This window comes from Furipterus horrens, unplaced genomic scaffold (assembly GCF_987537825.1).
Source record: "Furipterus horrens unplaced genomic scaffold, mFurHor1.1.pri manual_scaffold_5, whole genome shotgun sequence".
NCBI classification, from domain to species: Eukaryota; Metazoa; Chordata; class Mammalia; order Chiroptera; family Furipteridae; genus Furipterus; species Furipterus horrens.
Genome location: NW_028327175.1, coordinates 72,923,556 through 73,067,734, shown reverse-complemented (window position 1 = coordinate 73,067,734; position 144,179 = coordinate 72,923,556).

The following is a 144,179-nucleotide window of genomic DNA, read 5'->3' as shown; positions in this document are numbered from 1 at the left end:
TTATTAACACAATTCATTATTTCTTAAGTTCAAACATGTAGTAGTATACTGAAGCCTTATTTGTTAAGAGTTAACCCATTTTTTCTGGTCTGTCATCTGGAGTTTGCTGGGTTGGGGCAAGATGTGAAGGTGCTCTAGGTGGCATGAGGATAAGTAGGTATTTGTTGTGACCTAAATTCTTGGAGGAAGCTAAAGAGATCAGTGATTAGACTCCTCATATCTTAGGCCATGAGATGTAGGATTAAACTCCCGATCTCAGGTCTCTTCTCCAGTTGAGCATTTGGTGTGTCTCTCCTGCCATGTTGCCACAGAGCACCATGGCTCAATTTCAGGTCCCCAGAAAGGAGTAGGTGGTAAAGTAGGCTGTGACCCTGTCTACATCCAGGTTGGTAGGGTGTCTGCAAAATTGTGGGCCATAGTCGTGAGGGACACAGGAAATCGTGCAAGGCATTTGGGAAGAGGAGGGGATGGTCACCCAGCCCATAGTGGAGAACTGCAATGTGAAGCCGGTAGAGGTGGAGCAGGAGGAGAGGAGGAGGGGGAAGAAGAGGAAGAGGAAGTTGAAGGGAAGGAAAGGGATGTAGAGGAGGAGGGAGAAGAAGCCAGAGGACAAGGAATATGAGTATATGGAGTACAAAGAAACGAAGGAAGACTATAGCTATGAGGAAGAAAATGAGAATTATATGGACAGAGGAAGAGGAAGATGGTTCTCATGATACCAGTTTACCAGATCTTAAGTTGAGATAGTTTTTCCACTATCTCTTTATCACAAAGTGCGTGTCATTCGTCAATAAAGAAGAGATGAGTAAATCTAAAAACTGATGATAAGTCCCAAGAAGCTGGAGGTGAGGTAGAGAAAGGAGATTAAAGTGAAAAACCAGAAGGAGGACTTGAAATGAAAGGGGACTTAGCAGAGGTAATCCCTGGAGAATCCAATGGGAAAGCATAGAAAGAAATGCACTGCAAAAGAAAAAAATGGATTCGTTTTTCACACATATTCTAGTTCTAACAGCCCAAAACACTAGTTTTATTTCAAAGTTCATCAGCCCAAACTCATATTAACTATCTGAATTCACTCTTACCGTTTACATTTGTACTTGAAAGCATTTATTCACATTAACAATGAAAGTGTAGGCGCTCTTCCTCTTGGGAGCACGCCTCCAGCTTCCATCCATCATAGGCGTGCATCTCTTAAACTCTAAGGGAGAAATGGGCAGCATCTGCCCATCCTAGGCTAACCCCAGAGCCTAAATCCAAGAATCCTTTTCTCTGACTTCCCAGTGAGCCAAAGCAGCCTTGCCTAGACTCACTCTTTCCTATAACATTTCTGTAGAGCCAAAGCAGCCCCACCTAGATGTTCTTCTGTCACTTCTATCCTCGTCCTTCCTTGTTTCACTGTCTTAGCTTTAACAAAGGTACTCACACGCAGGAAAAAAAAAAAAAAATCAGGTGCCTATACTTGTATATAAGGATTTCTGGTACCAAGAGTTAACCAATCAGATAGATGCAACCTTATTATGCAACCTGAGCAATAAGATGCAACTCTATAACATGACCTATATATTTATGATTCAAGACAGGACATTCAAATAGTATGGTATTCCAAGCTTTAAAAATTCTTGGGGCACACCTATTGAAAATTGCTGGATTAACCCAAATGTCCATCAATGGATGAATGGATAAACACATTTTATTGTATCAATACAATGAAATATTATTTGGCCATAAAAGGGAATGAAAGCACTGGTATATGATACAATGTGGTGAACCTGGAAAATTATGCTAAGTGAAAGAAGCTAGGCCAAAAAAAAATATTATAGGATTCCTTTTACATGATATACACTGAACAAAGAAAAAGAATCAGAAAGCAAATTAGTGATTGTTAGGAGATGATGGTAGGGGTAAATAGGGAATAACAACTTTATGGGTGTGCAGTGTTTTGCTAAGGTAATGAAAAAGTTTTGAAACTAGAAAGAGGTGATGGTTGCAGAGCATTGTGAAGGCACTAAATGCCACTAAACTGTACGTTTTGCAATGGTTAGTTGTATGCTGTATGAATTTCATTTTGATAAAAATGAAGAAAAGAGAACTGAAGCACAGAGCAGTTCAATAATTTGCCCAAGGTTATAAGGCTAGTGAATTGTAGGGACAGGATTTAAACTCAGGCAATCTATGTTCATACACTGTGCGTTTAAATACAACATGTTACTGAAAAAAGAATAGTATTTCTTACTTTTAACTTCATGTTTTTGTAAGCAATTTTTCTTAACATTAAGTAAATATTCCTAAAGTTTTCATATTTAAAGTATAAATAAAAGTAAGCAGTACCCTTTTGGATTTTTTAATCTAAATTCTAATATCTAAGTGCTTTATGTATCTTTTCCTGATGATTTGACATGATCACCTGAGGACAGAGACAGTTCGGCCTGGTATTTTAGTAACTCCTTATTTTGAGGCAGGAAGATAGAGACAGAAGGAAGAAAACCTGCCTTCATCCATGGTTTCTTTTTCTAGCAAAAGAGCATTGCATGTTAAGAGAGTCCAATGAAGTCAGAAAGTTTCTTCCATGTCAGGGAGAAGAGGGTGACATACATTCTAGAGATATAGATAATTCCCCAAAACTGTGTTGTTCAGGTCAACCAAGGCATTTCCTTCTAAAAAAATAATGAGTGTATCAAAAATTAGGAAAATCCCTTTCTATCCTCCATGGTCAGACCCTGTGGTCTTGGCAGTAGCAGCAGGTCTGGCAGTGGAGGGAGTGAAGGAGGCATTAGGGGGAAGGGTTCATGAATTTCTCCAAATTATTTGGAGCTAAAGTGAGTGATCTGAAAATATTATTTAGGTAATAAAAGTGATTTTTAATAAAGGTGAGCCATATTGAAAATATATATGTTATGTTGTTGCAAGAAATGGGAAGAACACATAATTGCATATTGCATGATTTTTAAAAATAGGGGAAAGGGGGCAGAGAAAAAACTTTGACCAGTGCAGTTTCCAAAGAATATATACCAACTGTTAGTCATATTTGTTCTTTGGGAGGTGAGAGTAATATTGATTTTTCATCACCTTATACTTCTTCTTTTGAATCTTTTGAGATTTTTACAAATGATATCATATTGGTTATTCAATAAACAGAGCATTTAAAATTATAATTACAAAAGAATAAGCCAGCCCTGGCAAGTGTGACCCAGTTGGTTGGAGTGTCATTATCCCATAAACCAAAAGGTGATGGGTTTGATCCCCAGTCAGGGCACACACCTGAGTTGCAGGTTCTCTCACATTGCTGTCTCTTTCTCTTCCTCTCTCTCCATGCCCACCCACCCCTACTTCCTCTCTGCCTCTCTCTGGAAGCAACAAATATATCCTCAGGTGAAGGTTAAAAAGGAAAAAAAAGTAGAACTAAAGATCATAAGTGATCATTTGCTGCTCTTGTTGTGTTTAGGCAAATGAACAGGATAAATTAAAAATGAACTTAATGCAGTCCCTTTAATGACAAGGAGGGTAATCTTAGGGAGAAAAATCAAGATTCAAGGAAGATCACAATGCCCAGTGGTAGACTATGAAGTAGTGCAGCTAACCATCTTTAAAGATTCTTTTCACTTAAAATTTGTTTTCATTTGAAAGTTAAACTATGTCTGTGGCATTATCAAAGATGTTTAATTTACAGGCAAGAAGAATGTCAAATGCCTTGCAACTGGATGTCTTTCCGATAAGACAGTCCTACAGATTTAGAGACTTGTATGTGGGTTATGTTACAGAAATTAACATGTGTTTTCTGTTTTCAAAGGGCATAAGCCTACGATCTCATTACCTGAGTGATTGTCTGTACGTATAGGCCTCACTTAATCCTGTCTGCATTGCTGCCTCCTGAGACTCAATGGTTTGGCTGAACTAAGTAGCTGGGCTGGTGAAGAATGGGGTGGTCTGTGGGCTTCACTTTAAAATTGGTTTCTCTTTTCTATCCTAATGGCTTGGACAGAAAAAGCCCAGAGGCCTGAGAGGGGGGAAACCTAAAATATTTCCCTCAGTCCAAACTAAGTATAATGGGCAAAAGGGTTTTGGACAGGTGAGATGTACCTGGCATACCTTCCTCCAAAGAAGCCCTTCTTTTCCCTAATGTGGGACATTGAAAAATTAATACCTGTCTTTTGTCATCTAGTGGCTACGGATTGAATGATGTCCTTTAACCCTGTTGCCCCCAGAATACAACAAGGATGCCAGCCTGTTAAACCAAGCATGCTGTTGTCCAGAGACAGCCAACCAACCTGGAGTCTGCACGATCCTTCCCCTTGTGGGAAGGCCACCCTCCCCTCCACACCCCCACTCTTATTTGGGATTTCTTGACCCAAGGGTAGGTAGGACGATGACCATGTCCAGCTTGAAGCAGCTAGAGGAGCTCGAGACCTTCGTCCATTGTCCTTTATAAGATTGTAAAGGGTCTTAAGTCTGAGAGGGAGGGATTGTTATTTTTTGTTAAAATATTTAACTTATTAATTATTTTTAAAAAAAGAAGAATAATATATGAAAGGGTGAGGCAGGAGAGCTTGTATGTACAACCCATGGGCATGGACTTGGGGAGGGGATTGTTGGAGAAGTGGGGTGCTGGGTGGAGGGGAGCAAAGGGGAAAAAATTGGAACTATTGTAACAATATAATCAATAAAATATACTTAAAAAAAAAAAAAAAGAATGAGCCAGATTCTCCATTTTACTAGCTTGTGAAAATTTAGAACAAATTCACTGGTTCATTCATGAATACATATTTCTTTTGTGTCAGGCACTGTGTTAGGCTCTAAGTGTTCAATGACAGAGAAAATAGACATGGCCTAGTACTTAGCAAACCTATCATCTGGGAAACAAATGGGACACAGGACTTTGTTCAAATGCTTCTCCCCAACACTCCCCCATGTGCTCTCCTACTTAATAATTCTCCTTTTCCTTTTTGAAGACCCCCACCCCTCCAACAACAAAAGGTACATGAAGAAAGAACCAGAGATGAATGAGATGTAATGAAGTTGAGAGGTAGGCTGGGTCAGACTATGCATATTATGTCCTTCCTAAGGCCAAAGAAAGGATGAAGAACAATGGGAAAGTACTGAAAGATTTACACAGGTTCAATTTATATATTCATAGGTAATTGTGATGCAGTAGAATAGTGGATTAGAGAGAGAAACATTTGGAAGCAGGGAGACTATTGCAGTGGTCCAGGAAATGGATGTCAGGACTCAGGGGTAACACAAAGGAGAGAGCAGTACAGTTAACAAAAAGTTTTCATAGTCTGGGGTAAGATGCGACAAGTGTTCCACAACTCTTCCTTCGACCGCAGCAACAAACTGACCCTGGGATACAAGAACTGGGGCAAATATTATTATTATATTTTTCTGATTCCCATTCCCTCTGACTGGAGATACATGTCATTTCTTTTTAAATTTATTTTTATGTTATTTTTATTGTTTTTCTGTTACAATTGTCCCAGTTTTTCCATCATTGCTACCCCCCACCCAGCCCACCCCTTCTCCCACAGTCGATCCCGACCCTGTTGTCCATGTTCATGGGTTACTTATATTAGTTCCTTTGCTAAACCCTTCCCCTACTTACCCCCTTCCTTCCCTCCCCCGTCTCCCCTAAGAACTGTTACTCTGTTCCTTGTTCAACTTTGTTCATTTGTTTGTGTTGTTCTTTAGTTTCCTGTATTAGGTGATATCATATGGTATTTTCTTTCATTGCCTGGCTTATTTTGCTAAGCATAATTCTCTCTAGTTCCATCCATGTTGTCACAAATGGCAGGAGTTCCTTCTTTCCTTCTGCTGCATAGTATTCCATTGTGTAAATGTACCACAGTTTTTTGATCCACTCATCTACAGATGGGCACTTAGGCTGTTTCCAGCACTTGGCTATTGTAAAAGGCGCTGCTATGAACATAGGGGTGCATAGGTTCTTTTGCATTGGTGTTTCAGGATTCTTCAGGTATAATCCTAGCAGTGGAATCACTGGTTCAAAAGGCAATTCCATTTTTAGTTTTTTGAGGTAATTCCATACTGTTTTTCATAGTGGCTGCACCAGTCTGCATTCCCACCAAGAGTGCACTAGGGTTCCCATTTCTCCACATCCTCGCCAGCACTTGTTGTTTGTTGATTTGTTGATAATGGCCATTCTGATTGGTGTAAAGTGGTAACTCATCGTGGTTTATATTTGCATCTCTAAGATGGCCAGTGATGTTGAGCATTCTTTCATATGCCTATGGACCCTCTGTATATCCTCCTTCGAGAAGTGTCTGTTCAGGTCCTTTGCCCATTTTTTAATTGGGCTGTCTGTTTTCTTTGTGTTGAGATTTGTAAGTTCTTTATATAGTTTGGAGATAAATCCCTTATCTTATGTATCATTGGCAAATATGCTTTTCCATATTGTTGGTTCCCTTTTTCATATTGCTGATGTTTTCTTTTGTTGAGCAGAACCTCTTTAGTTTGATATAGTCCCATTTGTTTATTTTTTCCTTTATTTCCCTTGCCTTAGGAGATGTATCAGTGAAAATATTGTTACATGGGATATCTGAAATTTTCCTGCCTATGTTTTCCTCTAGGATATTCATGGTGTCACATCTTACATTTAAGTCTTTGATCCATCTTGAGTTTATTCTGGTGTGTGGCATAAGAAGGTGGTCTAGTTTCATTTTTTTGCACGTCCCTGTCCAGTTCTCCCAGCACCATTTGTTAAAGAGACTCTTCTCACTCCATTTGATGTTCTTTCCCTCTTTGTGGAATATTAGTTGGCCATAGAGGCCTGGGTTTATTTCTAGGCTCTCTATTCTGTTCCATTGATCTATATGTCTGTTCTTATGCCAGTACCAGACTGTTTTGATTATAGTGGCTTTGTAGTAGAGTGTGATGTCGGGTATTTTGATTCCTCCTTTTGCATTCTTCTGTCTCAAGATTGCTGTGGCTATTTGGGATCTTTTTGGTTCCATATGAATTTTTGGAGTATTTGTTCTAGGTCTGTGAAATACGTCATTGGTATTTTAATAGGGATTGCATTGAATCTATAAATTGCTTTTGGTAGTATGGACATTTTAATGATGTTGATTCTTCCCATCCATGAACATGGTATGTGCTTTCGTTTATTTATATCTTCCTTAATTTCTGCATATAATAATAGTTTTACTTCTTTCCCAATTTGGATGCCTTTTATTTCTTTTTCTTGTCTGATTGCTGTGGCTAGGACTTCCAACACTATGTTGAATAGGAGTGGAGAGAGTGGACAGCTTTGTCTTGTTCCTGATTTCAGGGGGAATGCTTTCAGTTTTTGTCCATTGAGTATGATGTTGGCTTCCAGTTTCTCATATATAGCCTTAATTATGTTAAGGAATGCTCCCTTTATTCCCATTTTGCTGAGTGTTTTCATCATAAATGAGTGTTGTACTTTAACAAATGCCTTTTCAGCATCTGTTGGTATGATCATGTGGTTTTTGTCTTTCGTTTTGCTTATATGGTGTATTACATTTATCAATTTGCAAATATTAAACCATCCTTGCGTCCCTGGGATGAATCCCACTTAATCATGATGTATGATCCTTTTAATGTGTTGCTGGATTCAGTTTGCCAATATTTTGTTGAGGATTTTAGCATCTATATTCATCAGTGATATTGGCCTGTAGTTTTCTTTTTTTGTTGTGTCTTGACCTGGTTTTGGAATTAGGGCAATACTGGCTTCATAGAAAGAGTTTGGGAGTCTTCCCTCTTCTTGGATTTTTTGGAATAGTTTGAGAAGGGTAGGAGTTAGTTCTTCCCTAAATGTTTTGTAAAATTCACCTGTGAAGCCATTTGGTCCAGGGCTTTTGTGTGCCAGGAGTTTTTTGATTACTGTTTCAATTTCACTCTTTGTTATTGGTCTGTTAAGGCCTTCTGAATCTTCTTGTTTTAGTTTTGGAAGATTATATGTTTCTAGAAATCTGTCCATTTCATTCATCTAGGTTGTCAAGTTTCTTGCCATATAGTTGTTTCTAGTAATTTTTTACAGTCCTTTGTATTTCTGTGATATTGGTCATTATTTCTCTTCTTTCATTTCTGATTTTGTTTATTTGGGTCCTCTCTCTTTTTTTTCTTGATGAGCCTGGCTAAAGGCTTGTTGATTTTGTTTATCTTTTCAAAGAACCAGCTCTTATTTTGTTGATCTTTTGAATTGTTAGTTTAGTCTCTATGTCATTTAATTCTGCTCTGATCTTGATGATTTTTTTTCTTCTACTCACTCTGGGCTTTGTTGTTGTACTAGTTCTTGTAGCTATAGTGTTATACTTTTTAATTGAGAATCTTCTATCATTTTTAGGTAGGCTTGTATTGTTATGAACTTCCCTCTCCGTACTACTTCTGCTGTGTCCCATAGGTTTTGGGCTGTTGTGTGTTCATTATCATTTGTTTCCAGAAACTTCTTGATTTCTTCCTTGATGTCATTGTTAACCCATTCATTATTTAATAGCATGTTATTCATTCTCCATGATTTTGAATGTTTCTGAGTTTTTTCCTTGAGGTTGATTTCTAGTTTCAAGGCATTGTGATCTGAGAAGATGCTTGATATAATTTCAATTTTCTTGAATTTGTTGAGGCTTGTTTTGTATCCTACCATATGGTCTATCTTTGAAAATGTCCTATGTTCATTTGAAAAGAATGTATGTTTTGCTTCTTTGGGGTGAAAAGTTCTATATATATGAATTAAATCCATTTTGTCTAGAGTGTTTTTCAATGCCTGTATATCCTTGGTGTTTCTTTGCTTTGAAGATCAGTCCATTGTTCACAATGGGGTATTAAAGTCCTCTATTATGAGTGTGCTGCTGTTGACATATTTTTTGTAGTCTTCCAATATTTTTCTTATATATTTTGGTGCACCTATGTTAGGTGCATATATGTTAACCAGGGTTATATCTTCTTGATATATTATTCCCTTAAGTATTATGAAATGTCCTTCTTCATCTCTTTTTATGGCCTTTGCTGTGAAATCTCTTTGGTCTGATATAAGTATTGCTACCCCAGCTTTTTTTTAATGTTCATTTGCTTGGAATACATTTTTCCATCCCTTCACTTTCAGTCTGTGTAGATCTTTTGTTTTGAGGCGTGTCTCTTGTAGACAGCATATATGTGGGTCATGTTTTCATATCTGTTCCACTACCCTATGTTTTTTGATTGGAGCATTTAATCCATTTACATTTAAGGTTATTATTGACAGGTATTTATTCATTTCCCTTTGTTCCTGTGTTCCTCTCCCTTTCTCTTTTTCTTCTTTTTCTTACAGCATTGCTTTTAGCATCTCTTGCAATGCTGGTTTGGTGAAGATGTCATCTTTTATTCTTTCTTTGTCCGAGTAACTCCTTATTTCACCTTCTATTTTGAAAGAGAGCCTTGCTGGGTAGATTAGTCTTGGTTGTAGGCCTTTGTTTTCCTTTTTTTGAAAAATTTTTTGCCATTCTCTTCTGGCTTGTAGTGTTTCTGTTGAGAAATCAGTTGATAGTCTTATTGGAGCTCCCTTGTATGTTATTTGCTGTTTTTCTTTTGCTGCTTTTAGGATTCTCTCTGTCTTTGAATGTTGCCATTTTAATTATGATGTGACTGGGAGAAGGCCTGTTGGGGTTCATCTTCATTGGAACCCTCTGTGCTTCCTGGACTTGCATCACTTTTTCTCTCATCAAGTTAGGAAAATTTTCTGTCATTAGTTTTTCAATATCATTTTCTATCCCTTGCTCTTCTTCTTCTCCTTCTTGTATCCCTATGATTCTAATGTTGTTTCATTTCATATTGGCCTGCAGTTCTCTTAAACCCTCTTCACTCTTTTAAAGTCTTTTTTTCATTTTGTTGCACTGTTTGGGAATTTTTTTCTTTGTTGTCTTCTAACTCACTGATCTGATCCTCTGCTTCATTTAGCCTGCTTTTGATTGATTCTACTGTGTTCTTCAGTTCAGAAATTGTATTCTTCATTTCTTGCTGTTTTTTTCTGATAGTTTCTATGTCCTTTTTTATGCTGGTGTAGTTCGCATTAAGTTCCTTATAGCTTCCCTGGAGTTCTTTATAGTTCCCCTGGAGTTTTTTATAGTTTTCTTTGAATCTATTGAGTTCATTGAGTTTCCTCATTACTATTGTTTTGAATTCCACGTTTGATAGCTTGCTTGCTTCTCTATCATCTATCCCTCCTTCTGGGAATTCCTCCCATCTTTTTGGTGGAGTGTTGTTGCTGTTTGGTGGGGTATTATTCCACCTCCCCAATTTGGGCACTGGTCTTGTTTCTGCTTCTTAGATTGATCTGCTTTTATTTTCTGCCTTTATGGTGTGACCTTCTTGTATACAGTGGGTGAGCTGCTGTATCCAGTTGACGTCACTTGGAGGGAAGCAGTCTGCTTAAGTGATTTCTCCCGTAGCAATTGGGATGCTGCTGCACTGGGACCTAGTCTGCTGCTCTCCTAGCTCTTTCTCAAGAGACAGCACCCAAAACTTATTACAGAGTACCTCTAGTTCATTTCTCTGTCCTTTGTCCTCAGTCAGAGGCCAGTGCATTCCCTTGTGAAGGCCAGGGGTGAGCAGGTCCAAGGCAGACTGGTTGCTCTCCTATTCCCATGGAGGGGGAGGCCTCTACTTGCCAGTGGGTGGGTTTGTTGTAGGTCTATTGGGGTGGCTGGCATCTTTGTTTCATGCCTGTTGGGGTGGGCCTGGGTGGCGCCTGTGCACCCTGGCCGGTGTGCTGGTTCTGTGCCCACGTGCAGTGGCTGGTGAGTTGGTTTTGTGTCCGTTGGGGCAGGGCCACGGGCACCCATGTGTGGTGGCGGCAGGTGCCTATGTGCGGCAGCTAGCCTGCTGGTCTTCTGCTCATTGGGGCATGCCCGGGTGGCACCTGGGTGCAGCGGCCAGCACATTGCTTTGGTGCCTATTGGGGCGGGCCAGGGGTGCCTGGGCACAGGGCGGCAGTGTACGCCTGAGCACAGCATTAGGCGCATTAGCCTCATGCTTGCTGTGGGGTGACCGGGTGGCACCCATGCTCGGTGGCCAGCGAGTTGGTTTTGCGCCCGTTGCCCGTTGGGGTGGGGCCACGGGCACCTGTGCATGTTGGCCAGCCTGCTGGTCTTGCGCCTGCTGGGGCGAGCCAGGGTGGTGCCTGGGTGCGGCAGCCAGTGCTTTCCTTTGGCGCCTATCAGGGCGGGGAGGGGGTGCTCATGCACAGGAGCCTGTGTGCTAGCCTCACGCCCGCTAGGACGCACCTGGCGAGTTGATTTTGTGCCTGTTAGTTTGGGTCCGGAGGCACCTGAGTGCGTCGGAGGTGGGTGTCTGTGCCTGGCGGCCGGCACGTTGATTTTTGTGCCTGTTGGGGCGGGCCTGAGGGGCACCTGGGCGCAGCAGCCAGTGAGTTGGTTGCGCACGTGGGCAGGTGGACGGGGCACCTCCCTGTGCATGCTTGCATAACCCAGGCGGAGGGTTGGGGAGTGGCCGAGTGCGCTTCTGCGCCTGCACGCCTCAAAATCTTGTCCCATCCCTAGCCTCTCCTCCCCTCTCCACAAAAAACAAAAGAGAAAAAGGAAAAGGAAAAACACATTCATACATACACAGCAGTACGCTGTTTCTTGTCTTTCAGTGCCAGGTGCCACTTGGCCCACTACTGGTTCTGCCAGCGGGCAGAGCCCCACTCTCCTCCCAGTTCCTCTCTGGGGAAACCTGGGGTTACTAAAAAGTCTTTGTGTACTGCCATCCACAGCTCAGGAAGCCAACCTAGTCAGAAATCCCATCTTGTCCCTTTCTCCTCCGCTCTCCTCACTAAACAGGTCGCTCCCAGACAGTCTTCTCTGATCCAGCAGTGCCAACACTCAACTCCTGCCAGTATTCAGATGTTAACTGAGATGTTCTGTCTGCAATTAGTCCAAACTACAGACAGGTCTCAGGAGCAAGAAAGCACAGCCTCCCCTCATTCCTCTGCCATCTTATTCTCTTCCATGTCATTTCTTAAAGGGTTTTGTTGATAGAATATAAATGATGGTATTGTTATTAAAGCATTGTTCAAACATATTATTTACCCTTGTTTTTTCTAATACTGCTAAGTCTAGCAATCAACAACTTGAATGCTATGGACACACCCTATCCTTTTTCCCTGTGGAATTATTTTTTAAAATTAAAGAATTACAACATTTTCTTTTCTATTGAACTATAGATATGTTTAGAATTTCCTACATTTTCTTATAGTCCCTGAGAATTATAGCACCTAAAATAGAAAAAATGAGACGTTTAAATTATCTCCACCTATGTATAAATGTATTTGAGATTATTAATGCTTAAAGTAGTCTTGAAGTAGTGGATTTAACTGAGAAAAACCACTACTTTAGACCAATTAATAATACATATATCCAACCATAATATTTCATTGCAACTCCTTTGACAACAAATTCTTTTCACATGGATTTTACCCAAGGCTGAATTTTATTTTCTACCTTAGTTACATTGGTTCTGCAGAATACCCACCATATCAAAATCAGAGGTCCATGGTCCATACTGGATTCTACAAATCTACTATAAAATTTTTTAAACAATAAAGAAATAAGGGAATGTATTTAGCTTTTCATGTCCTTAAATGATGAAATATGTAGCTTTGTCTGCAGCTATTCATTTTTCTTATTAGTTTTCTCTTTATAACCCCCCACCATGCTACAACAACCTTTGCTTCCCACCCCCCCCCCAAAAAAAAAACTCTGAACTTGATACCCTTAACACTTCCCTCTTCAGGCCAGTAGGGCAACAAAGGCAAACTTAGGAGAGCACATGATTTGCTATCTGAAATGAGCTGATCTTTGGAAAAGCTAAAAGGAAATATGCTTTTTTGCTACTATATTTCAGAGTGCTGAAAGAATGAAATGGGCACATGTCAGTCCAAAGACCGAAAGCAGGGGAAAAGCTGCTTTAAGTGCATGTCCCAAAGACAGCTGCTAAGGAAAAGGGGGTATTAGCAAAAAGCAAGAAATAAAAACATTGAAAGCAAATGAAAAGAAATAGGCAGTTCTTCAATAAACAAGAGAGAAAATGAGAAAAAGAACATTTGGGGGGAGAGAAGCATGTAGAATTTTTCCGACATGAATGTTCAAATCCAACTCTTAGACATAAGCATAGAGCAAACCAGGAAATGAGGTAAGGTGTAGGTTGTTACAGGAATAAGGAACAGCAGGTACAAAGGGCTGAAGAAAGAAAAGTCATTCAGAAGATTCCTGTGTTACAGAAAGTGAGGAGGCCGGTGACTTGAGGAGGGTTGGAGAGGAGGCTGGTAATAGATATGCACAGCAGATGCTTTTCAAACTATCTGTAGTGAAGGAGTGTATAATTCACAGGGTTCTATTGTGTAAAACTCATATGCATACTGAGTCACATACAACTCACTATGTGATTTCTGCTACACAAACTGGTCTATCTATATCTTCACAACAAAACAAGGTCACTGATCATATAAATATATATGTCAAAGCACTTTCAAATGGGTATAAACATCTCTAAATCTTTAGTTTAATTTTTGTACTTTTCAGGTCACAGACTGGCAGCACACTTTATGTTGCATGAATATAAGGAGTTTTCATTTTATTCTGGTCCAATGAGAGGTTACAGAAGAGTTGATGGAAGCAAGTAAAATTAGAAGAATGGCATTTTGAATCACAATCAACAGTGTATAAACAACATATTGGAAGCAGGGCAGGGGAAGAAGTAGGGAATGTAGGAGACTATTATAGTAATGGGGTATAAATAATAGGTAATGACCATGAAGATGAATAGGTGGGTTCAAGATATATTTTAGTGATGGTACTAACAGTGTTACTAGGCTGAATGTGAGAACTCAGAATGAAGAATCAAGAATAATTCATGGATTTCATCTTGAACAGCTGATAGGATATTACATATCGAAATGGGGAAGATTGAAGGAGTCGTTTGATATGGATGTGGATAGAGTGGAATAAAGAGTCCTGCTTTTGCTATGTTACACATGAAATAGCTTTCAAAGAGCCAAATGGATGAAGAGTCTCATTTGTTTAAAAGATGCTATCTTTCCAGTTGAATTAAAACAAGATGTTTACATCCCTGACCCTAGAATTCTAAGCAATCATCTCAACAGTCCTTTTGATGAACTAATGGGGTAGTCTGATAGTAATACCATTAACCAATAGTTAGGCCTCTGTGAAGAGTTAGCAGTCACCTGTGGGAAGATAAATTACTGTCCTTAAGCAGAAAGAGTTCCCAAATTGTGTACACCATCTCAAAAATATTCTGTTAGTTTTTTCATGAATCAGATTTATTTCAGTTTTGGGTTAAAAAATAGATTGTATTTGTATTAGTATTACAAGTATAGTTTTACAACTAGATTTAAATGGTGGAAATGGAAAAAAATAGTCTTATAAAATATCCTAGCTTATAGGAAAGAGTGTCAGAAAGGAGAAATGGAGACAAGTCAGCAACTTCCTTAGAGTTCCAGAGAATAACCTTTGAATTCATACTAATTAGGTTCAAAGGTCATGGCAAATTTGACCCTGTAACTGCCCTGCTGAACTTTGCTAAGCACAAATAGCAATTTAATTCTCTAGTAAGAACATGACAAACTATCTGAAGAATTTCTCATTTACTAGGAATTTTCCTTATGGTACACATGACGGCATTAACTCAATATCTTCAACAAAGTCCTGGTTATACTTTTACTAATCTGTAAAAATATTATGCTTGATGTTATTAAAACAAGACATTGTGTCATGTCATTTGTTGCATTTTAGGGTTAATTCTTATTTCTAACAGGGCTTCTCTTTATGAGTTTATTTGCACTCTGGTAATATACAAAGTTCACCTTATAAATCTGTCTTTAAAATTACCTTTTCTCTCAGATCACAGGTTTAAGCATATTCTTCTAAACTTAAGCTTCAGTGGAAATGAGCACATAGTACAAATGACATATCTAATGGTAAAGACAATAGAAATAATGTCAAACTGTGGTCATGGATTATTATTAGTTTTTAATCCTTACCCAAGAATATTTTATTATTGATTTCAGAGAGAGAGAGAGAGAGAGAGAGAGAGAGAGAGAGAGAGAGAGAGAGAGAGAGATGTGAGAGAGAACATCGATTAGTTGCCTCCCATACATGTGCTGACCAGAGACTGAACCTACAACCTAGGTAAGTGCCCTGGTCAGGACCTGAACCTATACATTTTTGGTGTATGGGCCAATGCTCCAACCAACTGAGCCATCTGGCCATGGATGGTTATTGATTATTTTTATGTTTTAGTTCATATTTCTCCAAAAGAAGAATTTACCACATTATCTCTAGCTTTTATTTCCTATAGTGGTTTTAGTGCATAAAGCAAAAGCTATTTGTTTCATTGGAAAAAGACCATTGAAAAATATCACTTAGTCTGCTGGCCTATGGATTTTCTTAGAATGTTCAATAGTGGAAACATGTATCTTGCAGGATTACATTTATTTAGTCATGGTTGGAAAACTTAAATATGACAAATTCTTAATTTTGCATACTAAGAGTTGACATAAGGCCAACTACTTCAACTTCAAAGACAATAACAACATCCAGTATTAATTGATGCTAAACACATTAGACATATCCCTTAACCCTAGTAAGTTCTATCTGCCAGTAGAGGCTTTCTCAGGGATGTTTTCCTGAACAATGTATTAAATTCTTTATTCTGATTTATCTCGGGGAACACAGTTATAATGACAAAATTCTGATCAGGGCATTAGCAAGTAGCCTCACTAGCTTAGTTCCTAATGCCCATGGGTAATCCACTTAAAAATTGAGATAATGTTTTTTACTCTTATCCACAGAACAAATTCCCTCCAAATGTATATTGTGGACTCTTTATGCCTTTGAAAAAACTTACATACTGAATATAAATATTTCTCTCTGGGCAAGATTAGATTCTGCTGAGCTGGTATCTATAATCCAGGGTCTGAACAGCTATTATCCCTAATGCACCAAGTGGTAATAATTCAGTCAGCTATGTCCTTTTTAAACCAATCCTCAAACCCACTCCATTGATTTTTGTTGTGACTATTGTTAGTTTCTATTGCTTGGTAAAATTGCATGCTTTTCACTGCATCTAAATCTCAAAGCAGTTGGTACTGTTTGTTAAATCTGCAGAGAGATTTAAAGTATTGGTTATCAATACACCACAATTGTTATTGTTAAGGACTGAGATTTTGGTAGAGGTGGGGTGATCAGGATAGTTCTCCAGATCTCAACTGGAAACTTTTGAAGAAGTTTTTATAGATTTTAACGCTGTAAGGATATTTTCTCTCTCTCTAACCAACATAACACTACGTAACCTGTAACACCTCTAAAACTCTACTTATTGTTTATAATGTAAAAGTGGGCTTTTTATTTTAAAATAACATCTCTAGTTCTTTTGATTTTTGATTAACTTAGTCTGGAAACATCATAGTGACCAGAGTAAACTCTCATCCCTAAAACTTTACCCATACATACATCTTCATTTTAGTATTTAAGCACATATATGTGGCTAGGTAGGTAAACGATTGAATCTTCACTATGTTCTGAAAATTTTTAAAAGATTTTAAAAAGACAGATGTCTAGACTTTTGTTAGAGGCACCTGGCATGTAAACAAAATAATTTCAAATCTGTGTGTTAACTGCTGGGTGAGGTATGTAAGAGACATAGTAGTTTGTCGTTGTTGTTGCTTTTTGTTATTTTAATTTTAAGAGATGAAATAACCCACTTTACCTGGTTATAGTGGAAGGATACTGGAGAGAAAGTGTTTGGCTTGGACCTTGAAGAATTTTGCCAGGTGGAAGAGATGGAGAAAGACTTTAGCCAACCGAAAATTAATTTGAAAAGGCATAGAGTCAGGAGAAAGCATGCCCCTTTCTCATCCGTGTTAGTAAAACTTTTCTTTCAGTGTGGTTTTAATTTTTAGGATAACAAATGACATTTAGAACTTGCTATTATATCCAAGGGTTGGGTGAAAAAAGTAACAGATACTGTTTATGTATAAAATTTTCTTTGAAAAGTAATGGTGAGATTGAATTTTATGCCTGAACATAAGTTGCTCTAAAGAGGGTTTTTTTTTTTTTTTTTTTTTCTGCCAGAAGAAATATATAGAGTCAATATTTCTGAAGTAAGGGTAGATTATGGGGTGGGTAAGGGATCACAACTTTTCTTAATGCAAAAACTTGTAAAAAATTATAATAGTCTTACTAGTTCAGAATAAATTTTATTCACTCAAAAATTTTCCCAGATATTATTTTTATATCTATAACAAGGTAAACAAATAATAAATACCTATTCCCTGGAAAAAATAGTTAAATCATAGTCTGGACACCATATTGGTAAAATGTGAAGAATTCTTCTTCCATCAATATGACAAGGCAAGAAAAAGAAATGTAAAATGGTTTATTCTTTTTAATATAAACTATGTAGCTGAAGTGGTTGGTGTGTGGAGAACAATATGACTTATTAAAAATGAGACAATAGGCCCAAAATGGAACCACTTGTGCTAAGCCTCACATCAGCAAACTGAGACTTAACACCTAACCTAACTGCTGTTTCAGCCTCTCCCAGGAATGTAATCTTCCCCAATCTATCTGGAATTCCTTGGCCAGCATTCTTAGTAAAGTATTCCATTTGATAGGCTCTTTAATCCCTCGAAGGAAGGTGATATTGCCTGAACTAATCCTTCCTTTTGTTTATGATTTCCTTATTCTACCCACTTTCTGCTTTTAAAAAATCTTTCCTTTTCTGTAGCTCTTTGGAGTTTCCTTCCAGTTGCAAATGGGACACTGCCTGATCTATGAATTCTTGAATGAAGCCAATTAGATCTTCAAATTTACTCAACTAAAATTTTTTTAACAGAGTATATAAAAATAATTTTATTGTTCATCCCAATGTCTACTCCAATAGGAAATTGTAATTGCATTGTTGTTATAATTATAGCCATTTTGAAAAGGCAAGTTACTGAAAAATAAATGTTTTGTGAAGAAAAAATTCCTGCAAAGAAGTCAAAGACTGTGGCCATGTACCTTGGTGATTATTCTTAATATTCATGTTTATAAAGAGGTACTTTACAACTCAGAGAAGGAAAACTCTGACCCCAAAAAACCTCCGCTGCCTTGCGGCATACCTCTTCAGGGGAAAGGCTAAGGGAGTAAACCCCGACAGAAAATCCGGAGCCGGAGTCCCTAAGGCGGTTTGACGTTGTAGTCAACACCGGCAACTCCTGCGGCGCACCTGAACCCAAGCTGTATCGACTCCGTCTTTCCCTTGGACCCTTCAGCTGCGAGGAGAGGGGGGGTCTGCTGCATGGGCAACAGCAGACCCTCCATATTACCCTGCCCAGGCTCTGTAGCTTCAGCGTCATCACATGATGTCGATTCAACACGGGAGGAGACAGATACCATGTCACTCCCGAGTCGGACTGCACAGCCATTCTCAGCGGTGCAGATAGACTCTTAAGAAGCTACACCATTGTCTCTCGAGACGGACGGCTGCCGACGACGACTTTACAACTGTAACATTAATGCAGAAGTTTCCAGTAAGCTCAGATTCTTGATGAGGTTAATTACACAACAAAAATTGTCCTTCTCCTGTTCACAAGCTTGTATCTTCATTTCTTGTCCACAGCCTTTTCTTATTTCTCCCATGTTGTTAAAACTGTTTTTCTTTAACATTCTCTATGACACAGATCAACAAGGGAATCAGTTATATTAAAGGAGATCTTTAGAATGAAATCAACTGTGGAATGTTTTACAAATGTGGTTCAGTAAACTCCATATAATTTCAAAAGAAAATGATGCATACAAGAGCATCTTGGGAATTATCATAAAAAATACTTTTTCACTTAGACTCTTGCAAGAAGGACCTTTGGGAGAATAGGACTACTTTTAAATAGCCTGATTTGGGGAAAAAAATCTCTTACTGGGGTTCTAAAGAACAAAATTTGCATATTAATAGAAGATTAAAGTGCCCATCAAGTATTCTGAAGCAGTTACTTTCTCTTGTCTATTTTGTTCTTCACATAAACATCTTTCATAATAAAAAGAAACTTGTGCCTTTGCTGCTATTTCAATGAGTCTCCAAGGTTTCCTATTACAATAGGACAGATTTTTAATATGTCTAAAACCCTTGAATAAAGCTCTTTGAATTTTTATTTATTAACACAATGAAAGGGTTACTTTTAGGAAAAAATAGAACACTGTATAAGAAAGGACATATCAGAAAATGTTCTTTAAGGATGACTCTTTCCACCAAAAAAAAATGAATGAATGAATGAAATAAGAAAGAAAATACATAAACTAAAAAATCAATAAATAAAAAACTCAAAAACTATTGTAATGCATAAAATATATTTCAAAAATTAATTTTAGATATAGTGACAGCAAAAAAGAAAAAAATGTAAAAGGAGACATTTATAGGTGGATAAAAGTCTTGCATCAATTGTAATAGAGGTTCATTGTGCCAAAACACAATTGTTGCTACATATTATTTATGTTAGTTCCTAATAGTGTTGTGGGGATAGTCTTATAATAAAAGGTGGGTGTTGTTCCTCATAATGCCTCATAAAATTAAATTGTTAGAAATATACTTGAATAGAAAATACAGATTAAAATCAATGTAAAAAAGTATAATGTTAGAGAATTGCTATGAATGCCAAGTTTTCTGCAGAAAATAAACAAGATTTATTTATTCATAACCAAACATGTGGGGAGTCAGAATAATATTCCAACCCACCCTCATCCCCAAGCCATTTCTTTATTTTGGTTTTAGAGTTGTCTTCAGTTCAAATACCTGAGACTCTGTCTTTCTACTGCTTTATCTGGAGTTAGACAAAGAACACTCATAGTCAGCCATATAGATCTCGGAATTTTTTTATTGATTTTAATATAAACAACTGTCGTTTTTCAGATACAGTCTCTAAATGGGACAATTTTTTTTTTTTTTTTTTTTAAGAATAGGATCTTCGTTTCTTTAATTAGGAATGTGTGGGATAAAAGCAAATTGTGTATGGATTAACTTTTCACACCCTCTCAGGGGCTTAAATGTGAAATAACCATTTCCATTATGTTTAGGCTGGTATTCCCTTTCTATGAATGTATTATATTCACCCTTAGCTTGAAAATGATACTTTCGACAATGGACTTTTGTGTGCCTTTTTGGTCTGGCTTTCCTGCTATCAGTTTCTAGGCCTCTCTAACCCCAATGACAAAGAAGCACAGAAAAATGCAGGGACTACAGCTATGAGAGCTTTGGAAAACCCATCTCACATGAAGTGACCTTTCTCTCACTTTGAAGATACTCGCAAAGCAAAGCTTCCTCGCTCCCAGTCAACTACACGGCATTTCCTGGTTCACCCCTCAGTAGGCTCCTCGCTCAGGAACTTGCTGTTGCTGCGTAGGATCTGGGGCCTCTGAGCAGCAGCTCCAGGTTTTGAACCTCGATGTTCCCAAATATCCTTTTTTCTCTTTTCTCTTGCTTATCTAGGTTTAGTCCTTGGACTTTCCTATCCTACATTAACTATTTCAGTTTATTCTCTGGCTTTGTGATGTGTTTCACTCAATCCCTTTTTGATACAAAGTGCTTCCAACTATGTTACCTTAAAAGATAAAATAAAAATTAAAACACCCAGAGAAAGAAGTTTTCTGCAGAGACATTTCTTCCCATCTTTTACTTTCTCATGATGAGTTTTTCTGAGATACTGATATAGCAGAAGCAACATCAATATTTTTAAGAGAAGTCTTTGTACAACAAATTTGTTTCTGGCTGAAAATTCTGAAGATTTTCGGGAACCATTGTCAAGCCATATTGGGAAAGAGATCTAGCTGATGATGTTAAATGGAAAGGAAACAGAATGACACACCGAAGGCAACCCTAACTTTTTCATAGTTGCTCAGTGGCAAATTTTATTTTAATATATTCATAAATTGTATTTTGATAAAATTTCCTTTTATTTCTTTATGAATAAATAAATCACAATATGAAGTATTAGTAACTCTAATTGTTGAGAATGCTTTTCTTTAATAGAAAAATATGACTGCAAGTCTGATATCATTATTATGGCAAACATCACAAACTTCACAAATACTAAGGCCATTGGATTCAGTTTGCAACTTCTTTAGATTAAACTCTGTCGAACACTGTCATGGACTTGAAATTCCCTTATTTGCCATTCGAGACATTACGTTTTACCTTTTTTTTTTTTTCTGATAGATGTTTATTATTCTTTACTTTTACATTTACTACCACTAAAAGAACAATTATTACTACTAATATTGGCTATTATATATTGAGCAATTCCTGCCAATTAAAGGTACTCAAGAATCTTATGAGGCAGGTATTACTATTATTACTTAAAAAATGAGTAAACTTATCATAGAGTGCTTGAATAATTTAACAAAGGCCGAGATAGATGGTAAGTGACAGACTTGCATCGAGGTCTGTCTGATTCCAAAGTTCACCTTCCTAACTAATATGCAGTAATATCTACCACATCAGTGGAAGCCTACCTGGAAACTCTTGGTGTTCTCTGATGTTATCTTCTATGCTCTCTTATTTTCTTACTTTACCTTATCCCTAGGTAATTTCATGCATTCAGTGATTTTATCTCTCCCCAATATATTGCTGGTTTTCAAATAAAAAATTCAGACTTAACACCTGCACTCTGTACTAATTTTCCTGCCTATTGATCACATCCACCTAGATGTTTAAAACACTAAAAAAATACAAAACAAAACAAAAACCCAATTGTTTATCCTGTCTTTAAAATCTGCGATTTTGTCTGAATCTCCTCAGTAAAAATATAATGATAATGTTTATTCAAGCCAGTTTCTCCATTTTCCCCCTCCGTCACCTTGGTCCAAAGGATTACCAAACTTATAAATTCTCCTTAATATTCCCCACTATATATTACTTACTTGGCTTCCCCACATTTATTCTCTTGGTTCTAGACTTCTTAATAGTTTTGTTGGTATAATATGAAGCAATGTATGATCATTGCAGAAAATCTGTAAACTTAAAAATGAAAGAAAATAAATCTAAAATTACTTATAATCTGGTACGCACAGAAAACTACTATGCATATTCAATAAATTCAATTTTAGCATTTTCTGTTGTACATGAAAAATAGTTTATTACACTATTTTATAATTTTCTTTTACTTATGTCCTTAACAGTTTCTTACATAATGATATTTTTCTACTGTAGCTAATGTCTATTTAGGATTTGATTATTAAATTGTTATATAATTTAATCAGACTTCTATTGTCAGATAGATAAAATGTTCATGATTCTTTATACACTTAATAAGAGTGCACAACTCATTGACTTTTTAAGATATATTCCCAAAGGAATTCACATGTTTATACTTTGTTTTTAAAATATAAAATATTTTTTATAATAAAAACAATAGACACTGATTTTTGGATAAAGCAAGAAGTACATATAAGTAAAAAAAGAGAATAAAATTCTTAGCATATAAAAATAATTTATATTAAACTTGTTGCAATATAATTTTGCATGAAAATGAAATTAGTCTGTATATACTGGTTTTTAAAATTCTTTTTTATTTCTGTATGTTTGTTTTAAAAATATTAATTTATAGAATGATTCTTAATGGAGAGAGAGTAAACAGTTGTGTGGTTACCACCTATTCTTTAACAAATTTCCTATTGTTGAACATTAAGGATGCTTAAAAATTTGTATTTCTAAAATTAACCCTTTTAATAACTAGATCTTTGCAGAGAAATTTGTGCTCATTCTTTTTAAAAATATATATTTTGATGATATTATTACAGTTGTCCTCATTTTTCCCCTTTGTACCCCCTTTGCCTGGAAAAACCCCTCCCTCCAGCAACCCACCTCCCCATGCCTTAGTTCACGTCCATGGGTTGTGCAGATAAGTTCTTTGGCTACTCCATTTCCTATACTATTCTTGACATCCTCCTATTTTGTATCTACCAATTATGCTTCTTAATTCCTGCACCTTTCCCCCCATTCTCCTCCTTCCACTTCCCAGCTGATAATCCTCCAAATGATCTCCATATCTATATTTCTGTTCTTGTTCTGGTTGTTTGATTAGTTTGTTTTTTTAGATTCAGTTGTTGATAGTTGTGAATTTGTTGTCCTTTTAATGTTCATAGTTTTGATCTTCTTCTTTTTCTTAAATAAGTTCCTTTAACATTTCATATATTAAGGGCTTGGTGACGATGAACTCCTTTAGCTTTACCTTGTCTGGGAAGCACTTTATCTGTCCTTTCATTCTAAATGATAGCTTTGCTGGACAACATAATATAGGTTGTAGGTCCTTGCTTTTCATCACTTTGAATACTTCTTGCCAGTCCCTTCTTGCCTGCAAAATTTCTTTTGAGAAATCAGCTGATAGTCTTATGGAAACTCCTTTGTAGGTAGCTGTCTTCTTTTCTCTTGCTGCTTTTAAGATTCTCTCTTTATCTTTAACCTTTGGCATTTAATTATGATGTGTCTCAGTGTGGTTCTCTTTGGGCCCAAATTGTTTGGGACCCTGTGCTTTCTGGACTTGTATGTCTATTTCCTTCACCAAATTAGGGTAGTTTCCTTTTATTATTTTTTCAAATAAGGTTTCACTTTCTTGCTCTACCACTCCTCATTCTGGCAGCCCTATGATTTTGATGTTGGTACATTGAAAGTTGTCCCAGAGGCTCCTTATTCTATCCTTATTTTATTGAATTCTTTTTTCACCCTGCTGTTCTGATTGAATGCTTTTTACTTCCTTGGGTTTCAAATTGTTCATTTGATTCTCAGTGTAATTCTCTCCACTGTTGGTTCCCTGTAGATTTCTCTTTATTTCCCTTAGTGTAAACTTCATTTCTTCCCTTATGTTTTTCCCTACTCGAAGAGTTCTTTGGGTATCTTGATCATCTGTGTTTTGAACTCTGCATCTGATAATTTGCTTATCTCCATTTCATTTAGTTCTTATTCTGAGGCTTTGTTCTGTTCTTTCACTTGGGTCATATTTCTTTGTCTCCTCAATTCAGCAGCCTCCCTTTGTTTGTTTCTGTGTATTAGGTAGAACTGCTTTGATTCCCTGTAAAAAGCACCTATAAACTCTGTGGGATGGAGTCTTAGGTAAGCACCAGGGTAGGGCAACCTGCTTCACCACTTTGTGGCTTTGTGTGGGAGGAGGGATCAGAGAGGAGACAGTACCACTGCCTAGCTTCTGGAGGTTTTCCTAGCATTTGCCCCATTTCCAGTCACTTCACTCACATCTCATATGCAACTGTCACCGTTTCAGCTGTTGCCCTGGTGGTGATTCCCAGAGTAGGTGGGTTTGTGTACATTTAAGTCTGTGCAGGTTCTTTAAAGAAACTCTCTTGAAAATCCAGCAGTTTATTCTGTTGCCTCGACCTCCACTGGTTTTTACAGCCAGAAATTATGGGGATTTATCTTCTTGGTGCTGGACCTCTGGGCTGTGGCCTGGCCTGGGGCTAGGATCCCTCACTACCAAAGTACTCCTCCCAATTTTTATCCACCACATGTGAATGTGGGACTACCCATTCTTCCTCTGCTGCTGCCACCTCTGTGTGTCACACTGTGTCTCTGTGCCTCTCCACCCACCTCTGCAACTCTGCCCCTCCTCCCTGTCTGGATGAATGATCCTTGGTTGTCAGACTTCAATGCAGCTCCATTTTTTCTGATGGTTCTGGTTGTTATTTGCTTTGAGAAATAGTTGTAATTCTCTCTGTGGTTGTGCTAGGAGGTGAAGTGTGTCTACCTACCCCTCCATCTTGTTCAGAAGCCTGTGCTTATTCTTTAAAATGATTTCTGTAATTGAAATCATTGAGTCAAAGGTAAAAATATTTAAAATGTTTTTGATAAGTATTCTTAGTTTTACCTCCAATATGAGGGACTATTTTTCTGCTACCTTAGCAAAATTGATTCTTTTTCTTTCCTTTATGATTTTCTAACCAAAGATATAGAATACATACAACTAACTTAAGTTAATCCCTTACTAATTGGCATATTGAATATTTTAAACTGAAGAAGTTTGAGAAAACATCAGAAATAGGAAAGTCTCTCTGACTTTTCTCCAAATCTTCTCCCCTGAAGCAGGCTATAAATCCCTCAGGTGAGAGATGCCCTCTCAGTAGTCAAAGGAAAGGAGCATCTTCATCTCTGAAGACAAAAGGATGCCATGAAGAATCTTAATAAACAGGCCATTTCCTCCAGTTTATTTCATATATCTCAGACTCCTTAAGCTATCATATTTCTACATGACTGCCCATTCTTCATCAAACTTGGCACAAAATACTCAGGTGTAACTGTTTCTTTGAGTCTTCATTTTTTAATGAAAGCTCCTTTGTCATATGAAACCTAGAGAAAACATTTGTATGTTTTTCTCCTCTTAATATTTCTTTGTTAGTTTAATTTATTAACCTGAGCCAGGGACCCTAGAGAGTTGAGGAAAACCTTTTCTCTCCTATAGCCTCAAATTTCTCCATTTTGTAGGTTGAGCTTGATAATGTAGATTAATTAAGAATATCAATCAAATCAATCTATTTTTAATTTTGTTTTTTCTTTGTTTTTTATTCATAGGAATTCTCCCTTTCAAAACTGAAATAAATACATTTTACCTTTTGACTTTTTACCTTTTGGGCTTAAAATGTATAAATATTCATAAATATTTTAAGACTATAAACAAATATGATAAGCCTTATATTTTACCTATTTACAAGCTAATAAGTTAGCCCACCATAGTTTCATAGGTGTGGCAGAAGAACTCAGAGCAGATATGAAGAACAGTACAGTACTCATAGAAATAAGAGTAGCAGGGTACCTAGAATTTTTGTGCAAGAATGTGATCCTCAATCCCCACAAGGCAACACTCAGACAAGGAGATGATGCCTATATATGTAGTAGGTTACTTACAGAAAAAAAAAAAAAATCTGAGCTCAGGGAATGTGTGTTTTACATAGAATAGTAAGTGGGCCTGCCCCTTGCTGTGGAAGATGTTATATTTTCCCAGACATTAACCATCCTGCCCTTTATAGAGAGTTACTGTCTTTATGTTCCAAGGCTATTTGTTATACAAACATCTTTTAAAATAGTTTGGAACCAACTATTAGCCAGTGCCCTGCTCCCAGGAAGAGTTAAAAATATAAGTAACTCTGAAGATTTTCTCTCCCTACCCCCCAAAAAAGGTTTATAATCAACAGATACATAATGACATTTAATCTACAAATTCCAACTTCAAACCAAATCATTTTGACAATTTTGTTAGTTTTTCATAGTTGTTTCCATATTTCCAAACAGTATCTTTATATCATGTATTAGTTATAATATTCTAGGCTATGCTGACATGTCAGTAACAACCTGAAAAGTACCTATGTATTATTAAAAATGTGGGCATGTTGTCTGCAAAGAAAGACAGCCTTAATTTTTCCTTTCTAATATTTTTTATGCCTTTTATTTCTTATTGCCTTATTACAGTGAGTATGACCTCTTCTACAATGTTAAAAAGATGTGGGGAAAGTATCTTTGTTTTGTTTCCAAATGTAAGAGGGAAATATTTATGATATAGACATCTAATATGAAGCAAACTATAGCAAATAGGTGTTAAATTTGTCAAAGTTTTTTCTGCTTCTGTAGAGATGATAGTATCATTGTTTTTCTATATTATTTTTTAAATAATAGAGAATTATATTGATTTTAAAATGTTGAACCAACCTTACATTCCGTGGCTAAATCTCATTGGTCTTAATATATCATCTAAATATTTCTGGATTTTATTTTCTAAAAAATAGTTGAGCATTTGACTTTCTCTTCCTCTAATGTATTAGCTTTTGATATCAGGGCTGGAACATATTAAGAAGTATTTTTTTTTTTCAAAAATTTTTGAATGAGTCTGGCTGCTTTGATGATATCTGAGGTTGGCCATTTGGTGTGTTGGTTCTGGGGCCTCTTGGGAGGGACTTTGGTGAAGGCCACTGTCAGATGCTGCCTGTGGCTGGCTCTGGACAACCTGTTTGGAGCTACAAAGTTAACCACATTGTGGCTGCTTCTGATGGGCCTGGGTGTGAGTGAGAAGGACCAAGTTGTGTGCCAAGTCTGGCTTTTACTGGCACTAGCCTTGGGTATAGCTTAACAAAAGTCTCAAGGAACCCAGAGATCCACCTCTGCCTGCCTTCACCTGCCAGCTATCTTTATCAGTCACTGAAAAAGCCTCTGGTGGCACCTGAATTGCATGAGGTAAGTTCTCAGCGAATCATCAGGTAGGGATGAGTGATGTTTATCAGACTGATACAGATTCAAACCTGGTGCCAGTAAGGATCTGAGGCCACTCAGCGCATCTAGCTGTCACCTGCTGTGGGCTCACACACATTTATGGTGGGTTGGGGTGTCAGGGAGTCATCAGGGGAAGTCCAGCAGAATTTATAAGGCTCAAACAGACAATTTTCAGCCATGTGAAGGAAAGGCTCTGCACTGGTCAGGCCTGCAAGAAAAAAGTGGCCCCAATTGTAAGACCATTCAACTCACTCTATCCCAGATTCTTCCAGGAGCCTGATCTCAGCAGGGTAGGGCTGCTGGGAATCAGGAGGCTGGGCCTAGTGGATCTACTGTGAGGGGTTAGTGCCAGTCAGGGCTGGAGGAAGGTGGGAGAGTGGTCCGCACCTGAGAGTCACACACCTCAGTCAATCTCAGTTTCTGTCCAGATCTTATCAGGGCAGAAACACCAGGAGTCAGGATGGTGGGACAACTGGATGTTCTCTGAGGGAAAGGCACCAGTCAGTTTCACAGGACAGTGGTGGAAATGACCCCAACCCAAAAGCCACACAATTCAGTTACTGACACCACCTGAGTCTACCCTGACCTCTACACCCTGGCCCAAGCAGCTGACTTCTCAGCAGGGCACAAGCTCTACATGGTGAGGCAAGAGGGAGTCTAGAGGGTCAGGCTATTGCTTTTCTCCAGGTTGATGCCATATGCAGAGGACAGCATCTGCAGTGTGGGAGAGTGACTCAGCACAGGGATCCTGGCAGCTGTCCCTTCAGCTCTCTCCCCAGAGCCACAAACCCCGGTCTCTCCTCACATGACTCTAATCTTCTCTAACCTCTCTGGGAGCCCAGGGTATGTGGCCATGAATAAGATTTTGGAAATTGACTTTTTAAGAGGGCACCTGTGTCTCCAGCAGACTATCATCTCTCCCTGGCAGACAGCATTTCCACTGGTTTTCACAGCCAGAGGTTATGCGGGCACCTCTTTCTGTTTCTGGTGCTCTGGACTGGGGAGCCTGGCTTGGGTCTGAGACCTCATGCTTCTCAGGGGGATCCTCTACAGCTGAGATATCCCTCCACAACTTAGCTACCACCTGTGGAAGTGGGCTAGTCCTTTTCCCAATTCCACCCTTCCTACGATTCTGGCTATGCTTTCTTCTGTAAATCCTTGGTTATAAAGCTTCTCTTCAGCTAGTCTTTAGTTGGATATTTAGGTTGTTTGTTTTATACTTTAGTTGTAATTCCACTTTGGTCTTGGGAGGAGGTGAGTGTAACATCCACCTACTCTGCTGCCATCTTGGATTCCATAAACACTTTTAGAGTCCACACTTCAGGAGCTGCTGATTAGGAGATCCTCTTTCACAAGTATTTTATTAAGCAATTTAATATATTTAGTAGAAATATTTCTACATATTTAGCCTATCATATGATCTGGTGTTGTTTTTTCCAAAGTTTTGTGTTTTCTATTATTATTAAATATAATTATAGCACTTCTCTTGTAAAGTTGTTTGAAAAATTAACAACATAATTAATGCAGGGAAATCATATAATATACTATCTGGCATGTAGAATGTAACTGATAAGTTAATCTGGTTTCTCTTATATTCTTTAGTTTTTCTTTTAACTTAGTATTATGTTTCCTCTTTCAATATATTTTGCTATTTTTAATTCTGCTCTGGCATCATTAATTGTCTACAGTCTTGCCACATTTCATTCATTTTTTTTTTTTCCAAAAAATTTTCCTGGCCCTACAGCTAGTTTTCTTTTTATATTTTAAGATCATCTTTATTTCAAAGAGCAAATATTTTCTTGAATTTAAAAGACAGCATGAACAGATGCTATCTGAAATTTGCTGCCTTAGTAAATATTTCCCAAAAGCAGATTCTCTTTCTTTTTAGTGCTATAGTTTTCTCATTTATTGTTTGTTATATAAATGTTCACTCAGTTGTGTGTGGACTTCATTTCTGTTTATTCATTCTTGATTTTGAAACAGTGCATCCCTGCTTGGTAAATGCCTCAAAGGAGAATGTCCGGATTCTTCTTGGATCACTTTGGCATCCTCCAGCATCTTGTTAGAAGGACCTTCTAGATATTCATAGAACTCCATGCCAGTTCAGTCATCCAGCAAAATCTGGATGGAGTTTGGGTTTTCTCAGAAGAATAGGCTTGCGGTTCTCTGTTCAAGTTTCCTTCCTCATTGCTGAAACCCAATGACCAGATTTTCGTAGTCAGTTTTCTATTGGTTTGATCTTCTGTATTTGGATCCTTGTACATCAATACAAAGTTGCACAGTGTTGTGTTTTGCTTTTCCCTGCCATGAGTGTAGCTTCTTCTACCTGTCTATGTGTTTTGGTAAACTTGCCTGAATTGTTTTCCCCTACAAAAAAGGAGATATTGTGTGTTCAGAGTTAACTTTGAACATCTATCAAGTATGCAACACACAATTAGGTATTAGGAAAAAACACACACATATTTTTATAGGTGTTATTCCTTTTTGTTTTATTAAAGTGTTAATAAGCTTAATTCATGTAAAATATTAACATAAACTACATTTTTTATATTGTCTCTTAATCTGCCTCATCTTATTTGTTTTGGCTTTTTATCTATCTAGCTTATAAAGTGTCAGCAAAACATGGGAAAATGGATGACTATCAATCGAATACTGTGACTTTCTACTATCTTAAATCAATTCTCATGTGGGAATCTTCAGTCTTTAATTTCCCAAGTAAAAGTTTAGATGGAAGAATACTATGCTCTTCTTTTGGCTCCTCTCTCTCTATTTCTTGATTTCAATTTAATTTTCTTTCTCCTTTTTTTTTCTGTCTCTTTTTCTAGTTATATGTTAAATATAACTAAAGGGGATTATTGCCATTATTTAAGCACTAAAAAAATTACATTTAAATGAATTCAATATCTTAGTGCATCAATTTTATTTCACCATTTTGATTATGCCTAGTAGTATTGTTAACTATAGAGCTATGAAACTGGAAATATGGAAAGTTTTCACTTCTACAGTTCACATACAAAAGTAGTTTCTTCAATTAAATTTACTTTTGAGATATAATAGTGTCAACATAATAAATAACAATTTACAGAATCTGGAGTATATAAAATATCACAAAGAAGAAATTTTTCTTCTGTAATTCTTGAAACAAGTGGTTGTCATCTTCACATAGTCATTTTATCCATTTTTATATTTTTGCAAGAAATTAGAACATCATCTAATAGTTGTATATGACCTGTTTCTTAATAATAAGATACCATAAATATTTTTATATCATTAACTATTTCTTCTATTACATCATTTTAAATGGAGGCATGGCATTTCATTTAACCAATTCCATACTGAGGATATTTTAGACTGTTTCCATATTTTCCCCATTTTAACAAAATTGTTGTGAACACTGTTTTTAAACACAGCATTTACTCTTGCTTTAGGGCAAATTTCTCAAAATGGAGATGTGCATATATAAGACTTTTGCCATGTATTTCATTTCTGTACTGGAATGGTGTATCAACTTCTACTCCCACCAGTAGTCTAGTGCTAATTTTTAAAAGTACACTGCAATGTTTTCAATGTAGACAATGGTGCCAGCGAATTTAGAGGTCTCTTTAGTACATTCACATTTCCAGTCCTAGTAAGAATGGGAGGGTAAGAGTGTTTACTTCTCGTTTACTTTTCCTACTATGTACAGCTCACAGCACTCGCATTTGGGAGCTATATAGAGGCATATGGTACAGTTTTTCCCTTTCAAGTTCATTCAGTAGAATAAACATATACATGTAATATCTTACAAATTTATATCAATATTTGGTTAAAATCTAACAACATTGTATGAATTCTAGAATATCAAAGAACTTGTGGCTCAGAGTGAATGAACAAAGGCAGGGGGATGGTGCTACAGGATTGAATAAGTTCTTGAAGGCTTAGCTGATATGAAGAGTTGATGGAGGTGAGACAGGATATGGGCTTAGTATGAGCAAATCTTCAAACAGAGGAAATGGGAAGAACATATTCAGGAAATGGTAAGGAAAGCAGAAAAAAAAAAAACCCTAACAATTACAGATTTCCTATTATGTGCCAATGTCTACACCAGGCACTTTATTTAAATAAACAACCACATTAGCATTATTATTCCTATTTTACTGGCTCTCAGGGAGGTTTGATCACTTTCTTGCCCAAGCATACCTGCTTATGACTTATAAATGGTTATCTGTTCAAATAAATGGCTTGCCCTGTTGGTATGTGATTAGGCACTGATTTTATTTAGCACTGAATTTCTTCTTCAGAGTCATCTAGATTGAGTTTTACTGTTTATGGCAAAGGGCAGTAATTTCAATTTCATGACACTTAAATAAGGGGGCACATAATTTAAACTATGAAATAGTACAGGAGACATGTATTCATTATATGGCCTTGAGGATTGGGGGATTTCTTGCAGCAGTTAATGCTTCTAGTGTCACAACTCCATGGTCATCCTAACTCTGGCATCCAAGCATCTGAATGGCGCCAGGCGTAGGAAATTAGAAATTGGTGCTGTAGGTCTGAGGTAACATATATCTGTAGAATTAGGTGATACCATTGATGTCCTTTATATGAGTCACATTTATAATTTCAGCAAAACTAGAACTTTGTCATTTACTATGAACAGTGTCAAAATAAACATTGACCAATTAAAGTATGCAATATAATCATGCCTCCCAGCAAAAGGAGGAAACAAGGTGGAGGGGAGTCAGCAGTTAGCTTGATTTCAGGCAATAGGGCAAGTCTAGATTGGTTGTTCTCTGCCACAAGAGCCAAGACATTTTCCCCTAGTTAAAACATCGAGTGCATGTCCTAGCCATTAATATAGCCAAACCCTTGTGTGTAGGAATAGGCTAGGTTCCCAATAATGCCAAAATCACAAAGACTATTACTGGTATAAAGCAGGATTCAGGTTCAGGTATATTTATGGTAATATCATACTCTTTCCACCCACTGTGCTTTCTGTGAGTAGACCAGCCACACTGCTGCAAAATGATTTAGATTGAGAATTAAGAGAGATAATTTTGGAAACTTAGGCTAGGGCCAAATTTGGGTGACTTTAAAATGTTAAGTTGAAATCTTGTTGTGATTCTCTCAGTTTAATCACACACTACTATTGTTCAAGTTGCTTAATCATAAAAATCACATAGGGTGCTTGTTAAATAGAGTTCCTGGCTCCTCTGAAAATTCTAATTTGGAAAGTCTGGGGAGGACCTGGGATTCCAAATCGTATTCAGTTTTTCTTTGGAGAGTATGTTTGAATAATCTGCCAAGGGTCCTTCTTGGTGGTAGGAATTGCTCCCTCTCCTATTCAGATAACATATATTGAGCAGTTCCTGTGAGAAAAGGTGCTGTGGGAGATAGAGAGAGATAAGGCTGGATCCCTGCCTTTAGGAAGTTTCCTTTGGTAATTGAAAATTACCTCTAGCATCTCTCTGAACTACTTGTAATTACATAGCCATCTTATTAGGAAACTCATTATAATTTGATTTTCTGTTTTTAAAAAAGAAATATATTTAAAAGTACTGATTACTTTTTATTTGGTTAAAATAAGATTTAAGGTGTCCTTTCTTGGCTTTATGTATTTACTATATTTAATCTGGATTTACATTATCCTGACTATAAAACTATTTTTATTAAATATGTAATCATAATATTTATGTATCTATGTTAGTTTTGGATTTGAGGTACATAATTCTCTGAATTAAGGCTTAATTTCATCCAGAAATGGAAAGTTTCTTTTGTTTATTTAACCAAGCTACTTGATGTTCAAAACCTTGGTTTGAATGGAATTTTAGAAAGTGAGGAATATTTGAACTTTAAATTCAAGATCTTGGCACCAAAGCCCTTAACTCTTGATTACACAGAAAATATATAGGATTGCAAACCTCTATTTTTATGCTAGTACAACCCTGTAAATCTATTATGGCTTTAGGTTTCCACAGACAGTATTTATTGGGGATATTTCCACCAAACTAATAGAGTTCTCAAATGGAATACAAATTACCATTAAGATTATGTCCACACATGCAAAGTTAAATGAGAAATGATGAAAATTATATAATTATGCCAAGCCCCAAACAGCTTTCCTTGAAATATTGATAATTGAGGCAATAAACCTAGATTCTAGTAATTAAAAGGGACTCACAAATCCTCTAATCTGTCGTATTTCACAGAGGAAAAACTGACAGCTATTTTTTAAAAATCATAAACCGAAAATATTCCTTTGCCTGAATTTATGGCTAGTTCATACAAACTTTTTTTTTTTTTTTAAGACCTGATATACTCAGGTAAGTTTCTCACTTTTTACTTCATTTTGCTTAAGGTCTTGGCCCTAACACCCACTTTAACATCTGATATGAACATCTTCTCTTGGGTATCTGCAACCTGAACTGGGAACACTGTTTTTCTATCCTGAGGAACTGTAAAGCTTAGATTGGGCACTACTGCAGAGAGTATGTCATGTGATTCAGATCCTGGGCCTACCTTTGAAGCTTGTTATATTCTCAGCATTTACCTTCTCCCTCCTGATTTGAGCACCTTCCAGTTTATTCTTCACTATTGGTTTTTCTGTTCAATTTAGTGCAGTCTAATGTTCTTCTGATTTTTTTCCTTCTAAAGGACAAGAACTAATGCTCTAATTCAGATGGCTCAAGTACCATTTTTGCCCATTCTTTATCAGAGATTGCACTATTCAAGTACTTTGCTTTTTTTAGATGAATGTCCTAATTTATACCTGTTATACAGACAAAGAAATCTGAGTTCTATATTAAAAGGTCTCATCACCAGCCTCAGACACCTTGGAATATGGAATAGAAATAAAGTAGCATTGAATGAGTAAATGGTTTCTGACTTTAGGAATGAAAGCCTATAAAATAGGAGGTTGAAATTAGCTTTTTTGAATAGACAATCAGAGGGAACCATCATCAAAGGCTACCTAAATCATGTCTGTGTACCCAAAGATGGTTAAACTTAAAATCACAATTTACTAAATTTTTGCAAATAATGATACAAAGAAGTATTTGGAAAACAAAGGATGTTAAGTAAATATAGTCAATATTTAAAGTATCTTTAGTAAACAGATAACTAAAGAATTTCAGAAGTATACATCATATTTTAAATGATTAAAATCTATTTTCTTGGTATCAAATTTAAATAACTTTTGTTTACATTAGAACATAATGTGAAAAGTAGTCTATTTTTGGTGTGAAACAAATTCAAATATGTTTCACCTGATAAGCCAGGTTTGTTTTATTAAATATATATACTAAGAAAATTTGGAGATTTTCTCAATTTTCAGGTTGAGAGGCAGATCATTAAATGACAATGAAGGATAAAATATATTTTATAATGGAGAGGGACATAATAATTTACTGTTCTCTTTTGTTTGTTTAATATATTCTTAGAAGATGTGAGCTATTAAAATTAGATGTCTAATATTTGTCAGAGTTTACTTTTCCCTTTTATCTTATAGGGACACATTTGACGTGAAGAAAAATGTACAGATCTTAAGTGTACAATAAATTTGTACAATACAATAAGTTTTGGCAAATGAAGACATCCATGTAAGCCACATCTCTATCAAGGTACAGATTATTTCTATCACACAAAATTTTTTCTTTAAAAAACTCCTTCCTATTCAATCTCCCTCCCCAGCTCAAAATGGCAATGGATGTTTTGATTTTTATCATTATAGTTTGGTTAGCTGTTCTAAAAACTACATGAATGAAATCATATGGTGCTCACTTTTTTTTTGTACCTGGATTCATTCATGTGGTTGTGAGCATCAACTTGTACATTTTTATTGCTGATAGTAGTCCACTGTTGGAATACACCACAATTCTGGTGGACATTAAAAAAAATTGCTCCTAGGAATAAAACTGGAATGGCCATTTCTTTTTTTACTTGTCTTATTGGTTGGAGATGCTAGTTTTATTCCTCTGGGGTAGGTAAACTGATCAGAGTAAAATCACTGGATCATAAGATAGGTGCATGTTTAATTTTATAAGAAACTTTCAAATAGTTTTTTTTATAGTTATACTATATTTCATGTCTATCAGCAATGTATGAGCTTGATTTCCTCTTCAGCTTTGCAAAAATTTGACATTCTCAATATTTTAATAGTGAGTATATATCTCTTACTGTGGTTTGAATGTGCATTTCCATGATGTGTAAAAATGGTGAGAATTTTTTGTGTGATTATTGGATATCTCCCTCCATAAAGTGTCTGTTTAAATCTTTTGTCCAATTAAAAGTTTTTGTCTTTAATTATTACTAAGTTGTTTGAATTCTTTATATATTCTGGTAACTGTTCTTTTCCAAATACATATTTTAAAAATACTTTTCTTAAACCATGACTTGCCATTTACTTTGATGAGCACAGGTTTGAAATGCTGGTGCTGTCACTTTCATGAATTATTTGCCTTCATGGTGTGTATTTTCTGTATTTTGTACAAAAAAAAAAAGACAACTATGCATAGACAAGGTTATGAAGATATTTTCTTTTGTTTCCCTCCTAACATATTAGAGTTTTATTTCTATATTTATGTCAATACTTTTTCTTGAAGCAATAAATTGAGTGAGATGGGGTCATTTCACTTTTTTCCCGGCACTGTTTGTCAAAAACATTTTCTTCGCCATCAAATTGATTTGTCAAAAATCAAGTAGTTTTTAAGTGTAGGTTTATTTCTGAAATTTGTATTTGGTTTCTTTTATCTGTTTGTCTATCTATCCTTAGGCCAATACCACATTTATTTGATTACTATAGCTTTGTTTTAATAAGTGTTAAAATAAGGGTGTGTAAATCCTTCAATTTGTTTTTTCTTTTCCAAGATTGATTATTTTTACTCTAGGTCCTTTCCATTTCCATATACATTTTAGAAACCACTTGTCAATTATGTAAAAAGGGCAATATGCTCATGAATAAAAAAAAGAAGCAAAATACTGTTCCTTCTACTATCATGAAAGAGTCCTACACTGTTGCCATATTAAAATAAATTGGTCAGAAAAGTCAAACTTAGCATAGTTTTTTCCTGCTGTATTTAATGAATGTTTTTATTAATTTTTCTTGCCCCAAAGAAAATGCAATTCATATAATAACTTACTACAACTTCCACATATAATCTGGAAAAAAGACTGGCTAATGAAAAAGAGCTCACTTAAATACTGATAATTGATTGAAAGTTAAAAACCAGATACTGCAGGCAACTTCTGGTCAAGATGGCAGTGTAGGGAAACATAGCTTGCCTTCTCACACAACCACATCGAAATTACAACTAAACTATAGAATAAGCATCATTCTGAACCCTCAGACATAGAGCTGAATGAAAGTCCTGCAACTACGGAATTAAAGAGCAAACTACATTGAGACTTGTAGGAGGGGCAGAGACATGGAATGGGCTGGTCTATGTATGGCAGATAAAAATTGGGAGGGATATCTCAGGAATGAAGAATCCAGGCCCACAGTAGCTCTCCACCCCCACCCCAGGCTTCCAATGTCAAGCAGAGAAGTCACCATAGCTTCTAGCTGTAAAAACCAGGTGGATTGAGCTTTTAAAGACAGAAACTTTTGGAAACCCTGGAAATTCATCTTAAATGCCTCACAAACAGACTTACACAGCCTCACTCCCTCTGAGCTCCAGCACAGGGACAGCAGATTGAAAGGCACCAGAAACATACAGGAAACTGAATTGCCTGGCATCAAGGCAAGAGCTGGGAAGCAGCTTTCTCCCAGGCAGTAGTGTTAACAGAGGCCACTGATCCTTTTCTGAACCTTTCCCCTAGAAAACCACAGAGCCAGCAGGCAGACGCCACATCGGCGACTCTAACAACCTAGCTCTCAAGGTTTGCCCTGCCCTGGAGATCCCCCGAGGCCCTGCCTTACCCAGCTTTTGGGCCAACCCAAGCTGTTTCCAGTGTCTTTTCCATATGAGTGGCTTATCTTGGCCCATGCTTCAGATTTTCCTAAGTTCTCTCAAACAAGCAGCATGTGATTTCAGCAAGCCCCATAACTCTAGCTAAGTTGCCCCAGACCCCGCATTAGCAGCAGTCAGCTTTGGTTCACAGCTTGCTGGGCACCTTCAAGTCCAGCACAAGTAGCAGCCATCTGTTGATCACTTTTTAGCTTATGCTGTGTGACCCCAGACAGAATACATGTTATGGTTGACCTTGGATGTACCAACAGCAATTAAGTCTCAACTACAACAGGAGGGTGACACAGACCACACAGTGGGCTCACCACAAGTACCTAACTTGGGTAATAGGGGAGGTTGTGCCACTGGACCCTATAAGACCCTGTTTTTTTATTTCTGTGAGATGTTTTCTTCTAAAGTTTGGGAGATGTAGCAGCTCTACCCAATACACAGAAACAAAAAACAGGTAGCCCGCCAAAAGGAAGAGACAAAGAAACATGACCTAAATGAAATAAAGAAGAAAACTCCAGAAAAAGAATTAAACAAAATGGTGACGAGCAAGCTAATAGATGCAGAGTTCAGAACACCGGTTATAAGAATGCTCAATGAATTTAGAGGAGGAACAGATGAACTCAAAGAGAAATTTAACATCATAAAAAGGACATGGAACCATAAAAAAGAACTAGTTACAAATAAAGGAAGCACTAACTGAATGAAGAACAATTACAGGGAATCAACAGTAGAATGGATAAAACCAAGAGCCAAATCAGTGATTTGGAATATAAGGAAGAAAAAAACAACCAATCATAAGAACAACAACAAAAAAAGAATACAAAAAAAATAAGGATAGTATAAGGAGCCTGTCAGATAAATTCAAGCATACTAACACTCACAACGTGGGGGTGCCAGAGGAAGAAGAGAGAGAACAGAAATTGGAAACCTATTGGGAAAAAAAAATGATGGAAAACTTCCCTAAATTAGTGAAGGAAATAGAGAGTCCAGGAAGCAGAGATTCCCAAACAAGATGAACCCAAAGAGGTTCACCGCAAGACACATCATAATTAAAATGCTAAAGGTTAAAGACAAAGAGATAATCTTAAAAGCATCAAGAGAAAAGCAATTAGTTACCTATAAGGGAGCCCTCAGAAGACTGTCAGCTGATTTATCAAAAGAAAGTTTGCAGGCTAGAATGGAGTGGCAAGAAGTATTCAAAGTAATGAAAAGCAAGGACCTACAACCATGATTACTCTATCCAACAAAGCTATCATTTAAAATCAAAGGATAATTAAATAGCTTCCCAGACAAGGAAAAACTAAAGGAATATATCACCACCAAAACCAGCATTATATGGAATGTTAAAGTCTTCTTGAAGAAGAAGAAAATAAAAAATACGAACAATAAAATGGCAACAAATATATACCTATCCACAATTGAATCTAAAAAACAAAATAAACAAGCAGAATAAAAACAGAACCATAGATACAGAGAATATTTTGAGGTTTCCAGACGGGAGGAGCATGCAGGGTTGGGCAAAAAAGGTGAAGCATTAAGAAGTACAAATTGGAGGAAGCTTTTTTTTCCCTAATGTGGGACATTGAAAAATTAATCCCTGCCTTTTGTCATCCAGTGGTTATGGATTGAATGGTGCCTTTTAACCCTGTCGCCAAATCTGTTGCCTCCAGAATACCACAGGGATGCCAGCCTGTTAAATCAAGCATGCCATTGTCCGGGGACAGCCAACTGACCTGGAGTCTGCATGATCCTTCCCCATGTGGGAAGCCCACCCTCCCCTCCACACCCCTACTCTTATTAGGGATTCCCGGACCCAAGGGTAGGTAGGACGATGACCATGTCCAGCTTGCAGCAGCTAGAGGAGCATGAGACCTTCGCCCATTGTCCTTTATAAGATTATAAAGAGTCTAAGTCTGAGAGGAGGGAATTATTACAGAGTGGGAGTCCCCCCCAAAATAAACAAAAAATAATTAATTAATTTTTTAAAAAAAGAAGTACAAATTGGTAGTTTCAGAACAGTCATGGGGATACAAGGTACAACATTAAAAAAATAGAGCAACCAGAAAACATATATGTATGGATAACAGGATCGGGATTGCCAGAGGGTGTGGGCAGAGGCTGGTTGGAGTAGGGCAAAGGGGAAAATTGGGACAACTGTAATAGCATAATCAATAAAATATAATTTAAAAAATAGTACATATTATTTAGAACTACTGTTAGGTAAGTTTCATTTTAGATTTAATTTTGTCAAAAATTTTTTTTCTATTTGTACAGGGTTTTAAATTTAGAAATAATCTTAAAAATAACTTAATGTGTACTTTAAAAAATATTACTTATAAATGACCATAAATTCAAACATTATGGAACTTAGTGTAGCTCTATACAATCAATATAAAACAAATTTAGGATAACTGACACTTTAAGTTTTGACCAAATTGTCAAGATCATTTTATCAAATTTTCTCTATCATGTGACTGTACAGGTTTGCCTGGAAAAGCCAAAGTAGCAGGCAAATTGGAGCATTCCATCTGAAATTAAGTGAACATTGTCATTCCTGTCCTCATTTGTAAGAATGGGCTTGTATATGGTTACATAAATAAAAGTATTAAAACAGATTTTAAAGAATTTAACTTTCTTATTCACTACTATATCTTACAGCACCTGATATAATAGTTATGCAATAAGATCTTGTAGAATTAATATGAGAAATATTTCTTTTTCTGTTAATATTTATAGCTTAATCATTACTTGAAACCCATGATTTAGTAGTTGATGTTGTTATTGCTTTTTTGTTTTGTCTCGTTCAATATAGCTTCACACCTATTCAGTGCCCTATAGAAATTTAGAATTCAACTTGGGACATGAAGCTTTGGAGGGCAAAGGAAGAAAGAAAATGAGGTCTGTATGGTTTATGTGGTTCTGGGACCTGTGTGTGAATATGGGCAAATAATTTAATGTGTTTGGATTGCTGCTTCCCCATTGTATAATGAAACATCTGGATGTCATTAGGTAATTTCTGAACATAAAATTGTATAGATCTATGTTCTGAATATAATTTTTATATGTCTATAAACATTTCTCTGGGATTCCTGAATTATTGTACTACCTCTATAGAAACTACCGACTTTGAGACTTACAATGTATAAAGGAGGAGGTGGACATTGACCATGCAATGGTCATGCAATCAGATTGCTTTCTAGTTGATCTTTAACTACCTTTAAAAACTATTTCCTTAATACTATCTGCTGTAGGTAAGTGTGCATGATGGTATTGATGACATCCATTTGGAGTGAACGGCATTCCACTTTCAAGTTTGAAAGTCAGGGAACTCATGGCAGGAGGAATGCATGTATTTACAGAGCAACTGGTATTCTGGTTAGTGCTGATAGCAGCTCACCCTCCTGGAAAGAACACAGCTGCACTGCCTGTAGCATGCTGTAGAGAAACCAGAACATTTGCCAGAGGTCAGGGAGGAACGACTGTGGAGTGATTCTTTACTACATTTTGATGAAAGTGAGGAATTTAATTGGATGAGGTGGTATTCAGCTATTAGGCACATCCCTTGCTAGTATTATTTCAGAGCTTGATAAGTACCTCAGTTAGAGCCATCGGCAATCCTGTCATTAGAATAAAAATGCATACCAAAATGCTGATTTCAGTTTTTTGTTTTCTGTATGATAATTATTACTGATTTGACCATTTTATTTTTTACAAATTTCCTAGGGATTCCAATTAAAAATATTTCTGAGACTTGATATTTTGGGGTGCCTTTTTTTCCTACTGGAATAATTATTTTACATACATTAAGTCACTGAGTCCTCATAACAATGATATGTGTTAGGTAAGAACTGTGAAAGTTTAAAGGAAGTGACTTATTCAAAGTCTCACAGAAGAGAATACTGAATTCCTACTCAATGACCTTTGGTTCTAGAACTTCAGTTACTCAGTAAGCTCCACCTGTCTCTACATCTTCTTTCCATGTGGTACACTTTTTGGGGTGTGTGATTGCATGTGTGATTACTGAAGCTACTCACAGTGTGACGTTTTGTGTCTCTCCCTTCCTCCCCAACTCCCACCCTCCCTCTCTTCCTCTCTTTCTCTAAAATCAAGAAATTAAGAAAGAGGAGATATGATGAGACTAGCTTATATTTTGAAAGAGCTTGAGACTGCTTTGAACATTTTGTACAATTACAAGCTTTAATTCAGGTAAAGTAATTTTGGGGCATTTTTCATTTTAAATAATAATAGTTAAATATTGTCCTTGGCATTGAAAGATCTCCACTTAATTTTATGCATAAAAAGTACAGTTAAAAAAAATCCTCACTGAGGATATGTTTATTGATTTTAGAGAAAGAGGAATGAAAAGAGAAAGACATCGACGTGAGAGAGAAGCATTGATTGGTTGCCTCCCATTTGCTCCCTGACTGGACATTGAATTCCCTACCCAGGTATGTACCCTGACAGGAATCAAACCTGCAAACTTTGGGTGTATAGGATGATAGTCCAACCCTCTGAGCCACCTGGCCAGGGCAAAACAAAAAACAAAAATCAAAACAAACAAACAAACAAACAAACAAAAAAAACAACTTTTGAAGTTACACATATTAAATTATTTGATTTCAGGTAAGTAATTAAAAACATGACATATTGAATAGACAAAAATGAGCAGGTAAAAATAAAGGTAGGATAACAAGATGATGAGTCCTCAGGTAAATACTCTGAAACTATTGGTATTTAGCATATTAAGCTTTATTAAAGTATAATTCACATACAAATAATTGTATGATTCCAGTGCAGCTGTGGTTATAAAGTGCCATTGCTAGTGTTGCACTTCAAGACTGCATGTTGAGTCGGTCTGCTTTGCTTTCTCCAAAGCAGAAGAGGCTGCTCCTAGGGAGGCCCAGCTCAGAAGTACAGAGAGGATGATGCCATGGAGAGCAACCCTCAACCAATGGTATAGAAGTTAGTGGCTGCATTCACTAGCCTCTCCTGCTTTTGGTGGGAAGATTATGAAACATGCTAGTCACAGCGTCTTTGAAGGTCCACAATGGGACTAAGTCCTCTATTTGTCTACATTGCTAACTGGCCCATTAAAGTCACCCTTTCCTGGCTTTTTTCCTTTTCCTACTTTTATCACTACTTTCTCACTTTTCCTTCTGTGGAATTTCTCCCAAATAAATGAGTTACATATATGCCCTTGTCTCAGGTTGTACTTTCAGAACACAAACTAAGATGGTGATAATTATATTTTATGGGTGCCTGGTTGTTAACTCATTTACTCTATATTCTAAATAATAACCCATTTCTACTAATTCCACTAAGTTATAAAAACCTATCAATTTTTTCTTAGAAATGTCAATTTTATCTCCCCATAGCCAACATCATAGGCCTGGCTTTTGCCATATTATCCCATAGGTATTATGTTGGGCTTCTGGTTAGCATACACTCTTGTAGATATCTTATATATTGATACCACATAAAATTTACTCCAGTGTTGATTTTACCTGTCACTCCCCTGCTCAAAACACCTATAATTTACTCTTAGAAATTTATCACATCAAGTCTAAATTGCTCTGCACAAGCTGAGATAAACTTTCTTCACAAAATTCTCTAACTCTGTAAGTTGTTTTGATTTTTCCATGTCTTTGAATTCTTAGACACCTATAACACATTTATTATTTTATATTATTCTCATATTTTATATTCCCTTTTAGTCCACTGAACTACAGGCTCCTTGATCCATGAACTATCCTTTGTGGCTATTTTGCATATTCTACCATCTAGCACAGTCACAGTCACAAAAGTACTAGCCAAAAAATGCTTTTCAACTAAATGATAATTCATTTTTGAAGACTTCTTAAAGGGGTTAATTTGTATCAGATTTTGCAGGTATATTTTTTGAAAAAGACAAACTTTGGAAGGTATTTTGATTTGCCTACATGCTTAACGTAAGCAAAAAGTAAAAGCTGGTTCTTTTAATTTGCAGTTCTAGAAAATTGTTAGTATTCTAAGTGGCAAAAGTCATCTTCGAATAAGCGCAAGATTTGCATGATTTTTAAAATCTAGAGTGTTGTCAGGTATTTGACCAGAAGCAGCGATAGAAAGGAAAGTGAAAGCCTTCTTCCAGATGCCCTGAGGACTTTTACATCTTGCAGCAAATTATTTTTAGCCAGGAAGTCACTATTGTTTTGCCTTATTTTAAAGATATCTCTCAGTAAGTCTGTGGAACCTCATCCTGATTAATATAAGAAGTTCTGGAGAGGGAGTAATTTCACATTTTTAAATACTTATAGTTCCTAAAGTTATATTTTTGCTTGGTTTAATGTTTTTCATTATGTTTATTTTTTCTAGAAACACATAAAATGCAATCATTTAAAAGCAGATAATACTAAAATGAAAAACAATTCTAGAGCTCACCATATTTAATGTACTAATTTGCAATATTCAAGTGAAGTGTGTGTGTGTTTTCAGAAAGTATATGGGGAAATAATTCTATGAAGTATCTAAAACTGGAAACTAAGAGATGTAATTCCCTTGAGAATCTGTCCTGGTGTTTTTCCAGGCTGAGTTTTTATAATTACATAAGTATGCTCCATAGCAAAGTCCTAATGGAAGCGTCTAAATCTTACTGTGCAACCTCAAGAACAAAGATATTCTCTTAAAAACTTGATTGCTTTTCTATGGAAGCAGTTAGCTTTGATTTATATCACTTCTGAAGGGAGCTTTGCTGAGGCTTTGAGTAAATTCAATAAGTATCATATAATATACTCCTCTTTACATCTCATAGAGTTGCTGTGTATGGAGCTCTTTGTTTATGATTCAGGAAATGGGCTAAAAGCTTCCTAGGTTCATCTCTGTTCACAAAATTTGTTCCTGGGGGAAGTAATGGCCTCTTGCATTTTAATAAGCAGTAAATTTCAAGTATTACAATGCTCTAGTAATAAGCTATCTTTAGCAGTGTGAACCTTTCCGTGTCTTTGAAGCTTGTTCTTATTCAGCAGTTTGTATATGAAGATAATTTTTATCTCATCACTATATTTTCATTTGACAACACTGCACTGGAGGATGCCACCCACATTTCATTGTGGAAATATTCTGAGCTTCCTTCATGAGCGCTTATGAGGGATATGAAAAATTAAGAGCTTTATAAATGGATGGAAGTTTCATCAAGTAATATAACTTCATCTGAAAAGGCAATTATATGTTATTTTACTTTGTTTCTCTTGTAATATTGATTAAATATTTATAGTTTTTCAAATATTCAATGTAATTTTTAGGTGCTGGGGATGATACAAAAATGAATATGATAAATCCCTCGCTACAACTGTTTAAGAAAATCTTCATGTGAATGAACTGCATGAAGTCTAACCAAGTGTGGACCCTTTTTCAGTTTTGTGACATGAAATTGCCAAATAAGGATGTGGCTTTCATTCTTAGAATAGGGTTGTTTTCACCCGGCTTTTTTGCTGTATCTTTATGATGTGACATGCCTAAAACAGTGATGTGAGGGTCTTGACTGTTTCCATTTGATCTGATCAATTGCTTAAACAGTCAATTAGGTTGTGGTTAATTTGATATCCTTATGCAGATGTGTACCTAAATTCAAATTTAATGATGAACTTAGTTTCTTTACAGCAAAACTTTCTCTAATATTATGTGACTAATTTCCTTGTTAGAATTTTACTTTATGAACATTTAGACAGCTTAAATCTATGTGATATGAAAATAATTTAGAATCCAGTTAAAATATTCACAGGACATTACAGTACAAGAAAGGGTACATGGACAGGTATTTTCTAGGTATGTTAAAAAATTGCATATTTTTCTTTGTTTCAGTATCTTCATAAGAACATATAATTTGAACTGTAAGGTATCTTTTAATTGCAGTCTAAATTTTCTTTATTTATAAATAAGATGCTGGCTCTTAGAAGCAAAGTGTATGTCTGAGATAGAAGTAGGGTTGCAATGTAAGCACTGAACTTCAAATTTAGTTCAAAATGAATGTACTGAATTCATTATTGTGTATATATTAGGCTTTTTTTTTAAAATTTCTGTGAGATGTTTTCTTCTAAATATTAATATATTTAGAATCAATATGTAGTTTAAATAGCAACATATTCCCACCCCCACCCCACCTCTCTTCCTTCCAAAAGTATTTATTGAGTGCCTATTACTTTACAGACACTAGTCTAACTTCCTTCAATGAGTTTATTGAGTGCCTATTACTTGCCAGACACTAGTCTAACTTGAATACAAGACAGATGAAGTCTCAGGATCAGGAACTTTAAATCCTGGTGGGAGAGAAAAACAACTAATAAACAAACAATGATCAAGAGAAATATGACATTGCCATGAATGCTATGCAGAAATTTAGACTGGATCATATAAAGGGAGTGCCTGGGTAGTGGCTGTAGACTGAATTGCTTAAACAATAAACATGTATTTCTCATAGTTCTTGATGTTAGGAAGTCCAAGATCAAGGCATCTGCATGTTAAGTGTCTGGAGAGGACACTCTTCCTGGTTTGCAGGTGGTGCTTGCTGTCTTGCTGTATCTTCACACGGTTGGGAAAGAGATCATCTTTCTGATCTCTCTTTTTTAACAGGCCCTGATCCCTTTATGAAGGGATTCCATCCTCATGAGCTAATTATCTCCAAAGGTCCCAGCTCCAAATGCTAACACATTGGGAATTAGGGCTTCAACATAAGAATGGTGGGAGATATAAATGTTCAGTCCATAGAAACAATATTTACACATGTATAAATAGAAAAAACATCTTATAGAGCAATCCATGGAGAAGGAGGAGCAAGGACAAAGACTGCAGTGGGAACAAACCTGGCATATTCAAGAAGCAGGCAGAAAACTAGTTTGTTTCGTGTATCACCGTCCAGTAGAGCTATCTGTGATTATAGAAATCTCTGAGCTTTCCAATATGGTAGCCACTAACCACCACAGCCTTCAGATATTTGGAATGTAACTAGAGTAAATGAGTTTTATATTTTATTTAGGTTTAATGAATTTAAACTGAACTTGAAATAGCCATATGTGGCTAGTGGGTACAGTATTGGATTGCACCAGTCTAGAGTGCAGTGGTTAAGACATGAGCAGTGCAGTGAACCTGAGGGGGTGGGTCAGAGGGACAGAAAGGGGCTAGATTATATAGGACTTTGTAAAACAGAGAAACCTAGTTTTGGTTCAAACTGGATTTAGAAATTACAGGGACTTTTCATGCAAGGCAGTGGCATGATATAATTTTTTTATTGAAAAAGATCATTTTGGCTTTTTGGTAGAGAATGGAACATAGGCAACAAAAATGGAAAAGGTGTGTGTGTGTGGGGGGGTGCTGTTAGAATGCCATTGTAATAATCCATGGAAAAGATGGCAGTGCCCGGGATTAGAACTGGACTCTTTCAAGAATATCTTTTTAAATGTGGAATTTTAATACTTGATGATGGAGTAAAAGAAAAGAAGGATAACAGGAAAATGTCTTTCTGGTATCGAGAAACTCTAATATGACATGGAATTAGCTATTCTTCATATGGGCTACACTTTCAAGTTTACCCACTTCTTTGCCTTTTCTCCATCTTAGCTATGACCTCTATTTCCTTTTATTGCAGCAACTTCTTCTTGGGTTGATTCACCTTCACATGTGTCTATCTTTGGGTTCATTCCTCCTTTAGCAAAACAAAGTGATCTTTGAAAAAAGAAATCTGTTGATGTTCACCCAATAAAGTCCTCCAAAAGTTAACAATTGCAAATTGAGTAAAATTAGACCCTTATGTTTAAAGAGTCTTCAAATTCATTTCTTGTCACTGTCCCTCCTACTTGCCTGAGGACAGTCATATACTTAGCTTCCTTCATATCCTGCAACCCACAGTGTTCTGGCCTGAGGTGTGGCGTTCACTTTTGCTGTTCCTTCCTCCCAAATGTCACCTCCTCATATAAACAGATCACCTTATCTAAAGTAAGTTTCCTCTTCTCACACTGTTTTATTTGAGACTGTACCCTATTCACATGCTTCATGGTCCTCCTCCTTATTTAGGATTTATTTGCTTTATTGCCCATGTTTTTCTCTTCCACCAGTGAGGGCAGAGATGATGGCTATTTTCTTCATCACTCTACTTTGGTGTCTAGCATAGTTCTTTGCACCAAGTGCATAGTTAATAAATGTAATCTGAATATATCCATAAATTCAGCATTTTACTTAAGAAAAAAAACTATCATAATTCATAATAAAATTGCATTTTGTCTTAGAAGACAAAGGCATGGTAGTCACGTCACTGGAATAGTGGTTCTCAAGCTCTAGTGAGCACAGAATTTTCTGGAAAAATTGTTGGAACATAACCCCGAGTGCTGGGCCCCACCCCTGCATGTTTGATATGCTAAGGGTGGGGTGGAAATTTTCCATTTTTAACAACTTCCATGAAAATGCTGATGCTGTTGACCTGAGGATGATATTTTGAGAGCCATTGTCCTACAATAATTCTTCACACCTTAATTTTGATGCACATTTAGGGACTCTAAGTCACATCTATAAATATACTGAGTGTTCTACAACTTTCGTTGTATATGTTTTTCTGAAGTAGTTTCTGAATTTAAAGATTATGGAAATATTCTAAAGAAAAACTCACCTAGAAATCATAAAATTTCTTTATAATGTTGCTCAAGATGTAGCTTCTTGTTTTATTGGAGTGATATCTGTAAAAACTAAACAATAATCATTCTATTCCAGCTGAGGAATAACTTTAAAGCCAGAAATGCTATATTTGTTGGATCTGGCCTTTGATTTTGGGTAAAATCGATATAACTTTCTTACTTAGAATGGTCAGTGCATGCAAATTAATTTAAATGAAATAACACAATTATGTCTGAGATTCTTTATCTAAAAGAAAACTATAAAAAGCTTAGGTGGGATAGGCACCATTTATGAATGAAAATTTTTCCTTTAAGCTCTTTTAAATTATGTTTCATTCATAAGTGACAGAAGATCCTAAAAGCTAATTAGGACCAAAAGTAAATAAAATGTGTGGGGTATGAATTTGCACGTAAACCAAAATATCTTATAATCATTAATAGCAAAGGTAAGCCACAGCTGACAATTACTGGAGGAATAACTGAATCTTACCTGACTCAGCCTTGACTCAGCTGGTCATATTACCGCAATGTGCGTTTGCTTTTTGATGTGAAACTACTTTTTATTCAGTGGATCTCAGACTTCAACAGCATTAGAATCCCGTGAAGGGCTTGTTGAAATGCAGGTTTCTAGGTCCCAACCTCAGAATTTCTGATTCAGGAGGTAGGGATCGGCCCCAAATTTGGATATCTTACACATATTCATTCAGATGGTGGTGGAGATGCTAGGAAACATGGCAACCCCTGCTCTTGGTGCTATTTGAGTAACTTTAAGGGGTCCAGCAGGTTCTAGAAGATCCTATTTATCTTTGTTATTTATGGATAACGAGACAATGAAGATAATTTGTCTGGAAATGTGAAAGATTGTTATTCTAAAAAGCAATGGAGTATACTTTCTCTTTCTCTTTCAGAAGCAAACCTAAAGAAAATGTCTGCCCTGCAGGGTGCACATCTGACTTCTGCAAGTTATGCTGTAATCATTGTGTGCACTTAGGATCTCCTGTATGCAGGAGACCAAATTTTCTGCCTCGCTGGATTCTCTTTGTTTTCTGGCAAAACAGTCATTGTTCTAATCTCATTAAGTTCATTGCACATTTAGCGACTTCAAGGTATTTCTTCTGTTTATAAACTTACAATTTCATTTTAACATGTTAAAAAGTGTATGTTGACACAAACAACTCTTCAGGAGAATTTTTGACTGTGAGATTTACTGTGGCAAGCAAATCCTTGAAATACATGTTTTTGGTCCACAGTTCATTCGTAAAGATGTCTAAGGACTAACAAGATTTATTGACTTAATTGTACTGAGATGAGTGTAAACTTATCTTAGGATAAATGCCAAACAGAAAAGCTTAGTTCAATTAAGAAGAAAAGAAGAAAATTAAGAAAACAACAACAATGAAAATTGTCAACCTTTAATTGGTATCAAAAGCTTTCTAAACTTTAAACCTGTCTACAGTTTTACTTTGTTGTGATACTCAGCAACTTAAGTGCTACTTTAATTACTTTCATTATTAGTGGCCTAGATCTCAGATACTCCTTTCCTAAGTAAACCGTTCCCTGTAGGTGTCTTAAAAGTCTCTCTTGCTAATTCTTTTCCTTGACATTATTTAGTGTAAACTGCATTTAGTGAAAATTTTAGTGTAAATGGGTATCATTTTTTTTGTAGACAGTGGAATAAATAGGCAGCTGTCTTTTTCTCCAAGGAAGGATTGAGGAAAAACGTCAGGCAGGAGAATATCCAAATGATGTGTGGATCATATTTAGGCTTTACTTTTTTGTAGCTTGTATTGGTTCAGGCATATTCATGAGCAGTCAGTGATTTCCCATGGTTTAGTTTTTCTTTAGTATTTTATAGGATTGTTTTTTAAAGCTATATTTCCATTACTTGTAGATATCTATATTTGCAACACAACAGAGGAAGTGTGTAGGAAGCATGTCTAGCTAAAAGACACAGTGTTTTCTTCATCAGCTAAGGAAAATGTAGGTTTCTGTTCCTGCTGATCTTCATCAAGATATTTGGTAATCTGATTATTAAAGTCATTGACAAGCTTCCTCTGATTGGAGATGAAAATTGCTTCCACTCTTTTTTTAAACTGTCTTAATTAATAGTATTGCTTTAAAAGTATTTCCGTAATTTTTTTTCATTACCACTTTATGATGGAGTCAAAGATGTAACTGCCCATGGAACTTGAGTTGAACCTAAGGCAAGCTTCAGTTCTATGCTACATATTTTTATTTCCTTGATCTTTTATTTTCAAAACACCTAATGTATATATATTTAAAATATTAGCAATGCCAGAGAAAGGGTACTGAAATGTGACCGCCCCCCCACCCCACCCCCCCACCCCACCCCCGTCTCCGAACAAACAAAAATTTGGGTGTCAATTATTACCCTTATGAAATGCCCGAGGTTAATCGCACTGGTTTCCGTAGACAAAAGAAAAAGAGATTCTCACTTTTAGCCAGAGGGAACTTCCTTATTCTTAGCCCAGAAAGCTGTCCTAAGAGCCCAGCTGGTTCAATAGTAAATAATTTTTCTTCTTTCTAAAAAGAAAAAAAAAATAGCCCCACAAAATTACTTCTAGAAATTTAGCTCACAATCTGCTTCAAAGCAATCAATCAGTTAAGCAAGAGCCTTGCCAGTTTTTTAGCTAAAGATAAGAAAATAAGTTGCAGAGAGGTTATAAAAAATTCAAGTAAATCATGTGATTTATACTGAAATGAAACTTAGACATGCCTACTTTGTTGTATATATAATTTTGTCTTATCAGATCATTTTGTATTATTTTTCTTCAGTTATTATAATGATAGGTTGTTCACAGTGATAAAACTATTGTTTACAGAGTATTTGCCAGTCTAGAATAATCTCTGTTAGAATCCATGAAAGCAAAGAGAGAAAACTCAGGCAAGACACTCCTTTTGTCTCCCAGGTAATAACATATGTTTCAGTGAAAGGCTTGAGTAGCTTGTCTATTAAATTGTAAAATTTGCTTATATTCTCCTTGTGTATGATGACATTCCCTTCATAGAATATCAGTGATCATTTCTTCCCTTTCTCTTATTGATTGATTGATTGATTGATTGATTGATTGCTCTGAGCTAGTTATCACCCTCCCAAGAAGAAAGAAGCTTGCCTTATGTGCTGCTGGTAAATTTATTTATTTTTTAACATTCCTTTGAAAGAAGCATGAAGATGAGGCATTTTAGAATGACAAATGCAAATCCTGTAGTCATGTGTGATCACTCACTCTTCCTCTTGCAATTCTGAATCACTCTCTTTAATGGTTGGTTGTCAGACTTACAGAATGCCTTCCTGGGTACTTCCTGGTTAGATTAGTTTACCTTGTTACACTTTTGAGCTGAATTTTTAGAATAACTTTTGAACAAGTTTGGGATATTAGAAATTTTGAAAGACCATACAATTTAAGTGCTGTTATTTTAATGGACCTTAATTGTTGTTATTATTATTTTGATGCAGGTCTCTGGAACATTTCAATAGGCCAAATTTGGAAAGGAAAGTTTTCATATTGCAGAAAATGTAAAGGTTAAAAAATTTCAAGAAATGGGAAGAAATGACTGAAAAGCAGAAAGAACTAATAAGGTGATCATAGTGCTGATTGTGACTCTAAGAACAGAGCACAGACAAAAACAAAACAAAACAAAACAAAACAAAAACTCTTGGAAAGATTCTGCATTAAAAGTAATAACAGACTGTATTTGGCCCAAGCAAATTATGAAAATCAGAATAGTTATATATGAATCAACATCCTTATTGTTCACACAAATAACCAGAGCCATACTTATTAAAGTTGATATCATGCTTTTCTTTGTGCAGAACAAAGAACTCTGAGAATGACCTCATGAATACCAATTACTAAAGTTTGCAGCCCAGATTAAAGGCACACAGGCAGATGGTGTTCTAAACATCTGAATTTTTCTTTCTCTTTAGTTATGTTTAAAATGACTCTATTTACTCACCAGCCTTCTAGACTAGTATATGATCTTCCCAAAGGCAGTCACTGATCTCTTTCACCTTTATATGTCCCATTGCCATGCAAATAGATACACTACCATGCCTTGTATACAGTGGATGTGGAATAACTATTCACTGAATTGAAGTCATTGTGCCTAATCTATTTATAGAGAACAGAAGTAAGTGATGACAATTCATCAAAGCCAAGTAGCTAGTGAACAGTATGATCTTATTCACTTATTTACGTTTGATTAATAAATACTCCAAAACACATGTGGTCATCACATGTAGAAACATCTAAATTTAAAGTGACTATTTTTTTTTTTAACTTTAGTCAGCATAAAGCATACTCCTGACAATCCTTCTGCAGCTGTGGAACAGAGAAAGTCACGTCATTTATTTTTGTACAGGACTAAAACCTCACTAGTGATCTAAGATTTTGTTTCTCACAGTGAAGGAAATCTCTTAAGAGAATTTAGCCAAGGTCTTCCTAGTAGGCAATAGCCTTTTTTCCTCTTCTATATCTTACCCAACTTTCTTTACCATTACTCATATTATAACTATGTATTTATATACATTTTTGATGTCAGATATTTGTGATGCTTTAGTGCATTACAGGTTTGTCAACTCTCAATATTTCAGTAGGACAGGTGTTGTTATCTATATATGTTCTTTTGATTCTCATCTACTTGAAGTTTCTTTTCATTTGGTATGGGGTGGAGTTCCAGAAGAATTAAAATAAATATTTTTCATTTAGATATTCTGATCATCTTTTAACAAGTCACTGTGTTTTTGTTGTTGTTTGTTTGTTTTTTGAGCTGATTAGGGATGGGACATACCAGGTTTTTTGTTGTTTGTTTTGTTTTTGTAAGGCCTTATGTATTTAGAGTGGTTTTAGGTTCATAGAAATATTTAACAAAAGGTACAGAGATTTTCTACATATCCCCTGTTGCCCCCTTCTCCCATGCATAGCCTCCTCCATTATCAAAATCTCCCACTGTAGTGGTACAGTTGTTAAAATCAATTAATCTACATTGACACATCATAATCGCCCAGAGTCCATAGTTTACATTAAGGTTCACTCTTGGTGTACCTTCTGTGTGTTTGGACAAATGTAACATGTATCCATCAATATAGTATCATACATAGTATTTCCACTGCCCTAAAAAAGCTCTGTGCTCTGCCTACTCATCCCTCCCACCCTCAATGCCTGACAGCCTCTGATACTTTTAATGTCTCCATAGTTTTGTCTTCTCCACAATGTTGTATAGTTGGAATCATGCAGAATGTAGCCTTCTCAGATTGGCTTCTTTGTAAATCACTGTTTTTAATTAAAGTCTACATTACATATAGATAAATACCAGAAAGATTGTGTTGGCACTTGGTGTTACACTCTAGTCAGGGAACAGAGTATTTCTGAGTAAGACCTTGTCAATCATTTTCTTTTTTACCAAGTTGTTGAAGAAGCTATGTACACAAGGAAGTAGGACAGATGAAATGGCATGAGCTGAGCCCTCTGGTCAGCTTGTCAGAGTACCTGCCTCAGGTCCATGGCCCAACAGTCTTCCTCTTATAACCTCAGACTTGTGCAACTTCTCACTTAGCTGCTTAGTCCATATCAATGACAACTCCCAAGGGACAAAGTCTTCATGTGAGAAAGAGGCCAAGACAAGATGGCAAGACATTGAAAGGATCTGGCTCTGGTTACCAACTTTACTCTTAAGAAACCTGCTGATTTCTATCAGTAAATGCAGTGAAACAGTGTTCTGGATGTCACCAACCAGATTAGTTTTTCCTCATTTGAGGGTAAGTGGGGTAGGGAAGGAGGATGGGAAGAAAAGAAAGACCTCTCTAGTTTAACAAGAAAAAAGGCTGAATTTTCTTCTCAGTAGAGGCTAAGACATGTGTTCTTTTGAAGAGATTAACTCTGTTTTTAGACATAAAACAGTTTAACACATTAATGTTTGCCTCATTACTGATATACAGGGTGGGAAAAAAGTAAGTACAGTTGTTTGTATGGAAAATAATACAATAATTAATAAATAATAACACCAGAACAAACTCTGTTTCACATACTCAACTGTAAACCTACTTTTACTTTATACCCTGATAATGGTCAAAGTGTGTATGCACTTTAAAAAATTGAAAAAAAGTGACCTCTTTTTTTCATTATTAATAAATTAAATACTCTTAAAATTAGCCTTACTCCTTTGTACATTTATTTTCTTTGCTATTAATCTGTATAATCCTGAAGTACTGTCTACAGAAAATACCCCAATAATCTTGTTACTTGTAAATAAATTTCTATATTTTTAAACAAATCATGCATGTTCTAAAATAGGTATTTTTATGTATTTTTAAAAAAACAATAATAAAAACTAATAAAAGAAAATTTTCTCAATTTTTTGGACATAATCTTCATAGTTTACTAGTTTGTTTTAAAAATCTATTTTAAGACACTAGGAAAACTAGACACCTTTAAATGTGCACCCCAAACCTTTCATTTTTACCTATGAAACCCCTACCTACCTTTAGTATAATTGATAATTAGAGGAAATTTTAATATTAACTAAATAGAAGTAGTTCTGATAGATATTTTTTCTTAGTATGAAAATGTAGATTTCATGGTTCTAGATATACATAGTAATCTAATATTATAATAAGTGTAGCAATATTTAATTCTTATGTAGGGAAATTTCTGATTTCTTGGGCGTTTTTTGTGAAATAATGGGGGGCGTGGTGATTATGTTGGTGGTAACAGCAAAAAAGCCCCCCCCCAAAAAAAAAACTCAAATGGTAGCTGATGATAGAAGGAAACTAACATTTATTGTGTTAATTGCCAAGTGCTGAACTGATCAACTATACACGTTGCCTTATTTAACTCTGTCAATAACCTTATATTATTGATATACACGATATGAAAGGAAAATTAATTTATATAGAGGATGAATAGTGTGTTCAAGATCATTCAGTGAATAAGTAGTGACTTAAGCATTGGAGCTTCTCCTCCTTTGCTGATAGGAACCTTCCCACCACTATGTAAAGAAACTTGGGCTGGCATACTAGAAGATAAGGCCATGGGAAAAGAATGGCATCCAACTGTGCTAACCAAGCCATCACAACAATTCCAGGTGAGGCTCCAAATATGTCAGTGAGACAACCTTAAGATATAGGAGGCAAAAATTGGGGGAAAAGGGGACAACTGTAATTGAAAAACCAAAATAAAAAAAAAAATAAAATAAAATAAAAGACAATAGCAATTAAAAAAAAAAAAAAAAAAAAAAAAGATATTGGAGGCAAGATGATGAGACCAGCCTGGCCAACTCAGAAAGCATGGGAATACAAAGAAATAATTATCCATCATTGTTTTAAATAACCACATTTTAGGATAATTTATTATACACCAGAACCTGACTAATACATATGAAGTAGTTTTTGAGCAAAAAGTGTGAAGTATGTTTATAAAGAATGTTTTACAGTTCTTAATTGGAAAGAACTGGAACAATCCGATTAAGTGAAAGAGGAATGTTAACTTCAAATTCAAGGGCAACAACCTAAAGAGTACATATTATGTGTCATATACTATGTTAATTTTTTAACAGATATCATCACTTTTAGTTCTCACTGCTATCCAGTGAGGTAGATGTTATCTCTATTTTACAGATGACTAAACCAAGATTCAGAATAGTTAAGCAAATTATCCAAGGTCACAATACTTAGTAAGTGGCATTGATAGAGTTTGAAACCTTATGTGGCTAATTTGAAAGTCTTCTATTTTGCTTTCAAGTAGCTTTTAGAAGTCATAGGAGAGTGAAATAAGTGCTATGAAGAGACCAAGTTCACAAGATTTGCTTGCTAAAGCTATCCATTTATTATTAGAATCTGTCACTTTCTGATAGGGCAGTCTTATTTCTTTGTGAAAAATGATGAATAGGTGGAAATATCCACCTATTATTCCAGAATATCCACCTAAAATTTCAGAAGATTATAGTATTTATGTTCTAAAGGGGGCAAAAGTCAAATTGAGAAGAAACGTAAATGAGAGAATACTGGGGGGAAAACCCACACAACAATTTTGTCTGGTTGCAGTAGCCAGTCCAAGGAGTGAAGAGGCAAGTGAAATGTCATTGTGATTGTGTCTGCCTGAACCTGGGATTTAAAGAGGAAAAACCTGTGGCTGACTGATGATAAAAAACAAACAAACAAACAAACAATTTCAGTAAGATTCTTACAGCAGTCTCTTCATCTGCCTGGCTTTCTCTTGGGCCATTCGTATTCTACTTGTTCCTGATAGATTTAAAGTAATTTTGACTGGCTTATTTTGAGCAGGTGTTCATGCCATGTGTTAACTATGATAAATTCACTTTCCTCCTCTTTCTCTTCTTCTTTTTAGATGAGTTGAAAACAGTATTGACAAGGTTTAAGTTAAGTTTATAGCATACAAACTACTACAATTTTGCACATAGTAATATTTGAAATTATGCAGTTAAGAAACATCACTGGTATAAGCATCTCAAATCAAACTTTGCTCACAGAGGGAATAAAACCATCAGGAGCAAATCTTTGAATCATGAATTTGTTAATGTGTGTATAATGGTAGAGATCTTCTCCACTGAGCACTGTATGTGTAGGTCTTCTCTTATCCAATGAGTAATATGGCATAAACAAATTAGAAGTGGTGTCATATGACTTCACAGTCAAGTAACCAGAATATAATTAGTTTGATTTAATCTGGAGAGCTAATTCATTATTGCCAAGACAGTTATTCAGTGCTCTGTGCTAAATGAACTAGATGTGAATGTTTAACAGTCAATTTGCACCATGTGTTTCTATTTAAAAAAAAAATCAAACTATGGTTATAAGAAAACTCCTTAATATTTCAAATTTGATCAGAAATATTGGTTAAAAAAAGCAAATAAATAGAGGTGTTCTGTAGTTATAATTAAGAGTAAGCTGAATATTTACTCCATGGAAAGTAACCCTGTCTTTGTAGTAGATTTATGTCTGTCATCACTGGTTCACAATCTGCCTTGCTACATTTAAGATACTAATGATTAAGGTACTATGTGGAATAACTTAATGAACTACACATGTTTAATGCAAACACTTCATTACTAGTCTTAATCTATCTCAGAATCTCTTGAAAAACTGCCTACTATAAAACCTTCTGTGAAAATATATTGAAAAATTTCTTAAAACTCCAGACACTTATATTGCCTTCATAGGACATAATAACAATTTCTTAAATTTGCACAAATCCTTACATTTTTGTTATACTTCCATTCGCTCTGGTTCATTTGACTTTCATTATATTGGCATAACCTAGGTAGAACAGATAAAATAACACCCATTTTACATATGAGGCAATTGAGACTCAGATATAATGTCCCCTCTACGGTCACTCTGCAAAAAAAAAAAAAAAAAAAGAATGAAGAAGAGAAATATAGAAGATGAATTTTCTGGCTTTGAGAGAGAATTTATAAGTTCTTATATTTTTGTTCTCTGTAGTACTAAATATACTCTTACTCATTCAATGAATGTTACCTAAAGTCTTTTTTTTTTTTTCAGATTTAGTGTGTTTTATTGATTAAAATATTACATTTGTGCCAATTTCCCTTCCCTCTGCTCCCCTCCACCTGGTGGCCCCCCTCCCTCCAGTTGTCCCCCCCTTTTAGATTATGTCCATTAGTTGTGCATACAGTTCCTCCCAACCTCTCTCCGTCTATTCCATTCCCTCCTACCATGATCCCCAATTCCTATATCATCTCCCGCCCTCTCCCCACTCCCCCTCCCTGTTGACCTCCCCCCAATATGCTTCCCGTACCCACAGTTCCTTTTCCACTCTCGTTGCCTGTTTAGTTTGCCTTTGTTTCATCTCCCTAGCTTCTGTTTTTTAAACCAGTCCCTTTAACTTCTCATATAACAGTGGTTTGGATCTAATGAACTCTTTCAGTTTTATTTTGTCCTGGAAACACTTTCTCTGTCCTTCTATTCTGAATGACAATTTCGCTGGATAGAGTATTCGTGGTTGTAGGTTTTGGATTTTCATTACTTTGAATATTTCTTGCCAGTCCCTTCTTGCCTGTACGGTCTCCCTTGAGAAGTCAGCTGATAGTCTAATTGGGACCCCTTTGTACATAATTCTTTTCTTCTCTCTTGCTGCTTTTAAGATTCTCTCTTTATCTTTAATTTTTGACATTTTGATTATAATGTGTCTTGGAGTGGTTCTCCCTGGGTCCAGTCTCTTGGGAACTCTCCTTGCTTCTTGGACCTGCAAGTCTATTCCCTTCCCCAAGTCTGGGAAGTTCTCCTTTATTATATTTTCACTCAATTTTTCAAGTTCTAGTTCATCTTCCTCGCTCTCTGGCAAACCAATGATTCTTATTTTGGGCCTTTTATAGCTGTCCCAGAGGTTTCTGATCCTCTCATTGTTGCTTCCCTTTTCCTCTCTCTGCATTGGTTGACTGCTTGTTCCTTCTCCATATTCCAGTTTGTTGAAATGAACTCTGGATTTTTTTTCCTCACCATCTGTCTCGTATGTGGTTTTGTTCCTTTCGTTATGAATGTTTTTCGCTTCTTTCTTATCTTTCTCCTGCTCTTTTGTGAATTCTGTAAGCCACCTGATAACAATGGCCCAGAACTGAGCCTCTGACAGGTTTCTTATCTGTTCATCTGTCAGGTTCTCTATCTGTTGCCTGGTGAGCTGTGCTACCGGGATTTCTATAGTTGTCTGCCTCATTTTGACAGATGCGTTTTGTTTTCTTGGGCCGGCTGTAGGGGGCAGTGTCTGTGTACGCATCACAATTCAGCGACCGGCGCCTGTCTGCGACCTATTTCGCAGCCCTGTGGTGCTTTCTTTGGGGGCGGGGGTCCAAGATGGATTCACACAGTTATTCAGCTAGGAGACCGGGATCCGTCCTCCCGCCCCCCTGGGCCTCACTGTTCAAGGCGATGCGGTGGCTGCTTTCCCCAGCGCTGGGGTCGCGCACTGCCAGGGGCTTGACTGCAGCCGGGATTTCTCGCCGCCCCGCCGCTGTCTCAGGTGCAACCGCAAACAGCACTGCCCTCTTTAACTCTTACCTGCCCAAATGGCACCGCTGGTTTATAACTTCATATGTTGGGCTTCCATGTAGTTTTATTTTCTGGAATTTCTAGTTATCCTTTGTTTTGAAGTAGTTGTATTCCTCTCTAGTTGTAGAGGGAGACCTAGCGTGTCCGTCTAAGCCTCCATCTTGGCCGGAAGTCCACCTAAAGTCTTTATGAAAAGACATTTCAAAATCTGAGACTGACCATCAATCACTAAGGATAGTTTATATCTTGGAGTTTATATATTTCCTTAAATGCAGCTGAACTTTTAGTATTAATTCTGAGCATATACTTTAGCATAATTCCAAATTCCAATTCTTAATGTAAGCCTGATTCCCATTTTAAAAATTGTAGGGTTCTAAGGGGTTGGGGGCCTGTATACTCAGGGCAAAGCCAAATATATAGATCTACAAACCGGAACTGCAAATCTTATGAAAGGGGCCTTTTCTAGGAAATTTTAGTGCTAGAACATCACATCCCATCAACTAGATATTTTTAGAGGAGATAAATAAAAAGCAATCTATCACTAACAACAACTTCAAAGTGGGCAAAAATTTGGATTTCATCATAAGTAATTTGGATAATTTAAATTTGAAAACATAATAAAATAATAACAACTAAACACTGGGGCACCTTGACTAGTGTTTTCAGATTTCCCAAGGCATCATTGGTGTGATTTCCATTGACTTTAATAAAAGCTGCATGTATAAGGTAAGAAGTGTATACAAATTTGATGGTGAACTATGATAACATTATAGTTCTTCTGTCAATTAAATAGAATACACTTGGTCGTATTCAACTTAGAGCTCAGAAAACACATGCTGAAGAAGAGACTACCTTTTTTTGTTTCGCATCATTTATTTGGTCACTAACAGTTGATATATAATATATTTTGAATAAAAGATCTAGGAGTCTTTCAAGAAATTAGATATAGAAGTAAATATATTTTTCTGAGAACTCCCAAATATTTATTAACCTTTAAAAATCTAGGGATAATATTACTAAACCATAAAATATTAGCATTCATTTTTTTTATTAACAATCTTCATGTCTTATAATAGATTATATATAATTTAGTTTATAACCAGGAAAAATGTTCAAAACACGAATTAGTAGGTCAAAACCCAGGCATGCTGAATTAGAATTTCCAGGGCCAATGCTGGGAAATTTTTATTAAAAAGAATAAAAAATGGTTTCTAGGGGATTTTGATAATTAGCTTGGTTTGGGGCTTCATAGAAGCTAATTTACTGAAAATTTTCTATTCTTGATATTAGTTCCCCATTTTTCTTCCTAGACTTTTCAGTTCTACCCAGAAATCTCCCTTTAAATATGTCATTTTCACTGACCCCATTCTATGATCCTCTTGGTTCCCCTATATTTAGTTCCCTATCACTTCCCCCAAGTTCTCAAGTATTTTTTTGTTTTTTGTTTTGTATTTTAAAAAATATATTCATCTTGTTTGACAATTCTCAATCTCATCTGTCTCTCATTTTATTTTCATTATGATCTTTGAGTTTTCCAAGCATCCTTATAAGAACAACTCAAGTTTTCTAAATTCCTACATGGACTTTGTAACCGGAATGCACTTCATACTGGAGGTAAAAACAGCAAAGCCCAACTAAGGTCATATTTGGGGAAACTATTTCTAAGCATGTACTTAACAAATGTTTATGAGCTCAAATATATTTTGGTGTTGTGCTACATGTTGGGGATTCTATGATGAACAAGAGACCCTTAATTCCTGTTCTTATAGGAACTTTATTCTATTAGAAAGACAGAAATAATTCATTAAGCAAACAGATAATGAGAAGTACTTTGAAAAAATATGTAGCAAAGTAAAATTTTTATCTCAGAAAAATTTGACTAAATTACGGTAAATCAACGAGAGAATATTATTCAGTCATTTAAAGTCACAATTATAAAGACTTTGCCAATAAACAAGAAAAATACTTAGGATAAAATATTCAGTAAAAAAATAGGATAAAATATATCATTGTGTCTTCAAAGCATGTAGAGAAGAAAGAAATATTAAAAGAAAATACAGACTTCAGCCAAGAAGTAGACAAACATGCTGCATTTCCCTCCACAACTGAGAAGGAATACAACTACCTCAAAACTAGAAACAACCAGAAGTTCCAGAAAATCAAAGTGCATGGAAGTCCAGCAAACAAAGATATAAGGAAGAAATACTCATCTAGATAGGTAGAAGGGGCGGAGCCAGGGCAGAGATGACATGGTGCGATGGTGGCAGCAGCGGCAACAGCAGCAGGCCAGCAGAAAGTACAGTTACACATTTTAAAAAGTCAGGAGGGACACCTGGGAGCTTTCCCAGCTCCTCACCAGAGCGTGCAGCACACTGTCCCAGCACCAGGGAAAATCAAGCCTCATTGTTTCTGACTGTGCAAACCAGTGGGGGTTGGGACAGAGGCAGAGACTGCCGGTCTCTCAGCAGAGTCTACTTGTTTAAAGGACCCCCAGAGACCTAGAACATCCACAGGCCCACCCACTCTGGGAAAGACAGCCAGGGCAGCAGTAGAGGGGTGACAATCTGGTGCGGAAGTGGGAGAAGTGCCTGGAAAAGGGATGAGTGCTGGGCAAGAGGCATTGTTCCTTCTCAGACCCCTCCCCCGCATACAGCACCACAATGTGTTGAAACAGGTCACCTGTTACTGACAAATACCTAAGGCTCCACCCCTTACAATGATATAGGAGCGACAGCTCTCCCTGGGACACAGAAGCAAGCAAACACAGAGGACTTCCAACCAAGATGGAGGCCTAGACTGACATGCTCCACCTCCCTCCACAACTAAGAAGGAATACAACTACTGCAAAGCCAGAAATAACAAGAAGTTCCAGAAAATAAATGGAAGTCCAATATATGAAGATATAAAGAAGTGGTGCTCATCCAGACAGGTAGGAGGGGCCAAGCCAGGGCAGAGAGGTCAAGCTGTGCTGTCTGCAGCAGCAGCAGTGATGGAGGCAGGACAGCAGTAAACACAGATACCTGTATTTAGGGGAAGATGAGAAGTGCCTGGGGAGCACCCTCAGCTGCAGACCTGACCCGTCAGCTTGCGATTCCAAAGCCGGGGAAGGCAGACCTCTGTTGCCTTGGACTGTGAGGCCCAGAGAGGGTGGCGACAGAGGAGGAGGCTCTGGTCTCTTAGTCGAGAGTGAACAGCAGGAATCCATCTTGGACCCCCACCCCTGCAGAAAACGCCACAGCGTGATCAGATGGGCTGCCGGTTGTGACGAGTGCACGGGGTTCCACCCCCTATAGCATCGGAGGTGTGACAGCCCTGCCCAGGAAGTAAAGGTAAACACACAATGGTCAGGATGGTACAGGTCATGATAGAGATCCCAGTGACACAGCTGACCAGACAGCAAATATCTAATCTTACAGACCAGCAGATAGATAATCTTTCTGAGGCTCAGTTCAGAGCATTGGTTATAAAAATGCTTACAGACCTAACAGCAGATCTTAAACAAGGCGAGGAAGGAATGAAGTCTAGTTCTGCTGAAATGAACAAAAACACACACGAAACTAGTGGTGAGGGCAAGAAAACCAGGGATCAAATCAACAAAGCAGAACATAGGGAAGGAACAAACAGCCAACCAGTGCATAAAGAGGAAATGAGAAGTGAGGAAAATGAGGAGAGGCTCAAGAACTTATCGGACAGCCATAAGCGGGCCAACATCCAAATCATAGGACTGCCAGAAGGTGAAGAAGAAGAACTAGAAATGGAAAAAAAAATATGTGAAAAAATAATGAAGCAGAACTTCCCTAACTTGGGGAAGGAAATAGACTTACAGGTCCAAGAAGCACAGAGAGTGCCAAAAGAAACTGGACCCAGGGAGAACCACACCAAGACACATAATCAAAATGTCAAAAAATAAGGATAAAGAGAGAATCTTAAAAGCAACAAGAGAGAAGAAGAGAATTACATACAAAGGGGTCCCAATAAGATTATAAGCTGATTTCTCAGGAGAAACTCTGCAGGCAAGAAGGGACTGGCAAGAAATATTCAGAGTAATGAAAAGAAAAAACCTACAACCACGGTTACTCTATCCAGCGAAGCTGTCATTCAGAATAGAAGGGCAGAGAAAGTGCTTCCAGGACAAAGTAAAACTGAAGGAGTTCATCAGATCCAAACCACTGTTATATGAAATGTTAAAGGGACTTGTTTAGGAGAAGGAGGATCAAAACTAGGAACATTAAAATGAAAACTGTATCACAACAACCAACAACAGAAGCTAGAAAATTGAAACAAAGGCAGACAAAGTAGGCAACAAGAGTGGGAAAAGAATTATAAGTTTAAGGGACATTTTTGGGGGGCGTCAGTGGGAAGGGGGAATGGGGAAAGGGAGGGAGATGGTATAGGAATTAAGAAGCATAGTAGGAGGGAGTGGAGTATATAAGAAGATGTTGACAAGACCTATATGCACAACCAATGGGCATGGACTAAGGAGGGGGACAACTGGAGGGATGGGGGTCACTGGGTAGAGGGGAACTAGGGGAAAGAAATTGGGACAACTATAATAGCATAAACAATAAAGCATATTAAAAATTTTAAAAAAGGAAAATACATTTTTGAGATTTTTTTAATGGTTACAATGTTATTTTGGATTAGCTTACTAAAGGGCATTAAATTAGTTTATTTAAGGACATGAACTGTGAGAAAATATTTGATTTCCTGTTAAGCAATGAGCTCTATTATACCTGGCCCACCTCTCCATTACAGTACTTGTTTTTTCATAATGGTGAACATGAGGCTTTAAAGTACATTTGGAGTGATCAAAGAAAAGATAATGGTTTACCTTGTCTAATTTCTCTGATAAGTATTTTTTATTGTGGTTTAATTTATTCATAATCAGTGATATACGCATGGAATTAAGTAGAATAATAATCTATTAACCAGAATATTTGATTAACTAAAACACATCATTTCCTGATACCCTAGATAAAAAAAAGCATTATTTATAGGCAAAAATAAATAAATTAAACCTCAACTCCAAACTGCTTTTTGTTACCCGTCAATTTCTTAGAGGATGTTGGTTATCAAATTAGAATCCTGCAAAGATATCTTGAGAGCACGGAGATTTGTCTCTCTATTTCACTTCCAAGTTATAGACAGTTATTGAGTAGCTTCTCTTTTCCTGTCACTGGATAATGGAGTTTGGGGATGTTAAATGTATTTTATATATTTTTTGGCTGAATGTATATCAGTTCATTCAAAAGATAGTTTTTGTTCAAGACTGTAATATCAATAATTATAAAATGCATTGCTGAATTAAATATAGCTTTTATCAAGAAAAAGTGTCAAATATGTATATTGAAATTTTTATTTACATCACAATTTTGAACAATTAATATGTTAAATGTGCCTTAGAGTGAAAGATATATGTTGCATGTATTTTTGAGGAGGTTCAAAAATTTACCTGCAGGTGATTCAACTAAAGTAAAATTCTCGCACAGAATCTGGGCTAATACCGGGAGGCAACTGTGGCAGGGAGCAGGGTTCCTAAATGTGTCTCCATTCCATTCTGATGTAGATTTTTTGTCATTGTGTGGTTAAGTTTAAAGAGAAAAAGGGAACAGTCAACTTCTATTAACAAAGTTTTTGTTTTTTTTTTTTTTTTAATTTAAAGAGTAAAATATCCTGTCTTTTGTGTATTGATTATTGTTAGGTAGGCTTCTTTTTTTGTTGTTTTAATGTGCTTGGCAAAATAAAACATTAGTAATCCTATGGTGGCCTTCCAAATATTTTCAAAAGTTTTTCAAAAGTGGTCAGGTGGGAATAAAGGTGAACTTACTGTCAAAAATCCTGGAGCTGGTTTAGCAACTAATAATTCTGTGTTCTTGAACATGTGTGAGTTTACATTCCTTCGTTTTAAAAATAGGTACAGCACCAAGAGCAATACTGCATTAATGACATAGCATGTGTCTTTCTCACGTATGTTCCTGTTCTGTAACTGTCACTGTGTATTTTACGTGATCACGTTTGTTTAATTCCAGTTTTCTCTAAGCCATTTGATTGAATGTTAATCAGCGATTCTGGGCTAATATCCCTTTAAACTTCGCTGTTACATTTGTATCCTGATGAAATCCTCAGGGTACTTTCATGTTACTTTTGCAACAATTCTGTACCACATGATACTTACTTATCATTTTCTTATGCCACTTGAACCTCTCTTATCAGTCTTTATTCCAGAAGTAAGAAATTTTCCTGAGCACATTGTCTTCAAACTTTTTCCCTCCTTTTAGGGTGTGCACTTGAAGGCATTTCCGTTAGGGTTATCAGCCACCGTAAATATTTGGGAAGATAAGCTTTGGCCTGTGTGTAGGGTTTATGCTGCTTAGTTTAGATTGAATTTCTGTGGTATCTTGTATTGTTCATTGTTGTAATGTTTTACTTTATTTGGAAATTGATGCTGTTTGTCAATCAACTCTTTGAGTGACACATCAGTTTAGCAATCTTAAAGGGCCAATGAACATGGGCTAAAGAGTGAACATGCAGTACAGAAACCTCAAGTCCTCAGGCCTGATAATCATGATTAGTTCAGTAAGAATCCAGGACCCTGAAGAAAACATGAAGAGAAATAACCCTTTAAAGCTAAAGCAGTAGCAATATTTATCTCTATGTATTTTGAATCAAAAGGCTTTTTCTCTAGGAATTGTTAGATTAGAAGATGAGAATCAGTGAGTTCAATATAATTTTTATTGGAATGGATGGTCAGGTGGTATGTCAATTTATTTTTGAGTATGCAATCTTGCTAAATCTAAAATTCTCATATAGAGTACTTTTAAATTTGATCTTATGGCTTGTCAAGAATTTTCATATTATTCTTCTAAAATAAGATATCTACCTAATAATGGAAGCATCTCAAATTCTGTACTTAACTTACTTTAAATGACTGCTGAAATGAATCTAATTTCAAGTTTATACACCTTTATAAAATTTTTTATTTTGACAACATGGTTTCATAAGCTATGATTAGTTCAGTGATTTTGTGGGTGTGATGTATAAGATAAGCAGGTTGAAGTTTTTGACTTATCAAAGCCAGATTTTGAAGATTAATAAAATGCAACTTGCTTGACTGGCATTGCCATAATTATTTGCAAAATTTTCTGAGTTGTTTGACAATTTCCCATTTGTCTTTAAAATGGAAGGACTATAGAGAAAAACCTCAGACCATCAAGGTATTTTAAAAATCTTTCATGAGAAAACAGTATTTAAGGTAGAGGAAAAAAATTGATACCTTTTAGATTTTTTGGTCATATCATAATGCTACTATTCCTTAACCACTGAAATTTTGGCTCTAAGGGACATTTTGACATCATTCTTACTCTCTGAATTAAGATTTAAATATTTATGCATTTTTCCCATCTAGAGGAGGAACTGTAAGACTTCCCTGAATGAGAGGTTAAGCAAAGGTTATGATGTTACAAATTAGAACTAAATAGGACACTGATATAGAGAAACTGGAATTCTGTTACTTAGACTAATAATGAATCAAGTCAGTGAGACAAAGGGTCCCTCAAGGTGAGGTTTGCTGAAGTCTGAATATAAATGGCCACATTACTATTAATGCATCCATTCATGAAAATACTGTAATACTAGCTTATGTCACAGGAAAGACAAAGTATGAGTCAGTGTGAAGATGTGGATGAATAAAGGAGAATTATTTCATACCTCTCTATTTAAAAAAAGTTTAATGAAGGAGTAAATAAATTTGCTTAGTTTGTAATATATCTCCCCATATTTCTTCTATACTGAATAGGAGTTTTGCACTGTTTTTATATTTATGGGGTGGTATTATTTGTTTATTTTAAAATAAAGCATTAAAAAAAGTTTAAGAATACCCACGATCCATTTAGAGCATTAAATTGTAACATATCCTTCTTTTATAAGCAATTCTCATTGTCCTGGTACATTTCTGCTTCTATCTGGTGAGGAACTGAAATAAAGTTTATAATGATGTTTTTATCCCCTACCTAGTTTTTTTTATCCTTGCTGTTACGTATAAGTAAAAACGGACTGTTTCCCAGTCCGTAATTTTGAAGAAATTTCAGAGATGTACATAATGAAATTTGGACTTTTTTACAAATTAAAATCTGTCTTTATCATGTTGTTTCATATTTATGTTTAGAAGATTCTTTCTTTGTGCAATTAATCTTTGTAGAAATGACATTCTCTCATCAATGGTGTTGGAGGTTAAAGGTCTTCTACTAAGCTTGGAGCTGAAGAAAAAGCTAGCAGTTGAAATGACCAACTTCATCTTAACTGTATTGAGTGAAATGATTTTATATGAAGCTTAAAATAAAAACAAACCTGCTCTGCCCCGAAATTTGCTTATCTTTCTCCAGTGCTATCAGAAGTCATACTGTGCTGAGAATGATGTTGTTGAAGTAACATTTAATGTTGTTTATTGAAACTTGAAGTTTAAAAATGGAATTAGATTCACATTGTTCTGCTTTAACAAATTTTATCTGGAATGTGATGCCAATAAAATTTCTACAAATACTCATTTATATTTTCTGATGTTTTAGTAGATAAGTCTGGACACACATTAATTTTAATATAATACAAATCAGTTGATGGTCTCACTCTTTCCAAAACAAAAGAATTTAGATATATTTAGGCCCATGAGAAGGTACATATGAAGGAATATTGTAGTTGAGCTAAGCACTGTCAATATTAACCATATATTTGTTTCATACACATTTTGAATCTGGTTCTTTGTTAAGTTACGAAAATATAATGACATGCTAAGCAAATGAAGTTGCTGCTTTCATGGAGCATACTGTCTAACATCATTATTGGAAATTTATTGATAATAGATCATTTTTCCTGATGTGAGTCAAAAATGTTGCAAACTCTTTTAATATCAAGGATCTTTTTAAATTATATCTTTTAAATGCCCTGCTCAAAAGTTATTATATTTTGAAAGATTTCCTGATAAACAGACTCTACATGTTAAGAAATAAAATTTCTCATTTAAATATTAGCAAAATGTATATACGGCTGACAATCACATTTTCAATTCCAGGAACACAACCATTTCACATATTGAATTAAAATAATGAAACATTTTCTTGAGCAATGTATGTTTTAAGCATTTGGGGATTGTTCATAAATTCTGGAGGATCCCCCGGATTGGACACTATGCTAAGTTTTGCTTGTTTATATTTAGGTTCTTTGCTGGATACCTGGCTGGTTTGGCTCAGTGGATTGAGCGTCGGCCTGCGAGCTAAGTGTCGCTGGTTCGATTTTCCAGTCAGGGCACATCAGAGAAGGAAAACTCTGATTCCAAAAAACCTCCGCTGCCTTGCGGCATACCTCTTCAGGGGAAAGGCTAAGGGAGTAAACCCCGACAGAAAATCCGGAGCCGGAGTCCCTAAGGCGGTTTGACGTTGTAGTCAACACCGGCAACTCCTGCGGCGCACCTGAAACCAAGCTGTATTGGCTCCGTCTTTCCCTTGGATCCTTCAGCTGCGAAGAGAGGGGGGGTCTGCTGCATGGGCAACAGCAGACCCTCCATATCACCCTGCCCAGGCTCTGTAGCTTCAGCTTCACTGGAGGGGACACTCCAGCGTCATCACAAGATGTCGATTCAACAGGGGAGGAGACAGATACCGTGTCACTCCCGAGTCGGACTGCACAGCCATTCTCGGCGGTGCAGATAGACACTTAAGAAGCTACACCATCGTCTCTCGAGACGGACGGCTGCCGACGACGACCTCTTTGCTGGATTGGCCCTGGACATTACTAGTCAATGCATTTAGAACCCTCAGAACATTATTTTAGAAATGTGGTTTCTCTTTCCTGAAACCTGTTCACTCCTCAGTCATCCAATGCTGGTTTCTGACTCAAACACTCTACAAACAATCTGATCTAAAGCAATATTTCAGTCCTAATCCTTCATAGCCCAGCTTCAGGGTTGGGTACAATTGATTATCCTAACTTCTTGAAAATCCCTTTTAACTTGAATCTTACAGAATCATTTGCTCCTCGTTTCCCTACTCTTCCTTCTGTTCTTTGATTAATCCAATTCCTATTCCTTGTACATCAATGATGAGTTTTGTTCCCGGAAAGACACACCTTTGATCTACTTCTATTCACAATTTGTATGTTCTTCTTAGTAACTCCCCTTTGCACTAATGACGTCAAACACGATTTACAATTCAGAGGAACCCTACATGTACATTCACCGTCTTCCTGATTTCAGGCCCATATTCTTGATTGCGTGGTGAATCATATGAATATAGTGCAGATGCTTATCTGTAGTTAAACTCGCCTACACTGAAACTCTCTACTTTCCACAAACGTATCCAAACATGCACATAGATAATTAAAACTTTTTTCTTTTGTATTTTTAAGTATATTTTATTGATTATGTTGTTACAGTAGTTCCAATTTTTTCCCCCTTTGCTCCCCTCAACCCAGTATGCCCATTTCCTCCAGCAATCCCACCCACCTTAGTTCATGTCCACGGGTTGTGCATACAAGTTCTTTGGCTTCACCCTTTCCTAAATTATTCTTAACATCCCCCTGTCTATTTTGTACCAACCAATTATGCTTCTTAACCCCTGCACCATATCCCCATTTATCCCCCTCCCACCTCCCAGTTGATAACCCTCCAAATGACCCCCATACCTATGATTCTGTTCCTATTCTGGTTGCTTAGTTGGATTTTGTTTTTATTTTTAGATTCAGCGGTTGATATTTGTGAGTTTGTTGTCATTTTAGTGTTATAGTTTTGATCTTCTTTTTATTAAGTCCCTTTGACATTTGATATAATAATGGCTTGGTGATGATGAACTCCTTTAGCTTCACCTTGTCTGGGAAGCACTTCATCTTCCCTTTCATTCTAAATGACAGCTTTGCTGGATAGAGTAATCTTGGTTGTAGGTTGCCTTTCATCACTTTGAATACTGCTTGCCAGTACCTTCCTGCCTGCAAAGTGTCCTTTGAGAAATCAGCTGATAGTCCTATAGGTGCACCCCCGTAGGCAACTCTCTGCCTCTCTCTTGCTGCCCCCGGGACTCTGACTTTATCTTTCACGTTCGGCATCTCAGTCATGATGCGTCCTGGTGTTGTACCCTCTGGGTCCAGCTTGCCCGGGACCCTCTGTGCTTCCCAGACCTGTATTGTCCATCTCCTTCACAAAATTTGGGAAGTTTTTCTCATTTTTTCCAATTCTTGCTTCCTCGTTTTACAATGGTTGACTGTTTTTTTCTTCCTTATGTTCCAAATCATTGATTTGAAACCTGGTTTCCTTCCCTTCACCATTGGTTTTGTGTGGATTTTTCTTCATTTCACTTAGCATAGCCTTCAGTTCTTCTCTTATGCGTTTGCATACTCAAGCATATCTGTCAAACCTGTGAGCATCTTTATCACCAGAGTTTTGAATTCTGTATCTGTTAGGTTGTCTATCTCCTCGTCGCTTAATTCTCCCACTGGAACCTTGATCCGTTTCCCCTTTTGGGCCATACTTCTCTGTCTCCTCATTCTGACAGGCTCCTGCGTTTGTCTCCGAGTCTCAGGTAGAGCTGTTGCTCCTGTTACAGTGTAAGGGGTGGAGCCTTAGGAATTCGTCAGCACACGGCGACCTGTTTCACCATGTTGTTGTGTTGTATGTGGGGGAGGGGTCTGAGAGGGAACAATGCCACCTTCTCAGCACTCGCCCCTTTTCTAGGCACCTCTCCCACTTCTGCATCAGACTGGTGTTCCTCTAGCTGTTGCCCTGGCCATCATTCCCAGAGTGGGAGGGTCTGTGGATGCTCTAGGACCGTGGGGGCCCTTTAAACAAGCAGACTCTGCTGAGACCGGAAGTTTCTGCCTCCACCCCAACCCCCACTAGTCTGCACAGTCAGAAGCAATGAGGCTTGATTTTGCCTGGTGCTGGGACCATGGGCTTCCAGGTCCAGTGAGGAGCTGGGAATGCTCCCCAGGTGTCCCTCCTGACTTTTTAAAACATATGACTGCACTTTCTGCCAGCCTGCAGCTGCCACCACCGCCACCACACTGTGTCCTCTCTGCCTTGGTTTTGCCCCTCCTACATGTCTGGATGAATATTTCTTCTTTATGTCTTTGTTTGCTGGACTTCCATGCAATTTGATTTTCTGGAACTTCTGGTTGTTTTTAGTTTTGAGGTAGTTGTATTCCTTCTTAGTTGTGGAGGGAGATGCAGCATGTCTGTCTATACCTCCATCTTGGCCAGAAGTCCTTCTTTTTGTATTCTTAATCTTTCTGGTAGGAATTAGTATTACTAAACTATACTTGATTAAACATTCTCCCTTACTTCCAAGACCCAATCATCACAAAGTCCATTCAGAACTACATTTTGTCTCTACCATCTTCTCTACTTGCTCTAGTTTAGTTCATCTTAGTATTTTCTTCATTTCACAAACACACCTTGAGCTCTGGATTTATTTTCTGGCTCTGTCATAACAGTATCACAAACTGATTGGCTAAAACAACAGAAACTTATTGTCTCGCTGCTCTGGAGACTACAAGTATGAAATCAAGGTGCCAGCAGAGTTGGCTTCTTTTGAGAATTGTGATGGCTTCTTCTCCCCGTGTGTCCTCATATTATCTTCTCTCAATGTGCATCTGTTTCTGTGTCCAAATACCCTCTTTTTATGAGGACACTAGTCATATTGGATTAAACAATTGGATTGCCATTAAGCTCACCCTAATCACCTCATTTTAATTTGATTACCTCTATAATGATCCTTTCTCCAAAAATGTCCTACCTGAGATATTGGGGGTTAGAGCTCCACAGGTATGTTTTTGGGGGTGGACACAGTTCAGTGTATAAAGAAGCTCCTACTATGTGTTAGGCATTGTTTTATACACTGAGGACACTACGATCAGAAAAAGTTCTCTGTCTTGTGGATCTTAAAATCTAAGAGTGGGAACCAGATTACATATTATCTTTAAAACATGAACAAAACAATTAAGTATATTGTTAAGTGTTGCGATTAAAATAAAACAGGGTAATATTCTTTCTTTTTAAAGAATTTCATAACTTCCCACCTCTCTTTGTCTCCCTCAACTCTATTCACTCTGTGACATTGTTATTAGACTTCAGTACTAGCATTTAGAATGTTGAGTTACAAATTAGTTGTGTACATGTCTGTCCCTAAACCCAATGAGCTCTTCAGGGGCTTTGGTCTGTATTCCTGGAACATAGCATAAAGCCTCAAAAATAGTTTTTGTTAAGTGTTTGTTGAATGAATTCATTTTCTGGTCACTACTCTGCCACATGCAGTAAACTCAAATAGGAATAATAATAATAATAATAATGAAAACAATATTATTTAAGGGGTGATGCTTTTTTGGCTTGTTCAGTATAAATAAAAGAATAGTTAATTAGTAGTTTATCTCATTTAGAGATATATCTGCAAATGCAACTTAAAGGATTCATTAGGTTGGGGCTCTATGATAAGAGAAGCATTAAATAGAATGGCTGAGACCACACTACAGAAAAAAAGAATAGAGTAATGCTAGTTACTGTAGAGTTGTTTGTTTATAAAATTAACATACTCTCAAGTTCTGATAGTATTGTCTATGCTTTCTCCATTAAGGATTGGTGGAAAACCTGTAACCATGTGTGCCTTAGTCAAATGTTGTCTCTCCAATAGCCTAGCCCTTGTTTTGATTCTTGGGTAGTTCTGCTACTGATAATGCCTTTGATGTGTTGTATAATTTGGCCCTGCTGTATTAATTATAAAATATTTGGAATTTTCTTATGTATTTCTTTAAATTTCACTCTTGGTGCATGATTTACATCAATGGTATTTCTGAGTAGTTTATGTTTCTTTCCAATAACAACAATTACATTTTTTATCAGGATTGGCTTTTGTACGTTTTTGCTCTATTCTTACATGACCTTTTCTTGTTGATGGGTGGGATATAATTAGACTTGCAGAAAAAGTAACAAAAGTGACTTCCACATAAGAGTTCAGCTGAAAGAAACAGTTCCATTGGGTAAAAAATATGAATTCCTTGGTAATGTTTGAGTCTGCTTAAGTGTCATAGGACTTCTTCATGAAAGTGCTGCCTAGATTCTCACAGGGTAAGAAAGTCTGCTTTTCCTCCTCACAGTATTCCTAAATGATAAAGGAGAAGGTACTTGGAAAAGTGAAAAGTGCCATGTAAATGAAAATAGTAATAAAAGTCTGATGACTTACTTAGGACCAAATGGCTGGTGTATAATGAGCAAGTTTAAGGACAGAGCTTGATTTGAATTTGTGCCCTGAGATATTGTGTCTTGTTGATTGCATTGGATTTGTGCATTTATATATATGCTTATATCTGTGTGTACTGAATATATTTTGTTTCTAAATATATTTTTATACACAAGGAATGGTAGGGGTAGCTTGAAACCAGGGCAGAAATGTGGCTTGGAAATTGGGTCACTAAGCTGGGCAGAGGAAGTTAATACAATAGAAAACAGGGAGAGGGGGAACTGTGACAGAGAAGAATAGAAAATGTATTAAAAAGAAAAAAACAAAAACAACAACCTGGGGGTTTGTAGGGTGATGTGTTCTGAAGTGACTGTGGTCTAAAAAAGAAATGAGTCTTGGAAAAATATATTTAACAAAGTGTTTTTTTGTAAGCTAAAAATTGGATCCCCTTTATGCTCTTTTAAAACCTGGAATGATTATTTGACAGCTGGATTTTACTTCCTTGAATTCTACTCCTTGCATTGACTGAATAATGTGCGGCTCACAGACATAAACATAAAGGTAAATAAAGAATAAGCTTTCTTCTAAGAATCTGGATATACAGAGTCTGGTATTTTAATTTTTGAATTTCAAACTTAACGACATCACTAGCTCTAAGATTTGGTCAAAGTTTCAAATAATAAGTGAAGTAAAATAGGAAATACTGATATTATGATTCCAAGAGTAACTGGTATTTCCATCATTTCTATTTAACAAGAGGTACTAAGTGGGAAATACCTAACCATTTCTGCTTCCAGGCCACTGGGGCGTCATTTAATAAATTGCTCCTCCAGCACTCTGACTGGTGTTGCCAAATTTCTATGAATTAGGATTAGAGTCAGAAAAGGAATCCAATCTATTTTAATTATTAACCACAATGGTGTGTCTGGTGTGTGTTTGTAAAAAGTGGGTTCATCAGTGCAGAATGTCTCCTACGAAAATCAGCCTTCTTTTACTAGCTATATCTGCAGGACCAATTTCTAGTTCATAGAAATTTGCCAGTTTCATTCTCAATATGAAGATTAATCACTGACTGGGATTGTTAGGTAACAGTGCCTTTCCTGAACCAGAAATATGGATGTGTCCATGAAGAAGGGCACGAATTGCACATGGGTCTGCATTCTGTAAACTGAAGAGGTTGAAGAGTCTTTAATCCCTAAATCACTCTCCTCTTAGATTTCTGGAAGACTCCAAATTTCTACCATTATTGCCTTTCCAGTGACAACCAATTTTGCCACTGATAAATGTAATTAAATGTTTAATTTAATTAACATTGGAACAGTGACACATTTTGGCATTTTCATTAGGGCTGCCTCAATCTGAATTTGTGTACGAAATTAGCTGATATAAATCAGGGTCCTCAGTAAATAAGGAGGGAGCAAAGTCTGAGGAAAAGTAGGGAGGGGGGAGTGGATATGAGCAAAAGGGTTAAAGAAACAGGATGGGTAGAGAAAGAAAAATCATAAAGGGCATGATGTGGGCAGTTAGCGAGGAGGCCAGAGGGAAAAAGGAGCTCCTTCAAAATTTGATCTATAATCAATCTTGTCCTGAACAGGTGCCTAGAAAAAAATCCTCCTAATTTTTTTTCTTTTAAATGAACTTCATGTGAATTTTCTTTGTTATATTATTGCAATCAGTTTTAACCCAATTTTTTCTGTTGATGATAATTAGATTATTTCATAAAAACAAGGAAACTGATACAAAAAAGAATTTTTAAAAAAAACTTTGATACATAGTAGTACATATAGAGGCAAATTTTATAGAGATTTTACTTCAGCAATTCTTTACATTTGTAAAATATATCTAAAAGTAGTTCTGTTTTAGTGGATGAGTGGTAAAACAAAACATTTATCTGTTTTATTCACACAGTTCATTTTAGTCATACAGAGAGGCAATGTAATGTTAAGCTCTTGTATTCAAAAATAGCATCTTAGAGTGCATGGAAAGAAGACCTTAAGCATTTTATTTAATTTGATCTGAAATACATATGCTGTCATTTAGAGGGATGAAGTATAAGAACCTGGTGGGTATAAAATGTGCTCCACATGGTCCTGTTTAAAAAGATGCCTCAAATGTGAGTTTTCACAAGTTCCACAAAACACATTTTTCACACCAAATTTGATACAGATATGTATTACAAAATTTCCCTATTGCCGTTTGAATATAGAATGGAAAAGTTTCCCTTGAGTTTGCAAGAACATTTTCAAGTATAGGTGGGGAAAGAACAAGCTGTATTAACATCTGCCACTTGAAACTGCATTGTGGCATTTCAACTTTCTGAGATTATGGTAAAAAATATATTTTTCCTTAATGTGGATCCAATGTAACTTTACATATGCAAATGAGAGTCTCTGATGGGTTTTCTCATTAATTTCAAAATTAAAAATAATTTTCAGCCCTGGCCAGTGTGATTCAGTTGGTTGGAGTGTTATCCTGTCACTGGTTGCAGATTCAATTCCTGGTCAGGGTACATACTTAGGTTGCAGGTTGCTCCCTTGTCCAGGCACGGGCACAGGCGACCCCTGGTTTGTCCTCTGGTGAGGATAAATAAAATGATTTCCAACACATGTAGAGTGTTGTTATTCCTGACAAATGGAATTGGGGTTGGTGGGGAGTGGAGAAGGACTGGAGGGTCTAGTGTCAATGCATGCATTTGTTCAAGTTGTGTAGTTGTCAAGGGAACCATATTTATGAGGCTATGGATCACATGAATGCATAATTTAACTTAAGAAGAGTGTGTGGGCAACTGTGTAGAATACAGGTATGGTGATTCCAAGCTTCATGGTTGAGTGTTGGAGTAGTAAAGGAGAGCCCAGCCAGCACATGTGTTTATGTGTATACCCTACAGAACACACAAAACATGTGTCACTGACATATAGATGTTGGCCTACATGCTCCTTGTACAAACCACACTCCAGCATCACCAAAACATCTATGTTATTAAAGTTGTATGAGAAAGTACTAATTTTAATCTTTGTTTTTTATCTTGAGAAAAGAGCACCTATTTTAAATTCACACAAAGCCACCTTTTACAGGACAGTGGTGGTCCTGGCTAAATAAGGGGACATACTACTCTTTTCTTTATCTGTTTCAGTATTGCTCTATTTATTTTTAAATAAGCACTTTAATTTCATATTTTTTATATTTAAAAGGCAAGAAATTTATGTAATTAAAAAGCAAAGTTGACTGTCTAGGAGGCATGCCATAATGCCAAAATACTGCCACCCATTTAGAATATCTTTCCTGAAATCCTGAAAGGAGGTTGCATACTGTGCTGCAATAGGAGTCTGTTTTGTGGGGAAATGGCTGTTTGAACAATGTGCACATGAATTTTGGATTAACACAGCTTGTGTATGTAAGCAGTACTCAGATGTGAGGTTCTAAAAGATGTGAACATCACTTTACAGTGTCTCATTGATACCAGACTGACTTAAGCCATTCAGAGTTGTGTATATACAGGGATGCAAGGCATGTGGTTATGTCTCGCATGAGCAGGTGCCTGTGAAATCACAGATCTCTCTAAGGCACATGGAAAAGAGGTTCATCTGTTTCAGTGTCTAAGGTTTCTCCAATTACATCTTGGTTAAATAGTCAGTCATTCAGCAAGTATTAATTTAGCATTCACCAGATATTAGGAGAAGAAGAACTTGCTGGCCTTGATCCAGGTTTTTTGCCCGAGCGTGCACATGGTGTGTTTCCTGGCATTGCCAGTAACAGCATTCTCCTCATGACGGTCAGATGCGCATGCTGTCCAGCCAGCCAGCCAGCTACTCCCTTCCCCACAGCAAGTCTTCTCCAGTTCAGTGATGGGCCCAAATCACAGGAAAATGAAACAGAGGAATCTGCATTCTGTGTGGTCTTAAATGGATTCTGAAGATATTTTTATACTGCAACAATTAGGCATTTCAATCTATTGACCTGTCTATTTGTTCTGGGAATTCAAGTTTCCAAAACTTTTTGATAGTTTAGGCTAGTCTTATGTAAAGTTTTGTGGTCTTAACCACATCATGTAAATATTTGTGGATATTATTACAAAATAACATACAACATAAAAAATAAAAAAAAAAAACCACATAGATATGACATTTCTAAGAGATAAGAACAATTCATAATTTAAGGGATAGCCTTCCAGACTTTCTCCCATGCAAATCTTTATGAGTCATATTTTATAAAAATGGCATTATGAAATACATGTTGATCTGTAACCTGTTTTTATACTTAACAAAATATGATGTATGTCATACTGATAAATATAGTACCTACATCCTCTCATCTGTGTAATATTACATTTATGTTTGTCTGTTGAATATCTGTAATGCTTACATTTCTCTAACACTGAAGTTTACTCTTTAGATTAACAGGAATCAATTGTACTTACACTTTGCTAGCTATTGGGAATCCATAATCTCGATTCACATATTAATACAGTGCTAAATTTTACTTGTCACATTGTTCCTGAGGCTAAAATCTTCTGTAACCTCTGAGATAAAATTCTCTAGAATTCTATTTTATGTTCTAGATAGACCCCATATATATTTTTTTATTAAAATGCCTTATGTGTATTTTTTTTAAGTACTGAGACGCAGAGCTGCCTTTTATTTCTGAATTTCACAAGTTTGGTTTTGTAAGGAATAAGAGGCTGTGCCTACTATCCATGTGGGCCCATTCCCTTCCCACAGTCCCCAGCTTCGCGACTGCTCCTCCCGCGTGCGGAGCAGCGCCGTGCCCCGGAGCCCTGCAGCTCTCTCAGGGTAGCTTGCTTCTGTGAGACTTGGAGTGCAGCAGGTTCACTTTGCCCTGGGCTCGCAATTTCTTTTTAATTAGGAGCTGGCATAACTCTAAATAGCCATTCTTTTGCTTTTTAATAAGGCACATTTATGTTAAATCGGAATGCGACTTAACTTTGCAGAAGTAGTAACTCCAGTCTATCCCCAAGGCTCTTTGTGCTAAAGATTGACTAGGGAGAACACTTTTTCTGTAATCCTGTAGAGCTGTTCATATTGAGAGAGCAGACATTCACATTATGGAATTTACTTTGGCTTGTACTAGAACTGGCAAAACCCTTAGGTAAATAGGCAGTTTTCTTGAATCCAATCTCTGAATCTTCAGATAAATGACTACTCCATGTCTCACAGTTGTTAGAAAATCAATCAGTCATTCCATAAAATAATATATATTCATTTTATATGTTGAGTGTAAACTATATAATTAAGATTATATACCTCTGCTGTGTTAGGCATTATAATAGATTCCTTGCACATATAATCTAATTTAACCCACAATCTGCAATGGATGTGCAATGGATTTACATCATACTTAGAAAAATCCAAACTCCATAGCACAGCCCTACGTGACCTGGCCCTTACCTATGTCAAAGGCCTAAATTCTTACCACTCCCCCTTTGTTCACGCCAATATCACCCATTTATTCTATGTGTTTGCTATGCTTTTGGCAATGCTTAAATGTTTTGTGCTTTCACAACCTATGAAATGCTATTATCAGTCCAATGTTAAAAATGAAGACTTGGAAGCACAAAGAGGTCCCACAGCCAGTAAGTTTTGAGACTGGGATTCAAAGCTAGGTGTATGGGTTCCAAAGAAGGAAATCTTAGCACTATGGAACACTGTATTACCCCTCACTAGCATTACTAAAAAAATTGACAAAAAAACAAGGTAACCTCAAAGGCCTCTAGGCTTGAAGTGATAAATGCACATGAAAGCCTCAAAGAACACCTCGGGTGCTGGCTGACATAGAAGTTACTGTCCTTCCAGTGCTAAGTGAATGCTGACTTTCCAAAGGAAAAGAGGACATGGCTTTAGTTTTTTTCCTTTCTGGGTGACCGTGTTTTTATTCACAGTTCATTTCACACTTAAACATTTAGATAAATGACAGCCTGAACAGCATGTCATGAGATGGGGGATTTCTCCTCTTAACCGTTCTCAAAATACCTACTCATCAATAATTATGATTATATTGGGTTGGCAAAAAGTTTGTTTGTTTGTTTTCTATAAGATGGTTCTAATAGCACTTAGCTGTCTTTAACTTCATTCAAAATAATTTTGTTAAATTGTATTGTGACAGCTATCATATCGGTGTGCATTAAAAAAAGATGTTAAAAATGGTGAATTTTTGTGTAGCCCTTTTAATATTGAGAATGGAAGAAAATATGCAACACTTTCTGTACATTATTCTTTATTATTTTAAGAAAGGTAAAAGTGCAACCAAAACACACACACACAAAGAATTGTGCAGTGTATGAAGAAGGTGCTGTGACTGATGAATGTATCAAAAGTGGTTTGCAAAGTTTTTTGTTGGAGATTTCTCACTGGATGATGCTATAAAGTTGGGTAGATCAGTTGAAGTTGAGAGTGACCAAATCAAAACATTAATTGAGAACAAACAGTGTTATACTGTAAGAGAGAGAGCAGACATGCTAAAAACATCCAAATCAATAGTTATTAGTGAAAATGAAGAATGTGTCTTTTACTCTACAGAAAAAAAAAAAAACCCACAAAGTTTTTGACCAACCTAATATGTTCATTATTTATTATTCAGGTTGCTTGGTGCTAGATTTATACAATGGGTAGGCTAAGCAAACATTTAGCATTTTAAGCAAGTCTAGTACAAATAAAAAAAAGAAATAAAAGAAGTAAAATTTATTTAAAATCTAACTTTAAGTGAAGCATTAAAGGAGTCATCATTATGAAGAATGTTAAAAGTTTTTAAATATACATACACTTATTTATGGTGTGTGTGCATGTATGTGTGGATACATATGAGATATTGATAGTAAGCCTTTTTAAGTGGTTATGAACTCCAAAACCTTAATCCCACTCTCCTCCATGGGATTGTACCTCAATTAGAGACATTCAAGGAAGGGGAAAGGTGACATGGAATCTAGTAAAAAAGTGACATCTAGAAGTGATGGTCACGTCCCTCATGAAATAGGATTTTGCCGATAAATTATCTATTCCAAGACACCACAAGGAAAGACAGTGTTTGATGTGATGTAAAAACTTCCAAAATGAGAAACTGTTAAGGTGATACACATGACTTACATCTGATCTTATCACATTTCTCAAATATTCTACTTATGTTAACATTTAACTTAGATTAAATAATATAGCAGGAGTGTCTAAATTTAAATGAGTTTAAAGTAGCGGTTAGAACAAATGTGTTAAGTTAAAGACATCTAGAAGGTTTTTTCATGAGAGAAAAGCATTTACTAAATTTTCCCAGAAAATCTATTTAATATAGAGCATAATGTGACAATAGAATTCATCTACATTTATCAGTAATGAACTAGATTCAGAGCTGTTGCTGAAGGTTTGAGGTAATACAGTTTGGAAAGCTGAATAAACCAATATCCTTCTTTTATTGGCCTGCCTTAAAATCTCTCTGCTAGGTTCCATGGACAAGGAACTTACAAAATAGAGAAAAAACATTTAGGATTTCAAAAATATCCTTCAACCAGATAAATCCTGTCTTGTGCTAAATATAGTTGTAATATGTTATTATTTTGTTTTACAAAATTGGGATCATGGTATATGTCCTGTTTTGTTATTTATTTATTTTATTTATCATCTTTCCATGTTATTAAATATTCCTCTCTGTATCATTTTAATGGCTGAAGAATATGCTACTGTATATGCTCCATATTTATTTAATGTAGCATATAATATCAGACATTAGTTGTTTTCCAAAGCTTTACTATTATAAACATGCTTAAATAAACATTCCTACAGAAAACCTTTATAGACCTCCATGGTTATTTCCTCACAATGAAATTGCTCTACCCAAAGTTATGTACATTTTTAAAGATTTTTGGTACCAACTCCTAAATTGCCATCATACTTTGGTATATTCTCTCATCAACAGGTACAATTTCTTCTTCTTTTTTTGTGTGTGTGTGTCAACAGGGAACAGAATATTGAAGACAATGGCATAAAAATTAGGTCAGAATGAAAGTTAAAGAGAGTGTTAAGAAATCAGTTTTATTAGTGTCACTGAGCTGCTTAGTACAAGCTATAATGATAAAAGCTCATATCATGTCTCAAGTATCCACTATGTAGAAAGCACTATGCTAAGCAATTCACATATGTTATCTCATATAAATCTCATCTCAACTCTCTGGGACATAATTATTCATTTTGTATAGATGAGATATTGAGGCATACATAAGTTAACTGACTTATTGCATGCCATACAATATTGCTTAGGCAAAATTTGAACTGTGTTACTTTTGGCTGGAAAATGTATGCTCTTAACTAATACATATATTATTCTCTTGGTTATTGTAGAAGAACTTAGGCAGTGTAGACAGGTTATAGTACTGGATGCCAGTGAAGCTTGTGACTGTGCAAGGGAGCTGATGGAACACTGGGATACTGGGGCTACCAACAACATAGATTTTCACAAGACCGTGTAAATTAGAGTCAATCTACAAAAACTGAATTCATTATTCATCAATTGGATTGCTTCCTATTGACCATTGTGCCTATGCAGAATATGCAGGCTTTAGAATCAATAAGCAAATAACAGATGGTGTACTGATGCTGAGTTTACATCTCAGTGTAAATGGAATATAATGCAAATGGAGGCCAAGAAGAGACACTTAAGCTTGTATCTACATTTTGCAAGTCTTTTGCGAGGTGATGATTAGAATGTGTCACTTAATAAAACGAGTGTTGGCTCTAGCTGGTATATTAGTTGGGGTTACTGGCAATGGAAATGAATTCTTATCATAGTCAGTCTCATTATTAAGGTTGCTGATAAATGACATTTCATGTAACTTGCAAATAAGTATATGAGGCTGGGAATTCTGCTGTGGTTTCCTTAGCTTTTTTCTCTCCATCTTTTCGCCACCCTCCATATGCACTTGCACCTCTGTCCCTGAATTGTGTATTAGATTTTTTGAAGAATGGCTTATGCTGCTTAACAGTAATGACAAAAACTTGAGTTTGAACATAGTATAATATCCATCTGTAAGTACACACCTTTATGAAAGTGATTTAGGTTGAGTGGAACTTCAGCATGTAACAAATATTTTAACTGAAGAAAATGTCATGTCTCCTTATCTGCTGCTACTTGATACACTTTAAAAATATAAACCAGATACAGAAAATGAAAAATTACATGCCTTAAACTGTTTTTTGAGACACAACCCCCAGAAGATAATTTGTGCTCATTTAGTTTTAAACTTGTTCAATTGTAACTTGAAGTGTACTATTAGTTTTGAGCATCTGCCAATCTTTAAGTGCTTCAGTGGTCAATGTTCCACAAGTCTTTGAAACCTGCCTTTGAGTTCATGAATCACTTGATATCATTTGATGGCAGCAGCCTTAGAAAGAAAATATTTGTAAATATGAAAAAAATTATTATGCATAGTTTATTTCATTGACTAAAGTTGTGTGAGGACAAAACATGCTTTAAGGCAAATTGGTTTCTCCATGTGTACTTTGTCCTCTGGTGTTTTCATAAATGACAAATGCTGATTTTAGTTGATTCTTTAAAATGGATTATATATATATTGCATGTAGTTTAAAGATGGCTTGCCATGTGACTACCTTAACAGCCTCCCTCTCCCAGCTTTTTCCCTCTTGCAGTGATTGTGGGTCTATTTTCTCCTAAATCTCCTTTTGCAGGATTAGTAGATTTCATTTACCTAAATAGATAAAACTTATAACATGCTTGAGGGCTCCAGTGTTCTACGTGGCAATAGAAGGTGAGCATGTCAGCTTAAATTTGGCAGCTGTTCAGCCCAGGTGGCCGTAAATGTTTAGGTACTCTTTTGGGATCAGCCTTATGGACTGGCTCTCAAGACAGTAAAATTTATAAGAATACGGTCTTTGTCTCTCTTGTTCTCTTCTTAATCTTTGTACTTGGTACTGAGTCTGCCCCTAATATATATTTGTGGAAGAATGAATTGTAATTTATATAAACTTATGTAATTACAATGTTATCTTTTTCATTTTCTAATTAATTATACATGCTCTAGCAGCAGGAAGTTCAATTATCTTTATTTTAATGTCTTCCCTTGAACTTTTGATTTGTTCAAGAACTTCAGAAGCATATTTAAGTAGGAGTGTGTGGGTAAAACATTGCTTTTAATAACAATTATGGTAAGAACAAGAGCAATGATAGCAATTGCTTTCTGCTGGCACATAATGTGTAGAAAATGGTCCTACAGAGTTCCAGAAACAATGGCTTCCCTCTGCTCCTGCTCAGGCACAGTGATGCCTCACTCTGATGACAGGATTATGGCTCCTTTTATTTTATATTTTAATTCAGCCATTTATCCCTTAAGCAATATCATTATTTCAGGGTGTCTAGATCTATAAGAATTCCATCATGAGCCACACAAAATAACCAACACGTTGCCTGAGGAGCCCAGGTCTCCAGACCAGCTCCAAGTTTCCTCTGAGTGGGTTTTGCTTTTTGTATCTTTCGGGACTTTACTGTCCGAGAACTCCTATCAGATCACTCTGGTCCATATCTTGGTCTCTTTCAGCAAATTGATTGATTGTTATGTCTGTGTCTACCTTGCATACTGTCTCTTCCCTTGTAAAGGAAAATCTAATATGCTCCAAGGAAACTCTCTTGTCACAGTGAAAAAGTCTGATAAGTTTCAAGTGCCTGTTTAATAAGAAGTCTATCTGTTCTCTTCTTTTACAACTGCCATGTTATAGACTGAATAGTATATTTAAGATATTTAAACAGAATCTGTGGAAAGGTGTATGTATTTGTAAAACTGTACTAACCTATGTTATAAAGAGATACATTATTTGGTGAGTTCTCATGCTTTCTTTAAGATCTGCATCCAGTCACCTCCTGTGTCTCTCCATCCTTACTGGGATAATTTTCCTTAGTTACCATTTTCTCCTTTGCCTTTAAGTTCTGTATGCCACTTCAGCTGACCCAGAGCATGAGAAATCTCATGTTACAGCTATATTCTTTTGTGCATTTCCTATGTCTGCAACTGGATCTTTTGAAACCAAGGTCAAGGGCCTCTTCATGCTCCTTCTCTGTTTTGTTCTTGCTACTATTTCCTGCAGTTAGGGGTTATTGAGTATGTGTTTATTGATAGTGAACTTGGCGGCACAGTTCATGCATTCAGGCTGGAAGAGAGGCTTCATGAGCTTCAGTGTGCCAAAAAGTCTGCAGGAAGATTCACGGAGAGGATCTCCAGGATTGTTTGGGGCTTGGGGAGACTTTTGCGCTGAGCTAGAAACCATCTCTTCATTTCAATGATGCAGAAGAGAGTCTTTAGCCATGTTTATTCTGTAGTCTGAATAGTGCTCATACATAGTTGGATTTTAGTAAGTGGGTGCTACTATAATGGACATTCTCAAAGTATGGACTATAGGCCAAGAGCATTAGCATCACCTGAGAGCTTGTTAGAAAAGGAAACTCTTGGGCCTATCCTAGACCTATTGAATCAACCTCTGAATTTTAGTAAGATTTCTGGAGGTTCTCATGTACTCTAAAATTGGAGAAGCGGTGATCAAAAATCTCACACACATTCATTTTACTACTTTGACCACTTACACGTAACTATTGGTCCTCTTTTGTGCCTGATATTTGCAAATTGACTGTAAGCTATCTTCCCAAGAAGTGCTTTCTACATGTCTTTTATAAACAGCATGTTCATTTTCTAAGGATTCATCAGGATAAAAGGCAAAAAATTAAATGCCATATATCTCAAAGAATATGAAAGAAAATTATCACTGCTTGTACTGCGTTTCATTCTACAATTTAATATGTTATTCAAAATTCCAAAGAATATATCTAATATATTACCTAATAGTCTGAGGAATGATAATAAAACTGTCTAGAAACCAATCTGAATACTATCTGCTGCCATTCAATCAAAGAAACCTAGATAAAATAAAACTTGGTCTAATGGGCAGGCAAAATATTTTATACTGAAAATCCATGGCCTCCTCAAATTAACCAAATGTCTTCGTTCATGCCTTTTAGCATTAATTTGATTTTTTATTTCTATAATAATTTCCTTCAGAAAGGTAAAGTAGGGTTCCTCATTCACTTAAGAAAACTAATTCTGAAGTTGTTACCAAAAGAAACTTCCACAGTTACAACTCACAGTAAATAACATTCAATCACATTCAGAAGAATTTTTCCTAAAATATGATGATGTATTTTAGAGTACTATTTCTAACAGCAGTTTGAACTTATGACTAGTATAATAAAATTAATCATGAAATATTCTCATCCTCCTAAATGATATTTAAACTTAATATAGTACAGATTTAAGGTGTCTATTCTTGAGAAAAATGTACTTGAACATATTTTTGTGAATATATAAACTGAAGAACTATGTCACTTAAAATACTGTTAATTCTGCCCCACAGAAAGAAAACAGTTACAATGGATTAATTTTCTATAGTTGGAACAGGTGGATCAAAAAAGGATGATTCATCAGTAGATGAGTGGATAGAACAGGTATGGGACATTTACATGGTGGAATACCACTTGGCCATAAAAAAGAAAAAAAATTACCCTTTATAACAGAATAAGTGGGCTTGGAGAATGTTGTGCTAAGTGAAATAAGCCAGTCATAGAAAGACAAATACCACATGATTTCACTCATAGGTGGTATCTAATGAACAAACTGAATTAACAAGCAAAACAGAGACAGACTCATAGAGAGCAGAATGAGAGCTAAGGTGGGAGGGGTTGGGGGTGGAGGGACTGAGCAAAATGAAAAAAGGACTCGTACACATGGACAACAGTGTGGGGATAGCTAGGGGGGAGGGGGGTGTAGGCAACTAAATGGTAATGGAAAAAGGTACAATAAAACTTTTTTAAAAAGGATACTTTAAAAGTAGATGCAATTCTTAAAAGATTCAACTTTACTTTCAATAAATAAAGCTGAAAATAATTTCTAGAAGAACAATTTAGTTGTGATGTAGCTATATTGTCATGATATTTGGATAAATTTTCACTCTCAGTGCTCTCAGTGGCCAGGTAATTTCGTAGCTATTGATGTATTATTTTCTGGTTTCCCAATGAAGTGGTAGATTGTGAATATGAATTTTATGTGGTTGTTTAATTATTTGAGGAATTTTGTTATAGTGAATCTTAACACTATAATAATTCTTTTAAGAAATAACATATTCACTCATTAATGAGTTCATATTATGTACCAGACACTGCTATAATTAGAAACTGTTGTGTTAGATTTGATACCCCCCTACCTTTTTTAATGACTTAATACATAACCTCAAATTGCTCTCCAGAAATGTTGTTTTAATAAACTCTCCCACCATCGGAGTACGAGTGATTCTAACTCTCATTTTATCAGTATGAGGGTTTGAAAGATGAAAACATCCTAACTCATTGTTTTTTATATTGCTGTTAAATATTTATACACTGTTTTCACTATTCATATTTCTTTTTTTGTGTAGTATTTTTTTCCTTTGACTTTTTGGGGGTAATATTATATATTATATATTGTAGTTATTTTTATGTTATAATTGTTTTCCTAGTTTGTACTTAGTTTTACTATTAATTTTATTCATTTATTATAATCCTCATAATCAGATTGTAACATTTCTATATTATTATTATATATATGATAAAACATATATTAGTTTATTCAATCATATTTTTTGCTTTCTCACTCTGAAATAAAGAGAAAACTCTACAGGTCAACTATTTGCTCCCTGTCAGGAACTAAATGCTGTTTATTTGGTCAAATCCTTGTTTTAGTATCTTCAACTGAAAGACAGACAAATATACCCAGCTCCAACTCCCAACTGCTAGGTGGCATTTTTTCCATTGTGACTCTGTTAAATGGAGGGACACTTTCTTTTTGCCCTGCTGCTTGACCTCTGTAGACTGTGTGAAAACTAGCTGTCTTGGCCTCTGACTGCACCTGCGGAGTGTTGTTTGGAAGATCCTCCAGGGTGGAGGGAAAGTAACATTGCTTTTTTTTTTTTTTTTAAATCTATACTTGCTTAATTTGATATGTGAAGACTTTAGTCTCTGAACAAATGTGTAAAGGTGGTAAGGAGAAGTCTTTTTTTTTTTTTTTACCACACTAAAAAAAGTGTCAATGCCATTGATGGACATTGCAATTTTAACAGTCTATTTAGATCTTGGGTTTCTGAGCAAATGGGGCAGCTTTAAAATGTCCTGTACTTTCCTTAATGTAAGCAGACATTAACCAAATAACTTAAAAATAATATTCACTATGATAGTGAAATGTTTTGCAAAGGAGAGACATAGGGTATTATGACAATATTGAACAGTGGCAATTAATTCTGAGATTTAATTCCCATGATTGCTTAGCTTACTGACTTTTAACCTCTAAATTATACAATATCCCTTTATAAAAATCTAGGAAGTGTAGGCATCCTTATTTAGTGTAATTATCATAATGGCTTTGATACACGGAAATTTTGCTGGAATTGAGATTTAAATATGTTTGATTTCAGTTAATTATCCCTATTTATCATCTATGCAAAGTATTATTTTCCCAAAATATCATCAAATAATTTGTTTTAATGAAACCAATAGTGGAAAAGGAAAGCAATAAGGACCTACTAAAAAGTATATTCAAAGAGAACGTACTGTAGAGCCTTAAAAACTATTGACATGACACAACCCATATGGATTAATAACTTCAATAATATAGGAAAAATATTAGATGTGAAAATTTCTGTTGGTATTTAAGGTAGCTAGACTTGCAATAGCATTTTTATTATCATGTTTACTTTAGTCACATGTAATTCTCATATTTTTGCTATTCCCCTCTTATTTATATATTGTTAGTATTTTAAGTATCAAATACTTATGATAGTGGCTTTTCCTATTTTATACTTTTAAGTGCTGGTGTTAAGTCTATTTATTTCCTGTCCATATACATGACTAATTTTAAGTCTGTGTGGTGGTCAGCATTTTGGGGGATATATTACCCTATTAGTTAAACATGAATATAAAATATTACAATACTTTTCATGCTACCATAAGGATATTGTTTTTATTAACCCCTAGTGCTATGCTTCAGCCAAAGCAGTAGGAACTCAGTGAATATTTTGAATAAGTGAGCAAACAGTTTTTCATGTTTTTCTCTTCCAAGTTAAAGGATATATCAATAAGTATAAGCTAAAGTAAATGCTACCGATACTTAATGTTTTGATTATAGGAAAAAAATTGATGCCATACTTTAAAAGTGTTATTTGTTAAATTTAGAGTAGATGTGAAACAGTCATATGGATTCAAAACCATAAATAAAGCATATGAATAAAGTGGCAATGAAGCAAAACTGTAGGAGGTGTTTATGGGGGGCAACAGAGGGTGGTGTTACTGTTGATCATTTTTAACATTTATCATTTATTAATGATTCAGAAAGAATCTGTGAATAGCACATTGGGGAACTTTACAGCTTGTGTTAAACTGGGAGGTGTTGCAAGCAACAGAAACTAACACATATAATTGACCTAAAAACATCATAAATAAGAGAATTATATTATTAGCAGTACAAAGATGTATATGTTGAAAACAAAAAAATACAGCATTTATATAAACAAAATTACTAATTAATTGTTGGGAGACAGATGGTGTTTAATATTTCCAAAATGAGTGCTCAGTGCTTTTTATGGTAAATTGTCCCCGTGCCCCTGTTTTTCTTTCTTACCACCTAGGTTGAGATTCATATTCATCTCAAGTTGGTTCCTTATCATCTATATGACCGCATTAAAAAAGTAAGTCACAAAAGAGTGAGATATTAATATTAATAATATTATTAATATTAGTCTTTAGGTATTTATAGCACAGTGGTTAAGGGTATGAACTCTGGAGTCAGACTGTATATTTGATTTATAGCTCCACCACTAGCAATGTAATCTGGGCTAGGTTATTAAATCTTTCTGTGCCTCAGTTTTCTCATATGTCCAATGGGATACTGATAATGCCTATTGTGAAAATGTGTGAAATGCCTGACACATAAACATACTATCTGTATTAGCTATTAATTACTTTCATCATTACTTTGCATATGCCTTATAGATATTCAGCAAACAAACTTTGCTAAGAGTTCATGCCTAAAGAGAAATGATATGATAGATACTGACTTTTCAAGCTCTGATACCCTTCTTAGTGAGGTTCTCCATATCAAGCCTCTTCAGTAATGTTTTAAATTATATGCATGTAGGTAACCTCTGGTTGAATTAAAGTTACTTTTAGAATTGTGATATTTTAAACATCTAGTTCTCTTTCTCAATTAGATAAAAACTATCATCTAATTGGGTATTGGGTCATGCTGTCAGGATAAGGCGAAGAGAGATTATATGAAACCTGGAACTGGCAGAGCATAATTTAATGTGCCAATAGGCAGGCAGGCAGGCAGATGCTCTGATATCATTTGTTAGATGGGGAAGAGGCATCATTCTTTCCTGATGAGCACTAGAAGAGAGGAAAAAAATGAATGACTTTTTCTATTAACTTATCACTGATTATAATGTAGATAAGTAAAACTGGAGTAAAATCAAAGCTAAAAATACATAATATTTATATATATTTATCTGGTATAGATGCAACCTATCAGATGACAGCAAAAAAAAAAAAAACGATAAGGACAAATCAAATCTAATATCACATATTTAGATACAGTGCCCATTTTGTTATCTTAAATAAACTTGAAAGCTTCCATGAAGTGACTAAACCAATGCCAATGGGAGGAAAGGTCATATTTCCTCTCCTTGTGATCCCAATGAGAAAAGTTTCATTCTTTTGGCCACCCAGGATCCAAAAGATACAGATAAATTAGTCTAGAGATGTGCAACTAAAACTGATTAAAGAAATAGATGATGAATTTATACAGAAAACCTTGTAAGACACAAGGAATGAGAAACATGAAAACAGACTAAGCTGTCTATCTAACATGAATATTCTAGCAGAATTATTTAGGTGAGGGTTGGAGTTAATATCAGGGATAAAATAAACATGGCCTGATGATCAAGAACAGCTTCCTGACTGTGGGAATGATTTGGTGGTGGGAATCTTATTAAGGAAATTGAGAACTCTGGGATATGAGCCAATTAAAAGTAGAAAAATCTTCGTTCTCCACCTAAATAGAACACAAACAAAGCAATAACTGCAATTGGGGCCCCAATACCTATTATCTATTATCTATCTGTCTATCATCTATCGAATCTTCCTAATCTATCATCTATTTATTGCCTATCATCTATCATCTATCTATATACCTTCTCTTTCTCTTGGTCTCTCCCTCCCTCTTTTTCTCCCTCCCTCTCCCTCTCCTTCTCCCTCTCCCTAGTTTCTCCCCCCTCTCTCAGGTTTCTTTCCCTCCCTCAGCAGTGGAGGTGGAGAATGGAAGAATGGTGACAGACGTTTACCATAAGGCTGAAGAACTGGGTGGCCTCCCCACATTTTTGGTTCATGTTAATTGTAATTTAGCAAGCAAGAAGTAAAAAGATTCAATAAGAGATTAAATCCCTGGCCCAATCTGGTGTGCTGAAATTTTGGTTTTAGTCAATGGTTGCTTTCTCTTGCAGATGCTACCTGACCCCTCAGAAAATTTGGGAGGAGTTTATCCTTATAGAAATTATTTCAACATTAACATTATACACCTTAAGCATTCCTGACTACTAGGTAACTCACCTTGGTGGACCCACAAGGTGGCAACCTCAACAGACTGAAAACTAACACATTGTTTTTCTTCCACAAATTTATGCCTGTTTCTGAACTCTCAAACTTCATTAACGACACCATAGTCTACATAATCACCCAAGGTACAAACCCAGGGGCCATCCCTTTCTCTTACTTCATACCTCCAACTTATCACTATCTAGCAGTCTGTCTTATTAACAGCTCTCATATTCAACTCTCCCCTTTATCTTCATTATTTCTCTAATTCAAGGTTTTATCTATTTTGTCCTAATTTATTGCCATAATTTTCCAAGTTCCTATTCCTCTGTTCTTGGTCCAAACTAATCTAACTGCCTCAATTGGGACAGTTGCTAAGACACATATTTGGACATGTTACTGTATTGTTTAAAGGCTTTGTCATTTTCTACAAAGTAGAGTACAAATCCCTAGTATGATACACAATTAATGATGTCCTTGAGCTGGTCCATGACACTCTTTCCAGTTTAATTCCTGACTGCGTATTTCAAACCCTATTGATTCTGAACTGCCCGTAGCACCCAAACACACCAGGGTTGTTAGGCCTCTGTATCTTTTCTGCCTTTGTGTTTTTTCTCTCCATCACCCAGCCCAAGGTAGCAAGTGAAATTTTAAGGGTTTTGTCATATATCGCCAGCCAAATCAACCTCCTTAAAAGATAGGCATGGAGCTGACTTCCTTTTTAATATTTGGATGAGAAAAAGCTATCTTTGCCACAAATAGACTCAATAATATACAATTTATTTTAGAGATTTGGGAAGTTTGAATTGCTTTCTCAAGTTTGCCCAGCTTGGAATAGCAGGCCTCGTTTTTAAACTCAGGTCTTCTTCTATAAACCCAGTGAACCTCTTTTCAACATAACTGGAATGCAGGAGCTCTGAGGACAGGGAATAGGAGAGGGAACTGGAATATAAATGAGAAGAAGGTAGGGGTCTTGGACCCCACTGGCATAAATACGCCCAAATCTCTCATATAGTAGCTTGTTTAATAACAAGTTGAATAATTTCTATCATTCAGCTTTGGGGAGGGTATTATAGATTCTTGAAAAATCTTAATGGTTACTTCTTTTAAAATATTAAGATGGACTCTTCCTATTTAATACAAATTATAAAATTGTAGCTATTTCCCAATTGAAATAAAAGAATTAATATCTAAAGTGTGCTTTATCTTTAAATTTTCTTACCAGATGACATTTTAATTCAAGGACAGATAGATGTCTGGTGTCATATTTTCTTTTGCAGTGATAGAAAAATTGAGAGAGAAGTGAAATAATTTGGTCAAGGTTATAGAGGTGTGGTGGATAGTAAAACTACTCATCTTTTTTGAACACTTGCTATTTGCCTTGATTTTTTAGAATGAAATCAACAGCTTCACATCAGCTACTGATCAGGTACCAGATGGCAAAAAGTTTTAGTAGTTACCACCTAGGGCTATATTCAAACCAATGAAAGGCTTGTATCTCATTATCGGTCCCCTGAGCTCTCCATTCTCCCATGTGGTACTATCTCTTTTCAAGCGGAAAAGTGACATTATTTTAAACACTGCCCTTGTTTCAGATAACCAAAAGTTTCTGATAATTTAAACAGGTTTGTCCTTTAGTTTTTCAATTTTGCATGACAATATTAAACTTGCATTGAATAGCACTGAACAGAAATTTACAAAATCAAACTAAATCAAAATAAACTATATGATAACACCACAAAATCTTCCTTCATGTCAAGAATTATAGGTGATTAAAGAAACTTGACAGGTTTAGCAAATAAAATCACAGAACACCAAGTTAAATTTGAATTTCAAATAATTTTTTTCAGTATACACATGAATCAATTATTAAATTAAACTTACTTATACTAAAAAGTTATCCATTATTTACCTGAAATTCACTAACCTACAATTCTGTATTTATCTAGAAATCTTGTGAATAAAGAACGGACAGTTCAAATTATTTTGTATATCTGAAAACACAAGGACATGGAAGTTGCCCATAAATGTGTGATGTTCATTAAAACCAGTTTATGCTCTGTGGGAGACAATCATGTCTTAAAATTATTATTAAAATACTTAAAGTCTGTAAAGACTAAAAGGAGAAAAAGTGACTACTGTTTCAGCTTGAATATAAAATTATATTTTTCTAGCATGAAAAATGCAGCAAAATAAAAGGTATTGTGGACTTTTTTAGTCCCACTTACAGAAATTGTTCAGAAATTGTTTTCTATTATTTTTTTAAATGAGAAAAACATGCTGCTCCTAGTTGAAAAACTACTGGGCAAGTTTTAGGTTCAGCAACATTGTTCCCTGAGTAACAAACTGCGAATTGCTGCATGTGTTGCTCCATTATTTCCTCTGCCAGGTAGTTCTGTGAAGGTAGAATTGCAATTCTTGCCATGTGTATGATTCAATGGTGTCTTTAATTAAAAGGCAGCATACAGATAAAAAGAAAATATGAAAACATTTGTCTAGGTACGGGTTTCATATTTATTTTTTTCTTTTTTCTAATTTCAAGAGCAATGAAAGAAGTATGATATCCAGTATTTTACCTTTCTAATTTGTACGCATATGAACTCAAATCACACAGCCATGGTAACAAAGACTTAAATAGTAAATATAGAGAATACATTAGAGTCCCTTTTGGGTGGATGTTCTTATCTTGATCCGTAGAGATTTATGTACATACATATCTACATCTTTTAACATTGATGAATATAGACCTCAGGCACTGAGTAAAGAGCATAAATCCTTGTAATTCAAGATGTAAGTATTCCTACCTGTAAGAGTTAGTCTTATGAAAACCAACAAAAGCAATGAAATGGAAAGTAGAGGGAGCTGACATTAATGCTTTAACCCAAGATAACATAATATAGATAGTAAGAGGTTTTTGAATTATAAGCTATGCATTCTGATATAATTGTAATGTAAATACTGATCTTGTGTATTATGTTCTAACTATAGTTGCTACTTTATCACAGCTGTTACTTGAAGAGTGAAGCTGCTTTGTTGTATTTTCCACTTTTTTTAATGTTAAGGAAAATAAATTTATCTTGAGTACACTACCAGCCATTTTATCCTCTGAAAATTTGAGACATTTGAGTACCTTCAGTGAATACTACTTTTTTCCCAAATAACATAAATACTTGGTGACATGAAATGTCTTCATAAAACAAAAATATAGTAGAGAGGGAAAAGATATTTTTCAGTGCATTACATGATGAAATTTTATTTTATAAATATCTTTGTATCTTTTAAAAATATTTTTTAAATTTATTTTTAGAGAGGGGAAAGGAGGGAGAAAGGGAGGGAGAGAAACATTGATGTGCAAGAGATACATTGATCAGCTGCCTCTTGTGCACCCCCAATGGGGGACCTGTCCTGGAACCCAGGCATATGCCTTGACTGGGAATCGAACTGACAATCTTTTGGTTCACAGGCTGACACTCAATCCACTGAGCCACACCAGCCAGGGCACATCTTTTTATCTTAATTGATCTCTAAATTCAAGCTTTAAGCAAGTTGGTAGTGTGTCTTGTGTTGCGATTTTAAACAAATCATATTTATGTCTGAAAATTCAGGCTAATCTTAAATACTCATATTAAAAAATAGGTTATTTTGTTCCCAGAAAGCTATATTCTTTTTAGTGGTGAGAATGGTGAGGTGCCCAGGCATCCTTGCTTTGTGTCAGAGAGCTGAGGATGAACCAAAGCTGATCTTCAGTGACATTGGGTACAGTGACATTGGGAGAAGCCAAGAGGGCTTATGATTGGCAGGAGTTTCATGCACACTTCAAAATAGTGAAAAACAGTATTGGGAAAATGTCATGTACTTACAGCTCACTCTACATGCTGTTTCTAATCTTATTTGTACAAGTACAGACAAACATCTACTAACAACAAAGATCATCACTTTCCCTTTTGTTACAATTTAGTATTGATTGCTGTATGGGAAGGTTGACATGAATCACAAAATGGGTTTAATTACAACTGTACATTAGAAAAGTAATTGGCAGAATAAGAAAGGTGTTAATGATCAGGTTTCTTTTTTTTACAGAATCACAACACTCAACTTGAGCAACAGTGGTATAAACTAAAAGAAAAGAAAAAAAATGTATATTAGAGTCCCCAGTCCAATTTAAAATTCATTTATCTCTTTCTCCTTTAGCCAATCCACACAAAAGCATTTGAATGTCATCTCTATACCTTGGTACACAAGTAACCAATGACTCAATAAATGCCAAAATGGCAAAGGACAGTAGGATGACATATGAAAGAAAGAGTCAGGAAGGCTGCCCCCCCAAACTTATCCAAGTGTGATGTGATATAAAACATATTATAACTCTAGATGTTAACATTTTTGCATTTTTGGCAGCCTTTAAATAGGCCTGAAAATTTAGCTTAGTAATATCTTCTGTACTGAAGGGTTTTATATAGTAAATAGAATAAGTCTCAAAACAAGTTTCTGAAAAGACATTTCACAATATGTTTCTTCCTTCTTCAGCTGATTATGTTTACAATATCTTGCTCTGTTCTGGGGACACAAATTGGCTTCTCAGGTCATGCTGTTATTAATGTAATTTTTAAAAAATAATTGAATTTAACATAGAGGTTGATTGATAAAACAGGCAAAATGAAAATGATAATTCTTGGTTTGAAAACCTCTGAAAGTGAAATAAACACAATGGTGTTTATGCTTATTTCAGAATGTCTAAGATATGTTGCACTTATTATGGTAAAATATAACAGAGCGGGGCTTGCTAGGGCATTGCTGTTCATGCAGTATGACTGGTTCAGTAGAAACTCTGTTAGGTAATCAAGGAATGCTTCACTGGATTTATTTAGTTTTGGATTTTTTTTTTTTGAACTCAGGGTTTTCTTCCCATTATAGATTTATTTTCTCTGATAAATCAATGTAGTATTTGTTTGCTATAAAATTAATAGGAAGCTTCTACCTACTGATTGTTACGTTTCCTTTCTTCTGCCATTTTGTTTCTTGTTGCTTTATGTGAAAGGCATATTTCTACCAGTTTAACCAGTCTAAAATAACCTAATTTGGGGTAAATAAAAGTGATTATAATCTCCAGTTTGTAAAACTAACTTCTGCAATCCTATAAAGATGAAGATTAGATTCTTAATTAACCATTAATTATTAGCCCTAATTATTATGCTGGAAGCATAGTAGGTACTTAGTAAATACCAGTGATTGCCAACTGATAAAAATGTCATAGAGTTATTTTGAAATTCTACCTTCATTGACATAATTATATCAGAAATAGTAAATAATAAAATTGTGTAGACATTTTTGTTTTTATATATATTTTTAAATATTCTTTTGAAGATTTTCTGTAAATATAAAGAAATACAAACAATAATATACTTTTTTGATAAAAATAAAAATAATTAATTTTTAAATCCTTAAATTTATCATTTTCAGTTATACATATGAGCATGATTGGCAGAGTTTGATATAAAAAGCTCTAATAATAGAGGTTTTGCATTTTAATGTGAACTGACATAAAATGAGCTGAATTGCATCAACTTGTGTGACTCAAATCAATGAGATGGGAGTCTTTCTAAGTACCAAATCCCATAATGCAGCATAATTAAAGCACAGTGCCACTCTCTGATTAAAGATAGAAATGATTTTTAACATGAACTTTTTCCTGAAGCAGATTGATAGTCACATGACACAAGAAAATGTAAAAAAGTTTACATTTCTTTATGTTTTAGAAAAAGTAAAATGACAAAGTAGCCATTTTACTTTTATCTGCATTAAAATTACTGTGATCATGGAAGGCATACCTAACTTGAAAAAAAATATTCTATATGTAAAGTAATTTTTTTATATATGATAATTGAATACAATATTCCCAAATTAAAACCTACTACAGTGAAAATGGACAAAATATTCTTAGTTGGCAGTGTAATAGTTAAAAATAGTTTTAAAAGCATAGTTCAAAAGAATTTGGGTTATATAAAATGGCAACAATATCCTGAATTGATTGGAACAATGAAATTTTGAAACATATTTGAAAAACAAATGTTTTAATCTGATTCTCAGCATTGGTGTATTTACAACTCAACAGGGCTTACATTGATTAAAGAAACCTGCAACATTATCTTTCAGAAATATTTTTTATAATTATTTCAGAAAATTATTCAATATTTTGAAACTAAAAGAATGAAGTCATGCTTGTGGCTTCTTCATAAAACACAGAGAAGAATCGTGATCATTTTATATAAATTAAATGATACAGAAACGTGACCGGTATAAATCTTACACAAAATGCCTACAATTAATAGTAGCAATAAATAAATAAATAAACAGTAAAAAAACCCAAACATACAAATGTGAGAAAACAAAAGAAACAAACAAAATAAATTTAAATTATTTTAAAAAGTATTCCCTTCTAGGACATTTGAAAATAATTATTTAATAAGATCTTCATGAAAACAGAAAACTTAGATGGTATTGTAAGCCTAATGAGTTAGGGCTTGAACTGTGAACAATCTAAAATATTTTAAAGATTCTCAAGGCATTTTTAGAAGTTGGGATTGTTGCATTGCAACCTTATATTTAAGAGGATATTTTTGCAATTTTTAAGTATGCGTTTGCCTTCTTTTGAAGGTATAAAGACTGAACATTTAACAATATTTTTTCCTGAATGTCTATGAATATTATATTAGAGAGAAAGGCCCACATGATTCATAGCAATATCATCAAGTTCTTGAAAAAGATAAATTTTATAGCTCTAAAAATTATGTTTGACTACAAATATATACAATCATATTATTAGAATAATAGTGGTCTTTATGTAAAATTTCTCAATGTAAGTTTCACAAATACACTTTTACATTTTGATTGGGCCTTTTAGTTTTAGTTAGGGTTTTATCTTTTAACAGGTAGTGAATTTGAAAAGGATAGATAAACAATGACATCAATCATTCTGGAATGGCTATGAATGTAATTTAAGAAAGATCCCTAATTTTGCATCCAAGGAGACTGAGGCCAAGATACATTGGCAACCAAGAGCAAACCGTTCACTGGCAAAGCAAGGGTAAATCTTGATTCTTCCAATCCCCAACCTTTGACCACACTGCTCAGATCACATAGCTCTTGTTAGAATTTGTATATATCAAACTGTATTTTAAATGAAGCAAATAAATTTGTTTGCTTAAAGGTACTTCACAAAGAACCTTTTAAAGGCAAAGAGCTATGGGTAATACAAATGATAATTTTCCAAAATGGTAGAAAATACTGTGAAGGAATCACAGTAAGACTTGGTTTCCAGTCCCTATTCTGGCTATAATTGGGAACAGACAGGATATGACCTGTGACTTCTCTCTCTCTTTATTTTCTTTGGCACAAAGTTGGATTATAACTTTTGAGATATTTTCTAGTTATAACAGTTCAGTTAAGGTCATATTAGAAAATGTAATAAACTCTAACAACTGTTTGGGCCCTGAACTGGTAGGCTTAATTTGATCTACAAGTACCTAGCATATCCTATTCTGAAGAAAAAAGAAGTGTTTACAATATTGTAATCCTCAATAAGGACCATTATAATGGCTCTGTTCTGAGCCATTGCTTTTTGGAAGGCCTGCATTTCAAATAGTTTCTGATGCATTTTCTCAAATTCCTGATTTAGAGCCACACCTTAGCCCTGCAGTAGAATATGATATAAGTTATTGCAGTAGTTAAATGTGCTATATATTTCCAGATTGGGAAGTGAATACAACATACACACATACACAAAGACATGCCCATACATGTACATAACTTTTAGTTTCAGGAGTAGGTGAAATGGTTAATCCTTTTAGTATACACACGAATCTCTTACCTTACCTTATAGTTTATCTTAATAACATGTGCTGAGTTCTTAATCCAGTTAGAGAGGTCATAAGCTCAGTTCACACCTTCCTTTTTATCAGTCTTAGCAAAGAAAAGGGCCTTTTTGGGGAAGGAAAATGAATGAGCTGTCTTGGATTTGCCTCCTGCAATGAAGTATAGTAATCTATTTTCTCTTAGTATGTATACTTGTTTGGGGAGGATACATAAAATTGGGTGAATGTTCACTCTCACCTTCCCTTTGATACATTTCTACCACTTTCCTTCCATTTTTATAGTTAGGAAAGTACTTTTAAAAAAGTACTGTAGAAGTTGTTCATCTTATGTTCACTTGACAAGCCTCAAACTTGGGAGGCTACAACAGTTAATTAAAAATTGGGAAAATAATAAGTTAACTATGTAAAGGTAAAGTTGCTGTATGAGGTATAATCATTGTCACTGACTTGAATCCTCAAACAGAACCATATCAACTGAACTGTTATTTTTTGCTTTATTTTCATCTTAGGCAACCTGATTTTTCTGTCTAATCTGTAACAGTTTCATATTGCTGTATCTCTAACGTAATGAAGGGGCAGGTTACTCCACCCAGCCAGCAAAATTTTTGGTATATTGAACATAAGTTTGTGTTTGTCAGGGATAATAAAAAATATTAACTACCTATGTGAAAACAATATTTCCATTAGTAAAATGTATTTATTTGGCACAATGTGTCAGGATAAAAAAACCCCAAGCTACATAGATCTTCCATTGAGTGCTTTGAGGACATTCTAGTGTTGGAATAAGTAAAGCCTTATTGAGGTAAGCAACAAAGGGAAGATTAGTGTTGGATTTTGCAGACAACTTGATACTTTTGAATGAAGTGATTATTACATAACCTTTAGTAGAGATGAAAAACTTATTAATAAAAAATTATTAAATTGTTTAAAATGCATAAAAATAGTAAATGCACAATGAAAAGTTGTACTTTTTTAATTGCTTGAGAGTTGATAATAAAGAAAATATAGATAGTTTTTAGAGCTTTTGATGGCTCAAAGGGCAGATATAAAACTATTATAACTCTTCTTATTTTTAAAATATGTTCTCCTAAGTCCATTACTTATATATGAGTGTTGAGTGTATGAAATGAATGTTCCTTAAATAAGTGGAAGGCTTTTGTCCAAAAATAACTTCGGAGTCAAACTAAATACATAAAGTGGAAAACATCATATTTTGAAACATGATAGAAAACTAATTACATTGTGACAGTAGTAATTTAGCTAACATTTTGCCTTTAAAAGGCTTATCTATTTCGTTATTCAGAAAGGAAATGGTGCCCATTTGCACTGACTGGATAGAGAAAATTATTGGTGAATGCATTTGGAATTATTGATTATGCTTAAGCATAGTGAGAGTTGTTAAAAGGAGATTGAATCAGGGGAATTGAGCTGAATTCTCCCTCCTGGTGGTTCTGCACTTTTCTTTCCAAACCACCATCCTTCCCTCCCTTGCAGAATCTCCAAGATCACAAGTATGCACTGAATTTAAGAATGTTGCTGAAAAGACATATATAATAATATGTGATAATGAGACAAGGAAAGCATAACATGAGGCATATTTATCAGTCCAGTAATGTGCATCTACATTGATGTGGGAGAGAGAACTGGAACTTGAGTTTGGTGCCAAGGCTATATAAGTGCATGTTAAAAAGGTTGGCTTAATTCTTGAGCTATCAGTGGGAGTAACAACAGAACCCTCAAGCCTTGTACTCTATACTTCTGCTTTTCTTTTAGGGAATTGTTTTCATCCCCATCTTCAATAGACTCTGCAATTATGTTAAGGCTTTAATTCTCTTTTCTCTTTGTTCATTTTCTTTCTGTGATTTTCACGTGCTTCAAATCCAGTCCACATCTGTCAATTACTGGACATAGCCTGATTTAACAAATTTAGCCAATTTGTTCCAATTCTCTTTATGGCATTTATTAACTCGATTAAATTTCCAATTGTGACAGCGTACATAAAATGCAAGCCCATAGAGCAGGAACTTTTCCTCTTCAATGATCAAATGATATGAGACAGCTAGATCATGTATCTGCAAAAAAATGCTTAGGAAGTCTTAAGAGTGAGAAGACATTCTAATCATTACTGGGAGAAAGCAAGGCTATTTCATTTTTAACGGAGCTTAAGTAGAAAGATTTGTGGAGCTAATATAAGGCAAGGTAATAAACCATGCATTAAACATGTCAAGTATTATATAAACTCCAAACAGGCTTTCTAATACTAAGAAATGCAGATGCTCTTTAATGTTTGTCAAAGAGCCATTGCAAGTATTTGAGAAGACCAACTTGGAACTCTCATCTCATAAAAAGTCTGTAGGGATTTAGTCACATAATATTAAGGAAACAAGCATTTTATCCTGAACTTGAATTTGCCTGTTGGCTAATTCAGGCTCCATGGACATTTTTTTAATGTGTGATTTCAGTGTGTGTGAAACTCTGCAAAGTAGCTGGATAAAATTCCACACTGTCTGGCAGGTAACGAGTCTGGGCTGGATCAAATCTTGTCAGGTTCAGATTAGAGTTGACCCTATCTTTACGGTCATATTTTCCAATCCTCACATCACTTTACAAGCTTCAGAGTGCATGAAATTATAAAACATGGAGCATGTGAAATATCTCCCAGGTTGTTTTTGTGGAAAGAAGGCCTAGAGAAATAAAGTAATTTTCAGCCCTTTGAGTTTTATTACTTTCAGAAGAAAGAAAACTTGGTAAGGGTCAGTTTTCAGGTTTAACAGTTCATCAGCCCATAATTGCACTCATTATGACTGTAGCCAGCTTTATATTGGAGTATGATTAATAACGATATGCACTTCAGTAATGCTTTCCATTAAGTGGCACTAATTACTCTGTAACTGCTGTTCAACAACCAAGCAAGTGAAACTACAATGTCATTTTTATGGAGCCAGATTTGCTCATAAGGATACTTTGATAATGCTAATGTAGGAATGAAGTAACTCAACGTGTGGTGCCAAACTTACTATTACTTTAAATCCTATAGACATTAAACTATGGCATTCTGAGGTTCTTATTGGTAGGAGAAGCTTTCGATATGGACTCAATGAAAGTCTCGGGAATGCAATAAATAAACATTACCTGATTGGAACTACTTTGGGGACTAAGAACTCAGGTTATTGCAATTTAGAGCATGGGGTTTAATTGGGACACGGGGCTTAAATGTTCAGTCTACCCGTTTATTACTCTGATCCTGGGCAAAGTACTCTGAAATTACAACACATGTATAATGATGTCTGCTTGTATATTTGTGATATTAGGATTATATGAGTTACTTTCTGTGAAAATGCCTAATTTGGTGCTTGGTCCATAGTGAAGGCTCTTCTCATTCTTTCTATCATTAAGTAATAGAGAATGGACCCATGTCCTCTTAGTAAGCTTTCTACTTGAATTAATATTAATTAAATAAAAATTACTTTAAAAATATGTACATAAGTAGGGAGGAAAACTGCTGAACTCTAATAAGAAGAATAAAAAGTTATCACCATTGTATTGAAAAGCTGGAAACACAATAGGAAGGAGGGGAAGGGTCTAAGTTCAATTCCTGAGGTGGAATTATCATGTAGAAAGAGGGTTCTTGGGGGAGGAAATTTCATCCAGGTCTCAGAGAGGAATAAATACTAGAAATAATGAAGTAACTTGGAGTGGAAAAATTTCACAAGAAAGTGAACATCTATTATATAAGTGCTGGGTTTTTCCTGTGCTACTTCTGGTTCTTCTGCTAATCATTGAATTTTTTTTGTATGTGCCTCAAAAATGTTCCTTAAGAAGAGGAATTAGAGTCTGTGTAGAATAAATTATTGCAACTCCCAGAGTGGGAAATAGGATTTTTTTTCTTTTGGAAGAGGAACCACAGGGAATGGGCAGTGTTCCAGTGTCTATAGCAATATGGTTTGCAGATAATGTATTTAATAGTGAGTGATGACAGGCTAACTGAATTAGAATTCCTGCAAGGAATCACAAAATTTGATGGAGAGAAGGTCAAAGTAAGATCAAAATATGTCTGATGTGTTTTCCCTATTATTTCCTTCACTTGAACACCTCTCCTTTTTAATGTCCCATCTACTCAAAAGTCACTTTATAAAAATGAACTGAAACCTTCTGGGACTTGGCGCAAAATATGTTGTATAGGAAATATGGAGAAGAATTATTTAGATACAGTTGCGTCTCTGTGGTTCTGGGTTGTTGGAATATTACACAAATAAAAAATAAGGAAAGAAAAGAGAAAGGAAAACCCAAAGGACTATGGGTCCTTTCATCCCAGTTTCTAGTAATGTGCATTATTACTGGTGCCCAACTATATCATGCAATAATTTAGCAACAAAGCTTTATGACACACTCAGTTAAAAATGTAGAATCTATTGAGTTAATGACAAGAGGCAAGGAGATTTGGGTGTAATAAAAATATTAAAGGTTGGTAAGCTTCTTTTCAAGGATGGGCCCTTTCTAAATGCTGACATCAATGATTAGTAGCTGGTAGTAGCAGTAATTAAACACTTGGCTCTGACTTTCCAGGTTGTAATAAACTCTCAGCTTTTGCTTTAACTTGTTGAAGGGGTTTTCATATTCCCCTTCAAAGAAGAATTTTGTAGACTTTCATTTATCTAAAAATATAGAACTGAGAGGAAATTATAGGTTCCCATAACATTGATATTTGATGGGAGAGAGTTGCTGCAACAATGGGAGGAATCACCACATGAATCAGGAGGCAATATTCCCCAACACCTGGGAGAAAGACTACTTAACACCATCTCCAGCCAAAGATGGGCTTAAATCGCTAATCTGTTATGTGGATCATTTAATCGTGTTGTACTTTTTAGTTAAGGCCCTGGCTGGTTTAGCTCAGTGGATTGAGCGTCGGCCTGCGAGCTAAGTGTCGCTGGTTCGATCTTCCAGTCAGGGTACATCAGAGAAGGAAAACTCTGACTCCAAAAAACCTCCGCTGCCTTGCGGCATACCTCTTCAGGGGAAAGGCTAAGGGAGTAAACCCCGACAGAAAATCCGGAGCCGGAGTCCCTAAGGCGGTTTGACGTTGTAGTCAACACCGGCAACTCCTGCGGCGCACCTGAAGCCAAGCTGTATCGACTCCGTCTTTCCCTTGGACCCTTCAGCTGCGAAGAGAGGGGGGGTCTGCTGCATGGGCAACAGCAGACCCTCCATATTACCCTGCCCAGGCTCTGTAGCTTCAGCGTCATCGCAAGATGTCGATTCATCACGGGAGGAGACAGATACCGTGTCACTCCCGAGTCGGACTGCACAGCCATTCTCGGTGGTGCAGATAGACTCTTAAGAAGCTACACCATCGTCTCTCGAGACGGATGGCTGCCGACGACGACTTTTTAGTTATCTGTAAATATATTAAAATAATATACTGTACATAATTATGACTGGTTAAAAATAATGTGGGCTAAAGAGACTATAAATGTTACCTTTTTAGCTTTTGATACTTCCTGAAAAATAATTCATTAACAATAATTGTAAAGAAAACAAAAATAATAAACTTCTTCACTCATGTTAACTAATTCACAAGATACGTTTATGTAAGCCTATTTAAATACTTAATGCATCATAAAAATATGAACTGTAGTTGTTAGAAACACTGATGCTTGAAGAGTTTCTGTTGAGAGTGAGTTGGCAGGAAACCTCATAGGAAATATTGAATGGGACAGAACTCAAATGATTGAAGGCGTATCAATACAAGATATAGTATAAATTAATTATATGATGGTTACTTTGTCCACCAGCTATAATCAGCCAAATATATGTTTCATAAGATTTTTAAAGAAGAATAAATATTTAATTATAATTAGCAGTGATTATACAAAAATATACTTTTTTTCTATAGAAAAACTATATAAAGTCATTTAGCATTAACATCACAATGTTTTCCTTGTGTTAAGATTTGTTGTTGATGAATGCATACAGATTTTATTAAACAGAGCATATTATCTACCTGTTACAGATTTTGGTACATCTAAGAGCATGTAACAATAAAATATTACCTTGGGCACCTGTAAACACATGTTACTAAAATTTTCTATAAGTAAAGTGTTCTTCATTGTTCTATAAATCTTGGAAAATACAAGAATATAGAACATTGTTTCATGTCCATATTTAACCAGACAAAAATAAATGGCAAATTTCTCCCACAGTTACAGTGTGACTTGATGGCTGCACCAAGGAGCATGTAGAAAGGTTTGTTTTTTTTATCACCTTGAGAATATCAATGCTTATACAACTTTTTCCCAAGTCATAAATATGTTTTATTTTAAATTGAACTTGAAATTATTTGCATTTTCAGGTTAAATTAGCTCTGTTGACAAATACCATTTATAATCTGATCTCATTTTATTTGCTTGAAATTTTCCTATAACTAGTAACTAGGAATCCTTAAACCTAATCATTTGAAATTTTATGGTCAAACTCATGTGTGTCCTAAATGTATTGAACATAATAGTGTAGACTTTGCTAATTCCCCAGATTGAATTTAGGACACCAACAAGATTATGTTCATCTTTATACTTGCTCACTTTCATTTCTTCATCATCATCACATTATCTTTATAGCTCTTGGGACAGAATTCTATTTTATTAGGAGTTTTTAATAAAGCTTTTCTTTAATTCTCAATATGTCCCCAGGGGTCTTATGTGTATGACTTAAAATATCTAAAAGATAATCTAAACATTAAAACAATATAATCTATGAAATATTGAAAATGGCTCTCAACTCTTTATCTGGTTTGTAACTGGTAGTCAACTTTTTCAACTTTTTCCTACATATAGGTTATCTATTCATTTCTTGATATATTTTTTTAGTTATAAAAGTGTAAACTTAATATTTTACTATCTAATATAATACAAATCCAACACATATAGATGCACAGACACAATATACTTCCTAACATTTGTTATAACTTGGAAATTATTTATTCTACATGTATGGAAAGTTTTAATGCCATCAATTTTTATTTATGTAAGAATCAATAATTATATGTATTTATAGATATTATGATAATTGCTGTAGATGATCAGATTCTATGTGAACCTGCAGTTGAGTTGTTAGAGTTGTTTGAAACATGGAGGTGGGAGACTAAGGTCTGTCAAATAAAGAGATTTTCCATACACACATATGCATGCATGCATACATACACTCACACATACCTTTCAGCATATCTAGCTGAATACCTCTGTATCTATATAGCTTCTGCAATTAAAAACTTCTTAAAGAATTTTATTTTCTTCTCTAAACACTGAAGACATGCAGGGTAAGGTCTATATAAAAATATAAATGACCCATGCTTTATTTCTTTTTAAGACCCACACTTTTGTATTTATTAGTGAAGATAGCAGTTATCTGCATGTGTGTGTGTGTGAGAGAGAGAGAGAGAGAGAGAGAGAGAGAGAGAGAGAGAGAGAGAATGGTAACCACAGACAGCAAAACAGAAGCTTTATTTTTCTTTAGTTTTCTGACAGGCAGATTTATATCTATTTTAAAATAGAAAAATTTTGTATCACTGCAAGGATATTCATATATATGAAGATAAATTCTTATTTTTATTTATTTTATAATTCTAATATGCAAGTTGAAAATCCAAATGAAAACATCAGGGTAGGTATATATAAACTATATCTACACAAATAAATAATATCCAAACTGTACTGACTAGCTTTGTTGTTAGCCGTCAATAGGTCCTTCAGTCCAAGATTTTGGTCTATCCTCCATATATCTCCTATATAAGTTGGCTTCAACCAACTTCATAATGGTAGAGCCTGGTTGCCTCACTGCATGTCTGTGGTGCATACCATTAGCCTTTTGCCTGTAGTTTCTTGGTTCACACTAAAGCATGAGACATTTCAGGGCTCCCTCAGTGTTCATGCATGTATAAGCTAGATGTGTATGAGTTAAAACCCTGTAAATTCAACTAATGGGAGACAGGAGGACTGTGCATTGTGTAGGATACAGGAGCAGACTAATTCATTTTCTTTCTCCTTCCGAGTATAGGTCATACTGAGAAGCAGTTGTTTAGCTGGACTCTTGGAAGAGGGTCCCAGTGAAATCCCAGTATGTGATATAATGAAGTGGCCAGATAAATAATACATTATTTTTATAGCACTTCCTTCTTCTTATCTTATTTCTCACCTATTTCACTCAATCTGCCTGGGACTATACTCTCTTAAAAGTTCAAGGCTCAGGTTTTGCTTTCTGAGGATCTCAGATTTAAAATGGTATCAGGAATGGCCCTTGAAGATAAAATTCAGGGGTCTGTTGACAATAAGGTTTCATTTGCTGATGGTACATAAGTTGATATGTCATGGGTGTAGTAGCTTTACAATTATTAGGGATTTAATCTGCAGCTAATAAGATAAGGTTCAGATAGAGGGTAATCTAGCTAATCTAATAGAAGATGCTGCATTTTACCGTGGCACTGGCTCTTTATTAGTATGAGGCAAAGGCAATTGAAAGATACGTGGAACAGACTGGCTTTCATCAACAACATTGGAATCTATGATAGAAGAAAATAGAAGACTAATGAAAACTAAATGTCTATGCAAGTCCAAGGACTTCTACTGCAGCTTTTTAAAAACTCTTGTCCTATAACCAGAACGCATACTACATTAAATATACAGCCCACACAGGTCTTCTATGTCAAAATCATATCACTAATAAGAAGAGACAGGGATTCTAAAACTTACCATGAGGCCATTTGGTTAGGCAGGACTGAGATTCTTGAATCCCTAGGTTCCCCACAAACCCTCTGGGCTGGCAGAAGCAAGCCCTTATACTTTTGCTTGTTTCCAGAGACAGAGGCTTTCCCCCCTAGAAGCCAAGCAATAGTTTCAGCTGAGGCAGGTCCCTTGCAAGATAATGCTTGGTCTCCTCAATTTGCCCCTACTACATCTCATTGTTTACAGGCCAGTAACTAGGGTCAGATCTCAGCACAGCCACACTGAGAAGTGCAACTATTGTAGTATTAAGCCTATTTGCTTAAGGAAGTCTAGCATCTGGCTAATATGTACCAGCAGGGACTGGGGGAACACTTAGAGGAATGGAAATGACAGTTCACTAAGAGAATATAGACAGTGTATAAAGCTGGACAGTGAAGAATTTATTGACACTAGAACATTAACTCAAACTTGGGATTCAACTTTCTCACAGGGACTCCAGGAGTCACAGTAATTTGCTGACGTGAATCTTAAACCAAGTGGTCATGTCCTACAATATACAGGGTTGGGCAAAAGTAGGTTTACAGTTGTTCGTATGGAAAATAATACAGTAATTAATAAATAATACAAGAAGAAACTCTGTGTTTCACGTAATCATAACTGCAAACCTACTTTTGCCCCACCCTGAAATCTTTGTAGCTTTCAAAATCCAAAGCAGCCTGCCAAATCATTCTATGTCTTTTGCAGTAATAAGAGGTACAAAGTGAAACAATTGTCTTTTATTTTAGAGAGGCTATTTCAGCATGCCACTAGACACTGGACCCTACAATTTTCTTTCATGTGTCAGGCCCCTGGACCTTGTGGGGGTGTTTTGTTAGGATATATAAAGTATTTTCTACTTCCTTCTTGTCAGATTCAATTTATTTGATGTCATAAGTATAATGGACTATAACATTCTATAGAATGTCAAGATGATCTTATCCCTGTGACAATATTTCTATAAAAATACCAGAGAGATAAAATAGCTCTAGGGTAATACATTGATTCTGAGCTCCTTGCTATGACTTCTGTGTGAATGCAAATTTCTTTTTGTCTTCTCCCTTTTTTGGAACAAAGAAGAAACATTTGCCGCCAGGTCAGCAGCCACATACCAAAAGACAGTGGCTGTGGATCTGTTCCAGTAAGAACACAACACATGTAGCATGGAAGCTGTCTTTGGGAGTACTGTCTGGTGAAGTTTACATTAGACTACTGTTTTTTGCCATATCCCATTTGTGTTTTAAGAGGCAGAGAAGTAAATTAAATAGGATGATGGGATATGTCACCCTTGAATCTAATAAGGGTTTGCTAGCAGCACTAATGTCTGCATCACTGTTCCTCCTGAAACGCTTTATTGTTTCCAATTCACTATTGTAGCTCAGGCAAACTGGATACGGTAAGATGTCTCAGAAGCTCTCACCTGGCCTTTCCTCCATAATGATCCTTTACCAGAGAGGTAATGTGAAAGTTCTTCCCAGGTACAATATTTATCTTGATTGTATACTCAAGGGACCAGGTAAATAGTCACAGAGTGGAACCACTGTAAATAAATAATCACAGATTGAAACCACTGTAAATATCCACAGAGAGGAACTACTATAAACAGAGTGGATCCAAACTACATTAATGGCCTGATCTCCATAAACCTCCTGTCAAATTTGAAGAACTTGATGGAATTTTAGATTTCCTAGTATTGGTGTCATATCAGACCTGGATCTCGTTGTTGTCAAAGTTCTGGCTATTCTCACCTCCCCTGTGGATATAGCTATCATGTAAATAACCAGAACTGGGAGGAGGATTGATAAAATTTTGACTGTTTAAATACAGAAGAGCTGTCCTTGAGTAAGGACACTGGGATGGTACCCAGTGCATTTGTGGAATGTGTGCCCTTAGGAAGAAGCATCTGTTGCCTTGGTAGGGTGGTTCAACTGGTTGGATTGTCAACCTGTGCACTGAAAGGCTGTGCATTTGATTCCAACGTACAGCCTACATACCTCGGATGTAGGTTCAATTCCTGGTTGGGGTGTATGTGAAAGGCAACTGATATTTCTCTCACATCAATATTTCTCTTTCTCTCTCTTTTTCTTTCTCTCTAAAACTCAGTAAAAAGTATCTGGTGGTGAAGAAGAAAAGAATAAGAAAGAAAGAAAGAAAGAAAGAAAGAGAGAAAGAAAGAGAGAAAGAAAGAGAGAAAGAAAGAAAGAAAGAAAGAAAGAAAGAAAGAAAGAAAGAAAGAAAGAAAGAAAGAGAAAGAAAGGCATCTGCATTTAATACATAGTAACAGGATGAAAGACATGAGAGCAGTTGTGCTGATTAATGTGGCACCTTGATTTGGTCACAAGATGCCCAGACTTTTGGCTAAGATTATTCTGGATGTGTCCATGACAGTATTTCTAGGTGAAATTAACATTTGAATTAGTAGACTGGATAAAGCTTGATTGCCCTCCTTAATGTGGGTGGGCCCTATCCAATCAGTTGAAGCCTTAAGTAGAACAAAAAGGCTGACCAACCCTGCAGTAACAGGAAATTTTATCTTGCCTGACTCCTTTGATCTGGGGCATTTTTTTTTTTTTCTCACTGCCTTTGAACTCAAACTGAAACACTGAATCATCATCTTCTCAGTTGGTTAAGCCAAATATTGCATATTGTTATGTATGGTTTCTCTTTTTTTTTTTTTTTGTTCCCATTTCTAGTTCATTAGGAAGCCTGGTTGATCCTACTTTTCTGTATAGATTCTGAATCCATCTACTTCTATTTTCATGTCCTTTTAAGTTCAAGCGACCTTCATCTCTGACCTGAATTTTCACAGTAGTCTGCTACCTAGTTGCCCCTACTTCTAATCTTACATGAAAAATCCTTTCTGTACTCAGCAGTCAAATATTCTTTTAAAAATATAAATTATTTCATGCCTTTCTTCTTAAAAATTTTTCACATGTGAAGTGCATTTCAAATGCCTTACCCTCCCTTTCCAAGCTCTTCATGGTTGGCAAGCTCATGCCCTGTCTCAATTTCCTTCCACTATCACATTTTCTCAACACTATTTAGCTACAATGGTTTTATATCTGTTCCTTGACCATGCCAAAATTACTCTTGTTTGAGAGTTCTCTACTTGCTTGCTCCTTACTCCTGTATGACTTCTAATCATGCAGATATCAGCTTCAATGTCTCCATGTTAATGCAGGCTTTTTTGACCACTCATTATAAAATAGCTATCCAGGCACTTGCTATCCATCTTTCCTGAATCTTTACAGAGAAAGTACCAAAATGCTAACTAAGGTTTGACTGGAGAAGGATGTGATCAGAGATGTGACAGATAAATGCTAGGGCATGACTGTTCAATAGAAAACAGATTTAAGAAAGCAGTTAACAGCAGTTAGTTTATTCAAAAAAAAAGTTTCTTGCCTCCAGAGACCTCTGGAAAACAACTAGGTTAAAAAAAAGGGAAGAAACAGTAAATAAATGTGAGCCTCAGGGAGGGCAGAGATATTCTATGTGGATTTTGAGTATTGCTAACAGAATAAAGATTTTGACATAAACTTAAGTGTTCAGAGACAATCTTTGGGATCAAGAAGGACTTGTAGTTTTGTACTTCTTTATTATCTAAACACTACATTGGCTAGAAAGACAAATTTGTTTTTAAAAGGATGTTATGGATATTTTTAATAAGTGCTTTCTAAGGAAATTATAAGTTTTTCTTAAATATCAGTTGAACTATTTTATACTACTCAAATATTAAACACATGGTCTAACTTCATTACAATGCAGTGTAACTGCAACAGTAGTCAATTATTTATGAATCAGTGGAAACATCTGGAAACTTGACCTCCTTTTGATATTAAAAAGATTTGGAGCATTTGCTGTATTTCACTATTAGTGCCACTTCAGTTGTTACATGCTCTGCCAATGTTTTATGTAACTGGGCTGATTTTATTCTGACTTATAAGGTCAGGTGACTGTGAAGAGATTTTGTTTTTCTAGGCACTGGTGCCTACATCTACCTCCGTATTGATGTAGTGCCTTCCTACCTAGTGCTTACACAGTGGAAAACGTGTTATTCTAGCATTATAGAGTACATTGTGCAAGCATCAAAGATAATAAACTAATTTATTTTCCTGGACCAATCTTACATTCATGTTCCTTAGTATTTCCAATCTTTTCCTTTTTTGATATGTGCACTTATACACACACACACAGACACATTAAACGTTCCTCCCTTGTATCTAAAAAATACAAGGACCTTAACCACAGGAACAACTTATTTCAGTCAGTTAAAAAAGAATGCTTCCACTTTATACCAAATATATTTCTGATGTGCTTTTCATGGAAAGTAGAGTTGGAGAAAGTGTATGTTCGAGGACTGATGACATATGTTCCAAAATATATACAACATGCCCGTGTGCACAGGTGAACTTGCAAGTCTCACTGACAAGATAGATGATATATAAATAAGTGGATGTATTCTATTTAGATGCATAATCCCAAACTGCCACCAATCGAATTATTTGTATTTAGCTTTGTTATTTTCCTGCCAACAGACTTCTATCCTAAATTTACTTTACGTAGGCTTATTTTCATTCATGGAATGCTTATTGTGAATGTTCCCTGAGTAAGACATGATACTAGACACTGGAAAATAAAGAGTGAAGAGACTGTTTTTGGTTTTAATGGGTTTCAATCTTTTCACATAGTCTAACTCCAGAGCAGCCCAGCATTAAGGTGAATTGTTTAGGGAACTGAAATGGAAGATAAGAGTAACTGCTCTGGATTAAAAACAAACACAAACAAGTAAACCATCAGAACCAACTGACAGTTTAATACTTAATCTGATTGTTTTCCAAAGTTCCTGTATATTCTTAGCAGGGTGGTTCAATATCAATATTGAAAGAACTGAGCTGTAAAAGCAGAACAAGTGATTTGAGTCCCTAGAAGGGGCCAATAAGGCCCACATAAAGCACATATTGTCTCCCAAATTATAGAAAATAATACATGCCCACTGCCTGTCTCCCCCTTTCCCACTCCTGGCAGCTTCTTGTGCTGTGTATTCTTTGTGCCACATTACACTATTAATCTGACAACAGATGATTAGATCAGCAATTTGACACTAAAACCATTTTAGGCAGATATTGTGAGATGCCTGGGCCCTAGAGCTCTTCAAAGCAAGTACTCCCTAAATTGAGTGTAATTGACTGACCCAATACACCATTTTCTTTGGGAGGTTTGAACAGGAGATACAAAGATCGAGGCAGCAGCTGGCAGCCATAGAAGTATAAGTGGTGAGTCAGTGAAGGAAGGCAGTATGCAGAAGCCATTAGCCAGAGGAATCCCAGTGATTAAGAGACAAAAGGCAGTAAAAGGCGGTAGAGAAACAAGCTAGCAAAAGGAATGAAACAGAGAAAAGAAGGTGAGACTGTTTGGTCAGAGAGAGAAGCAGTAGCAGCAGAGACAGACTAGCTGAGTCATCATAACAGTAGGACTCTGAAGTGATGAGCAATGACAGCACCTTCTGAAGGCTAACCCTCATGCAGTCCTTGTCTAAGCAGGTGATACCAACTTTAATTAAGAAGTAAGCATGTTCTATGATGACCACACTCAGTGTTTCTACAGAAATAGAGACTTGATATAGTCTTTCCCCCACACTAGGTCCAAATACTAAAGAGAAATCAATCCCTGAGTAAAAATTGTATCACATGGGAAGATGAGTCTCCTAAACAGGTTAAACTTTTCTCTACAATTAAGTCTATTTGCAAAACTTTTACTTGTAAAACTAAGCTTTGCCTAGAACTTTGACAAATTATCAAGATTTCTTAAGTGTTCCTTTGTTTAAAATTTAAAAAAAAACAAAAACAAAAATTGGCTTAACAAAGGACTCGTGGTCATGTGGTAACCATAATTCTGAATGGAATCATCTTTTTGACCCTGCAGGGGAAAGAAAACCCCAAAGATTCCTAGGTATTTTGTTTGGTGAATACAAAGACAGCGAAAATGGCTGTAAAGCACATCCATTCTCTTTCATAATAAAATCATTATATTGCTTTTAAAAACAAACAACTTGACTCTGGAAGAAATGTTTCTCAAAGACAACATCAGGCAGGAAGGTATACTGTGTCACATGGCAGTACACTCTAACAGAAGCAGGGTGTAGGAAGGTAGAGGCACATCTCCTTCCTGGGATCTACTGTACCCCATCCAACTGATTTTCTCCTTTTCATCTTATATGGCATCTAACAGAGTTGGGTTATGTCATATTTCTCACATTCTATCTTTAAATCAATTAACTGTCACGGCTCCACAGCCAAGCCCATCTCTCATTTTATTCAACAGGGGCAAGTGAGGGCCTGTGTATTCAGGACTGGGTTTTCAGGCAAGGAATTGAGCACTAGAGTTCCAGTATTATCCTTAATAGTGTCTTTCTTTCTTGATGAGTCCTTGCTACCAGACTGCTAGAATAATTTCTTCTTCTTTTTTAATATGCCTTGGTTTCTCTCATTAAGCACCAATTAACTGTAAACTGGAAAGTGCAGGTTTCTTGCAATCTGTAAGACTTCTAAGAAAAAGAGTGAAAACAAATACTCAAAATATTTTAGGATATACAAGAAGGAAACTAATGACAGTTTGCTTTCATTCTAAGTAACGTAGGAGGTGAAGTTAACCACACAGAGAAAAGTTTGGACAGAAATGGGTAATAATGTTTGGAATTGCTACTTTGAAAATATGGGGAGGAATCAACTAGAGGTGAATAAGAAAATTGCAATAACGGTCCAAGAACTGATGGATAGCATGCTTATTATAGTGATTTGCACAGATTTTCCCCCTCAAGTCATGACCAAATGTCCTTTGGCAGAAACCCATGTTTGAGGATGGGAATATTTATATCTTTATTTTCAGTAACCTTGAACTAAAATTTACATTTTATTCGATTGCGAATATAGGCCACAAACCACATAAGTATTAGTAGATCTTGTGACATTTTATTTCATTGAAATATGAGCTGCTTTCATATCACATTAGTTATAATATCTCAAAATATAATTTATTATACTCCAATGGCATTGCTTTTTATTTAATGTGTTATTACAGAATATGTAATACTTTCATTTCTTGAGAATTGTATTTCAATATAATCAGTTTCCTTCATAGTCTATAAACATTTTTCTAATTCAAATTATTTTTAGATGAGTTCTATGGTGTTCATTGTCTTCATCAAGTTACCAAAGGAATTCATGCTTTTAAAGGGTTAAGTGTGACTATTTTTGTCAATAATTATCACATATTTTTTTTTCCAAGGCTGCAGATGCCAATAATTATCACATATTATATAACACTTAAGATTGAGGGGAATATGATATAATGAAATGAAATATTGTTATTGTAGTGGACAGAAAATATAAACAATTACTAAGGTTCATCAGCTACTATGATATATTGTTTCTTTTTTCAATGTCAAAATTTTAATATTATGACTTAAGTGGTATTTTTCTTTTAAAAATGACCAGGACTTTTTGTTACAGTCAATTAAACCCGTCTCATTAATCCTCCCTAACCTTCAGTGAAAATGCCCACATAATGTAACATTCATATTTTAACACTGTATGTGCAACAGGAGGATTTAAGGGTGATGAAGAATTTTTTGTTTGTTTTGTTTTGTTTTAATAGATACTTTATTTGCTGAATATCCATGGCTGCCATTTACAAGTCCTGTGGTTGCTTGCATTAGGGATTTTTGCAGGTAGATATTGATTGTGTACTTTTGATTTTTTACAGATTGATAAATTAGCGCCTAAATGAGTTGACTGAAAAAGGTTGACGTATTAGCATCAAAGCAAGGATTACAATACTGTAATGGATACCTATTCCTTTTTGCATTCGCCATGTCATACACCTCCCTCATTTTCCTCAAAAGTAATCAAACTTCTATTATATCAAAACATTCCTCCCCTACTCTTAATTCCTGATTTGGTATTTGGTTGGGCCTGGCCCTCTCCTCAGCTTCATGGGTGAGCATGTCACCTAGATTCATCAGATTATTCTGTTCTCTTCTCCCTAGTTATTGTCATCGGGAGAGGCATAAATAATTGAGGCAAATAAGATTCATCTGGAGGGACATTTGTTAGAACTATTGGGAGAAAGTTGGGGTGGTTGAGATCTTGTATTAAGTCTGGTCCAATGGGCAGCCACCTTTCCACCATGACAGCAAAGCCTGCCAGAGAATAAAAGCTGTAGAATAAAAGCATTTCTCAGACATGGTAAGAGGCATAGTCATTCTGTTTCCTTAATTAGAACCTTGGATCTTGCTGTGCCTGAAGTCAGCACACGGGTTTTCCAATTTGTGCACCTATATATATGAACCTATGTGTATTGAGTCACTCTGAGTTCAGTTACTTGGAATAAAAAGTCTGGACTAACAGACACTTTTGCTAAACTCTAAATTCTAATTAGTCTGGAAAGTTGTTATTAACTACAAAACACTGATTAATGACGTATGAATTGGTCGAAATAAGAATAGCAACAGAGGAAAATTATTTCATACTTTTAACAAATTTTGTTTTGATTTAAGCCATGACTAAGTAGGAAAGGTGGACAAAAAGCTGGCTATTTCAGATGATCAATAGATTGTACAAGTATGAGTTAACTATTTGAGGGGATTATGCATTTGTCCTACAGGATGCCATAATTTCATCCTTTGATCACTTGCACATTCTGAATTCAGAGAATCTAATCAATCTTCCTCCTGGATTTGTGTTCCTATAGAAATAATGCCCTGTTCTAGGGTAGCCTGAGTTGCCTGGCCTATTGTACTAAAGAATAAGTGGGTAAGAGTCTTTATTACCTTACAGATAAATTTGGTTAACAGTTATATTAATTAAAATCCCTGGTTCTGCGGCTATTCTGAACTATTTATACGTGATTTAATTCATATCAGCAACTAATTTGTATTTAATGCAAACTAATGGGTTTTATGTAAATGGAGCATGTGGCAGTCTATTCAAAAAACAAATTATCTCTAGTTTCATTTCAGTTATTTTAATTAAATTTAGAGTGTGTGTGTGTGTGGTGGGGGGATGAAGGGAAAAGGGATGTGTTATATATGAAGTGATGATTAAATCCAATTTAAGTCTAAAGAATAAGAAACAAGCAATTCTCTCAACAGACACATTGGCCCTTTCATAAAGTTTAGAGACATCTATAGGTTTAGCATAAAGAAAAATCTCTAAAATTCTAGATGGAATGATTTTCTTTTTTTTTTTTTTTTTTTTTTTTTTAAGTATATTTTATTGATTATATTGTTACAATAGTTCCAATTTTTTCCCCTTTGCTCCCCTCCGCCCAGCACCCCCCTTCCCCGACATTCCCCCCCCCAAGTCCATGCCCTTTGCTCACGCTTTCATATATTCTTCTTCTTTTTTTAAAAAAATAATTAATTAATTAGTTAAATATTTGAACAATAAAAAATAACAATCCCTCCCTCTCAGACTTAAGACCCTTTACAATCTTATAAAGGACAATGGACGAAGGTCTCGAGCTCCTCTAGCTGCTTCAAGCTGGGCATGGTCGTCGTCCTACCTACCCTTGGGTCAAGAAATCCCTAATAAGAGTGGGGTTGTGGAGGGGAGGGTGGCCTTCCCACAAGGGGAAGGATCGTGCAGACTCCAGGTTGGTTGGCTGTCTCTGGACAACGGCATGCTTGGTTTAACAGGCTGGCATCCTTGTTGTATTCTGGGGGCAACAGGGTTAAAGGACATCATTCAATCCGTAACCACTAGATGACAAAAGACAGGTATTAATTTTTCAATGTCCCACATTAGGGAAAAGAAGGGCTTCTTTAGAGGAAGGTATTCCAGGTACATCTCACCTGTCCAAAACCCTTTTGCCCATTATACTTAGTTTGGACTGAGGGAAATATTTTAGGTTTCCCCCCTCTCAGGCCTCTGGGCTCTTTCTATCCAAGCCATTAGGATAGGAAAGAGAAACCAGTTTTAAAGTGAAGCCCACAGACCACCCCATTCTTCACCAACCCAGCCACTTAGTTCAGCCAAACCATTGAGTCTCTGGAGGCAGCAATGCAGACAGGATTAAGTGAGGCCTATACGTACAGACAATCACTCAGGTAATGAGATCGTAGGCTTATGCCCTTTGAAAACAGAAAACACATGTTAATTTATGTAACATAACCCACACACAAGTTTATAGATCTGTAGGACTGTCTTATCGGAAAGACATCCAGTTGCAAGGCATTTGACATTCTTCTTGCCTGTAAATTAAACATCTTTGATAATGCCACAGACATAGTTTAACTTTCAAATGAAAACAAATTTTAAATGAAAAGAAACTTTAAAGACGGTTAGCTGCACTACTTTATAGTCTGCCACTGGGCATTGTGATCTTCCTTGAATCTTGATTTTTCTCCCTAGGATTACCCTCCTTGTCATTAAAGGGACTGCATTAAGTCCATTTTTAATTTATCCTGTTCATTTGCATAAACACAACAAGAGCAGCAAATGATCACTTATGATCTTTAGTTTTGCTTTGCTGGAACTTACGCAAGGAACATTTAGGGTGACCTTCAGTCTGCCCTTCAGGGCACAGAAGCTGAGCCACATACCTGGCATTCAGCCTTGCCTGTAAACACCTGTCTTTTCCAGGTCCTCCTGGTTTTCCATTGTGCCTTAAGGTCCCTTCCAGCAATCTTTCAGGAAAACAACCTTCGTTCCTTCCCTGGAAAGATTGCTATGGACCGCTTATCCATCCAAGGTACCAGGCCTTTTATCTCGTGGACTTTTATTACCTTTGAAAGTCAGTCCCAGTTGCTCAGGGCTTTTTGGTAACAACCAAAGCCCAAGCATGTCTCCTTTAGGCATGACATTCCAGTCAAAGTCTTAGTCAAAAAATCGCTATTGACAACTGGTCTTATTAGTTTTATGCAAAGAAACTTAGGTCATTACTTACTTCTTTAGAATGCCAAATTCTGGAGGGATCAGATAGGGAGAAAGTATATACAGTGTGAAGGAAAATCCTTGTCCTTCTAATATTCACTGAACTTGCATTTCTATTCTTTATATTTTTATTTTTTCCCCCCACTAAAAATTTTTCTGTTTGTTTGTTTTTCCATTACAGTTGTCTCACTTTTTTCCCCCTCTTGCTTCTCTGCACCCTTTCCCTCCCTTCTCCCACATTCAGTCCCCACCCAGCTGTCCATGTCCATGGATCATTTATACATGTTCCTTGACTAGACCCTTCCCCTTTTTACCACTTCTCTCCCTCCCATCTCCCCCTTTGTTACTGTTAGTTTATTCCTCGTTTACATACCTCTGGTTCAATTTTGCTCATTTGTTTGTGTTGTTCATTAGTTTCCTTTAACAGGTGATAGCATAAGGTAATTTTCTTTTGTTGCCTGGCTTATTTTGCTAAGCATAATTCTCTCTAGTTCCAATCATGTTGTTGCAAATGGTAGAAGTTCCTTCTTTCTTTCAGTATTTATTCATTGTCATTTTCCCCCTTTGTACTCGTGTTCCTCTCTGTCTCTCTCTGTTTCTTCATCTTCTTAAAGCAGACCCTTTAGCATCTCTTGCAATACTGGTTTGGTGGAGATGTATTCTTTTAACCTTCTTTTGTCTTGGAAACTCCTTATTTCACCTTCCATTTTGAATGAGAGCCTTGCTGGGTAGAGTATTCTTGGTTGTACGCCTTTGTTTTTCATTACTTGGAATATATTTTGCCATTCCCTTCTGGCTTGTAGTGTTTCTGCTGAGAAATCTGATGATAGCCTTATTGGAGCTCCCTTGTATGTTATTAGTTGTTTCTCTCTTGCTGCTTTTAGGATTCTCTCTTTGTCTTTGAATGTTGGCATTTTAATTATGATGTGTCTTGAAGTGGGCCTGTTGGGGTTCATCTTCATTGGGACCCTCTGTGCTTCCTGGACTTGCATGATTCTTTCTCTCTTCATGTTAGGGAAGTTTTCTGTCATTAGTTTTTCAAAGAGGTTTTCTATCCCTTGCTCTTCTTCTTCTCCTTCTGGAATTCCTATGATACGGATATTATTACGTTTCATGTTGTCCTGCAGCTGTCTTAGAGCCTCTTCAGTCTTGTTCAGCCTTTTTTCATTTTGTTGCACTGTCTGTGAGTTTTTGTCTACATTGTCCTCCAGCTCGCTGATCCGATTTTCTGCTTCCTCTAGCCTGTTTTTAATTCCTTCTACTGTGTTCTTCAATTCAGAGATCATATTCTTCATTTCCTCCTGGCTCTTATTGATAGCTTCCATGTCCTTTTTGATGCTGGTATAGTGCTCAGTAAGTTCCTTATAGTTCTTCTGGAGTTCTTTGCAGTTTCCGCTGAGCTCATTGAGCTTCTCCATAATACATGCTTTCAATTCCATATCTGATAGTTGGCTCCCCTCTCTTTCATTTAGCACTCTTTCTGGGGACTCTGCCTTTCCTTTCGATGGGGGGTTGTTTCTCTGTCTCCCCATTTTTGTGACTCTTATTGTTTGTTGGTGCTTCTTAGAATGATCTGCACTTCCTGGATCTGCCCCTGGTGGCGTCAGATCTTGTACCAGTCTGGGCCTAGGCAGCCTGTTGGAGACTTCCAGGGATCTACTGCCTTTGTCTGTCTCCTTTAGTTGATAATCTATTCAATCTGTGATTAGCCGTCAGGCTTAAGGACTATGGGTGTGGCAGCTTAATTCCTGTAGGCAGGGCCTTTGCTTCCCCTCAGGCTGATGCCACTTGGCCGGGAATGGTCTGCCTGCAGTGTGGAGATGAGTCAGCACTGGGACCCGGCCGGCTGCTTCCCCAGCTCTCCCCTCAAAGCCACCACACCAAACTCTCCCCAAGCATCTCCAGTCCTCTCTGCCTTTCCTCCGCTTGAGCCCAGGGTAAGTGGGGACCAAAATATCTTTGTATGTGATCCACTTAAGAGCTCTTTTTCTCCGGCTGTTTCTCTCCGGCTAGCAAGAAACCCTGTGGCTTTTCGCTTTTCTCAGCTGGATACTATTTTACTTTCCACTCTGTTGCTGTAGACTGGGAAGTTCAGCTGGGGATTTAGACCCTGCCCTTCTCAGGGGGAACCCCCGGCTGCTGAGCTGTTTCTCAGTCCCTTCAGCTGCCACCCGTGTGAGCCCAGCCAGCCCTTCCGCGTCTCCGCACTCCCTACCGGTCACGTTGTGATGTAGCGGCCTTTTCTGTCTCTCCGTGGTTATAAGACTTCTCTCCAGCTGGTGTTCGGTTGGTTATTCCAGATGATTTCTCCAAAATTGCGTTGTAAATCCAGACTAGTTCTGGGAGGAAGTTAGTGTAGCTTCCACTTACTCTTCCGCCATCTTGTTTTTCCTGGAATGATTTTCTTAAGATCATACCTTACATTATAAGCCACAACCTCTTATAAGTGCTGTGTAAGTACATTTCTTTAGAGAATTTTTAATTTGGCTGAAAATTATTTTATGACTTAAATGTCCATAATATGCTTATTTTTTCTGCCTTCGATTTGGAAATTTTGAAACTATCCTATACATTGGTTAACTAATGTTTACTTGACTTTCTGTCAGTAACTCAAACCTATGGAATTATATTTTACCTATAATACAGTTTTTCCCAATCTACAGTTTATATTGGTCTTTTATTTTTTTTAAATAGAATTTTTTCCTCTTATTTCTTTCATTTTGATATGTGTTCTACAGCTAAAGAGGAATTTGGCACATTTTTAATATTTTATGCTATTTAATTTTAGTCTAGAACTGGCTCTCACCTTGAATAACTTAGTTTAACTTCAGAGTTGATAAACTTCCCATTCTTTTAGTTGTGGTTACTTTTTACTATATTTCTATTGCTAACTAGATCATAAGTTTTCAAAGAACAAGAACTAATTTTTTTCTACACAATGTGATTTTTTTATGTGTGGCACTCATTCAATGAATGTTTCTTGAACATCACTTCAAAAAATTATCCAGACTGCTGAATGACAAGTCTTCCAAAATCTCCACTTTCAATATAAACAAAACATAACTCTTCTCCCTCTCATGCTATTGGTTACAGGATAAAAACTAAACTCAACAATCTAATCAATCTGGTTTTCCATACCAAATTTCCAATATATGCCCCAAATTCACAGACCGTCACTGCTTAGAAGTTGTATTAATGTCATGATAGCAAATGAAGGATCACCTATTGGCCTCAACAGCACATGCATCCCTCACATAACAGGGTAAAGCATTAATCCCAAAGAATAGTCTATGTACTGACATGAAACATTTCCTTAAGAAAATATATTAAATCATCATCTACCTTAAAACTTTAAAAAAATTTTACATCTATAGAATTGTGGCCATTCTTTAAATACCCTGGATATTCCTACTTGAATATTTTAGTATTGCCTAAAACTCTGTCAAACATAAAATAAGTTTTAGAAATGGTGTCACTGATATATATCCACCATTCTAAAATAGTGTAACAAGCTTATACAGGAAGAGACAATCAATATTTATTTTTAATTTTATTTTTTAGCTTAAAAAACAGAAATTTATTTCTCAAAATTCTGTAGGCTAGAAGTCAGATCAGGGTGCCAACATGTCTGGCTCTGGTGAAGGCCCCCTTTCAGCTGCCTTTTTGCTGTATCCTCACATGGTAGAGAAAGATAGTATATTTCTTGTCTCTTCTTATAAGACAATTAATTTTTAAGCTTCATTTTCCCTTGTCACCACGACTGAAACAGCAAATCCACATACTTGTCTGTGGATGTTAATCCTGGTCAGATTGATCAGCTGACAGCCCCTCCAGTTTCACTGGCTGTCTGGGGATGCATTGCCTTTCCTCCATAATAGACACAGTGATTTCTCCTTTAATTCATCTGCTGCTGATATGGAGCTGCACACAACTCAACTTTTCCAGAGAAACTTTAACAGATATAATTAGCCATATTTGAAATGAAAGAACATTCACTTAGTTAAAATGATTAGAATTCCATTTTTTAAAAACAATGAAGTTATTTCATTAATTTCATCATAATTCACTGCAGGAACATTATAACTATTCAGGCGGTATAGTCTATGCTTTGTTACTGTAAGGTAACAGATTCACCAAAATAGAGTGGTCTCATTCATTCTTCAAAAGCAGACAGAGAGTGGAAAGCTGGTGTGGTATTTAGGAGCTACCTCATTTCATGTAACCCCATTACATATGCAAGTTATAATTTATACAAAAGGTACCTCAAGGGCTGTAACTAGTTCAAGGTAGAGGTAGAAAGAAGAGAAAATGTATTTCAGAGGTCTCACTGCGCTATTCTTTTCCTAAAGCAAAAGGTAAGTTACTAAGATAGCATTATTTGTGCCGTTGCCAAATCCCTTTTCCCCTACCGCCCTCTCTTTCAGGCCCTCCTCCGCTCTCAACTTAGCTGCATTAGTTGTCCACATAGATTCCATTGGCAGGTGATTTATCAGGCGAGCATTCCATCTTCCCTACAAAGGGAAACCATGCCCTGTTCCTGCGTGTTACGTGGGGGCACAGACAAATATTCCTTCGATGCTACAAGGACACCAGACTGATAAAATTTGCTCCTGCATTCAACTTGACATGGAGGTGGAGTGCCTGAACTTTTAAAAGTCTGTTCTGTAACTCTCAGAATAACTGATGAGCCTTGTTTATATTCACATTTCCAATGCAGATAAACCTGTTGTTTTTTTTTCTTCTTTGATGCTAGGTCCAAAATTTTCACCTTCTGCATACACCATGTTACCTTAAACCGACAAAAATCTTTCTACCTACTGAGTCACTTTGTCCACCTAGCAATTTATTCATCTATCTATCTATATGCAGTGGGGAAAGAAAAATATTGCTAGCTAAGCCGAAGTCACCTGCATTTGCTTTCATTAACTAGAGAGTGGGATGACTTAGAACTGAGTGAAGACTCTTCCCTCGTACTCTTACTTGATTGGTAAAAAGAAGTAAAAAAAGGAGAAGTACCTGGGATTTTTAAAGGGATTTCAGAAATTAAGGAAGGGGACAGCAGCAAGACCACGTCAAAGGCGAATAACTTGTGCAGAGGCACAGGGCACTGTATTCGGGCCGGTTCCATTTTTTATTTAATGCTTGCCTGTCACTATCTTGAAATCCTTAAAAAATTTTGAACAAGAGACCTGTATTTTTATATCACACTGGACCTGCAAATTATGTAGCCAGTTTTGGATAGCAACACTCCATTTTATTTAATTTAGTGGAAATCTTAAATATAGCAAAATATTACCCATAAAAGGTCGTAGGCCTTTTTCCAGGTGTGAAGCAATGTAACAAATGTTGTGTTTAACCACTTAATAACATTAATACCTCTTATATTCTATAGGTTTGTGTTTTTAGACACTAGGGATGTTTTATTCCATAGACTTGAGGTTAATTTACACAATTAGCATTTATTTACTTAGACCAAGACTTTTATTTTTTCCCTTTTATGAGTGTGTCCTGTGGTTTTTCAAGGAAACTGATTTTCATACTGAAGGTTAGGGCATGGGCTAACTTAGCACTGACTACCTTAAACTTCAATTTTATTTTGTAATTATTTTTTGATAGATGAATATACTCTTAAGGTGAATATGAAGGAGGCTTGAAGTAGGCAAGGTTTTAGTAACCTCATGGAGGGTAGCTATTATTACTTACCTTTCTGCCTTTTAGGTTGAGAAAATGAGTCTTTAAATCTAAGGTTCCAAATGCCAGATACTTCCTTTACTAGTTTCCTTTAAAGCTAGGAAATAACATTTGTCAAATCCTGGCTAATGGGAGCTGAGATGAAAGGCCTGTTGGAGGCTTTGAGGAAAGGTTTTCTTTGATGATAAAGAGAGAAAAAATCTCATTCCCATGCTTGCCTGTGGATATGACTTCATGAATACATGATGCATGGAGCTAAAGCAGACATCCTGGGCCAATGAGGGAAAAGCCATGAAAATGGAAGAAAGGAAAGGTGGAAAGCACATGGGACATGGAGGAAGCCATTTTGCTGCTGACTTAACCAACATTGAAGACACCTACCTCCAGAATTCAAGTACATTTTAACCAGTGGCTCTCAAAATGTGGTGGTTCCTGTGGCAGCCACATCAGTGTTATCAAGAAATTTGGTAGGAAAGGGATTCTTTGGTACTCTCTCAAATTAGTGACTAAGAAACACCAGGGGTAAGACTAAGCATTCTGTGTTTCAACAAGCCCTCTTGGTAATTCTGATGCATACTAAAGCTTAAGAACTGTTTTAAATTACATTTTTCAGCTCTGCTGTTCATTGTAATTCAAAGGATCTCGATTTAATTATGAGATACAGACATTTAAAATTATGATCTTTGAAAGATTGTACTTTATTTAAATGTTATATTTTGACAACACACAGATTCCTGCAATTAGCAATAACTGAACTTAGTATTTAGTTGATAAAAGTGGTTTAATGAAGGACTTTTGCCTCATGTTTATCGCAGCATTATCTACAATAGCCAAGATATGAAAGCTAGGGAAGCAACCTAAATGTCCATCAATGGATGCACATTTCATATACATAATAAATACTACCAACCCAGCCATAGGAAAGCATAGAATCTTGTCATTTGTGGCAACATGGAGTGAACGATTTGAAATAAGTCAGACAAATAAAAGATAAATACTATTATTATTTCACTTATATATGGAATATAAAAAACACATAAACAAGCAAATAAATATAACAAAACAAAAACCCAAGATCGTAGATACAGAGAACAGATTGGTGGTAGTGAGGGATTGGGGGCACTGAAGGGGGAAAAACGAGTGAAGGGGGTCAAAAGGTACAAACATTCAATTTTAAAATAAATAAGTCATAGAGATGTAATATACAACATGGTGATTATCATTAATACTGTGTGGCATATTTAAAAGTTGATGAGAAAATAAATCTTAAAAGCCCCAACCACAAATTTTTTTTCTACTATTTTGTGTGGGGATTGATGGAATCGAGACTATCGTGGTGATTCTTTTGCATTGTATCCAAATATCAAATTATTATGTCCTACAACTGAAATTAATATGATATGTCAGTTAAATTATACCTTAATAAAAAAGGATTTATCACTTTGCTCATAACACTCATCTGTGAGAATCATTGTCATCAAATATAAAGTTTATTTATAGAGGGACTTATTTAAGAAAAAGAAAATCAAAACTATCAACACTAAAATGACAACAAACTCACAACTATCAACAACTGAATCTAAAAAATAAATACAAAATCCAACTAAGCAAACCAGAATAGAAACAGAATCACAGGTATGGGGATCATTTGGAGGGTTATCAGCAGGGAGAGGGAAGAGGAAGAGAAATGGGGAAATGTGCAGGGATTAAGAAGCATAATTGGTACAAAATAGACAAGGAGATGTTAAGAATAATATAGGAAAGGCTGAAGCCAAAAAACTTGTATTCATGACCTGTGGACATGAACTAAGGGGGGTGGGATTGCTGGGGGAAGAGGGGTACTGGGCGAGGGGAGCAAAAGGGAAAAAACTGGAACTATTGTAACAACATAATCAATAAAATATACTTTAAAAAAGTGTGAAAGTCTAATAGAATGAGGCCAAAATTCCTTGCGTTTCATAGAGGATTTCGGGTGTCTAAGCCAAATCTACTTTTCAATCGTAATTTCCCTTTGGTCTCCCTTCCTGCTCTGTGTGCTGCTGTTGTACTGGAGGATCTGCTCACTCTTCACCATGCCCAGCTCTACACACCTCTTCAAACTAACTCAGCCAGGAGCTACTTTACCTTCTCTGAACCCTCATAATGAGAGTTGATGGTTTATAGCTTTTTAGGTTCTCTGGGGGCAGAATTTTTTATCCCACTCACTTTACATTCCTCATATGCATAGAATATGCACTCCAAGAAAATACTAGAGGAAAGGTAAAAGGAAAGAGACATATCATCTGTGTAAGAAGGGAAAACAACAACAGCTAGTTTTTCACCTTTCTTGTTTGAAGGTTCAGGCTGATTGGGACTCACCATGTTCTTCAAATTAATTCCTTTAATCGTCTCATTTTGAAAGTGTACTTCTTTCTACACTACATTTCATAACTAAAACAAACTTAAAATATCACCAGGCTGCAGTCTTTCTGTCATGTAGACATGGGAATATTACTTTATTCATAAATCTATTCCCAGATGACAGAAACTACTGAACTACAGCAAATACAGAAACCTGAGAGGCATGGATATTTTATGCCATCAGACCTAGGGGACAGTCCCAGCTGCACTGCTTATTCAGAGTACACATGCAACTGTTCTCCATGCTCTTTCTTCTCTAATGTTCTCATCTTAAAATGGCTATATAAATTCAAATAAATGATATATTTAAGGAATTTAGCACAGGATCAAGTATAATAAATGTCCTATTAGCTACTAATGGGGAACTTGTTTTCCTTTTCTCACAGCACTTCTGACACCAAATATGTGAATTTTTCTCCCTCATCAACTGATTCTCCATCTCTTGCTGCCAACTGGTGTCCAATAATTCAATAACGAAACCAACTACCCAGTTTGCACAGAATACACAGTTTAACTTTTCACTCCTATATGACTGTCTCTGACCCTCATATGCTGGTTATAAATACAAGGTTGTGACCTGTCCCTGAGGCCTAATTATAACATGTATATAAGATCTTTCCAGAAAAAGTCAAGTCATTGTTAATATAACAAGAACAGTTTGTGCAATATCAATGTAACCTGGCAGCCAAAGAGGGTGGACTAGAATGCATGTGTGTGAACCATGATGACTTCACTGTCCTAGTCAGTGGAATGGTAGATACTGTTGAGTGAGCATGTGTACTGTTTGGCTGTGACATGCAAAATGGCTGAGTGAGTGGAGCAACAAATCTGCATCAAATTTTGCATTAAGCTTGAACATTCCTCCACGGAAACTACTTGGATGATTTGGAACGCTTTCAGGGACAATACAATGAAAGCAGCACAAATAAAAGTGTGTCACAAATGCTTCAAAGTTGGTCAGGAATCTGTTGAAAGTGATCCACATTCTGGAAGGTCTGCAACAAACAGAACACCTGAACATGTTGAACCTATGTGACCTGCAAGCAGCAAAGACTGGTGACTTGCAGGGAAAGAATTAGAAGCTGATCTGGAGATTCCAAAAACTACTGTGTCTGAGATTTTGATGCAGGATCTTGGCATGAAACATGTTGTGACAAAATTAATTCCATGGCTTCTGCCACCAGAGCAGAAGGAACATTATGCTGCAGTTGACTTGATTCAAACCACTACCAATGAACCAGATTTCCTCAAAGGTCATAACAAGAGGTGAATGGTGAGTCTATGGCTATGATCCTGAAATGAATGCCCAGTTGTCCCAATGGAAGTCATCTGGTATTCCAACCCCAAAGAAGGCATGGCAAAGTCACAGCAAGATCAAGACCATGGTAACTGTGTTTTTTGACTGGGAAAGAGCTGTCCATCATGACTGCACCACTCCAAGCCAAACAATTAATAAGGAGTACTACCTCAATGTTTTTTGTCAGTTGAGAGATGCAATAAGATAAAAATGGCTGCAGCTATGGGCAACTGGTGATTCACAGCTTCATCACAACCACGTACTCGCTCATGCATCATGTCTCGTGAAGTTTTTTTATAAAACATCAAATGCCCCAGGTGCCTCAGCCCCCCTACTGTCCAGATTTGGTGCCCTGTGACTTCTGGATTTTCCCAAAACTAAAATTACCTTTGAAAGGTAAGAGATTTCAAACTGTCAATGAGATTCAGGAAAATATGATGAGGCAGCTTATAGTGTTCCAACAAAGGATTTTGCAGAGTGTTTTGAATAGTGGAACAGATGGTGGGAGAACTGTGTGAGGTCTTAAGGTGCCTACTTTGAAGGGGACTGAGGAATCATTGTCCTATGTACAACATTTCTTTTGTATCTTGTATGTTCTTCAATAAATGTCTCTTTTTCATATTTTATGACTAGATACTTTTTGGACCGACCTTGTATGTAATATATTTATTTTGATTTATGTTATTCAGGTTCTCAATTCTAAATTAATTAATTAGCATTGGTACAATTATCAACTGGCTATAAATTGAAGGTTGCCAAACCTCTTTATCAGATTTGATAATTTACTATAATGGCTCAAAAACACAAAAATCACTTATTTGTGTATCCTGGTTTATTATAAAATATATAATAAAAGATACAGATGAACAGTCAGATGCAGAGCTAGATAGGGTGAGGGTCAGAAGAGTCCTGGGTATGGAAGCTTCTGTCTGTGTGGGTTTGGGGTATATATAGTGCTCACTAACGTGGAAGCTCTCTGTACCCCCTAGTTTAGGATTTTCATTCTTCCTTTTTCCTTTCTTTTTGTTACATGGAGGCTTCTTCATATAGGCATGGTCAATTTCCAATGCCTCTCCCTTCTTCTGAGGATTGGGAATGTGGCTGAAAGTCCCAAGCTTCTAATCCTGCTTGGTCCTTCTGGTTACCAACCTCTGTTCAGGAGTCTACATCTGTCTCATTAGAAAAAAAGATGATCCTATCACCCAGAAAATTCCAAGGGATTTAGAATGTCTATATGAGACACCTTATTTGTGCAGGAAATTACAAGGGTTTTAGGAGAATTGTTTCAAGACGGGGGCAGAGACAAAAATACATTTCTTATTGTGTCACAGCTACCTGTTATCATTAATCATTCTACCCATTTCATGTGTCCTTAGGGCCTAATTATGATAACATGTATACATAATATATTTATTTTTATTTATGTTCCATCTAAATTCTGAAGTTAATTAATTAGCATTAGTACAATTATCTTACGTTTCTTAAATAGCTTAACAATATTATGCTTTGATTATATTCTTATACTTTCTAAAATAAACCATTTCCCATGATCAGAATTATTAATTCTAGAGCTTAAGTCTCCTCTAACATTCATCAAATTGACCATTTATATTCTTGAAAGTGAAAAACTAAGTTTATAAAGAAAGTTTACTTGCAAATAATAGGGGTTATTGTGAAGGGAATAACAAAAATAAAGGTATGGTACCAAATGAATAACACAAGGAATTCCTTCCATCTGAAACACACCAGTCCTCAGATCAAGTTTCCACTGTAGTTAACTTAAAATGAAACAAACAAACAAACAAACAAACTCACCCCAAGGCATATCATTATATAAGTTTTACACACTAAGACTGAAGAGGAGGCATTTCTAAAAGATTCAAAAGGTTGTATGAGGGAGAAACTGGTGAGTTACAAATGATAGGGGATAAAAATGTCCTTCATCTGTCAATGCTCCATATCCTGGAACTCCTTGAGACATTTCTTCTAAATTCTAAGAAAAAATGGTTGTAATACTATAGTCAGGCTAACTGTCAATCAGTAGTGAGAAGAAAATACCATAATCTCGAAAATGTAAAAACACAATAATTTAACTCTTATGTAATAAGTTTTAGGAAGATTCTGTAGATTTTACCTTAGAAAAATAATTGGTAAGCCCACACATACAGAAAAAAACATGCTCTCCAGATAAAAGGATGCCCAATCAATACATGGGAGTGAGAGATTGAAATTCCACAGTTACAGCTGTGTTTTGGGCCCAGAAAGAAGTAATTCTTCATACAGGGAGCAGGTAATTAGAGGGCTGCGTGGAGGAACTTCATGTTTTCTGAAGAACTTGGGTATTTTGGAAAATCACTAAGCCTTTGACATCTTTGCTGTAACATTAGGATAAATATCAACAATATATACATAGAACACAAAGAAAAACCTAAAAAGCAGAAATGCGTTCTATGCAAGAGTTGTGCTGAGAAGGAAACATAAACTGCTTCATGCAGCAGTAAATAAACAATCATTATAATTATATAAAAATTGACTAATAGCTTAACCAACAGTACATTACAATATTGCAGTGCTATAGCAGATGAATTCAGGAGTGGTGACAGTGGGATAAGAGAATCTGAGCCTTATCAACTAAAATAGGAAGTAATAGCTTCTGCCAAAAATAGATAAAGGCCTACAAATTTTAAGTGTTTTACTTAGAAAAATGGTGATAAATAATAAAAGAAAAAGCTAGTAGAGTTGAGAGCCATTAGGGGAAAGAATTCTGGAACTGAATCTCTGGAACTAGCTTCCTTCTTACCTCCCTCTTTTCTCACTACTGCCCAGTTAAAAGTACTTGTGTTCCTGACATATTCCTGAGCGCCCCCCCCCCCCCCATATGCATGAAGTCTCTGGTTTCATTGAGGTCTTGCAGTGTCCTAGTACTGGGTTTTTTCTCTCTTTCTGTTTGAGCAAAACAATGATATGGACAACAGGGTTGGCAATCATAGGAAAATATTTGCTTGGTTATGAGACTCTGAAAGTAGCAGATCATAGGAAAAAATTTGCTCAAGTCAATTGTAGACCCAAGGGGCAAGTGGATGTTGAGCTATGTTAGTGTACCAGATACCACAGATTCCTAGAGAACTGGGAGACAGTTGAATCAGTGGGCTGAGCCTCCCCTACCCAAGAAGCTATGAGAGTGTGTGGAGACTGGAAAATGGATACCTGTAGTTTGGGGTTGAGAGAGGGCTAATGAGTGACATTTTACCTTTCAACACCTATAGGAGTCACATCATCTAGGATATTACTACAATGAGATCTACACTCAAGTGAGCTAACATGGAAAAGCAGCCACCTATCTGAGAAGCCAAGCAGGACAAGCAGGTTGAAACACCTAGATACAAGTCCAATGAAATAGAATGCCTGAGGAGATAGAAGGAAAGGTGAATTAACACAGTTGTTTTAAAAAAAATTCAAATGCACCATAAGCAATATTTTCTGGACCTTACAAACATGATTTGAGATTTTTAAAAATTAATATGTGTCAAGTCCAAATACATAATTACTGTTGAGACTCAATGTCCTTGACAAGAGAGCTCTGGGTGTCTCAGAGCAGAAACAAATGACACACACCACTTTTGTTTACAGCTCAGTGATGACACCAGTGTCATGATCCTGCAGAACTGCAGGAAGAGGAAATTTTAAATCCTCCCATGTGCCTGGGTAGAATGCAGAAGGTCCCATGGTGAACAATTAAGGTTGTCATAACCATCTGAGGTCAGAGAAAAGATTCTAGCTAAAATGCAAATGAATAGAAATCCCCCAAAAGAAATATTATTGTATAATGGATAGTGACATAAAGATATAGATATCAATACAATGATAGAAATATAATGATTAAGAACAGACTGCCTGTGAATATGTAACACAAATGCTAAATAAGAACACTTAAAACAGAAATGATTCTCTGTGAGAGGCGCTCTAACTACAAACTACCCTCATCAACCCTACCAGTGGAAGGTTAGGAAAGAAGGAAATACAAGCTCATCTCCAGGATATTGTGGGTTTGGTTTCAGACCAGCTCAATAAATCAAATATCACAAAAGCAAGTCATACAATTTTTTTGGTTCTCAATGCATATACAAGTTATGAGTATACTATACTGTAGTCTATTAAGCGTGCAAAAGCATTATGTCTGAAATGTACATATCTTAATTTAAAAATACTTTATTGCTAAAAATAACCATCATCTGAACCTTCAGCAAGTCATAATCTTTTTGTTGATGTAGGGTCTTGCCTTAATGTTGGTCACTGTTTACTTATCAGAAGGGTGGATACTGAAGGGGTGGCTGTGGCAATTTCTTAAAATAAGACAACAGTGAAGTTTGCTGCATTGATCAACTCTTCCTTTTACAAATGATTTCTCTGTAGCATGCCAGGCTGTTTGACAGCATTTTACCAAGAGCAGAACTTTTTTCAAAATCAGAGTCAATCTTCTCAAGCCCTGCCACTTCTTCATCTATTAAGTTTGTGTAATATTCACAATCCTTTGTTGTCATTTCAGCAATATTCACAGTCTCTTCACCACTAGTGAGTTCCATCTCAAGAAACCACTTTCTTGGCTCATCCATAAGAAACAATTTCTCATCTGTTAAAGTTTTGTCATGAGATTGTAGCAATTCAGTCTCATTGTCAGGCCTCATTTATGATTCTAGTTCTCTTGCTATTGCAAACATATCTGAAGTTATTTCCTCCACTGAATTCTTGAACCCTTCAAATTCATCCATGAGGGTTGGAATCAACTTTTTCCAAACTCCTGTTAATGTTGATATTTTGACCTCTTCCCATGAATCATAAATGTACTCAATGGCATCTAGAATGGTGAATCCTTTTCTGAAGGTTTTCAATTTATTTTGCCCAGATCTATCAGAAGAATCACTATAGGCTGCTATAGCCTTAAGAAAATGTATTTCTCAAATAAGATTTAAAAGTCAAAATTACTCCTTGATCCGTGAGCTGTAAAATGGATGTTGTGTTATCAGGCATGAAAATAACATTAATCTCATTGTACAACTCCATCAGAGCTCTTGGGTGACTGACTGCATTGCCAATGACCAGTAGTTTTTTGAAAGAAATCTTTTTTTTTTTTTTTCCTGAGCAGTAGTTTTCAACAGTGAGCTTAATATATTCAGAAAACCATGTAAACAAATGTACTGTCATTCAGACTTTGTTGTTCCATTTATAGAGCACAGGCAGAATAGATTTAGCATAATTCTTAAGGGCCCTAGGGTTTTCAGAATGGTAAATGCATATTAGCTTCTACTTAAAGTTAGCAGCTGCATTAGCTCCTAACAAGGCAGTCAGCCTGTTTTGAAGCTTTGAAGTCAGGCTTTGTCCAGCTCTAGCTATGAAAGTCTTAGACGGCACCTTCTTCCAATAGAGGGCTATTTTTTCTATATTGAAAATCTGTTGTTTAGGGAAGCAACCTTTATTAATTACCTTAGCTACGTCATCTGGATAACCTGCTGCGGATTCTACATCAGCACTTGCATTTTTATGTTATGGAGATGACTTCCTTCCTTAAGCCACATGAACCAACCTCTTCTAACTTGAACTTCTTTTCTGAAGTTTAGAGCCTTACTATGGATTAGTCTTTGATTTAAGGGAATGTTGTGGCTGGTTTGATCTTCTATCCAGACCACTAAAACCTTTTATTTAATATCTTATTATTCTTGTGTTCACTGCAGCAGGGCTTTTAATTTTCTTCAATATTTTTTTCTTTTCATTCACAACTTATCTGTTTGGCATAAGAGGCCTAGTTTTTAGTCTGTCTGAGCTTTAACATGTCTTCTTCATTAAGCTTAATCATTCCTAACTTTTTATTTAAAGTGAGAGAGGGGTGTGCCTCTTTCTTCCCTAAGAACACTTAGAAGCTGTTGTAGGATTATCAATTAGCCTAACTTCAATGTTTTTGTGCCTCAGAAAACAGGGAGTCCCAAAGAGTGGAATAGAGACAGGACATTGGCTGGTCAGTGGAGTAGTCAGAATACAGACATTTACTTCACTATCTAAAAGGGCACAGTTTGTGCTGCCCCCAAACAATTAAAATAGTGACATAAAAAACACTGGTAACAGTATGGTGATTCCCAAAGGGAAGGGCGTAAAGTGTAAAGGAGATCAAATACATGGTGACCAAAAGAGATTTGACTTTGGGTGGTAAACACACAATAAAATATACATATGATGCATTATAGAATTGTACACTTGTACACTTGAAACCTATGTAATTTGAATAACTTCTTTCACTTCAATAAATTTAATAAGATTTTTTAAAAAGATCACTGATCACAGATCATAATAAGAAGTCAAATAGTAATAAAAAGTTTGAAATGTTACATAAATTTCCAAAATGTGACAGAGACACAAAGTGAGCAAATGCTTTTGGAAAAATGACTGATAGATTTGCTAGATACAGGGTTGTCACAAATTTTTAATTAGTAAAAATAGCAATAAATGCAAAGCTCAATAAAGCAAAGCGCAATAAAACTAGGTATGCCTGCAAAAACCTATCATGAGTCTCATTGATATGGGAGGAAAAAAAATAGAGAAAAAAAGAAAAAAAAACTTTTTAAAGGTTTCAGTCTGTGGGAGGAATGATTTAAGCAAAAGAGGATGGAATTAGAATCATGATAAGCGAGGCAACAGGTTTTAGTGAGAAAATACTAGGTGACAATAGTTGAATCAATGAGAATAGAATCATATCTCTCTGTTTAAGAAAGTAATTAAGAGAGATTATAGCTACAAAAAGAGAAATAAAAATCTTCAACCAATTGGGAGAAACCTGGGTGAAAATCAATAAAATAGCTGGTAACAATAAGCTGAGCAAAAAAAAAAAAAGTAAAAATAATTTATAAACAAGTTAAGATAGAGTAAATAAAATTAAAGATGCATTAACTACACTAAAAATCAATAGACTGAACCTCTATATTAAAAATAGATACAGGAAGCAAACTTAGATATATACTGTTTTCAAGAAATACACTTAAAATAATAACATTAATAATAATAATGAGGAGGAAGAGAAGGAGGGGGTCAAAGAAGATGAAAAAGAAGGGGAAAACAAAAGGATAGACAAAAAATTCCAGGTATCTAAAACCAAAGGAAAATAAAAATGTTAAAATTATTTTCCAGAGCCCTGGCTGCTGTGGCTCAGTGGATTGAGCGTTGGCCTGCGAGCCAAGTGTCGCTGGTTCGAATCCCAGTCAGGGCACACGACTAGGTTGCACGTCAGGTCCCCAGTTGGGGGCGCAAGTGAGAGGCAACCACACAGTGATAAAAAAAAAAAAAAATTATTTTCCAACAAGTTGGGGTTTACAATTCAAAATACTAAAGTGGATTAAGAGGGATAATACACACATTACAAATACAAATAAAAAAGAAGACATAATAAATGTAAATATATATGAAGCAAACAGTGTAACAGCTAAAGATAAAACAAAAAAGTACTAGATTGTAAGAGTTAGAAATATACAAAATTCAAAAATTTGAATAGCATTTATATATTTTATTCACTACATCTTAGTATCACATAGCAGTAATAGAGAAGATTAAAGATGGTTGCTCTCTAAGAATTGGGGTTTGTGAAAGGACAGCAGGGAAATTCAGTTATGTTGGTACAAGCCTTTAAGTACCATTCTATTTTTTCAAATTGCAGTAATATATTTGATAAACCTAAATACTTATTTGAATCTATGTCTGTGAAATAATAATTTCTTAGGATAAAGGGAGAAATATTAGAGGCTATTGGAGAGTGAGTACTAAGGTCCATGTCATCTTCTTTTTCCCTGCATAAATTAACTTTTTAAATTTTTTATATTCATGCTTAATTGTAAATAAATATAGAGACTTTATAAAAGAAAATAATTAAAATGATGAACATTTCATTAAAGTTTATGTTGTTTATTTCAAATAAGATATAATGGTTAAAATCATATTACATTTATGATCAACCATTAAAGAGAATCTGTTTTTAAGAGAAAAAGTACTTCCTTTTCTTGGTAAAGAAATATACAAATTCTTTTATTTTAAAACTATGTTTTATATTTGCTTTAAGTTTTCATTTCTGCAGGCAGGTTCTTAAAATCTGTGTAGGCATTAATAAAATTATGTGCCTGAGTCTCCTCATTTCAGGCTACTTTAGCCGTGCAGCTTTTTATTAAACTTAACATTTTCCAGAAGTAAACTAAGTTGCTGCAATATAGATGAATTGAGAGAAGACCTAGATGTTAACGGTCTTTTTGCCAGGCCCATTTTAATTAAAAGCTTTAACAACATTCTTTTTATGAGATATGTAGATGAACTCATGGGATTTTAATTTGATTCTTATTTCCCTTTATGACTTTCTTTTTCAAAATTCTTCTGTTTTACATAAGTATTTTTTTAAAATGTAATTTTATTAAATTCAAAACTGATTTAATGAGGAGCTTACCTGGAATTATGTTAAAATGGAGACAATTACCATATTTATAGCACTCATTATTATCATCAAGAACTTTCTGGATTTCTTATAAGTCAAATCTGGTTTTATAGTACTTAGCAAATTTGATAACTTTCTCTATATTATTCACACATTTTTGTTTATTTAATTTCTACTTTGAAGTTACCTTTTAAATGTAGTTTGTAAATTGTTATTGCTATTTTTAAGATGTATTTAGGATTTTTAAACTTAATTTTTCTGTCCATTAACTTAATAAAATTCTTTTTAAATCTAATTGTATTTTAGTGTATTTTCTTAGGTTTTTGAAATAGAGCATCAATTTTAAACATGACAATTCTATTATTCTGTTAACAAAATTTGCATCAATTATTTATGTTTACTGTCTTATTGCTTTGGGTAGAATGAAGTTAAAAAGTAATTAGTATACATGGTATTCCTATGAAACTTAAAAGAATATTATTGAAAAGGCATCTAATGTTTTCACATTAATGTGTAGTTTGCTCATTTAAGGTAGATATTCTATAACATTTCTATAGGAGTGATCATCCATTGTTATTTTATTAAGATATCTTTTTATGTATATATGTATGCATTTTCAAACTTATTTATTACTCATATGGTTTAACTTAATTAAATTGAGTAGCATGTCACATACTGATTTTAATTTAAAAAACTTTATTTTATTGTTGTTCTAGTATAGTTACCCAATTTTTCCCCCTTTGCTCTCCCCTGCCCCACGGACCCTTGCTCCCACAGTCAATCCCCATGGGTCCTTTATAATATTCCTTGACTACACCCTTCCCCTTCTTTACACCCTTCTTCCCATCACCCTCTGCTCTGGTCACTGTCAGTCTGTTCCTTGCTTCCATGTCACTGGTTCTGTTTTGCTCGTTTGTTTGTTTTGTTCATTAGTTTCCTCTTATAGGTCAGATCATATGGTATTTGTCTTTTGCTGCCTGGCTTATTTCACTTAGCATAATACTCTTCAGTTCCATCCATTCATCCCCAGAGGTAGGAGTTCCTTCATTCTTTATGCTGTGTAGTATTCCATTGTGTAAAGGTACCACAGTTTTTTGATTTACTCATCTACTGATGGGCACTTAGGCTGTTTCCAGCACTTGGCTATTGTAAATAACACTGCTATGAACATAGGGGTACATAGGTTCTTTTGAATTGATATTTCACGATTCTTAGGGTATAATCCCAGCAGTGGAATCACTGGTTCAAAAGGCAGTTTCATTTTTAGTTTTTTGAGGTAACTTCATAGTGTTTTCCACAGTGGCTACACCAGTTTGCATTCCCACCAACAGTGCACTAGGGTTCCCTTTTCCCTGCATCCTCACCAGCACTTGTTATTTGTTAATTTATTAATGATGGCCATTCTGACCTGTGTGAGGTGGTATCTCATTGTGGTTTAATTTGCATTTCTCTGATGGCTAATGATGTTGAGCATTCTTTCATATGTCTGTGGGCCGTCCTGTGCTCCTTAGAGAAGTGTTTGTTCAGGTCTTTTGCCCATTTTTTAAATTGGATTGTTCATTTTCCTGGTGTTGAGTCTTATGAGTTATTTATATATTATGGAGAACAAACCCCTGTCCAAGGTATTGTTGGCAAATATATTTTCACATACCGTTGTTTCCCTTTTCATTTCAATGATGGTTTCTTTAGCTATGCAGAAGCTTTTTAATTTGATGTAGTCCCATTTGTTTACTCTTTCCTTAATCCTTGCTCTAGGAGATGTGTCAGTAAAAATATTGCTGTATGGGGTACTGTAATTTTACTGCCTATGTTTTTCTCTAGGGCTTTTATGGTGTCATCACTTATATTTAAGTCTTTTATCCATATTCAGTTTATTCTGGTGTATGGTGTGTAAGTTGGTGTTCTAGTTTCATTATTTGCATGTACCTGTCCAGATCTCCCAATACCATTTCTTGAAAAGGCTAGGTTTGCTACATTTTATGCTCCTTCCCCCTTTGTCAAATATTAATTGACCATAGAGACCTGAGTTTATTTATAGCCTCTCTACTCCGTTCCATTGATCTATGTGTCTGTTCTTATGCCAGTAACCAGACTATTTTGATTGCAGTGGCCTTGTAGTATAGTTTGATATTAGGTATTGTTATCTCTCCTATTTCATTCTTTCTAAAAATTGCTGAGTCTTTTCAGGGTCGTTTTTTGTTTCATATACATTTTTGAAGTATTTGATCTAAATCTGTGAAATATGTCATTGGTATTTTAATAGGGGTTGTACTGAATCTATAGATCACTTTGGGTAGTTTGGACATTTTAATTATGTTAATTCTTTATTCCATGAATACAGTATATGTCTCCATTTATTTGTATCTTCCTTAATTTCTTTCTTCTCTAGTTTTCCAAGTACAGGTCTTTTACCACTTTGGTTAAGTTTATTCATAAATACTTTATTTTTCTTGTTGCTATAATAAATGGGATTTCCCCCCTAGTTTCTGTTTCTGATATTTCATTGTTGGTGTACAAAAATGCTTTTGATTCCTCAATATTTACTTTGGATCCCACTCTTTTGCCACATTAACTTATTAGGTTGAGTAGTTTTTTTGGTGAAGCCTATAGGGTACACTATCATGTCATCTGCACACAATGACAGTTTTACTTCCTCCTTTCCGATTTGGATGTTTTTTATGTTTTTCTTGTCTGATCATTGTGGCTAGAACTTCCAATACTATGTTGAATAAAAGTGGTGAAAGCAGACACCCTTGCCTTTTCCTGATCTTAGGAGAAAAGCTTTGAGATTTCTGTCTAATGAGAATAACATTGGCTGTAAGTTTCTCATATGTGGCCTTTAATATGTTTAGGTATGCTCTCTCTATTCCTACTTTGCTGAGTGTTTTTATCATGAATGGGTGCTGTACTTTATCAAATGTTTTTTCAGCATCTATTGATATGATCATGTGATTTTTGCCTCTCATTTTGTTTATGTGGTGTATTACATTTATTGATTTGTGAATATATTACAATCCTTGCATCCTTGGAATGAATCCCACCAGATTGTTGTGTATGATCTTTTCAATGTATTGCTGGATCTCGTTTTCCAGTATTTTGTTGAGTATTTTAACATCTATGTTCATCAACGATATTGGCCTGTAGTTTTATTTCTGTTGTGCCTCGACCTGGTCTTGGAATTAGGATAGTACTAGCCTCAGAAAAGTAGGTTGGAGGTCTTCCCTCCTCTTGAATTATTTGGAATAGTTTCAGAAAGTTCGGAGTTAGTTCTTTGAATATTGATAAAATTCGCCTGTGAGGCAGTCAGTCCAGGGTTTTTATGTGCTGGGAGTTGTTTGATTACTGCTTCAATTTCATTCTTTGTTATCAGTCTGTTCTGGCTTCTGCTTCTTCTTGATTCAGTTTTGGAAGATTGTGTTTCTAGAAATTTGTCCATTTCACCCACATTGTCAAATTTCTTGGCATATAGTTGTTTGTAGCAATTTCTTGCGATCCTCTGTATTTCTGTGGTATCAGTTGTAATTTCTCCTCTTTTGTTTCTAATTTTATTTATTTTGGTTCTTTCTTTTTCTTGATGATTCCAGTTAAAAACTCATTAATTTTGCTTGTATTTTCAAAGAACCAGCTCCTGGATTTATTGATCCTTTGAATTATTCTTTTAGTCTCTATATCATGTAATTCTGCTTTGATCTTGATTATTTCCTTCCTCATACTCACTCTGGGCTTTGTTTGTTGTTGTTCCTCTATTTCTTACAGATGTAGGGTTAAGTTGTTCATTTGAGATTTTTCTATCATTCTTAGGAAGGCCTATATTGCTATGAACTTCCCTCTCAGGACTGCCTTCACTGTGTCCCAGAGATTTTGAATTTTTGTGTGCTCATTTCTATTTGTTTCTCCAGATACTTTTTGATTTCTTCTTTGATCTCATTGTTGACCCAGTCATTATTTAATAACGTGTTTTTGAGTTTTTTCCTTGAAGTTAGTTTCTAGTTTTAAACCATTCTGAGAAAATCTGAGAAAATTCTTGATATGATTTCAATCTTCTTGAATTTGTTGAGGCTCGTTTTGTGTCCTACCACGTGGTCTATCTTTGAGAATGTTTCTTGTGCATTTGAAAAGAATGTATATCTTGCTTCTTTGGGGTGAAAGCTTCTGTGTGTGTGTGTGTATATATATATATATATATATATATATATATATATATATCAATTAAATCCATTAGATAAAGTGTTAGGCAATGCCATAATATCCTTGTTGATTCTTTGCTTGGAAGATCTATCCATTGTTGACAATGTGGTGCTAAAATCCCTTCATAAAATATCTTTGTGCATTTTTTTGAGATAGTCATATAGTTTTTTCATCTAGAGTCTATTTGTTCTATGATTTACATGAAAATATATTTGCATTTTTGGGAAAACCTATGTTTTGCTGTGGTAGATTAATTTTTAATACATTATAGAATTCAGTTTGTAGTATGTCATTGTTATTACATGTAATTTATGTTTTATACTACATAGCTTTTCTTTTTGCTACCTTTGTCTACTCTATAACATTGGGGAAATATTTAACATTGAATTCAACTATATTCTAAAAGAAATTATAAAAACTGGGAATTAGTCAATATTTTATATTGTGTGAATTCACCAACAGAGTTGTATGGACCAAGATACTATTTTAAGAATATTCTTTTTCAGATTTTCTAGTTTTCCTATTGTCATTGGTCTGATTTGATTTTCTGATTTTTGAAGTAATTATGGGAATTCTAATATTGTCAGAAAATTCATTATATTAAGATATAAAATATATTAATGTAAGTTTATGGACACTAATATTTTATAACTTTAATAATCTTAAGTTATTTTCTCATTTTTAAATATTTATTTATTGATTAATTTTTTAGATAGAGGGAAGGGTGGGAGAGAGAGGGAGAGAAACATTGATGTGAGAGAGAAACATTGATAGACTCCCTCTTGTAGGTGTTCCATCCAGGACTGAACCTACAACCTAGGCATGTGCCCTGACCTGAATTAAATCAGTGACCTTTTACTTTGCTGGATGGTGCTCAACCAATTGAGCCACACCAGTAAGGGCTGTCTTCTCATTTTTAAAATTTTAATATGCTCTTTTAAAAAGATGTTAAAATCATTTTTAGAAATGGTATATAAAAATATTACCTTTATTATATTATTATGAAGTTGCATAAATAATGTTATTGTTTTACCTTATAATTCACTTATATTTGCATTATTAACTTTTGAACATACTGCATCATGATTTAATAATGTGGTCACATGTTTTTTATTCTTTGGATTCAGTGAGTTTTCTCTTTGTGATCAATGAGTCATAAATTTTAATGACTAATATAACTGAGAAGTTTTGTATTCTCTATTAAAGTATGTATATGTACACTTATTATCAATCAAACTTTATTGACTATATTATTTTATTTATTTTTGTATATTATATTTTCTATGTATTTTGTCTTCTTCATTTGAGAATTATGAGGTTTTTAAAACTGCTATATTTTTTCTTATACAGTAAGTATACCTTAAATAATATTATTCAAATCACCTACTTCTAAGAGAACATATTTATTTTAATAATGTCTACTGGGAATGTACTATAAGGCAGAACTACCTTGGAAAAGATGGAAAGGCCAAATTAAGTTGTATTAGTTCCTTCTATGTTAAAATATAAATGAGATAAATTCAATTAGCATAAATGTCCAGAAAAGGCAGTATTTTGAAAAAAATATTTAAAAATAAAAAGAAATTTAAAAAGAAAAATTGCAAAATTATTATTTTACTCTGCCCTAAAATTATAATTTCTTAGTGGGAATAATTAAAATGGCATGTAAATTTTAGAATAAAATTTAAACATTCAAATTAAATACATGAAAAATATTTAATTATTTTCTGCTTGTATTTTCACAATTTGAATTCATTTTCTGCTCAAGAGTTATGTTAAATATTTTATGAGGATTTATTTTTCTGATAAAGAAAATTATTGCCAATTTTCAATAATTTCAGAGCATATTTAAAGAGGAATAATATTTTTAAATGAGAGAGTAATATTTAAAATAGAAGTATGTCTAGTAGTTAGTATCATAGAGTAAAGAGATGATGTTAAGGAAGATGAAATTGACATACAGAGGATGAAACTGAATGACTATCTTAAGCCACACATAAAAATTAACTCAAAGTAGATTAGACTTGAACATAAGTCCTGAAATCATAAGACTCCTGGAAGAATACAAGTGATAAGGTCCTGGACATAGAACTGGTGATGATTTTTAAGAGCACCAAAGCAATAATAAACAAGTGGGACTACAACAAACTAAAAAGCTTCTGTCAGCAAAGGAAACCACAAAACAAAAAGCAAACTTAAATTCAAGAAAAATTTTGTAAATTATGTACCTATTAAGGGATTAACATCCAAAATACATAAAGAACTCACTGAACTCAATAGCCAAAAAACATAATCCAATTTAAAAATGGGTATAAGATCTGAATAGACATTTTTCTGAAGACAATTTATAGATGGTCCACCAGTACATAAAAATACGCTTAACATCGCTAATCAACAGCAAAATGCAAATCAAAACCACAATGAAATATCACCTTACACCTGTTAGAATGGCGGCGGCAGCCGTCTGTCTCGAGAGACGATGGTGTAGCTTCTTAAGAGTCTATCTGCACTGCCGAGAATGGCTGTGCAGTCCGACTCCGGAGTGACACAGTATCTGTCTCCTCCCGTGTTGAATTGACATCTTGCGATGACACTGGAGTGTCCTCTCCAGTGAAGCTGAAGCTACAGAGCCTGGGCAGGGTGATATGGAGGGTCTGCTGTTGCCCATGCAGCAGACCCCCCCCCCCCTCTTCGCAGCTGAAGGGTCCAAGGGAAAGACGGAGTCAATACAGCTTGGCTTCAGGTGCGCCGCAGGAGTTGCCGGTGTTGACTACAACGTCAAACCGCCTTAGGGACTCCGGCTCCGGATTTTCTGTCGGGGTTTACTCCCTTAGCCTTTCCCCTGAAGAGGTATGCCGCAAGGCAGCGGAGGTTTTTTGGAGTCAGAGTTTTCCATGGTGTAACCATTATGGAAGTCAATATGGAGGTTCCACAAAATTTATAGTTACAACTAGCATATAATCTAGCAATTCAACTCCTGATTATTTATCTGGAGAATAAAAATACTAACTCAAAAAGATATATGATATGCATAGTCAAGTTCATTGCAGCACTATTTATAATAGCAAAGATATAGAAACAACCTTAGTGTCCGTCAATGGATGAATGGGTAAAGAAGTTGTGATATATAATGAAATATTATTCAGCCTCAAGAAAGAATGAAATTTTGCCATTTGTGCTAACAAGAATGGACTTTGTGTGCATTATGCTATGTGAAATAAGTCAGAGAAAGAAAAATACCATGAAACCTCTTGCGTGTGTAATCTAAAAAACAAAATAAAATAAAATGAAACAAACCAAGATCATAGATACAGAGAACAAATTGGTGGTTGTCAAAAGCAGGGAGTGAGAGATTAAAAAAATAAGTGGAGTCAAAAGGTAAAAAAATAAAAACATTTTAAAAACCACGAATTTCTCTTTATACAATTGCCAAACCTTTATTGTATGCTTTGAGACTCTCCCTAAAGTATTAAAATGAGAGAATAAACCAATTTTCATGGCTCAGTCAATATTATTTTTAGAGGAAAGAAGTCCACTAACTTAGTGGAACAAATTTTCCCATAGGCTAAGAACATAATTCAAAATTACTGTTATTATAGAAATCTCTTATAATTGCCATTTATTTAACTTAAAGTAGTATTTTAGTTAATTCCTTATTAGATTATTGTTATAAAATTCTGGATATATATAGGGTACAGCTTGATCCACTTTGGAGAAAGAAAAAGAAATATTGATAGGGTGACTACATAATGAAAATTCATTTACATTTTGAACACCCTAACCACTGGAGAGTACTAGGCCTCTGAACAGGTATTGTGCTTCTTGCTCTTACCTTC